General features: G+C 42.9%; 1 protein-coding gene and 1 long non-coding RNA gene across 6 annotated transcripts; one reads left to right on the top strand and one right to left on the bottom strand.

Annotated features, from left to right (window-relative positions):
- The first annotated feature begins 41,993 nt into the window (after positions 1–41,993).
- On the top strand, positions 41,994–44,208 carry LOC147879762 (uncharacterized). The gene is made up of 3 exons (XR_015540636.1): positions 41,994–42,058; positions 44,042–44,101; positions 44,186–44,208. It is a non-coding gene; the product is annotated as an uncharacterized LOC147879762 (long non-coding RNA).
- Positions 42,513–142,253, bottom strand: LOC147879761 (transcription factor EMB1444-like). Of its 5 annotated transcripts, XM_087371547.1 has the most exons (12): positions 141,580–142,253; positions 140,303–141,377; positions 139,567–139,767; positions 126,339–126,459; positions 126,152–126,193; positions 125,991–126,047; positions 115,566–117,653; positions 115,335–115,439; positions 83,369–83,509; positions 82,442–82,567; positions 43,654–44,294; positions 42,513–43,081 (listed from the first exon to the last, which is right to left on the bottom strand). In XM_087371547.1, the coding sequence occupies exons 2-11, from the start codon at positions 140,395–140,397 to the stop codon at positions 44,175–44,177; spliced, it is 3,096 nt and encodes a 1,031-aa protein (XP_087227673.1). In that variant the 5' UTR covers positions 140,398–141,377; positions 141,580–142,253; the 3' UTR covers positions 42,513–43,081; positions 43,654–44,174. The 5 variants fall into 5 exon arrangements, with proteins under 5 accessions (XP_087227673.1, XP_087227674.1, XP_087227675.1 ...); XM_087371548.1 differs by having other exon boundaries at positions 115,335–115,436; positions 140,303–142,253; XM_087371549.1 differs by having other exon boundaries at positions 140,307–142,253.
- Between the last annotated feature and the right edge of the window lie 1,926 nt (positions 142,254–144,179).

Below are 144,179 nucleotides of genomic sequence, written 5' to 3'. Positions count from 1 at the left end.
AGATGTACTACCAAGTAGTGAGGAGATTGGAGTTGACACCTCACAGCTTCATCCATGCTATGATGTACTACCAAGAAGTGATGATCCTATACTTGAAAGCTCCCAAAATGGTCTAGAGCAACTAGAGCCTATACTTGAAGGCACCCAAACTAGTCTGAAGTAGCCTGTTAGTCAAGATCTTAGTAGTGAACCTCTCGAGATGGCTACCCAGGTCACTACACAATCTCAAGAAGTGAAATTTGACAAAATATATGATGCCTTGTTGGATGTAGGGTATAGTGCTGCATAATCAAAAGAGGAAGTTGAACGTCTAAGGAAAGAGGAGCTTGAGAAGTGTGAAGAAGGAAAGAATGTGAATTAGAGTGTCTTTCCTATTATATGTAAATCCTATTTTGAAATAAACAAGTTTTTCTGCTTTCTCAACTATGTGTATGAATATTTATTTAACAATTTGTTTTAATGATGTTTATGAATATTTTTTATAACTTGTTTAACACAGATGAACCACACCATTCAAGACAGGTTGCAGTGTATGCTTTCCAAATGCAAGTCTTTATGAACATTGTATTTAGAATTTTTGGACTTTTCTAAAGTCCAATGGTAGAACAGGACTAAATGCAATTCCAAAATTTTTGAATATCATACTCCCATGGTTTTTTCCCCATATATTTCAAAACAAATATTGCAATGTCTTCTTGTATATAGTAATTTTGATCTTAGACACATGACAAGATCTCTCTTTGAGAGATGGTGTACATATACGCCTTCTTGCTAATTGATATTGACCATTAAAATATTAACACAAAACAATTAAGCCAAAACTTTACACAACCATTTGCATAGATTAATTTTGATCCTTAGACACATGAGAATTAAGATATTAAACTAAAATAATTAACCTAAAATATTTCCCATTGAAATATTACAATAAAATAATCAAATTTTCTTTTTTCCTTTTTCAAAAAATATCAAACTAAAATATCTAAGCTAAAATATTCACCATTGAAATATTAAAATAAAATTACATTGCCACCATTTGGTCACTACGAGAATAAATTATTCAAAAATATATTGAAAAACACCCAAAAGAAAATTTGAACATGGTATTTGCTCTGGAGTACGAGGGGACGTTCCCTATTGATCCCATGTGTATCACAGAACAGTCCGTAGGCATTTAAGCATTCTATATTTACTCTAGAATTTGGTTATGACTCACTCATTTTGGTACTTGTTGTTGTATTTATACAGTAACTATAATCATTCATCTCAACAATCCTTTTTGGGATGTCTTTACATCAAATTGTGCTTTCTTTTCTTTAAAGTACCTATTACCATGTAGTATTAATCAATGGTTTTAATTACAAAGAAAAAACATTAAATTAAATAAAGACGCTTGATTTACCTTGTTGTGTTGGAATGAATAAAAATCCTTTTGGGACATTGCCCTTTGTCTCCATATGACTGTCATAATGCAATATAACATGCAATATGTTTCTATTCTCATTAACCGTAATGTCAATTGATTCATTATGAGGAGCAAACTCTGAGAAAAAGAGTGAAGATCTTGATCCTTTGAAACTAGTTGCTTCCCAATCATCCTACTACGTTTACAATAAGAAGAAAACACAAAATTATGAGTCACAACAATCATGTACTTAAGTTTAATTGAGTTGTGCAAAACCTTACAATATACTTTGTTGGATGTTGTCCTATCCCAACCATGGATGATTTTTTCAACTTAGTGTATTGCTTTCTATCAATATTGTGAAACTAAAAAAATTATCTCAATAAACCTTTGCCAAATTTTTATATTAATATTTAAGCATAGCTTCGATAAAAACATCCATGATCCCAACCATCATCTATGAAGTCTAGGATTCCTTTAGCTCCATTTTCTTTTATAAATAATCATTGTTTTGCAACCCTTGACTAAACATATGGTTGAATAGCTGAATGAAGATTGTGATTGGCATGCAAATGTTAATTTTAACCTTTCTAGTAGCAATGCCTAGCCCTTGTCTAGCCATAAAGACCATTTTACCTTTGTAAATAGCTTTGCTCTATGTGTCTCTGTTATGCTGCCACGAGGACTTGGCCAGTCCATGGTGTTCCATTGTTGGGTGGTCTTGTTTTTTTAACACATCATGCGTCTTACCCTTGTATAGTAGTTGGTAGAATTGATCATAGAAAAATATACCTAATTGAGCTAACTGTGTTGAGACTATGTTGTAGGTCTCCCTTAATATTGCAATTCTTATATTGTCCCATGTAACACATCCAATAATCCTAAAATGCATGTCACGGGCTGCTTGCTCATAAGATGAAGGGTATATGTTTGAAGCAAAATATCAACCTGATTTTCAGTTCAAGCTACCTCTTTCCATTGTTTGCCCATAGATAAGCCTCATTTCGTCTCTCTCTTTTCCATTTTCCAAGCATGGCTGACATTCCCATGTTCTGTGGACGGGTTGAAGAAAAACCAAATGAATATCTTGTGTTCAAGCGCCGTTGTGTTTCTCTCAACTTTCTTACTGAAGATAGATGGATGTTGGTTCTTCCCACATTTCTAGAGGGTTTGGCTCAAGTGTGGTATGAGAAGTAGGCCGACGACATTCGCCAAAGCTGGCCAAGGTTAACACCAGCGATGATTGAGTATTTTGGCAAAGAAGAGGAGTCAGATAATGTATACCTGCAGGTGGTAAACTTGAAGTAGTCAGAAGGTGAGATGGTGCATCGATATGTGGATCGAGCGGCCGTGCTCCTGGACCGTTTAATTGCCACGCAGGAGGATAATGCCGGATTTTGAGTTGGAATGACTCAGCACGTGCTGGGCTACCTTGTAGCAGGAGCAAGTGACGAATTCCACCTCAAGCTTAAATGGTTGAGAAAGAGTGATGCAGTCAGCTATTGGAAGAGAGGACACATGTCTTTTGGTGCTTCTAAGGAGAAGATCCCGGTGCAACCAGATGCCACGGAACCAAAAGAAGAAGAGGAGCAAGACAATGATACTCTCTCATCCTTAGTGTTTGAATCAATGGAAGGATCAAACGGGGGGGAGGAGTTCTCCAAGGAGGAAGTTTACATGATGGGGGTGTCTCCGACCCTGCCACTTGCAAAAAAGGTAACTGCTAGTCCTCAACAGCTTGAATCTATGCTTTCCCCAAACCTCTTTCCAAGTGAGAAAGACGAGTTCCTAGAAATGTTCAAAGATTTCCTTGACCTCTTCGTAACTAGCTACCGCCACCTTTGCCATGTGACTGCCATAGAGCACAAGATAGAGCTGAAGCCTAATGTGAAGCCTGTGGCTCAGAAGTATCGGAGATTAGGGCCCCTACAGACCCATGCTTTGCACTCACAGTTGCAGAAACTTGTAGAAGCTGGGTTTATTGTTCCGGTTCACAATACTGAATGGGTTTCACCAGTGGTAGTCACCCCAAAGAAAAACAACAAGTGGTGGGTCTGCATCGACTATAAGAAACTCAATGCGGCCACCAAGAGGGACCATCATCCTCTTCCCTTTCAAGACCTCATTCTTGAGAAGGTAAGTGGTCATGAGATGTATACTTTCTCTGATGGTTACTCCGGGTTTTATCAAATCAGAATTGCCGAAGAAGATGTGCTTAAAACCACATTTGCCACACCCTGGGGAACATTTGCATTCAAAGTAATGCCATTTGGCCTCACCAATGCTCCTGCTACCTTTCAAAGATTTATGCAGATGGTGTTTGCTCCTTATTTGGGGGATTTCTTAGAGGTGTTTTTAGATGATTTCTGTATATTCTCATCATGTAAGGAGCACGTCATGAAGGTTAGGTTGGCCTTCCAAAGGGTTAATGATGTGAATGGCAGTCTCAACCCTGAGAAATGCACCATTGGAGCCACTCAAGGGAGGTTACTGGGACATATTGTCTCATCCAAGGGTGTCAAGCTCTCCCCACCAACAACCACACGTCAAGTACGCTCATTTGTCAATCTAGCAGGATACTATCGCCGCTTCATTGATCAATATGCTGCTTTGACACGACCCATGACTATGCTATTGAAAGATGGGGTTGATTTCTCTTGGAATGAGGACTGTGATCATGGGTTTGCACAAATCAAGAATGCTCTGGCTTCAGAACCCATTCTACGCAATCCAGATTGGTCAAAGACTTTCTATATCAATCCTGGGTTTGGTGAGCACACTCTGGCAGGTATTCTTCTCCAGCAAGGGGAGGATCGGTTCATGTATCCCATTCGATTTGCTTCTCGACAATTGCTTGACACCGAACGACGCTACTCAGAGGCTGACAAGCATGCCTTGTCTTTGGTGTTCTGCATTGAGAAATTTAAGCATTATGTGGCTGGAAAGTCCTTCATTATACTCACTAACACCGGTCTTGCAAAGCAGGTTCTTCAATAACCAAATCCCATGGGCCGGTTGGCCAAATGGTTGGCAGTTTTACAAGAATATGATTTTTCTCTCAAAATTGTAAAAGGGAGTTGTTCCAACTTGAAGAATGCTTTGATTGATTTAGAGGAATGCCTTGATGTAACCCTTGTAGCAGCCATAGAAGTTGGGGATCCATGGTATGGCGGTATCTACAGGTTTCTGACTGCTTTCTCCTTTCCTCCAGAAAGTACTAGCTATGAGAGAAAGAAGATCCGCAGAGATAGTAGGCGCTACACCCTCTTTGATGGGGTATTGTACCGTCAAGGCGTGGATGGGGTACTAAGACGGGCCATTGATGCAGATGAAGTACCTAAGGTATTGAAGCATTATCATGATGGATTTTGTGGAGGCCACTATGCCAGTGACTATACAGCTAAGAAGATTTTACATGCTGAGTACTATTGGCCGACCTTGTTCAAGGATGTCACTATGCATTGCAAAACTTGTGAACCATATCAATTCTTTGGTAGGAAGGATTTGCGTCCTGGGCAACATCACCTAGTGACGTCCATCCATCCGTTTCAGAAGTGGGGAATAGATTTTGTCGGGCCCCTGCCCATGACTGCAAAAAGAAGTATCTTTTGGTAGCCACTCAGTATGTCACTAAGTGGGCTGAAGCTATCGCCCTGATCCCCGCAGCAAATGGTAAGGTAGTTTCAAATTTCATATTTGAACGTATCTGGACAAGGTTTGGGATACCCATGGAAATAGTATCTGACAATGGGAGTCTATTCTTAAATGAAGCAGTGGAGTTGCTCATGGATCGCATGGGTATTGATCATTGCACTTCTAGCATCTATTATCCAGCATCCATGGGTCAAATGGAGCGGACCAATGGCCTCCTTTGTAAAACCATGGGAAAAATGGCTACAGGGAACAGGAGCCAATGGGATTAGAAGGTCACAGAAGCCGTATGGGCTTACAACATCACTCATAAAACGTCTACAGGTCACACTCCTTTTAAGTTGGTGTACGGTACTGAGGCCGTTTTACCACTAGAGATAGAGATTCTGGCTTTGAGATTGGCACAAGAACAGAGGATGACAGAAGATGAACATGTAGAGGCCCGGTTGGTGCAACTTGAGAAGCTAGATGAAACCCTACGCCTTGCCCTACATCAAATAGAGATTCAAAAGAATCGACAAAAGGCCCGCTTGGATGCTAAGATTCGCAAGGGATGGGAAAGACACTTTGCTGAGGGGATGTTGTGCTATGCTTTGATAACAGATTGGACCACCAAATGGATAAGAAGTTCCTTCCATTGTGGACCGGTCCATACAAAGTCATCAAGGAACGTAGCAATGGGTCTGTACAAGTTCGGGAGCTGCATGAGCCATATGGCAAAAAGGTGATCAACAAGCGTTACCTCAAGCCCTTCTTTGTGCGTGATGGACCCAGGCGTGGAAATGCTGTGCATTCCCTGCCTGCGGAGGCGAAACTATTATGGATAAATTTGTCTAAGGAAAAAGGCATAAATATGTGTGTGTGTTTGTATGTGTGGCAATAGTATAATAAAATATGGTGTGCATAGGGCCCAGGGTTGAGATGGCAAGGCATGACCATGTGCCATCCTTCCATGTAAGAGGACCCATAAGGCGTGATGTACATAATCCATGGTAGCAATATTATAAAATGTAAGGTGGCATGGTTCCTCCATGTGCCACCCCTCCACCCAGGCGGCCTGCATTTAGTGAGATATGGCCTAAAGTCCATGAGAGAAGTAATATAAAATAGGTGGAGATGGATATTATATTGGATTATTCCCTCCATGTAGGATAGGCCCATGTGGGGCGGGTCTAGAAAGTCCAAGAATGCAAGTTAAATAATGGGAAAGTAGGATGAGGTGGCAAGATTCCTTGTGCCAACCCTCCACTTGTCCTCCTACATGTTTGAGCGTATTATATAATTGGGAAGAGGCCAAGGGAGTACCTTAGACTTGGGATATGGGGGTTGATGTATGTGGAAAAATGAGGCAAAGGGTTGTCGCACACAATTGAGAGTGTGCAACCGCCTAGCCCACATGGGACACTCTTCCACACACACCATGCATGTAGGAGGATGCATTTATTGGGAGAGACCCCCTCTCTTGGCTATAGAAGGAGGGGGCTATTCCTTGACGGAACACGCTCATTCTTTGTAAAGCCACCTAGCTAGTACTTTGATTTCCCCCTTCCCTTCTTTTCAAATAAAGCATGGCCCTCTTCCCTTGATGTCTCCATCTTCACATTCCTCCTCCCATCATGTACATGCTTCTCTTTCCCCTCTCCCTTTCCCCTTGTGCCATAGTCTCCCTCTTCATTCCCTCCCCTTCAAATCCCTTTTCCCCACCCATGGTAACGTTTGGCCCTCACGTTCTCCCCCCTCTAAGGCCCTTGAGCGTCGCCATGCTTAGTGTCTAGCCTCTTGTCCTAATTTCTTTTCTAGGTAACAGTAGACATGCTGAATCAATATTTCCTTTATGGAATCTTTCACCCTACCCTTCCAAGATGCTAAAAATTATTGTTTGATTGTGGTCTCTTTGTTCTCTTGGGTTGCATTAGCACCCAGCTTTCTTTTGATACAATTGATCTTTGCCCAACAACCTTCTACAATGAACTTGTTGGCAAGAGGGTTTTATATTATAGTAAATACAATCGTTCCTTTCAAAAAATTCGACCATCATTGCTTAGAGAATCTAGTATTCTTCCTTGGACAGACATGCCAGGACGAAAGATGATAGATACAACAGTAGTGTCAGAAGATCAATGTGTCTGTTGTGTGATTCTTAACCTCACATTGCACTAGGGTTCACCCTATCTCTGAGGAATTTTTTGAGCCAAAGCATTGAGCAACTGCTGGCTCTGCAAGTTACTCTCATTCCAAACTCTGTCGGTAGCACTTCTTGGATCGGTTCAAGCCACAGGTTGCTTGTACTGCACGTACTCGGGGGGGTAACTCATAAATATGTAAGCATAGCACGTGGGTTCGACAAAAGGAATTTTTTTAAGCCCCTTTTTAAACATTTTTCACATACAGAAGGGTATCATATAATGGGGGTATTCATAGATTGAATAGAAAAAGGGTATGTTTATTCATGATAAATATACATATAAGGGGTTTTACAAATAGCCCATGAACGAATGTGATATATAGAGTTTATACATAGTGTGCCCCCCAAGTGCACAAACGGGATTGAGGAGCCACCGTTCGTTCTATGGGGAGGGGGGACGTCTGTCGTCTTTGAGAGATTTCATGCGCTTTCTATCTCTCCTGAAGCTCGTGTGCATAGGTCGCCATGAGATCTCATGCCTTCTGCATGAGTTTTGTCCTGAGCCTACTCCTTTTCAAGGCCCACCTTTACCTCCATCGTCATCCTATCAAGTGTCTCCCAATTTTTTCTTCATTCCTACATTTAGCCACTGCATTAGTAACATGAGAGAAAGATCAATGAAATCATTTCAAAAAAGCCAAAGTGCTTGCGATCGTACTACTTGTTGCCAGTGCCCCGGTGCTCTGGATGGGGTGTCTCCCAAGAGCAGGTATGCATAATGGCATAGGGACACCCATTATTTGGCTTCTCGTAAGGTTCCAGAGACTTTGGTCAAGTGCCTACAGTTCATGAACAGATGAGGAATATCCTCTGTCCGTTTTGCATCGTGCACACTTCTCATCCTCACGCCCAATTCTTGCGGCTTTACTCGTTGTCCAGAGTCCCTTGTGCACGATGAGCCATAGCAAGCACGATTTTTTTCTCGGGATTTCCTTATCCGACATCTTTTCAAACCTTTCCCACTTTGCCACATTGAGTCCCGTCTTATTCGGTTGAGATGTGAGACTAGTGGATGATGGGCACTGGACAAAGTTAGCAATTTTTATAGAAGAGATAGAAGAAACAAGTCGAGAAGGCAAAGATCTGAAGTCAATATCTTGGTCCTTGATATTTTGATCAACACATTGTTTTGTACAAGTACGGTCATGATTTCCCATCGCCATTGAAAACTTGTATAAGATAATCGAAGCTAAAACTTGAATATATGAAAATCAAAGAAATGGGTCGACAAAGAAAAGAGCCCATGTTCCTCAGCATTTGGATTAACACAATGTGTCATGCAAGTATACTCATGAGAGAGAGAGAGAGAGAGAGAATTGAACATTTGAATACTCAAAGAAAGGTAATGGTTGAAACACAAGTGAGAAAAACTTGAACATCTAAAAACTCAAAGAAAGATAATGGTTGAAATGCAAGTAGGAAAACTTAGCAAGTGGGAAAACTTATTTAGAAGGGAATACATTTATGGGATCATTTAGCTTTTTTGAACTTATTATCACCTGTACACTGAAAGGAACTTGCTAGAATCCAAAAAATATCACCTCATTAAAATTGCACAGTTATGTCAACATTAAACCTTGTTTTAAGTTCTCATTTGTTGAATTGTTTTACAAATTCTCCAATGTTATATCGGCCCTTCTCTAATTGCTTAAGAGACATTTTTCATTTAGGCTAAAATAATGGTTGAAAATTTTGCAATGAGATCAATTGACAATGGATTATGCTCCCAAGCGGTTTTGGCTAGAAATGTTAAGACAATGACAAATCAAAAATAGATTCTAAGCCCTAGCTTACGACAAAATCTATCATTTGGGTAGCACCGATGGTAGTAAAGGCAAAACCCATAGTTTGGTTAAATACTTATGATATGATTGCAGTATTTTTCAATGCAAGGCTAATCCTCCATCAATTTTTTATTTCTTCAAGCTCTATATTTGTCGCATGAATTTCTATAGTTGCCACTTGGATCACATGAATGTGGAAAATGACTTGCCAAAAGAATGGTAGCGAGAGAAATAAACAAGACCATCACAAACTTTGTATTACAAAACATTAGAATTAATCGTTTTTTCTCGGTGTGCTAATTGTGGTGCCAATATGGCTTGGTAGTATTGTAACATGTTGCTAATTGAATTTTAAAGTAGATGGTATGACTATGTTAAACACTTTGAAACTTTGGGTTGATTAGTGTTCCCAAAGTTAAACATGTTGCTTTGCTTCACTACAACTCCTGGAGACTCAGAGTTTCTAGCTTATTTACTTTGAAGTTAAAGGATCCTAAAACACGGTTTTGAATGTGTGTGAAAAGACTTCTCTTAAGCATGTTATCCGATGCAACAATGATTGATGATGTCACTTTCATTTTGGTATGACAATTAGCCTGTATTGTTTAGTGGCAAGTTACAAACCTATTGCTAAGGGAAGGAGTGGAGCTTTGATTTGAATTTTGAAGGTTTTTTAATGGAATCTTTTGCAATTACTGGTTTTTAAATTTCAAATTATGCGGGAATTTATTAAGTTGCGGATCAATTGCAAATCTAGGTTTTTTGTATTTCTTGTGTAAAACAATTTTGGTGACAGCTCGAGATTTGCACGTTGTGGAATGAAGGGACTAACAACGAGAAATTGACAACTTATTGGAAAGCACTACGATATAGTTATAAGTTGAGCATACATGAATTCACTAAATCGTTGCATAGTGAGAGCTGTCGTGCATAAACTATCTTAACTCGAACGATTCCTTGCATAGTTATAGGTGTCACATAAACTATCTAACGCGTGACAGTCCAACGACAATCTTTGAGTTCAACCGTAGAAGAAAGGAGGAATATATAAGTAAGAATTTAAGCAATATAAATTTCTTTCGATTTTAAATAGATCGAAATACCTGATATAGTTAGAGCAGCCCTTTAAGCTCAAGAAGACAAGGTGAATAGATCAGCAGCCAGCTGAGCCTGGCTTGTGTTCCAAAAGCGCATTGTTGTAATCCTCTTGCAAGCTCGGAGACTCCAAATTAGATGATATATCCATGTCGAAAAGTTTGCCGGAATCAACAAGTTCAACATCCTCAAGCTTTGCCAAATCTGTGATCCATGGAGCTGCCATTATGTAAAAGGCATTTCCGTAAGACCAGCTGTTCCCTAGGGACAAATGAGAAGCGATGCCTAACCGAAATTCGTTGAAGGATACACAGTCGCCAGTTGTACTACTATTGAACGAGCAATCACCTTGTAATTCAAGCCCATCGTTAAGCTCAGCGCTATGGAACGACCAATCGTCGAAGTTCTCCTCCGCTTCAACCTTTACAGTATCAAGATTTAACTCTGATGTTTCCAGCTCAAATAATAAGCTGGTACTGGATGATCCTCGCAACAGGGCGTCGGATTCTAGGCGTGAACCTGCATCATTCGTGGAGCCCCGCTGGGACGCTGGACACGCATCCGACACAGAAGTACTTGGCAAACCTGGAGGACGATGATTGTTATGGGGGGGAAAGCATAGCAACGGTTGTTCCCCCAGTGCAACTGTGGCACCAGTGGTGTTGCCATCACTGCAAGTTGACGGGGAGGGCACTACTGAAGGGATGATTCTCTGTACGTCCGTCAAAGGTGAAGGAGAGGATTGAGTAGAAGCGATGGCAGCTTTCACATCTACAAGTTCAGTCTTCGAAGAGGAAGGTGCAGAAAAATTGCCCTCCGGTAGATTCAAAGGAGCCTTTAGACCATACAATGCAGTCGCAGCCTCATCGTAGGCCAACGCGGCCTCCTTGGCTGTTGCGTACGTGCCCAACCACAAACGTGCTCCCTTCCTGGGCTCTCTGATTTCGGCGACCCACTTTCCCCAGGTGCGCTGCCGCACGCCTCTATAGCTGCATGACGCATTTTCTGGACCTCCCTTGCCCTTCATGCAGCCTTTCTTGTAGCCTTTAGTCGGTAGCTTCCTGATCTTCTTTTGCGTAGCAGGGGGTATGGTTGGGGCACGCCCATGGAGTACTGCTTTGTTTCTGTCGGCCCAGACAGCCAATACCTGGCTTACTGAATTGCTCCGGCGTTCCGATTCTTCCGAATGCCTCATTTCTGCACCAGGCGTTGCAATTTGCAAAAGCTATGCGTAAACTACGAAGACGAAAAAGAAGAATATATGAGGGAAGTTCAAAATTTGGAGCAGACGTGAGCAGTGATGAAACAAGGCACTGAAAGTTGGACGTGGTCAAGAGGCTGCCATGTGTACGAGTAGACGTCGAGCGAGTGGGGTTCAATGGATTAAGCAAGGAGGATGCGTACTGCGTTGGAAAATGCAGCTAGGTTCGGATTTGGATAAGCTCTTGCTGAGGATGGAGATGCCGCATCGTCTCCATCAATCTTCGAAAAGCAACGAGGATCAAAGAGAAAGTGATTATTATAGCAAGTTGAAGTGTCTGTGAAGAGCGTACATCTCGCGAGGCATTGACGGCTCCCTATTTCGAGATAGCCCCGTTCAAACTTATGCTTGGTGTCTGAGGTCTCTCTCTCTCTCAGAGTAGACCTTCTCTTTCAACCCCACACGTGTGGATTGCCACTTTCATTCACTAGGGCGGTTACACACCGGTGACCGCCCAACATTGGAAAGGGGGTGGGCCAGCATGTTTGCCATGTGGTGCATGTGGATTCGGCGTGCGAAAAGGGGATACGTGTGGATTGCCACTTTCATTCACTAGGGCGGTTACACACCGGTGACCGCCCAACATTGGAAAGGGGGGTGGGCCAGCGTGTCTTCCATGTGGTGCATGTGGATTCGGCGCACAAAAAGGGGGGCAAGGGGGCACCCAAGGTCTTGCTCAGGGTGCTCAAGTTTTTGAGTAGTGGAGCTTAAACCCAAGACATCCAATCAAAAATCAAGTAGCCTACACCACTTAAGCCATTCGCATGTACATACAATTAATGAGCGTGTTTTATTTATATCCTTTTCACTTGGTGTGTAACCCACCCCTGCCCATCCCCTTTTCTCACTTGGGTGGACGATGGGCGGTGTGTAACCTGCCCGTCGTCCACCCATAATTTGTAAGCATGGCTTATAATTATTATCGTCCTCAAAGGGCATTCCCACACCTTTCTGATCTTCAATCCAAAGCTCAAGGGCGTCTAATGCAAGGAGTTGTTCCCATGCCTTCTCGAATCTCCAACTTGAGCCAGCCTCAAATTTAGGACTTCAAAGGTAGATAAACGTGGAATCCACAGGCATTCCAACCCTTCTACTCGTTGGAACTAGCGAAAAGCAAGGCGTATCCTTAGCCGCCCTATTCTTTCAACTAACAATAACGAAAATGCCGATGTTAACGGAGCTCATTTGATCTCCTCAATAGCCAACGTAGCTCCTGCGGAATGCCTTTTTAAAGTTCATTCCACTGAGGTGGTGAATTTTTAGCTAGCGACATCTTGAATGTAAGGGAGCAGAATCAACAAAAGCTTCGTCAATGTTTGAGCTTGTAAGTCGGATTGCACGTAGTGATTTTGGTTTTCGTTGGCTAAAACTGAGCGAAAAGGATGGATACCCTATGATGACGCTTAACTTGGTTTTTAACAATGTTTACGGGAGCTAGGCAAAAACCATGGAGAAGCTAAATCATGAAATGTAGAACGATGAATTTGCTTGCATGGGAATGTGCTCTTATCAATTTTCCTATGGCAGAGGCACTGTAAAAGTTCATCATCACTTCGAGGACCTCAGAGGGCTTCTCCACGTTGGCCAACAGCATTGTTGCACATACAATAGTAATCATCAACATATATGATTAAGATATGCTGAAAAAATACGGTATGACAGCATGCAAACCAGATGAAACTCCTCTTGAGAAAAATCCAAAGATCGTTGATGATGGTGACTACTTGTAATTTATCTCACCATCACTAGGCCATACTTGATTTATCTATTAGGTGTGGTGAGTCAACATATGCAAAAGCATTGCAAGAGCCATCTTGATGCAGTGATGAGGATACTTACATATGCAAAATCCACAATCAATGTTGTCTTGTTCTATGAAAAGGAAGGGAGAAGGAAGGAGGAATATGCTTGCATGAGTATAAAGATGTAGATTGGGCCGGTAGCAGTGATGACAGAAGATCTACTAGTGGGCATGCACCGTTCTCTTGGAAGTGGTGTCATTAGTTGGAGTAGCAAAAAACAACCCACTGTTTCATTGTCAAGCCCTAAAGCTGAGTATAGAGGAGCCGCCATAGCAGCATGTGAAGAAACTTGGCTGAGATTACTTCTTGATGAGTTGGTTGTCTGTATTGATGATCTAGTTGTGATATATTGTGACAAGATAAGCACTATAATGCTAGCCAAGAATTCCATTTACCATGCAAGGACTAAATGCATAGAGGTCCAATATCACTATATCAGCAGCAGGGAGAAGGTGATAAGTGGAGAGATTGACATGAGATATGTCAAGACAGATGCACAGGTTCCAAATATCTTTACCAAGGCATTGGGTAAAGATAATTTTTTCTTTTTTAGAGAGGCTCTAGACCTATACAATGTGCAATCTCATATTGACCTTGAGGGGGAGCTTGTTGGTGTATAGATGTACATAGACTAAGTATATGTGTGTACATGAGGTATGTTGGATAAGGTAGATGACGTGGTATATTTAAAGACATGGTGTGAAGATACCTTCAAGGCTTTTGTGTCGGAGATGAGTATGCATTGTGAGTGCAATGAGAATGTAAGTGTGTGAGCTTGCTATGATGCGTGAGGAATCCCCATAATGAAGGAGGTCATTTCATGAACATTTGTCCCTATATTGTATTTTTTGTTGTCTCCCCAATAAGCAAGACCCCTTCTTCCTTACTAACAATCTATTGCCATGGTTTCTTAAATGAAAAGGCTTGATCAGTTACCCCAGTGTTTTGGGAGATTAAGGAAGGTGATGTGTACACAAATAGGAATTTGGATTGTAAAGCTATGCCTAATTTGCATGAGTTGGCATTGTGTGTCAGGCTATTATTTAACAAATGGAATAGCTTCAAGGTGCAAGAATTTTCGCTTTTGTAGTGCCTATATGCAAGGCATCATAAAACACATGTATGCTTTTGGGAGTATGTTACCCTAGAACCCTCAAAGGATGTCATTGAAGATAAGGATGAGACTGATGATCTAGCACATGAAGGACACCATGATGGCTTGAGTGATGCACTTTGTGTTGGGATAATTTTTCCATTATAGCTTCTCATGAAAATGATGAGCTTGTGGATTCCTATATTCTAAAATGCACACAAGGAAAGGAAAATAGTAATGTTCTACTTGAAGACACATGGGGGAATGTTTGTGCTTAAGGATCATTTGTGTTCAAGGGAGTTTGGTACAAGTAAATGCAAGGAAATCCATATGAGCACAAGCTTTTTAACTTGGAGCATGAACTTTTCCTAGAGTCCCACCTTGTCCGAGCTATCAAGTTTCCAAATTGGGAAAAGAAGGATGTGGGAAAAAATATCTATTGTCCTATGAAGTGTATGAACCTATTTATAATAGCATTCCATTTTGATATGTAGAACATGCATCATCTAATAAAATGCAATTTTCCCATTGTTCTATACTATATTGAAGTTCTTTGTGTACAAAAATGTGTATGAGTCTTCTCAACACATATTATTTTTATTTTATCCATATTGCTTTGTTGCTTTGTCTTACATGCAATGCTAAAAAAACAAGACCTAGTACCTTGGACATAGAACATCCATTTTCATACATGAGAGCTACCAACTACAAGTATGTGTTTGCAAATTATTGATTTCACTATCTTGATTAAGAGGTACTTACCAAAGTGTCAAAGAAGATAACAATATTGTGACAAGAGAAGGTCACAGTTGGGGGTGGCTATCAATTTCTACCACATAATCAAAGCAGTTACGAGAGAACTTAAATTAGAACGAATGGTAGCTACCACTTAATTGCCCTTGCTAGCTCCCAATAGTTATAAAATTTTCTTCTCTGTTTTGGCAGTGGCTACATAATAGAAGGGGTTATTCTCATCTTTGCATAGGAGTTTCTACTTCTTTCTGAACCAATTTAACTTGTTTTCTTCTTCTTCGTTTTGATTTTTTAATGGATAATTTTTTAAACATGTAATTACAAAATAATTACAACCATGGAATAGAACAGAGGTATCCATTCTTATACTTGTCAATATTCGCCTGCAAGGTGTTAACTTAAATGGCCCTCATGAGATTATGATCATATGATGACCTCATGATGACTATAAATTCTACTTGTCTAGATATAATGCAAAAATGACACTACTTCTTTTGCACATTGGAGCTTTGCACCACTTTTATTTAGCTATGAGTGAGTGAGATGCCTTTTAACATCCCCTGCACCATCATGTACACCCTTTCCATGTCCCAAACCAAAATATATATACATCATTTTTATGGCTATCACTGTGCCATATCAAGCAACAAAGGAAAAAGACCTCTCAGCTTTGAACTATGAGGTTGTTCCATCTAAGTACATCTAGTGTTCATTAAGGTGAATGCCCTAATCTTTCAATAATTTAGAGCAAAAAGGGTGTCATACATTTTACCATTGTATATATAAAAGTGATAGTATTTGCTGACAATGCTTGCAATTCACGCATAGGTAATATGGACAAAAATTGTAACCTGGTTGGAGTCCTAATGCATGGATTGAATCTCCTTCTATTCTTTGAAAGTGTAGTTTTTTCCAAAATACTAACATATCATTAGGGAAGACAAACTAAATCCTTAATAAAGTTACCAAAAAATGTAAACCATAGACTACCTTTAGTGGGGGCTGTTTCTTGATCACAAGCCTGAGCAATAATTCAGGCCATTAGTGATGAAGAGTAAGGATGAAATGGTAGCAAGTCCTCACTATATGCTCATAGAACCTCCAAATGTCAAGAGAAGAATATATTTTAAGAAGGCCAAAGAAGTATTTTTTGGGTTATTTTGTAGTCAAAGGTGTGGGAACTAGGCCTAATGTGACATTAGGGGAGAATTGGGGTCTCCAAAGGGCCCCAATTAGTGTTTCCTAATTTCAAGGGATTAGTGAGGTATTTGAGGTGTACCAATGGGAGTACTTTTTGTGGGGCAATGCCATGTTGAGGTGGAGGGTGGGCAGACCTACAAACAGCCCTTATTGGTACTCCTCTTACACGAGGGACCACTCAAACCATCCCCCCCCCCCCCTCAACCCATGCTTGACCCTTCTCCCATATGCACCTCCCCCAAACAAACCTACAAGTCATTTAAGAGGTGGTCGGCCCTTCTGGTCGAATTTTTCCCCCCTTTTAGCTTGTTACAGGCCTACCCCCTCCTCTTCTCTGGTCCAGCTCCATTCTCCCTCCATTTTTCAAATGTGGGAACTCATTTGGCATCTTCTCTGCCCCCTCCTGCTCCGATCCATTGTGTTTCTCCCTCTCCAGCACCTCCTGTAGCAACTACTCATTCTCTCTCTATTCCTAGCTACAGCACCTCCTACAGTAGCAGCTGCTCATCCCCCTCTGCACTTTCTTCCTCCATTCCTAGCTACAGTACCTCCTGTAGTGGCTGCTCATCCCCCTCTGCTCTTTCTCCCTCTATTCCTAGCTACAACACCTCCTGGAGCAGCTGCTCATCCCAACCTACTCTTTCTCCCTCCATTCCTAGCTACATCACCTCTTGGAGCTTCTCTCAACCTTCAGTTGCACCCTCTATACCTTCTCCCTCTCTCTCCCTCTATCGGAGCTGCTCTCTCCCTCCAAGTTGCACTTTCTAGTCCACTATTGCTATTGTGCCCTGTGTACAAGCATGGTGAGGAGAACATACATGTACTATGTGTCCCACAGGAGCAAAAATGCACTAGGTGAATGGGTGCCTTGCACCTACAGCTTGAATGATTGGCTAGTCATGAGAGGATCTACCAAGGGTCCACAGAGGTGATCTTTTGCATGAATGGAAGGGCCGCATCATGAAGTTCAAGCTTGGGAAGAAAGGATTGCTTGCAAAGGTGCAACACATCTACATGGGGAAGGACATGCGCCTTCCTCTGTCAAGCAATCAATCAACAATACCATCACATTGTAAGTCTGCATTTTGTGTAAGATTTTGAAGTGTAATGAGTCAGTTTGAAATTGTATTTTGAAATAGCACTTGTGCATAGCAGATGTATTTCCTTTAGAATTTGAGGAGTGGAAACCAGTCGAGTGCTTCTTATGTAAGTTTACTGCCATTCATGAGGATTTAGGAAGGCAAATGCATGTTGGAGAGAAGGCCTCTGCTTTGAAACAGAGAAATATCTATTGGTATAATGCCAAGTACATTACTCCAAGGACGGCATCAGGTTATGTCCATCTTCAATGCATTGCAACACCACAACTTGAAGACATGGATTGCAGCATGGTGGACACAAGAACAATGCAATCATACAAGTAAAGATTGCAAAGGATGTGGGCATGGCCATGAAGTTTACATTTGGCTCTAAATGGGTAAGGTTGTCTTGGTTTATGCCTCTGCACATTTTTTCTTCTTGTTTTTCAGAATATCTAGATGCACAGAACAAAAACCATGTGGTCATGCAAGTGCCTACATGAGAATGCCCTTGAGGAATTGCTTGGGGTGAATTGGGGAAGTTAGTCAGGTGAACAAAAGGGTGATCTATTTCAATACCATGTATGTAAGGACAATGTGGTTGTTAAGTACCACATCTCCCACCAAATGTTATATTTTTCTTTCCAATATAGGCGCTAGAAGAAAATAGGTGGCAATTGGCTCCCCCTTGACTCTAACAATGATGATAATATAGGGGTAAGTTTATGTATTAGTTCTCATTTAGGAGATGTCAAGAATGTGACTGTCACGTCACAGTGGACTCTCAGGGACGTGCAGGAACACCTATTGGTCATGGAGGATGGCATGTTTGAGTCTTTTCACTTTACCTTAAATGGTGAAAAGGTAGGAAAGCGTGCAGAGAAGCTCGTGCATAGTGCCACTTTTATCCCTCCTGCAATATTGAAGATTGTAAACAATGTGGGGTGGAACAATTGTGGATTTTGACATTTTCCAATTAATAGTGGTGCAATTAATTTTGATGTTTTGAATGGTTTTGTTTCATGTCAATGTCAAGTTTTTCCCAAAATTTTTATAATTATTTTTATTTTTTATATTTATAACATTTGGGTATATATAGGTTAAAAAGTTACTTTAGTTTCAAAGTTTCACTATCATAGCCATAGTTCTCCTAGCTACCAAACTACCATGGATTCTGCTAGGTTTGCCTTCCACGATTTCATCTCCCGTACTCCATTAATTGATAGAGAGGAGGAGTTGTTTCCAGTCTTTGATAAGAGCATAGATGTCCTAGGCACCTACTTGGGAGCCCGAGACGATTTTTGAAGACCTCATCAAGTACATGCAAGACAACATCGCGAGTTTGCATATCAACTTGATGAGTCTACAAAAAGATGGGTCCTAATTGATTATTTGAAGTACTTGTTCAATCAAGAACCCAGGTTCGTGAAGCATTTAGATCGCTTTCGAGCCCAGCTCACACCCCTAGGGTTTAGGGAGGTGGACATTGATGACCTCCTAGCATGTGGAGTCGTCGGAAACACAGGAAATAGGTTCCTATCGTAGGAAATGACCTTTATTTTCCTTCTCCAGGAGGGACAAATGGAAGAGGAGGCCTCGACCTCAAGCCCTGACCTTGCCCCTGCCCTTTCCGATCCTCTTATTTCTTTAGATGAGCCCAACATCTACAATGCCATAGATGAAGAAGCTGAGGAGTGGGAAGCTGCATTGGCCCTGGAAGTGCTCCAGCGACCTCCTGAACCCCATTCTACTTCTCCAATTCTACCCACCTCGGGCACCACCTCTATTGACCCTGCAACAATGGTATGGTTTCTTGCTCCCCTTCTTGTCGATGGAAAACAATACCTCTTTCTCCATGACATAGAGGTTATGTTTGGTCTGTGGGAGGATGAAGCTCTTGGTGTCCTGTGTGGATACGAGGTGGACACGACTATGCAAGAACCTGGGTTTTTGGGAGCAGATGATTCAATAGAAGAGGTTCTTGATTTAACACTGGCCCAAATCAAAGATGCAGAGACATCAATCTACTCCGACCTACCTGATGTTCCAGAAGAAGCCTCCACATCTCACTCTAGACAGCAGGAGGCCTCTAGATCCATCCTCATTGACAAAGAGAAGGGATTGAGCATGATGACTCCATAGTGGTAAGAAACTATGAGCTTTGAATTTCTTCTCTCTTGGTATACTTTTTCTTTAATGGAATTCTAATGTAATGTTGGACTGTTGCAGGAGGCATTTGAGGTCGACCTATTCTCATCTCGGCAATGCCTTGTTCGCAGTAGCTTCGGCCAAGATCACTCACTGGCACATTACCTTGGCCAAACAAAAGGGCACTTTGTGGTTATCCACAAAAAGTTTTCTCCACATGGTACTGATGACCTCCTGAAGTGCAAGGCCTTGTCAAGAGTGATTGGTCATGCTGACATCAATCATAATGCTGACAAGGTCATTTTCGTGAACCGCATGGCTGCCCTCAATGCCTTTGGAACCAATTTTCAAGGTATGGCATTGGCGGCAGCAACCATGTCCCTAGCTAGCAGTGACAATAGCGTTGACTCTATATCGAGTAGATTTAGATCTAGGAGTGTATTTGGAAATTCAAAGCCCGATGTTCTCAATGTTTTAGAGAAGAGAGAAAGGCTCTAAAGCCTTATTGTATAGAAATTTTATTTTATATGAATACATATAAACTTTTTATACAGTGCCCCATTTTGTGTTCTTTTACAAAATTTATTTTATACTATTATTTTATTTTGTAACTTTAATTGTTGTTGGCATTAATATTTTCATTCACTATTCTGTTCAAAAGCATGCTATCAAATAAATATTTGCGCTATAATGGTCATTTCTGAGCAATCCAGTAAGAATTTCACCACGTGGCAGAAGACAAATGTGTTCGACATCGTGCAGGGAGCCCCAAAATGCTAAAACACGCTATGGCGTGTAGTCAAATAGGCCCCATATGCACCATTGGTCAAACAGGCCCCATACATGCCATAGCATGTTTTAGCATTTTGAGGCTCCCTGCACGATGCCGAACACATTTGCCTTCTGCATCACGGTGAAAAAACATCATTTGATCACTCAAATTCACACTAAACTTGCATAAAGTGATGGAAAGCATCACGTAACATATATAATAACATGGGAATAGTAATAGAACATAAAAATATCTTTTATTCATTGGCCTCAAAGGGCAGAGATTTACAAAATGATTTAGGTTACACCAAATGAACCTAAACAACATCTAGGGCCTAAGGGAGGGATCAAAGTGGATGCGCTTGGCGAGTGCAAGATCCTTGCCCATCACTGTTACTCTTTTGGCATGGATAGCACATAAGTTTGCATCTTCAAAAAGACCTACTGTCATCTACTCCGTTGCCTCCTGAATTGCTCCCATAGTGCCTGAAGTGAAACACACATCACTCTTGTAATGCTGTGCTATTTCACGTACAACACGCTAGAAGGGTGCACGGGGAATGAGATTGTCCACAGTGGTTTGGAACTTGCGGATCTCCTGAAGTGCCTTCACGCCTGATTTTTTGCACCTCTTAATCTTTGGGGGACCCTGCACTGGCCTCTTGACATGGCTCCATGGCTGCTTGTCTGCTTTGAACTTCTTTCACCTCTCCTCCCTTGCAACCACCTCTTCAGACTCCTCTTCCTATGTCTGGTGGGTCCTTCAAGGTGGCTTGTCGTGCCTAGAGGTCTGTTTTGTCCTTGGTCTCTTTTCCTTTTCATGAGGTTGTGAGACAGCAGGCTGAGGCTCTTGCTCAACTCGTACTAGAGGCTCCTCATATCTGATAATATCGAGGCACAGAGGGTTGATGGTGCTCTTCCGTGTGGTCTACTTGGTTGGAAGATTGGGGCCAAGGTTTATTATATCTGCGAGCCCGCCAAATACTTCCTCTTATTGTGGCCCCTATAATCTCTCCATCTCCTCTCTTTGCCTTTCTTCCTCCCCATGTTGGTCTAGATGCTCCGCGCCAGGACCCCATGGAGGAGGGAGGGGCAGTTGATCAGGATTGACTGGACTATTTTGCCCCTCTTGGGAGACCTCTCTACTTTCATGGTTGGTTGTGTAGAAGGATTGAGAGGACCCTTGATCGTGCTTGGATCCTTCACCGTGCTGGGATTCCTCATGGTGTTGAGATCCCTGGGATCCCCCATGAGAGTCACATGGTGGGGACTCGCGTTGCTTGGACTCCTAATGATGAGAACCGCCTTCAGATCCCTGCTGATCATTGCCCTCTTGGCCACTAGGGCTTGCAATGTGTTGGAGGGCCATGCCATTGTGAGGAGGACAACAGGTAGCGTCTAAACGACGTCCAGTGGGTCTAGCAGTTTGTTTAACTCGTGCCATAGAAATGAGGGATTTTAGGGTTTTAAAGTGCTTTATATAGTCTTTTTTAAAGCACTTTAGGGTTTTTCTTTTAAATTAGGGTTTTTTGAGAGCACCTCCTCCCCCCCCAGTCTTTTGTGGCCAGTTCGGTAATACTTAATCTTCACCACCCTCCCTCCCAACCCACTCACCCCTCCGCCCTGCCATGTCGCACATGCAATTCTGCAATTTCCAAACAAATTTGTGAATTTTGGAATCTATAATTGACTCAAAATAGTGTTAACTTTATTCATTAAACATTTTACATTTAGGGCTCTCTTAGGACCCAACACCTCCCCTGTCTGACTCTACATTGTAACCAAAGTGCAACCCCTTGGCTCCCTATCGAGGACTTCCAAGCAGCACATCTCCTTGTCTTCTTGACATGTAGAACCACTTTTGCGAGACTTGAGACGTCTACCTTATCGCGCTTGAGAGTCCTAGCCTCTAGACATCTATAAAACCAATCGAACATTTCGTGTAGTGCATTGCTTCATGCGATACCACCCCCATGCCTTGTATTCTTGAAGTATGCTGCCTTTGCTCTATAGTGTGATTTCTCCATTCCTTGAGTATTCCAAATGGACAGAGGGCCCCATTGCTCCACAAACCATGGTGCATGTGTGTAAAGAATATGCTGTAAAGAAAAACATTGTATTAGAAACATAAACTGACTCAAGTTTAAAGCACAAAATTTCAACCTAAGGAGGATTACCATGTAATGTGTAATATGTGACTCCCCCCATGCTTCTACCATCAATGATATGAATTCTCCAAATGCTGTCCTGAATCTCTTATAATAAAGCTTATCTGTTTGACCTTGTCTAAGCAACTTTATAAATGCATCAAGCTTTGTCCACAGTTTTGCTCTCAAAGTAGTAATTCGCGAATGTGAAGCTTGATTTGTGATGCACTCACACAAATCTTTCCAGTACTCCCAACCTAGGGTGCTTTGAGCCAATGTATGTTTTTCTTTATCAGCATTGTGGTTGGACAAGAACCTCCTTGCCTTTCCTCCACCCATGGACACTTTAGCAGGAAGATTTTGTGTCTTTCCTGATTGTTTCTTGTCCTGCTTAAGCTTCACATTGCCTCCGTGAAGTCCCATTCGTGAGAGTAGTTCTTGAGCTTTTGCAATGCATTTTGCTGTGGCCTCAAATTCCAAGCATAAACTAGATGGAGATAGAGTAACTTATCAAGTATACATAGTTCATCATGCAAAGTACACACGTGTACCCTCTCCAATGGAATTGGTAGAATGGGGTCCCACTTAGGATCCTTTTTGTGACGATCAGGGGCTGCACTTTGGTTGCAAGAAAGGATGCCATTTTCCTAGTGTAGGCTTCCCTTTTGCATCTTCTGAGAGTGGGTGCAATACAAGCATGCCCATTTTGCATCTACACCTGTATCACAACCATACAAGCACTTGACGGTCTTCAAATCACCAACGGATGAACTATTGTTCTTATTGAATTAGTGCAAAACCAAATGGAAGTAAGCAGAAACTTGATCCTTGAAGCAAAGATGTCATTAGAGGAGTGCTCTTTGGAACACCAAGGGTCTCTCCTTGAAAGTATCTAATATCCAAAAGATTCAAATATCCCTCCTCACACTAAAGAAGATAGGTATAGTAGACTATGATAACCTAATACCCAAAGTTGATGAATAATACTCTCAAGAGTCAAAACACATATAGAATCTGTAAGAAAATTTGTTTAGAACAACAACCATGTGCTTTCAAACAATTCTTTGTATTGCTTTAATGTGCTTTATATTTGCTTTAAAGCACTCCTCATGTTCTTTTATGTGCTTTGAATCATTCCTAATGTGCTTTCTTGTATAGCATGTGCTTCCTTGTGCTCTCTATTGTGCTTATATATGCTTGTTGTGCTTTTGATCATTCCCCATGTGTTTACTTGTACAATCATGTGCTTTCTTCTATAGCATGTGCTTTCTATTATGCTTTGAAGCAATTGTCATGTGCTTACATGTGCTTTCATGTGCTTTAAAGTAGCCCTCATGTGCTTTTATGTGCTTTTTATCAAGCTTTGAAGTAGTCCCGATGTGCTTACATGTGCTTCTATGTGCTTTCTATTGTTCCTTGAACTAGCCCTCATGTGCTTTTATGTACTTTACATGCTTTTATGTTGTGCTTTAAAGTAGTCTGTATGTTCTTCTATCTACTTTTATTTTCCTTTATATTGTACTTTAAATATGTCCTTATTTTCTCTTATGTTGTGCTTTAAAGTAGTCCTCATGTGCTTCTATGTGCTTTTGTGTTGTGCTTTAAAACAGTCCCCATGTGCTTATATGTTCTTTTACGTGCTTTTATGTGTTTTAATATATTGTTTTATGTACATTAAGTGTGATTTATGTGCTTTTATTTGATTTTATATGTGATATTATATGTTTTTAATGTGATTTTATGTGCTTTTATATATGCTTTTATGTTCTTTTATGTTGTGCTTTAAAACAATCCTCATTTTCTTTTATGTCTTTTGAAGTGCTCAATGCTTTTATGTGTTTTTTTGTACAATCACTTGCGCTTTCTATTCTACTTTTAAGCTATCATCATGTGCTTTTATGTGCTATTTTTTGTGCTTTGAAGCAGTCCTCATGTGCTTCTATGCGATTTCCATTGTGCTTTAAAGTAGCCCTCATGTGCTTTTATGTTGATTAAAGAAGTCCTTATGTGCTTTTATATTGTGCTTTAAAGCAGCCCTCATGTGCTTTTATGTCATGCTTTAAAGTAATCCTCATGTGCTCTTCTAGTCAGACATTGTTCCACCTAGTTGCAGCTTGTTGCTTGAGATAGTTGCTCAGCCCATCTCGTAACACCTTCTCTGGCTTGTCTCGCTGAAGGGTCTACATGAATTGCTCTCTCAACATGATTTTGTTGCGCACTTTAGCCAATACATTTGGGTCTGCATGAAAAACTGGTATTTTGTATGAAGGTAGGCTTGGCAATGCTTTTTGTAATTCAGTAGAGGTAGCGCTTTTTTGTGCTGGCATGCATGACACTTTGTGTCACAACTCTCTCTTCAAGCGTACAGGCTAGTATAGATGTAGGTTCGGGATAGATAGGAGGAGGAGGAGTGTCCTACAAAGGACCCGGGCTTTCATTCTTTTGGTGTAGTGGCTGTTCTCTTTTGTTTGCTTCTTTCTCCGTAGTCATCATATCTGCTCTAGCAGGTGGTTCTCTTCATGGCCAAGATCATCTTCTTTCTGAGTGAAATCTTGTATCTAAGTCTGAGCTGCGAGGATCCTCTGAAGAATGTCACTATGCTTTTGGTTGCACACATAAATTTAAAAAAACATTAGTAGCATTAATAACATTGTTGTTAAAAACATTCGCACACCATGAAAACCAAATTGACAACAATGCCGAAGCTCGAACGGTATTCCAGTTTGGGGGAGCTCTGCTAAGCATGTCTCCCAGGAGAAGATAAGCGTAGTTTAGTGGTAGTTTGGCTTGACAGATCTGAGCTGAGGACCATAAGGTTCTAGACAGTCTACAATTGAGGAATAGGTACGGTATATCCTCCTGGTCACTTCTACATCTCTTGAAAATGCCGTCCTTGTGATCGATCCTATGAGCTCTTTTAGCTTTCCAGACTCCTTGTGTAGGATTCGCCAAAGCAAGTAGGATTGCTTCTCAAAGATATTTTTGTCCCACACCTTTTTGAATCTCTTCACCCAAGTTCCATAAGAGTCTCTCCTGCTCCATTTTAGGTTGAGTGTCTTTGTTATTTCTTCCTGGCCTTCCACCCAAATTGGGATCAGAGGTAACTGGTTTCTCCCAACCCATCTGAATTCCCTCAGAGACGGTCTAAGGTGGCCTCCCATCCACGACAAGATTTCTCTTGACCAAAGCCCTTGTCTCTCATGTATTAGTCTCAGGTCGACTCTGTTGAGTCAAAATTTAGCTATCAAGTTTTCATCTTCCAACCATTTTCCCTACTCTTGGTTCCATAAGTCTCCCTAGGTTCATATCCCCTTCTTGTTGAGCCTAAGGGCTCCTTTGAAGTCCCCATCACTTATCTGCGCATTAGGCCAAACTATCGGGAACCAAACTGACTATTGACTGCAAAAGGTGCCCATTTTTCTTAATAAGCCCTTCCACTTGATATATTGACGTGTTGACTCCCAAGCTTGCCACATTCCCTTCCACAGTTTAAAACCCTTGGCTATACATGTGTCATTACCTAGTAGTGCCACCTCAAAGGGAATCTTCTTCCAATGTCTGCATCTCTTGAGCCTGACTTTTTCTAGATTGCATATGATTAGAGTTGCCCAGATTGGATCAGGGTCTAGAATTGCCTTGGTATCCACTGGTTCCTAAACCTTCCCGTTGATCTCTCAATGTTCACTATCCCCAACCCTCTTGCATCCTTGGGCATCATTCACACTTACCATTTAACCTTGGTCATCTTATGGTGGTCAGTGTTCCCCCCTCATGGGAAGGAGCAAAAAAGACTATTATTTTTTCCCATACTCTTCTTAGTTGGACTCCAGCAGGAGATAAAGTATAGGATCGAGGGATAGATGTAGTGGTTAAGCACAAACTTCCTTCTTGCCAGATTTGGCAAGTCCTTGCTTGGGGGGGTCACTGATTATATGTAACCCTATCATGTTAGTTCAACAGAAGGATGGTTTTAATATCTAAATTTAACAAAAGTTAATTTACATAAGGGAGTATTTAAAACAATTTTCAAAAAAATTTATAGATTTGTATAGAAAAAGGGTACATTTTATTAATGAAAATTTTACAAATAAGGGATTTTAGAAATATGCCTTGAACGCACGTGATATAGAGGGTTTATACATAGTGACCCCCCTGAGAGTCCTTGCCACTTGTTGAGTTTATCCTTAACTTTATCTGATACCCATCCCATCAATCATTTATTGAGCATCTAAATCCCATCGGGATTCCAAGCAATATGAAGATGTCTCCATCCTTTATGACTTTGCATCCTTTTCTAGGAGAAGTTGGGGAGGGTTCTTGGTGCCATGTGTGCTTGTTTTTTCATGGTTAATTCTGGAACCTGAAGCTAGGCAGAAAACATCCAGGCCATGGTTGATTTTTCCCTATTAGTTTCGTTAAGAAGTGAAACTTTTATATTGGTGTCAAAAGATTCTATGCCCTAATAAAAATAAAGGTCTTAAAAATTTGCCAAGATTTGAAACTTTTGTGAGAAAAAAATTAAAGTTTTGCCAAGATTTACAACTTTTTCTTTAAATTTCAAAATAAAATATATAAAATTGTAATATGTTCTACAAATATTGTGAAACTAAAAAAACCAACTCGATAAAATTTCGCCAAGATTTATATTAATATATAAGTATAGCTTCCATAAAAACATCCTTAGTCTAGGCATTCCAAGGCTTCATTAACTGAAAGGTCATTGTTGTGTAAAGTCAGATTGGTATCATCCATGAATTGTTGACAGATGATCTACCTCCCTTCTTTGACCTAAATTCTTTTCAGAGATCCACTCTCAACCTTGTCTTGGAATGTCCTAGTAAGTCCGCTACAATAGCGAAGAGAATGGGGGCTAGTGGGCAACCTTGTATGATAGACCTCTTTAGCACAAAGGAAGGAGAGCTCTTGCCATTAATCTTGATCTTACCTTTGGCTTGGGAGAGAAGGAGCTTGATGTAGGAAATGTACCCTGGTCCTACTCCCATGTCCTAGAGTGACGAGAGGATAAAGCCCCATTCCATATTTTCATAGGCTTTGTCAAAGTCTACTTTGAGGAAGAAGATATCTTGTTGGGTTTCCTCGGCAAGTTCTAATCCTTCCCATAGTGTGAGGATAGCCTCTAGGATAGGGCGTCCCTAGATAAATCCCTTCTGTTCTTCCCTTATCCACCTCTACATCTTGATGTTTAGCATATTAGCTAAAGCTTTGGCAAAAATATTGTAGCTAATGTTCAACATGGTTAGTGGCCTCTAGTTTTTAATCTCTTCTTTGGAGCCCCATTTTGGTATTAGTTTGATCATACCTGTGTTGATTCTCAGATCCAATGAGCCTTTTTCTTTTGAATCTTGCCAAAGCTCTAGAAGGCGTGGGCCCCCACTATGTCCTCGAAGGCTTGGTAGAACTCCATCAAGAGTCCATCCTCTCCAGGAGCCTTTCCTTTATCCATGAAATCAATTCTTCTTTTAGCTCCTCAAGGGTAAGGTCTCTATCTAAGTACTGGTGATCAAAAGGGGAAACCTGCTTGATTCTCGTCTGTCTACAAAACATCTCTAGCTCTGAGTTTTTTGGTTGAAAGGATCTTAGTCTCTCCTAGAATAGCTTGGAATTGGGAGCTAAAAAGTTCCATAATCTCCCTAGGATCATGCACTAGCCTCCCATCTTTCTTCAGTGCGTCCAAGGATTCCTTGGCGTGTTTCTTTCAGAGACTTTTGTACATTTCTTCATTGGCCCTATCGCTTTTTCCTGCACACCAATCTCTTGTGTAGATCCTCACTTGTCTCGCTTCAATTTTTGTCTCAATCTTTAGTTTATTTCTTGCTCTTCTCTTGTCCTTGGGGTGAACAGTCATCCTCTAGTCTCTTGATCATGTCTTCTAGGAGTTGTCGCCTCACTAGATTGGCTTTGTCTGATCTTTGTTTGATCACTTTCAAGAAGTGTCCTATATGTTCAGTGGCTCTAACGCATTTGTCTGTAGTGCTAGTTTCTCCCTCGAATGCCATTTGCTAGATTCTGGCAATCTTGGTCTACACATATGGTAGCTGAAAGGAGAAAGGGTTGGCCTTGAACCAAGAGCGGAACCTCCTCCCTTCTCCCTTTTCCAATGAGAAGAGTACCATTTTATGGTCATAGAAAGGGAGGGATAGGAGACCACTTGCCTTGTGCTAAAGAGTTTCATCCAAAAGCCTTCTTTTCTAGTCGGCCTTTTCTATGATTCTGTCCTATCTGATTATTGGCCCAGGTGAAGGTTGTGTCCTCTAAAGCATCGGTCAAGAATGTTTGATCTTTAAGAGTATTCCAAGTTGCCAACTCACTCCCTCTTAGAGCGTAGCCTAGCCCATTCCATCTATCTCTTCTGCTCTACCATATTGAAGTCCCCCAATAGGATAGTGTTATCTTTTAGGTATTTACCTTCCCACATAAGTACCCTATCTATAGTAGAGTTGGGGGCATAGATCGAGAACAGTTGACACGCTAGATTGGGATGCGTGAAGTTAACCCCTCTTTCATTTTGGCTGAAGGTAGTTAGGACCCCTCCTACCTCCTTGGAAAGGTGCTTGCAACTCCCAGCACTACCCCCCCTCTGACTTCTTCATAATCAATGCAATACCACCCTCTTTTGTCATCAATCTGTCTAAGTTGCCATCTTAGCTTTGATCCCCTAACCTTTACTTCCTAAAGTGCTATAAAGTCAAGGATGAGGCCTTTGCTTCTAATCCATCTTCTTCTGGGAATTGCTGGTCTAACATCATTTGATAATCCTTGGACATTGATACTAGGGAAAGTGAAAAGATCTTGTTTTTTCATCATTGGGTATTGCTTTTGTTTCTTTTCTTCTTAATGTTCACCTATGGCACAAGGTTGAAGCCTCTTGATAGCCTTCTCTTCTCTCTCTGTGTGGCACTTAGCTCCTTGGGCTTCTCATTTAGAGGGATTAAATGAAGACTTTGCCTTTCAACGTGAAGAGTTTTTCGACCTTTTACTAGGGTAAAATGGGGGTCATCTTTGTCCAGGACTTCATGTTTTTCCCATTCAAGTTGGGCTTCGAAGTCCTATGTTTTTTCTAGGAATTCTTCATCCTCTGAGCTATCTTCCTATTTTTCATCATTTGTCTCTCTCGAGTCTACTTGCTCTACTTGTTGTTCTATCCTCACTTCCCTCCACTGACCTTTATCTTTTCCGTTGTTCTTACTTTTGGGGCCTGCTGGGGGGTCTAGAGGCAGGATTTGGTCAAGTTTTTTCAAGTATCTCCTTCTGCGGAATTGGTGATGGGAGGATTGCAAAAAATCCTCCTTGCTCAGTGAGAGCTTCTCCCACTCCCTTGGTGGATGACTAAATTGTTAGATCTCCCATCCATTGAAGGTTTGAAAACTCCAATCATGGGGGAGAAGTGGCACCTCTTTGGTGGTGATAGCTAGGATCAAGAATGGAATAAGCTTGAGTTGAGACATGGGTTGGAGCAAAGTGCAATAGGAGAGTGGAGCAAGAGTCGAGGGTGGTGAGGATGAGGGTCGAGCAAGGATGAGGGTGGAGTAGGAGGGTGGATCAAAGAAGAGGATGGTGGAGCAGAAGATGAGGATGGTTGGAGATGATGATGGAACAATGTGAAGTTAACAAGCAATTGAATAGCAATTGGCACTTTAAATAGCCAATGCCCACCGATTCACCATGCTAGAAGTTGATGTGGCATGCCAAGGTTCCTTTTGAAGGATATTAAATACAATGATTGAGATGAAATTATTGAATTTATTATAGAAAATAAATCACTTTAAAAAAATTCTAAGTAAAGGATGTATTATACATTACAAATTCATGCATGAATTACTAGTAGCTCTTAAAATATTGGATTTTCTCATTGACCTTGTTAATTTTTTTTTTTGACATGAAAAGGAAAAAAAATCCCATCTTTAAACTAGCAATATGTACATTTTAAAAAAAAGTTCAAAAGTATACTTAGTTTACAAAAGTTATGAAATTAGCTCTCTTAAATGTCACCAAAATATTATAAAATTGATTAAAATTTAGGAGTTACTGTAACAAAAAAATATAGAAACTGTGTTGTAATCAACAACTCATGACTTGTTGTTTGTGGGGATAGCTTCCACCTTCTCCTCCCTATTAATTTCTTGAGGTAGGCACATCTAATCTACCCACATGCTACACAATGGATATTCACACAATCTACATGTCCATGTTGCCTTCACAAATATCACAAAGCAATAGAAGTGCACATGGTGAAAACACAGGGGCCATCGTATGTGGCAGTAATAAATGATGTGGCCACCCCATATTGTGTACTTTTCACCCTATGCCATCTCTAGAGGATAACTTTTAGTTTTTATATATGCTACTATGAGTATCACTATCCATGACTCTTGATTAGCAAGCTATTTTTTGAAATTTTTCTTCCTCAACTTGGGGATGCATATATTGTCCCTTAGATGTTCCACTTTCTGTTCACTTTTCACAATGATAGAATGAGAGGTCTCTAGCTATTTTTGAACCTTTTAAGTTTCTCTAGAACCTTTGCTACTACAAGTGGGTCATTCTACCTTGTAGTTTGGCACAATGGGCAGCTTGCCTCTCACCATTATCAATATCCTCACCAAGCTACTTCTAAGTTGTTGCATTGTTCTCAAGTTCCAATTTGTAGAACATCTCCCTCCAATATGTAGACGTTTCATCTTGCCTAGAGCTTCTTTCTACATGATTTGAATTCTGGGCATTTTGTCTGCTTTTAAGAATTCATGCAGCACCCTTAATGATGCTCAAGTTTCCTCACTAAGGCTTTTCATAGCGTATCTTGATTGCCGCCTTTTTCAATGATCAATGTTTTCTACATATCACAAAACTATTGAAAAAGTCCATTATTTTCTATCTTCTAATTGTCAAGAGTTGTTGCCCTAGACTCAGGTCCCTCTTTATAGTTTCTACCTCCATTTCAATGTCCTTTAGTTGTTGCTTTATGCACATGATGTGATCCTTTGATTCTTGTCTTCTTTTCCTCTCCTCTATAGCTAACTTTTCAACCTCCTTTTCCTTTTCCTTAGCTGCCTTTGTTTGCTGCCATGCTTGCAATTCCCTTGTGTGTGCTACATCTGTCTTGGATTGTGCCTACTCTACCTTGGCTTCATCATTTTTGCAAAAGTTATTTATAAGGCCAACATGTGCACCCTTATCTCATTGGTATGAGGTGATAGTGGAGAAATGTGCTTGAAATTATTTTTAAAGTTAGTTAATATTATTTTGGTGATCACCTTGGAATAGGAGACTCCACCTCCATACAATTATTGTACTTCTTTCTAAACTTGTCTATACTTCACAGTTCCTCAAGTATCCAAAAAGAAATGCCTCGTTTTCTTTCTAACTTTTTAAACTTCTTTTAGAAAGCTTAAAACTTCAACTCTACAATAATTGCTAGCTTGCGTAACGGGAAATTCCTTCATGAGGTCCTATTTATTCCATGGACGCTTTAAGAAACTAGCATGCAAAGTGACTCCAAGGAGATTAAGCATTGCCTCAACAATAATTTTGTTGATTGGATTTTAATGCTCCCATAAACCCTTCTTCACATTATTTTCTTAGATTTTTTGTTAGGGTGTTAATAGAGAGAGAAATGTATGCATTGGATGTCAGGATTTCAAGATTGGCTACAAAAGAGCTAGCTAGAGGGCATTGGACCTTGGAGTATGCCACTGCTGAGATTCCATGATCAATAGGAGGAAAGGGAGAAGGATTTCAAGGTGCAATTCTGATCAATGCAAGGAACACAAGTTGTAGGGAGAAGCCTTGAAAGGTGCAACGATTGCAAGGGGTGAGTAGGAGCAAGAATGAGTATGCATCTGATGAGATTCCATGATCAATAGGAGGCATAAATGTTTAAGAGAGAAGGATTTAAAGGTGCAATTTTGATCAATATAAGGAACATAAGATGTAGGGAGAATCCTTGTGAGGTGCAAGGATTGCAAGGAATAAGTAGGAGAGGATGTAAGTAGGCAAGATGGCTCGAGTGGAAGATGGTGTGTCTCTAATTCTAACCATCATGGTGGAGGAAATCAATTATAAACATTGGGCTAACATGTGTTGCTTAATTGGGATGTGGAAACTTATAATAATGATGGTGCATCTCTAATTCAGTGATTCTACCCACCGTGGAGTCAAAATCAGCTTAATTGGCTCAATTGGGACATGTATTGGCATTCAACTACCTGCATGACTTCTAACTATTTCCACTCCTAGTTACAACCACCTAGTGTTCTCAATTAGTCAATGAGCACTAGTCACTGACTTAACATAAGTGTATTATCTTTAAATTAGCATAATTGGTTATGTAATGTATCATGATGGTAGGTGGGTGGCTAGTTCATTATATTAAAATGGGAGAGGAGAGCATCATTTAAGTGAAATAATGGTGCCAAGAGGCCCTCAAAATTTGATTAAGATTAAGAGGATGACTTTGATTAGAATTTGATTAAGTGGATGACTTAGGTGCTAAGAGGCCCTCAGAATTGGATTAAGTGGATGAATTTATTTCAGTGCTTTCAATCGCCACCTAGCTTTCTTGTAATTTGGCTTGCATGATGGGATGACCATCTGATCCATGGGATATGGAATTATTTTTACTACACGCTTGATATTATTGCCACAACACCCTTGTAACCTAGCCCCTAAATTTGACCCTCCAAAGGTAGTTTGTCCCTTGCTCCGCCTTTGATGGAAGTGAAATGTTGGAAAACATTCCTTATAGTGTCCTTAAAAATAAAAAAATTCCTTGTAGAGACCCTTCAAAATCCAAATTCCAATATTTGAACTAGAGCATTTTTTAATGTTAAGATAAATAAGTATATGGAGTCCATGCTCATAGAAGAGGTTTATTAAAACTAAAAATGTTTGTGAATTTGATATTAACTAAACTATCTAAATGGTCAAAGTTTAGAGAAGAAACTAATACAATCTATTGTCATTTGGACCAAATAGTTCAATTTCGACCTAATGGTCAATATTTGGACAATAGTAAGTTTTGAGATTCATCGATTTACTTTATTTGTTCTAAGCCAACTAAAAAAATATAACTTCTAGTTTATAATAAATAAATTCTAAGTCATAAAAACAACAACAATTTTTGTTCAAAAATAATGATGTAAACTTGGATTCTGGAATCCAAAATTTTGAGAGATGTAATGATATTTCCATCAACGGAGTGAAATTTCCATCCAAAAAAGGGGGAAAAGAAGCACTCCAAAATGAGTGAAATCTCACTTTCATCCAATGAAATTTTCAATACAAAAATTTCCCGCCGATGGAAAAAAAATACGTTAAGAATTTCCCATCCAATGGAAAATCTTCATTGACGGAGTTTTTTCTGTCATCAAAATTGAGATTCTAGAATCCAAGTGGATTCTGGAATCCCAAATTCCATCGACACATTGATATTTTTTTTCGTCGACAAAATAACTTTTTTTCCATCAATGGAATTTGGGATTCTAGAATCCACTTGGAATCTAGAATCCCAATTTCAATGACGAAAAAAGTTCTATAGATGGAGATTTTTAGTCAAACAGAATTTTTCCATCAACACGGTTGGATTGAAATAAAGCAAATTGATAAACTTAAAATTCTCACTATTTAGATCCCTATGAAACTATTTGATCAAAATAATATAAGATGATAAACATCTTTAGCTAATACTTAAACCTAAAACTATATTTACATTCAACAAACCTCTTCTATGGCCATGAACTCCATTTAAATACCTATGTTAATATGGAAATATGCTTAAATTCAAGCATTGCATTAACACTGTATAAAAAGAAAGATTTTTTTTTAAGACAATGCATTCCTATAGGTTTATGGATAGCACATTACATAATACATGGAGTTTGAAAACATATATTGGTATTAAACTTATACTTGAGGGCAACGTTGTTACTTCTGTGGAAGAAGTAATTGGTATAAAACACTTCTAAACAAAAGTGGTCAAGGGAAAGTTGATTCAAAGATTCTTAAAAAAGCAAAAGATAAAAGAAAAGTTGAATTCATCAATGTGTAGAAATGTGTAAATTGCAAGCTGTAGAAGTTTTTGTGTATGGATTTGAGTTTAAAGATTTTGGACAATTAAGCATAGAAAAACAATTGATATTTTAAGGCAAAAGGTCCAAGAACTTTCCTCATTGAATAGAATGGTTTCTTCTCCTGAGCGTCAAGAGTGGAAGAAAGTTCTTAGAAGTACGTAGGTGCTAGCCTTCGTCCTAATCTCAAGTACCCTTGAGATGAATATTTAAAAACAAAAAGAATTTCTACGATAAAAAAAATTTCCTTTAGTGCCCTTCAAAATGATCGAAAACATATTAACTAGAAGGATGACCTTCAAAATGAGATTCTAGGCTAAACTTCAAGTTTGAGTTCTGACAAAGGTTGCTTGAGGGTAATTCTTTGATAATGGACTTGGTCTTCTTTCTTATAGCCTAGGACATTGAATTGTGATGGCGCTTATACACAAGTGCATGGGGTAGCTTCCATGATTATTTTGTAGCCTTTTATAGCCTTAGTTAGACGACAAATAGATTGGTGGTTTTTGGATGCTTAACAATTGGATAGATCGATCATTAATGCCTACAAGTCACCCCATGATGTGATCATGAGTGTAAGAGGCTTTTACCCTTCTTTCCTCTAGGCAAAACTTGTATTTGAAATCTTATAGTTCTAACTAGATGAGAGTAGATAAACCCATATGGCTTCTTATCTAAGAGTCTATACCTACGGCCTACTATAGACTTAATTAGACAACAACCAGACTGGTGGTTTTTGGATGCTTAACAATTGGATAGCTTGTTTATTAACGCCTACAAGGCACCCCATGATGTGATCATGAGTGTCTACACCCCATGATTATTTTGTAGCCTGCTATAGCCTTAATTAAACGGCAATCAGACTGGTGGTTTTTAAATGCTCAACAATTGGATATCTCATTCATTAATGCCTACAAGACACCCCATGATGTGATCATGAGTGTCTACATCTATTTTAAAGAAGCTTTTATCCTTCTTTGCTCTAGGCAAAACTTGTATTTGAAATCTTATAGCTCTGACTAGCTGAGAGTAGATAAATCCATATGGCTTTTATCTAAGAGTCTATACCTTCTCATGCAAAATATCTCCATAGGTTGGTCTCCAATGATCCTTAAATTCTTGCTTCACCTTATGTTTGGGTTAGGTACATTGCAACACAAAGTATGGGTCATCTTTCTCATTCTCTTGAGAGTCAGTGACAACTGTAAAGTTATCCCCCTCTTCCATTGGATTAGGTCATCAAATTCCTCCCCAAGTTGCGGTCCACTATTTATCTCTTTGGCACAATCTTCATGTCGAGGGTAAATCTAGCATAGCTTCCATTGATTCATAGTTGTAATGTCCTCACAACTCTCAAAATCTCCAATTATGCTTGCACTACAAAAGCAAGAAAGCTATCGTTCTTTCAACAAATGTGATTGTCTAAAAAGGCCCATAGGCTGTGTACGTCATATTTGTTCCTCCTTTCTACTTCATGCAACTTTACCTCATGGAATATTTGACAAAGTGCGGATTGTACTTAGCCTAATCTATCACTCAATGAGCACAAAGATCACAGAGGATCAAACCATAGAAGTAACTCCATGAGAGAGAGACATGGTAGGCAATACTCAATCTATTGTAATGTGTGTGTTCTCAGCAATACATGATAGGCCTCTTATAGAGAGTGCCCATTGAATAGTCAACATCTATGGGATTGTCTTATCCACATCTCTCCTTATGGATATCCTCAATCCACATTTCCACATCATGTAGTCCACATCTTAGGGTGGCTACTTTAATACATTCCTTATCACATACCTTTTCCTCTAATTCATGTGCTCATGGCACCATATCTCAACAATATTCTGTGTATTAAGCTATTTTTTAGGCTCTACTATTGTGCCCCTGTGGAGAGGTTAGATACAAGCCATGTTTCTATATCATGGGCATTCTACAACTCATCTTTAGCGCATGTTAACTGTTGTCAATAAAGAGCTCGCTTAATAAGAGTTTCAAATCCTTCATGTTCCCCCTTGCCATGCCTGGATCCAAAGAAATTCCACGCATCCTTAAACTCATGAGGGATTTAAACTTTGCAACAAAATAGAATCCATGGGATGATTTAAATTGATAGGAAGCACACACATACACACACACACACACGCATATGTACATACATGTGTGTGTGTGTGTGTGTGTGTGTGTGTGTGTGTGTGTGTGTGCATGTGCATACATACATACATACATACATACATACATAAATACATACATATATATATATATATATAAAATATCCACCCCATGTTGTTTTATCATTTCCTTTACTTGGGGATTGTGTCTTTGGACCAATCCCAGTGCAATGGAAAAGCATGTTGGACAAACGTGTTCTCTATCATCTGAAATTAGAAATGTTATGTGTGCTGCACTTTCTTGACCTCCTTTGAGTCTACTAGAAGACTGTTATCAGTCATAAAATCCGACAAGTGGCTATAGGTGATATGCACCAAAATTTTTATCTACTTATTGAACCAAAACTAGCATGGGAGAAGTTAAATTTTGAATGCAAAAGAAAAGATGTCAAATTTTGGGGAAAATAGATGCATATGTTTTGTCACCTCCAGTTGTACACATCACCAACTCATTCCCCTTAAACAAAGTGCGCAGAGGCCGAAAATGTCTTAAAAAAGAAAAAGGCAAAATGGCTTACTAGCAGATTTAATGCTATGGATTAAGAAATGAAACTACCTTTGGCATGCTTATGGGCCTTATCGCAAGGAGTGACACGACAAGGAGCCAATGTATAATGTTGGATTTATTTAAAATGCATTGCACATTTATCAATTGATTTTTGCTAGTGTCTCCATTTATGGGTGAATTAAGCTTCAAATATCAAAGTTTTAAGACTACCATGTGGTAGCTACCTAAGTGTGGACTCCATTTTTTCAAATCCAACCAAATTAGAAACTTATATTGAGCATGCCCTCATATGTATGAATACAATTGCACCACAATATTGGACATGCCCTAAACCATAGCAAAAGTTCTCAATTGGTGGCCTCCTTTGGTTTTTGGGAAGGTCAAATAGTGCACTTTCAAATGAACAATTGATTCCATATATATGTAGAACAATTATTTGAAGTTTTTAGAATATTTTAGATATCTTATACAGTCCAACGATACATGTTCATAGGAATTATAGCATTTGTTTTATGATCTCATTCAAGATGTTATTGTGTAATGTCTTAATCTCATATTCAAGTTTAGAATTTGTGGATAAGAGAGTTCTAGTGATCTACATGCCACTATTGCTTCTCGATCTATTATTTCAACTTTTGATGGGGCAGTGAAGCTAGATGGGATTTCCTAAGTGTGTATTCAAAAAGATTTGGTGTCTAGGGAATTCAAAAGGAAATGGATGGAAAAAAGATGAAACCCATTAATGGGGTGATAGTAGATACAGGACATGGGAAACTAAGAGATATAGTCACACTCTTAATGATTATGGGGGTGATGTAGAATGCATAACACCCCATATCAAATTCGTAGAGACAATGCACAAGACATGGTATATCTTTAAGGATCTCTATGAGACAAATAATATAAAGAGAACCATCACGCTCCAAAATAAGTTGTTCAACATGATGGCGGGGGAAGGAGAGTCTACCCATAAGAAACTTATGAAGGTGAAGGTTCTCAAACATCAATTGGCAGTGGAGGAATAGTTGGTCACAAGGTGATGAATAACAATCAGCTTGCAATATTGTTGGTTTGTAATATTTCAAAGAGCTTCCCAAGATGGTGACTCTCACTATTAGACTCACTATTAGAGTAGTGTCAAAGCTTATCACATCTAAGAAACTAGGTTTGTTTTTGCTCCAAGAAGAGACACCACTAAAATTGCATGATATAAACAATAGAAGGCCCTTATGGCCAAAGATAAGCCTGGAAAAAATATGCCTAAAAAAAGGAGGATGCTGAGGAATCTTCTAATTGAAAATACAGAAGAAGAAAAAGAACAAGACAAAGCGCTTCCATTAGCCTGGAAATTTTGTGAAGAATTACAGTAACAAGAAGGTTGACCAATCAAAAGAGGACTAATTAAATGATAGAGTCCAACACAACAACTACCAATGTGGAAGCGGAGAAAACTTTCTTAGTAGTGACTCCAAGCCTCATAGAGATAGAGTTCCAAATCAAAGGGTAATGTTTTCATGGCAAACATCAAGGAATGGTGCATAGATCTTGAATTTATGGTGGACTATGGTAGGTGTTGCTTAGTAGTCTTGGGACTTGAGGACATGTCTAGTACCACCAACACTGATGGAAGTGCATTCAAAGGTGAAGCATGATGAGCTAGAGCTCAGAGCTAGAGCTCACCAAGGGGGACATACTTATGAAAGTACATAGAGATGTTGAAGAACATGGTAGCCAAGCAGTTCCTAGCTTGCCCTGCAAATGGCAAGCAACATCAAACGATGTCTATAAGGTATGTTTTCTCTATTTGCTTTATTAGGGACTTTAGTAGATTCTTTGGGGTGGTGCTTGTATAGGAGTCCTTAATTGGATAGAGAATGGAGGGTGAGAACCTTCCATATGGATAAAGGGGGCTTCTTATTACAAAGGATTTTGATGCCTACTACAAGATTGCTTTAAAAGTTGGCAATATGGACTTTAATAAGTTGGAGTTGGCAATAAGTCTGAAAAATCCACGGATAAGGGGCTCACATATAGGCCTTGAACACACATGAAATATAGGGTTTATACATAGTGAACCCCAGGTTTTCCCAATTATATGATGTTGGAAGGACCAAATGATGATCCTATCAAAGCTTTCCCATGGAGATTTGGGATTTGACAAGTTGGGAGGATGATTATTATGGTGGAGGACTAGTTAGTGACTATATTTTTCCAAAGATAGCTAGAGAGATTTTTGCCAATGGGTATGTATGTGTAGTAGCCAAAGAGATTCCAATATGAAAGGTGAAATAGACTTGAGTGAAAATTATGCTGATATGTGGTCAAGTTGGAGAAAACCATGCTTTAGAGTATCCAATGTGTTTATAGTTTTAAAGGGGGGACACTTGGATGGTCATCTATTAGAGAGATGATGGCTTAAAATTTATAGAGCCGACAAGATGGTGAACTTTTGGATGATTCGTTTCATGGTACTTGGATTACACCAAGTTTCTCGAATTCCTTTGAGAAATGCATTAGTTACAAATTGAGCAAGTTACTCATTGCATTATATTCCCTAAATCTTACAAAAAATGGCTATACCCAATCATGCATTGGCCCAAGAGGAAATCTATACACGTTGCTAAAGGTGTCAAAGACAATGATGGATTGCATTCCATGTGTCTTTAGCAAAAGACAAGTTTCACTATTTTAGATCTATGCTAGGGCTGATTTCATTCTAATTCCACATTCATGGGAGTGTTATTGCCAAGTGTGTGTATATTCTTTGCTAAGTGTGCATATGGATTTATATAGGTTAGTAGTGATTAATGCTAGATTATTCATGGCAACCTTATTAAGCGTGTGCATATGTATACACATTAAAAGAAATCAAAACTAGTTACATACACACATTTTCATCTACACAATGAAAATGCCTACCTATAAATGAACTACTTGTGGTCTTTGATTGATATGCTACTTGTTGATGAGACACAAGATCCATTTTCTTCTAGATTATTATCTAGATCTAATACAATTTCAATTGTATTTGCTCCTCTTGTTCATATTCTTTGGTGTTTTGTGCATCTAGCATCCCAAAGCAAGGTTTAATGCAATCACAATTGCATCGAATTCTCTTGTTCATCTTCTTTGGTGTTTTATTCATCTAGCTCATAGAGCAAGGTCTTTAGTATCTTTTGGTGGATAGTATCCTATGTTTAATTGGACAAATAGCTGCATTCCCTCAATTGACGCTAGTGCGCCAAAACATCAACATTGGCTAGAACCAAAATATCCATTACTGATGTATTTTCTATCTAGTTCATGTGTTCCATGTTGCTAGCATTTTGGGATTATTACAATCTATGAATGCATCTAAGAATGTTGTTAAATGCTCATGATCATGAATCTTCTTTAATTTAATGATTCCATAATGATCTTCTTCAATTTGAAGCTTTTTTATCAATGTATGGGGGGACACATTGATCTCCATTATTTAGAAATCGAGAAAGCAAAACCTTTGGCCATAGTATGCCAAGCCTACCACCATATTGCAACCTTCAGACCTTGAACAAACTACTCCACATCTCCTCCATGTGCTCATGTTATCTCTTTGATATCCAAGCTCCAAGGCATGTTTCTCTTTCTTCCATTGGAAAATTTATTATTGCCATGGGGCGGCTACTAGGAGCAGCATGCAAGGCATCATTCAAAACATTATGACTTGATGGCGTATCAAAGCACATACATCCTCTTGCGGACACGACCATGATCACTTGGTGACATAAGACACAAACACAATCGTTGCGTGATGTCCATGGAATTCATATATACGGCACTTTGCAATGGCTATCAAAAGTGCATTTTGTTACAATATTTTGGTAGAAGATCTATGTCTACCATAGCTAAGACTTCAGTCAGTTCCTAAACAAGGAGTTGTGTTAACTTCTTCAAGACCTTGCTCAACAATCACATTACGACACATAATTTTAATTAGAATAAAGTTCAAGAGGCAAATAATTTGTTACTTGTAAAATGCAATGTGTGCATATGGTTACATGCTAATAGTTAGATTATTTGAATGGGTTTGTATGCATACATTTTGGATAAGGTGAATAGACTCCCCTCATCCTCTTCCTCTTGTTCTTGACGAATTGTGCTTCCACCAATCGACAATGGTCTCTCCTTGCTTACTCCACTACTCATCCTCCTAAAGTCTTCCACCCTTGCCATTTGTCATAAAAATGGCCTCACAAAGTCTCCTTGCTCACTCCACCACTCATCCTCCCAAAGTCTTCCACTCTTGCCATTTGTCATAACAAACCGAACTTAATGGCCTCTTGAAGTGTAAATGAACACCTCAATCATCTCAATCACACGTACCTTCATAAGATCTAGAATACATCCAATCTCTCAACTTAAAATTTACTATAGAACAAAGGAAAGGAGTTGGTAAGTGCCTTTAGACAAAATTATGATTAAATGCAAAAAATAAATAATGAATAACTATCTTCACTTCTCATGAGTTGTCCTTGAACCAACGGAACATAAGTACGTAGTTTAACTTACAAAATTACAAAGAATTCTGACTCGACTCTGTCCTTCACTTAAGCCCTTAACCTTGCTATTGTTGTACAAATGTATTATAATAGATCACGGGAACATGCTCCTGCAGTTCGCCCCCAAACGAAAGAATGAAGAGGGTTTGATTCATCTTCACTCAAACGCTCTGCAGAGTTTCAGTAATTCGTTGAAAAGAAAGGTCATCTTCACACATCACAAATCCGAACACAACGATTAAGCATGCCTGCTCAATATGTGACTTTCCTCAATCCACCAATCCCAAATCTCTTCATGATATCAAGACCTCAATTCAAACGCCACTTTTCATGTGAGGGATGTGTAAAAGCAATATTGAATCTTCATAATGAGAGAACTAAATGGTATGCTCTAGTATCCCCTTATGTGTAACCCCTTAGCTTACACTCTCCTTCATACCCATGCTTTAAACACATGTCAACGGCATTGCAGAGATAGTATGACAGAGAGCTTGAAGCAAGCCTTAATGAGACAAGAAAACTTGCACGCAGTATAGATTCCAGTCTTGATTTGTTACGGAAACAAATATTTCGATGCTCTCAAAGAGAACTTGATCCAGTAGAATGGCTGTACTAGAAGTTGTTGACTTTGATTTCTATAAATAGCTAATTGCACTGCTTCTTATCTTGAACCATCAGTGCCACCTTAATGCTAACACCACCTATTCGTAGTTTCGTTGCTTGAAGCAGACACCCCCTATCCCGTCCACGCACCTCCACCACTCTTGCCTCTTGCAAGAGAGACATATTTACAGCACATATCTATCTGCTTCTGGGAATACCTCAGAATTTGCCATCGTTGCTCAACTAAGTGTTGAAGGTTACAGTGAGACTTAAACCATCGGGCATTTAAATTAGATAGATCAGGTAGACAATAAATACAATATGTTATACAATCGATTCTTTGACTTTGTGGTATTATCTAGTGTCCTTTCATGGCTATCCAAGTTCCTTCAGCTCTATCTGGTGATTTGATATTGATTGGGAACACCCACTTTTCAAGATATAGATGGCAGATATAGATGGCCTCTCTTATCTCCACCATGGGCTTCAAAAGAACAATGCAATGCCTTTGGAGCAAGCATGTTACAGACTGCAGAACTCCTTCACCCTGCATCCTCATATATGAGAGAGGCCATAGAGCCTCGCCTTGCACTGTCTTGGACTGAGGTGAATCTCAAGGTGGCCATCCTAAGCTCCATTTCTGTTAAAGCTGTTACTCCACTACAGTTTTCCATTTTGCTTCCCTAATAGTCCTCAGTAGTGGAAGCAACTGGTTGGGAACCTTCAGCGAGCAGTATTAGATCCCCACTTCAAAATATCTGTCAAATAGAATCCTTTTGATATCTTGTGGTTTGTTCAAGGATCCTGCATGTTCCACCAGTCGTCATTTATTTGCTGAATGGAAAAAATAGATTATTCTAGAGAGAAGTTGACAGTTTATGTCAGAACTACAGAACTGTATAAAACATGAGTTCAGAAGCTTGCCAACTAATACAGATTTTGATAGAGGATGAATTTTGTATGACTTAGACCAAAGTCATGTTAAATACCAAGGAAAGTGTATCCACCATCACTAGGATTATATTTCTTAAATAAGATACAACATTAAGATGGCAGCAACAGCTAATTCTCAAGATATTCTCAACAATAAGGCCCTCGGATTTTGTAAAAAAGAGAGACATAATCGTGTCTCATGTATCTGCTATGAATGCTCCATCCGGAAAAAGGGAGACATGAAACGCATCAACTATTTGGTAAAACACTTTTTCTTATTCCTCCTAAGGTTGGACAAGATTACAAGAGAACAAAGCTGATGTATTCAAAGCACTATGACCTATGCACATGCGAAACAGGTTGAACTCCCACGTAGTCATCAACCTTCTCAAATCTCAATCCTATTCTTGCACATCTTACAGGTGCCAGGGGTTAGGCTTTACCAAGTCAGGATCTTCAGCTGCAACTGCACACACACGATCAATTATTGAAACTCTCTCTTGCTGCCTCTTCAGACATACATCAGTAAATGCTTTCTCAAGAACCCAAGGATGACTTCAATTCTGAATGGTGTGCAGAGGATCTTCTCCCTCGTATAATGAACAAAGACAGGGCGGTGGTTAACTCCCACCATAACAGCTACAAATGCTCCATGGAAACAACAAACCTCCGCTTGGCCGAACTCCAGGATGAGCCCATGCATTGAAAGGCTTCCCGTTTGATCCCAATAAGCAAAAGAATGAACAGAGAATGAATGGATTTATGTCACAATCCTCAAGAAGAGTCCATTATACAAAATCTTGACACAAGCAATGATGCTTATCACTGCAGGTACAAAGACCCACTCATAGCACCTCCAATTCTGGCCAGGATGCAACACCTAGAATCAAGGTGCTGTGATACTTCCTTCCTCCAAAACATATTGCGAGTGTGTAGCTTTACAAGGCTTAGAGGCGGGGTGTGGTCATTGTGTAGATCTCCATGCACAAGGCACGTTCTTGTTTTTTGATGAAGGTTCAGAATTTGGCTGAAGCAGCTGCATCAGTGACCATAGAACCTCAAGTCGATGGACATCTCGAACAGCCTTGCACCCAAGAAGCACAGGACAATTTGGTGAGCTTTGTTTCCCATATGTTAACAAAAGTTTGTATATATACCTTTTGTAAGACTAGAATAAGTCCAATCATACAAATTTAGGCCATCCCCATGGAATCCAAAGCAATTCATAAAATAACATATTATGGAGAAATAAGCCCATATCATGGAAAAGATTTGAAGTTTCCACAGAAAGCAAAAGGTAGATCCTAACAAAAGGTAGAGCAAAAGGTATATCCTAACAAAAGACAGAGCACCATATAAAGCACAGCAAGGTAGACATCCATGCATGGGTAAGCAGCCACAGACAGAGGCATGTACATGAATTGGAATAGAGAGAGAGAGAGAGAGAGAGAGAGAGAGAGAGAATGATTAAGTAACACCTGCAACTTGACTTAACAAGGGTTATTTAAGGAGGGTTATTTACTATCATGAGCACGCAGTTTCACATCAAAACATGCCCATCAGTGAAGAAAAAAGTGTTACAAGCGCAACTCAGGTTGATTTAAATTGTCAAAGAAAACGCAACCCCACTAGTCACTTGATGATACTAAATAAGCACTAAACCCACATCCTCAATAGCAGGATGCCAGCTTAATGTTCAGTACTTCCAAAGATGGTACATTCCCGAACTTGAAATTGAGAAGTCAATCATTATAGAGTCAATTCACAAAGTATTAAGTGTGCATCAAGGTCAAAGTTGGGGTACATTAGTAGACATTTTGCCTAATGAATGTGGGATCACAATAGTCAAAAAGGAAGAGGATGAGATATGGTACCCCATACTTTCTTGCTCTCCCTTCCTGTTGGAATTCCCTTGCCCCCTCTCATTGTATCAGGTTTTTTCAAACTCATAGACACTTCAGTCTTCCGAAGATTTTAATAAGGTTTATTTCTCTCTTTCTCTCTCCCCTATCCTCCATGCTAAGTTCCATTTCACCCACTCTGATTCCCTACTTTCTTTTACCCTCCTCTCTCATCTTGCAAGATATTATTGCTGTGACCGCTCATCAGTAATAGCAACAAAACTAACAACCACCCACATTTGTTTGCCGCTCTAATGACTTGCAAGCCAGCTAATCATCCACATTCCCAACTGATGGCACAATCAATTTGAGTTATCCAGTTTTCCCACCTCAGGTTCTTGGACGCAGATAGTGTAAGCGTATTGGATGCCAAGCATGATCGCTGTTTGTATTGCTTGAAAGAAGGAGTATACACCTAATGAATTCAGGAACATTCCCAAACTCATCCTCTGAAAACACAACATAGTGCAGTTTCAATCTCACGATAGTCACTCATAAGATTGAAAACCATAAACTCCACCACGCATAGTAGGGAGTAGCTACTAGACATCCCCACTGACATCATCAGCACCCAACAGTGGGTGTAGACCATAGTATAAAAATATGCTCTCACACATACAAATCCACACACCCACACATACTTGAGCATCCATTTATACACAGTCTTCGTACTGAGTTTCTGTCGGCACTCTGTAGGTGCATGGCAGACTCAGCCATGACGAAGGCTAGCACTAAAGGAGAAGGTCCGTAGGTGAATGGCAGACTCAGCCATGACGAAGGCTAGCACTAAAGGAGAAGGCTAATCAAAAAGTAGTCCAAAATCTCTTCATTCAAGCTACAACTGCTTGTGAAGTCTAAACGACTTCATTTTAGTCTCTCCCAAACGAGCATCTAAGTACAATGGTAAGTACTACGTGAGTACTTTTAGATAGGGTTTACCTAGGGGTCCATATTCATACACATGCGAGGGGGGAAAACCTCCTAAGAGGGAAAAGTGCCCCAAGCTATTAACTCTAGTAAGGTCTAGTTAGGTTCAATAACATCACTTATAAGTCTATAAATCCTCCCTTGACACCCAAAAACTCTGAAATGAGCCACTGTAGGCTTCTTATCAAACCAAGCTTCATAAGGAGAGATAATCTGCAAATCCTTTGTTGGGCATCTGTTAAGCATATAAGCTGCACACATAATGGCCTCCAACCCATTAATGGTCAAACCTTGAGACAAAATGTCAAGGTGCATAAAAACCTCATATTTTTCTTTGATTGGATATACCCATGTGAATCTAGAGTAATTTTCAACGAAAGTCACAAAATAGAGATATCCCCAAATAAATAGTGTTCGCATGGGACCGCATACATCACTATGCACTAGCTGTAATTTTTAATAGCCCTTACTGATCCATGATGCCCGTTGCATTTTGCCCAAAATGCACCCCTCACATATCTGTCTGATAAACTCCGACACCATATCTTGCCATTTCAGATGCAGCAAATTACCAAAGTTCAAATCACCAAAGCGGGCATACCATAGCCTGCATCTATGATAGCGTAACTGAGCATGCATTATGTGTCAATCTCTCATATTTGTGAAGCCTATAAAGGCCATGCCATAATGTACCTAAATCAATGATGATGTCACCATCACTCACATCATGAACCCTACATCTTTTATACAAACTATCAACGAATGCGCTCCAAGATGTGTTGTTAGATTGCATACAACTAGAAGCACACTCACGCACTGAGCTGAAGCACACAAGATTGTGAAATAGAGGCTAGTGGCAAATTGCTGAAAATGGTGACTGCTCCTTGATGACAAGCGAGCTTCAGGGCTACATAGTATAGTCCAGTCCAGCACAATCAAGCAACCCCTACCACACATCACCACATCACACGGCCATCAAAGATTTGCATCCAACCAAATTTGTTATTACGAGCAGTCACATCTCACAAAGGCTGCTGCCCATTATCTATGTGCTACTAGATTTTCTGTCAGAACGCCATTCCACAACAGATGTCAGTTCTGAACAGTGCCCTCACACCTGCCCACTGCCACATGCCACTACGATCAATCAGCCTATAGGCATTGACACCATTGTTAAGGCTAGTGCCACTTGGAACAAGCCCCTTCAAAGTACGCCGCATATGGGGGGCCCTAAAGCAGCACCACTTAGCTGCATCATCCCTCTAAGCCCCTCTAGACGCTCAGGCAAGGCTCGACAGTGCCTTATATCCAAGCCTCTCATCATTAGTGCAGTAAGGGATTATTTATCCCCCACTTGCCACAAGACACATGGCATATCTCCCCTTCACATATTAGACATTGTTAATTGACCCATAGGGCTTCAATGCATGTGCCCACAAAGGGTAGACACCTCTGCCTAGGGGACCTAAGCCTTGTCTAGATCATTTCTATTGATACGGAAATTTCCTATGACTTTAAAGCTGCCCTTTGTAATTTTCTCAATGAATGTGGTCCTCATGTTGTGGGAAACAATGTTGGCAAAGCCATGTGACACATATCTTTGTACGGATTTTTGTTTATCCAAACACAGTCACCAAAAACCTTTCACAAAACACATTTCAAGGGTTTCATTAAGAAATGTTTTGTGATTTTCCTGGGTGTTTCACCTAAAAATGTTATGTAAAACATAGAATATATATGAATTTTAAAATATACTAAAACACACTTACATTCTACAGATTTTATCGAAAATCATATATGTATATTGTATTTTAATGCATACTATTGTCTATAATCTACTAAAATATCTGATTTATGGATGTGTCATGCATGACACCCTCACCTTGCGCGCACACACACACACACACACACTTTTTTTTTGTGAAAACACACACACACACACACACTTTTTTTTGCGAAAACTATGACTGATTATATTACAGAGAAGCTAACCCGAAAAAGGGCAGCACAATTACATCATGAGAAAATCTCACTATATGATAAGTACACCTCATAGTCAATATAGTGCGATTGCAAGCAATCAAACAAGGATTGCTGCAAAGAGTGCCAGAAAAAAGAAAACTTGGAGAAAGCTGGATCACCAAAGACTTTATGATTACGATCCTTCCATAGAGTCCATAGTGCCCAGTAGAACCCAAATCAAACTCATGTCGAGGCGGGTGTATCCCAAAAAGCCAGAAGAACTTCCCAAAAGTAGCGCCAGGAAAATGAGCTCGCAAACACTGCCCTAGGAAGTTTAAGAAATCGCTGGAATGAGGACAATGCCAGAAGATGTGAGATACAGTCTCCGTTAAGGCCAAACAGCGACGGCAAGCAGCTGGAGCAATATGTCGATGAGCCAAAAGCTGCCCAAAGGGGAAAACTCCAAATAAATTCTCCAAAAGAAAACCTGCTGACGGAGAGGAACTTTAGAGTGCCAAATCAGTCTCTTCCTGCACCACTTGGGAGATCATTCAATATGCCAAATTTGAGTCACCCTGTGAGAAGCCCAAGGTGGAGGCAACAGTATTTTGTAAAGAGAAGGGACAGTAATGTGAGATAACCTCAAAGGGTGGCATGACAACCCTGAAGATAAAAGAGTCCAATCGTGAAGACAATCATGAAGTTCCAAAGGTAGGACGGGCTGAAAAGGCTGAAGCATACAAGTAATGAGGTGCCAAACGGAACGATAATGCATGCCCAGACCAGATTTTGCAGCAGCCAAGGGAAAAGAAAGGATTGTCCCATCATCATGAATAAGATCAGCAACTAAATGGATGCACTTAAAAGTTAGAAAATAAGAGCGTCGAGGCTCTTGCAAAGCCAAAGCGGCAGCAAAAACTTTGGACCAATGTATACTCTCAGCCCGAAGAGAATTGCCCTTTAAAGAATCCCTCCTCTAGCTTCAGATTATTGCTTTGTAAAAACTGATGCAGTGTAGAAACCACACCATCAATAAAAACAAGCTGTTTTTTTCCCTTGTGATTCTTCTTAATATAGCCCGACACCTGAAAATTTTGAATCACAGGGTCAAAAACTTGTTGTAACATGGGATGAAAAGAATCCAGTGAAAAGGGCACATCTGCATCCCGAACAAAAGAAAACTCTGGCACAGGCATCAGAGGCAAAGGAGCTAGATCAACATCTATATCCTTGGACGAAAGAGATGTTGTTACGCTCTAGCCGAGATAGCATGACCTCGGAAGAATCAATCGACATTTCCCTTAAAGGATCTATGTTTGTAATATATCTGTTTGCGCTTCATGTAAATGATCGAGAGGGAATTAATGTCAAGGTCCAAGGTGAGGGCTGATAGCACCAGACTAGGTGGATCCAAGGCTAAGGGCCTAATGCAAGCAATGTGCCTAGGGGCAAAGGAAATCAAATGTATCACAAGAGAGGGCTCAAAAGATGCATTAGGAAAGGCCCTATGATGATGACATGTGGCATCTAGATCCATCTAGGGAGATGGGGCTTGTTGGAGTTAGTGAGAGAAGGAGAATGAATTTTTACGTGATTTTGCTGATTTTGATTTCTCTGAGAGTTCTCACGCTCTAGCAAGGATTTGGCTGGGAGGATATTCTGTGGTGCTACTCCCGTGATCTGCTGTAGTAAGTAGAAAAAGATCGTATCAATTTGGTATCAGAGCTCGGGGAGGCGAGCTTGGGAAGTCATAGCGTAAGGCTTCACGGTGGCCAGCGTGATGTGATGCAGAGCGCTGGAGACGGTACCGGCGTAGTAGGCTGTGACGAAACTTGGAGCGACGTGACGAGCAGTTCGTCTCAGATACATCGAAATAGCTTGGCATGCAGCTGAGAGAACAGATTGCCATCAGAGTAGCGCAGAGGTTGACTACAAGTTCGTGGGTTGAGAAGTGAATAGAATTGAAGGGTCGAGCGATCTGCCTTCATAGCAATTCGTCAGCACATTGCGCTAGTCGACGGTGGTGCAGGAGTGACGTAGCAAAGCTGCAGCGAAGGCTCGCAGGCTTGACCTGCTCCCTAGTTCTAGGATATAGCGACTCGTAATACAACAGACAAATTTCGACGAATAGCATCCAATAGATTGACGAGGAGCTACGTAGTGGAAGAGCAGGAGCGCTATATATTTGTTCAGCCAGTTGTAATAGCGTGGTGGTCACCGCAGCATGAATAAAGAGATTCGAAGGTTACGAATTCAAAGGGCTTGCAGATAGTTCGTGGAGGCGTAAGACCTTCGGATGATCAGGGCATAGCGGAAGCCCGTATGGTCTTTTGCATTCCTAGGTACCAGTAGGTTGACGGCGCAAGATCATGATTCGAGAGACGATGCAGTAGCGGATTATGGTTTACTGTTGGTCATCAATCGCTGCTTTGAACAGAGACTCAACGGATGGTTAATGGTTTGGCATTCAACCACCAGTTTGCTAAGGAGGCAGAGAAATCACGATCTGATTGGGGTTCCTTAACATCGAATTCATAGACCAGGGAGCACTATACCCATTTTCCCCTTTGTTTTTGTCATTTCTGTTTTGTTAGAAACAGATTAGGTTTTCGTGGGTTGCCAGGTTACATGAAGGAGACGATGCCATAGATGTGTTAGTAGTTGTAGCAGACTTGGGAATTTTTTTTGGCTTCTCAAAAAAATAATAATAATAATAATAATTTGTGGACAGTCTTTGAGACTATGCTTGTGCATATGCCTTTGTGATAAAGTCAGTTTGATTTGTAGGAATTTCCCTAGTATAGGGAAAGGCGGTATTTGGATATACCTGTGTCAATTACCTAGTCAGTATAGTTGTTAGATTGCAGGTATTCCCTAGTATAGGGAATTGTGTCAGTTTGTAAATACAATGTTCTAGCGGTGTTTATTTATTTATTTTTAAAAAAAAAGAAGCAAAACACCCATTGACCGGAATGGAAGCAGAAGAAGGAGCTACTAGGATGGACCCTGTAGAGTCAGGAGTCCGGCCGACTTAGCAGGTGTCGCGCCCAGTAGTTTACACCTTATCTGGCAGGATTGCATTACTTGAGGATGCCTTGCAGTAGTTATTAGCGCAACAGTTACAGGCAAATGCAGGGCAGTCTGAACTTAGAAGAGTGATACACAGTATGTCTGCCAAACCTTCTCGAGATGAGAAAGAAAAGGCTCCAATGGAACCGGAGTCTAGTGTCCATACGGTCGAGCCTAGGAAGGCTAAAGTACCTAATATTGCCAATTATAGGCCGGAAAAGTATTCTGGTCGGATGAATGACCGTAGTTCTGTTGTCATTGAGACCTGGTTACACAAATGGGACAAGGCATTGGCCATTTGTGAAATCAGAAATGATATCAAGAAAATCCGCGAGGCCACCCACATGTTTAGTGAGGCAGCGGATCGGTGGTGGATTAAACAACAGAAAGATGGTATTGCATCCACTACCTGGGAGGGGTTTAAAAGGGAATTTAGGAAACACTTCTTACCTCCTAACGAAGCATCCCGAGCTTGGGATCAGTATAGAAACCTTCGTCAGAGAAATTTGTCAGTGGCAGAATACACTGATAAGTTTCGAGAGAGCATAATGAAGGTTGATGAACCCCTACCTCAATCAATCCAAGTGAAAGATTTCATATTTGGATTGAATGATCGGATTAAAATGGAAGTTCGGGCTAAGTATGCGAACACGTTGGATGATGCAATAGCCATAGCCCTGAACTATGAAGATGCCAAGGGCAACAGGCCAAGTGGGTTTGCGCAAGTCGGAACCCAGTATGGGTACCAGAAGAAATCTGGGTTTAAGAAGAAGTGGATTAGTAAAGGGAGTGATTCTCAGCCGAGTGGTCAAGCCAAGCAGGCAAAACCAGCTGAAACTCCTAAATCAAGTACCACCATTTGAGTGAAGAGGAAAGTAACACCAATGGCAGCCCGGGCTTGGTCAAAGTCTCCCTTAAACCCAGAGCAAAGAGAAAAAGCGAGGAGAGAAGGCTTGTGTTTTGGTTGCCTTCAGCCTCATCAGTGGAAAGATTGTCCACGAAATAAGGATCGTCGGATGGCTGAGATGGTAGTCTCAGAATGCGACGTGGAAATGAAGGGAAGTCCCAGAGCAGAACAGATGCAGATTCAGCTAGCGAGATCTTCTCAGAGGTCAGTACCTTATTTGTTATGTGTGTCTGTTGCTAAGCTAGTAACGAGTGCACCTGATAACATCCTATCTAGGCCCGCAGCAACGGGATATACAGCCTTTAATGATACGGAGTTAATTAAGATGAAAGGACAAGTGGCCAATCATGATGTCATTGTGTTGTTTGACTCGACGTCAACTCACAATGTAATTAACTCCAAGCTCGTGAAGAGGCTGAAGTTAAAGACTAGCCCATCTGACTATGCATATACAGTCATGATGGCAGATGGAAGTTCAACTGAAGTATGGGACCAAAGGGTTACCTAGTTGGAGCTTCGTATTCAGGACTATGCTGAGAAGCTTGATTTTGAAATGACTAAGCTTGCTCATGCAGATATAGCCCTGGGTAAGGCGTGGCATTCTAGGAAGAATCCAGCCATTGATTGGAAAAAGCACGTATGTCAATTCAAGATGAATGATGTACTTTATCTCTTACGAGGTGAAAAAGATATACCTCAGGGACCGTTGGTTTCCGTGATGGAAATCCGAAAAGCTCAAGAAGAGTTTTTATTCCTTTGTACGGATTCTTCGGCTAGCACTGATGTTGTTCAAAGTGGTGAGATGACCAAGCTGGCTAATCTAATAGCAGAAGAGTTCTCTGACTCTTTCAGGGATGAGCTACCTTATGGGTTACCTCTAGAGCGGAATATTCAACATAAGATCGAACTAATCCCTATCGAATGAGTTTTACCGAAGAAGCGAAGGTGCAAAGGCAACTCGAAGAATACCTCAAGTTGGGGCAAATTCAACCAAGTTTCTCACCTTTTGCTTCGCCAGTGATATTAAAGAAGAAAAAGGATGATACGTTTCGCCTCTGTATAGATCACAGAGCATTGAATAATATCACTGTTAAGCACAGGTATCCGATGGCTCGGATTGATGATTTGCTAGATGCATTACATGGAGCCGTGATTTTCAGCAAGATAGATCTTAAGTGTGGCTACCATCAGATCCGGATTAGAGCCGAGGATGTGCATAAAACCGCTTTCAGAAGCAGGTTTGGTCATTATGAGTTTTTGGTAATGCCCTTTGGATTTACCAATGCTCCTGCTACATTCGTCATGCTTATGAACGATTTACTACGACCGTATATCGGAAAGTTTGTAGTACATTTTATTGACGATATTCTAGTGTTCAGTAAAAGTATTACTGAGCATCGTGAACACTTAAGAATAGTGTTCAGTACTTTGAGAAAAGCCAGCCTTTATGTAAATAAAAAGAAAACTATACTGTGTATGGTTAGGCTTGAATATTTAGGATTCATAATTACTCCAGAGGGGGTAGAAATGGATCCAAAGAAAGTGACTGCGATACTGACTTGGCCAATCCCTCAGAGTCTGACCGCTTTGCGATCATTCTTGGGATTTTTCCAATTTTATAGAAGGCATATCAAAGGATATTCCGAAATAGTATCACCATTGACTGATCTGACCTCAGATAAAGTACCTTTTATATGGAGACAGAATCAACAAGAAAGTTTTAACACCATAAAACAAGCTGTGGTCACAGGACCGGTGTTAAAAATAGTTCATCCCCAGAAACCGTTGTTCCTGAAAACCAATGCAAGTGGCTTTGCAGTAGGAGCAGTTCTCCTTCAAGAGGGAAGGCCAGTAGCCTTTGAAAGCAAGAAGCTTTTTCTCTCTCAAAGAAATTGGCCAACTCATGAATTGGAGTTGTATGCTGTTATCCATGCTTTGAAAACATGGAGGCATTATTTGTATGGTTCAGAGTTTAATGTGGATGTGGATCATGATACTCTAAACATTTTTGTAAACAGCCTGACTTGAGGGGCCGCCAAGCTAGGTGGGCAGAACTCATGCAGGAGTTTAATTTAACGATTCGGTACCGAAGAGGAAAAGATAATAAATTTGATGATGCGTTGTCACACATTATGCAAAACATGAGTTTCACGGTATTAGAGAGTACTCTAATGACCGAGATTAGAGAAACTCAAAAGGTGGACGAGTTTGTCCAGAGTCTATGGCCTAAGGCTCATCATGTGTTAAAATCCGGGGAAAACGAAAAGGATGACCTGGCATCCAGAAAAGGCCAAACATATGCAAGATATACCATAAGGGATGGTATGTTGAAAAGAAATAGCAAGGTAGTAGTACCTAGTCAGAATGATCTCAGGCAGAGAGTCATTCAACAATGCCATGATAGCCCATGTGCGGGACATCCAGGAGTCGAGAAGACATATGATCTCGTGAAGCGAGATTTCTTTTGGCCAAAGATGAAAAAGCATATTCATGAATGTGGTGGTTGATCGTCTAACCAAGATGGCTCACTTCATTCCGACTAGAGAGTATGTTAGTGCCCCGCAAGTCGCGGATTTGTTTATTAGACATATATTTCGTCTGCATGGATTGCCTAGATCCATAGTGTCAGATAGAGATGTCAAATTTACCGGTCATTTTTGGACAGCGGTATTTGAGACACTAAGGACTGAGTTGGGAATGAATAGTAGGGATCATCCTGAAACGGATGGTCAGACAGAGAGAGTCAACCAGATTTTAGAGGATATGCTGAGGGCATATGTGTCATTGAGGCAACATACGTGGGACAAGTGGTTGCCATTGTTAGAGTTTGCCTACAATGATAGAAAACATTCCTCTACGGAGTTTAGTTCGTTTGAATTGAATTATGGTTATAGACCATCAAATCCAACTACAGTTGGAATACCTCAGAGAGTGCCTAGTGTCGCGAACTTTGTGGTTCAAATGTGGGAGATGCTAGCACTTGCGAGAGCTAATATTCGCCAGGCTTTGGATAGAGCCAAGGCGTATGCGGATGAAAACCGGTCTATAAGAGAATTTAAGGAGAAAAAGTTTTTCTCAAAGTTCCTTCGCACTCGAAGTCGTTAACTTCAGGAGAGCGTGCTAAGTTATCACCTCGATCTTGTGGGCCGTGGTTAATTCTAAAGAGAATAGGCAAGGTAGCCTATAAATTAGAATTGCCACAGGGTTACAAGGTGCACCCAGTGTTTTAGGTTTCTCATTTAAAGAAATTTTTGCATACTGGTGACTCACTAATCGAAGGTGTGGTTTTGTTTCAGGAGATAGAGGATAATGCAAGGCGCAAACCAACAAGAATCCTGGACCGAGGAACAATGCAAGTACGCAATCGGAAGATACCCACGGTGTTGGTTGCAGGGGAATCCGTATACCAGTTGCGGAGAGTGTTCCCAGACTTTATCATCGAGGACGCTGATGTCTGAAGAGGGAAGGAATGTTACGCTCTAGCCGAGGTAGCATGACCTCGGAAGAATCAGTCGACATTTCCCTTAAAGGATCTATGTTTGTAATATATCTGTTTGCGCTTCATGTAATTGATCGAGAGGGAATTATGTCAAGGTCCTAGGTGAGGGCTGATAGCACCAGACTAGGTGGATCTAAGGCTAAGGGCCTAATGCAAGCAATGTGCCTAGGGGCAAAGGAAATCAAATGTATCCCAAGAGAGGGGTGAAAAGATGCATTAGGAAAGGCCCTATGATGATGACATGTGGCATCTAGATCCATCTAGGGAGATGGGGCTTGTTGGAGTTAGTGAGAGAAGGAGAATGAATTTTAACATGATTTTGCTGATTTCGATTTCTCTGAGAGTTCTCACGCTCTAGCAAGGATTTGGCTGGGAGGATATTCTGTGGTGCTACTCCCGTGATCTGCTGTAGTAAGTAGAAAAAGATCGTATCAGCTGCATCTGATAAAGCAGGGCTCAGCATTTCAGCTTCACTCCGAGGATCAACCTAAGAAAAAGCATGTACAACATCCTGTATGATCCCCTCTCCAAGGGGCACATCCATATCTTGAGGAGAAGGAGGCTGATGATGTTCAACAGGAGTCGCATCCTAAGCATCTTCAGCAAGAGAAAGATTGGCCTATGATTTTTCTACCTTCCTCCAGTAATGCTTCGGAGCAGTAAAAGAAGGCTTATCCAGTAAAGCCGTAGCAAAAACCGGAGGAAAAGGAAGAGTAACCTTCACAGTTAAAGGAGCAGGAGGATCAGTCATGGATGTAGGATTGATAGGCAAAAGAGAGAGAGCAAGGTGCAAAGAGTCGATCGAGTCTTAGCCGTCATGTCAACTAGAGTTGTAATGAAAAGAAAAGGTACAAGATACTTGTACCTAGATCCTAGGACTAAGTGTCCTAGGTGTCACATAGGACTAAGTGTCCTAAGTGACCTAAAAGGCACAAAATGATCTAAGTGCCTAAACTTATGCCTACAAGGCACATACCATGGCCTATAGGGCATCACTAGAACCACCAGAAGATGGCCTACAAACCCCCCTCCATGGGATGGGCTGAAGTATTCTGGAAACGTCTCATAATACCTGGTATTTCTGGTCATGGTGGCACATGTTCATCCAAAAGGATATAGCCACCTATGAATGTACAAGGTATGTCAGATCACGTAACAAAGGGAACCAAGTGTAAAGCCTGTCAAAAGACTTCGAACTTGGGACGAGGAAGTGCCTTTGTAAACAGATCTACTATGTTGTCCTCTATAGAAAGATAGGACAACTCTATGTCTCCTGCTGACAACCGCTCTCGAACATAATGATAGTGAACTTCAATATGCTCGGTACGCGCATGAAACACTGGGTTACGTGCAATGGCCAAGGCACTCTGGCTGTCAGTGTAGACCATAGTGGAGGATGTCTGGCGAATACCAAGATCTGTAAGTAACTGTCAAAGCCAAACACACTCTACTGTAGTGGTGAAAGCTGCCCTGTACTCAGCTTCACAACTAGATGTGGCAACTGTTGGTTGCTTCTTGCTGAGCCAAGAGATACATGAATTGCCAAGCAAAAAACAATTGCCAGTATGTGACACTCTGGTGTCGGAATATCCTGCCTAGTCACTATCCGTGTAAGCATGCATGGTAAGTGAGCCCTGATCACCATAGAAGAGGGCTAAATTCTGAGTGCCTTTGAGATATCTGAAAACTCTCTTCACTGCCTTCCAATGCTGTGAACTGGGCATGTGCATGAATCTACTGAGCTGAGATACTGCATACTGTAAGTCAGGTCTGGTGTGACATAAATAAATAGGGCATCCAACAGCCTGCTGATAGAGAGTGATATCACATGGTGGGCTCCCATCATGAGCTGAGAATTTAAAACCAGGGTCCACTGGAGTAGAGATTGGCTTGCAATCCTCGAACTGAAAACAATCAAGGAGTTGTCCAATATACTTGGACTGTGACATCATGATACCCCCCTCAACATGAGCAAACTGAATGCCCAAATAATAGTGGAGCTGTCCCATGTCTGACATTTCAAAAATCTGCTGCAAATCAGTCTTGAAAGCTACAATATGCTGAGTATCTAGGCCCGTGATGAGCATATTATCCACATATAAAATCAGCACTAAAAAATCAGATCCACTCCCACGGACACAAAGAGTCTTTAAAGAATCGACTGAAGGTTTCCTCGAAATGTGTAGGCCCTGTAAATGTTATTTGATCCAGAAAACTATTTTTGGTTGGACAAAACATTATTGGGCGCAAGACCACATTGCTTGCCACAGGTTTCTTACCATCTCTCAAAGCCTCGTATATTCGCATTGCATAGGATATATCAAGGCTTCGGCTATTAGTAAAGAGAGCTGCAGTTTCCACATCTTTGGCATTCACAAACCATGTCCTTTGACCCTAGATATATCCCACATCATCATCTGTAACTGCTTCATTAAGACACAGATTAAGATTTTTGATTGATGTGAGTTCATCCTGATCATCTTCAGCCTCGGGTTCTGAGTCTTCTTCATCTTTCTCTTCTTTTAACCGTTTTTCATCCACATTATCTCTCTCTACAGTGGGACGATGTCTTTTTTTACTGCTTGGAACCGTGGCTCTTGCAGTACTAGCCTTTTGCATTTCACATCGTGGTTTGCTAGCAAGAGCTTCTAGCATAACTGCAGTGGATCGACCTTGATCTTCTTCAATTTTTTTTAATTCCCGTGTACTCAAGGCTTGTGTTTCATCATCCTTAGTTACATCCACCATTTCTTGCTCTAGAAGTTTGCGCTCATGTTCTACACGTTTGTGACAGTGTGCCTGTTCTTCTTGTCCTTGCATCGAAGTCTGAGCTTTTTGATCTCCTTCATGTGAAGATCCTTGAATATGAGGAGCATATTCTGCATCCTGAAAGTACTCAAACATTATCTTTGCATGCATCCTTTTTGCCACCACACTAGGAAATTGCTCCCAAGTATATGAAAGAGTTTCCAATGCACTTTGCAGCTCTGGAAACTTTGATGGTTGAGGAGGAGGCATCACAAAGGTCTTTGAGTCTCTCCTTGACACAACAATATGAATACCGCCAACTTCAGGATCTGAACTCTTTGTAAAAATATCCACAAAGGTCTCTTTTGGCTCTATCATTATGCCTACCACAAGGCTTGAAGTCATATCTTTTTTGAAGAAAGTAGCATCCCATGGATCTTCAACACCATTGAACTCCCTTTTTGACATAAGTAGAAAGAGTCTCTTTTCCTTTTGATGAAGAAACCAAGCTCTTCTGCCCATGTGATATCGAGTCCACCTACAAAAGCCATTGGGGCTATATTCCTTTCCTTTGAAATTCAAAGTGACATCAGAAACCCATTCTCTGATCTCAGAGTCATTTAGGATAGCCACCACATTAGTTGATTGCTCCATAATCCTACAAGAAAAGATAATGAAGAATTTAGATACATACAAGTAAAGTACAATATACAACCCTTGATACAATAAATGTGGGAAATAGCCCAAAAGGCTTTACAAGGCTTCATATGGCAATAAATGTGGGAAATAACCTAGAAGGCTTTACAAGGCTTAAATATTTGTACAAATGTAAAAAAATTAGCCAATAAAGCTTTACAGTAATATAAAATGTCGTCTAGTGATAAAGCTTCAATCTTCGTGAAGACATGTAATCTGTCCATCCATTGATTTGCCCTCTAGTCATAAAGCTTCAATCTTCGTGATGACATGTAATCTGTCCATCCATTGATATTTGTGCACTGATACCCAACTGATGCAATCTACCCACTAAAAACTGTTCCACTGATATCCACTTATGCAGCCCACATGATATCCACTTATGCATCCCACTGATACTCATTAAATAGTGAATGGTCAGGATGGTCGGGTTTATTACAAGGCGCTTCATATGACAATAAATGTAAAAAATAGTATAGAAGGCTTTACAAGGGTTTTTATGACAATAAAGGAGCTTAAATATTTATACAAATGCAAACCATAAAGGGCTTTTCTAAGCTGGCATACCTTATTTTCAGAATTAACAACCTCAAAGCCGGGAGGTTGGGTGACATGGACTTCTTCCTGCAGATCCCCATGAAGAAAAGCAGTCTTGATGTCAACTTGGTGCACTTGCCAATGGTGATGGGCTGCAATGGCAATGACACATCTAATGGTAGTAATCCTAGATGTGGAAGCAAAGGTTTCCTCTAAGTCAATGCCGTGTTGTTGGGCATACCCTTTTGCAACAAGACGGGCTCGATCTATACTGCCATCAGATTTCCTTTTTAATTTTTAGACCCACCGGGTACCAATGGCATGCTTGCCGGGAGGGAGATCTACTAATTCCCATGTGTCATTTTTGGCAATGGATTGTAACTCAGCTCTCTTGCATCCATCCACTCTTTGCTATCAAAAGCATCTTTATGGCACAAAGGCTCTTCATTGCAAGCTGTAGCGAGGAGTGCAAACTCAAGAAAGTGACCATGCATTTGTCTATTCCGTGACCTTGTCCGGGCAGCAAAGGGCTGATCTTGTTTGCTGTCCCTCAATGTATCAAGGAGCCATCTGGAAACTTGCCTTTGCTATCTATTGACAACTCTTTCTTCAATCACTGCATCATGAATAGTGGGATCATTTTGTGCTGGAAGAGAAACCTGCAAATCAGCATGGGGTAGTGGCTGATCATTGCTTGTTGGAGGGCCTGCACGAGGCTCATCAAAGTCTTCCTCTGATGAAGGCATGGGTAACCAAGAGTCAAAGGCATCAAACATGTCAACATCTGGCTTAGCTTTGCAGTCCACAAGATGAGAAGCTGAATGTTCAGCAAAGATTACATCTCTACTGACAACAATCTTCCTAGTATTTGGTTGGTATCACCGATACCCTCTGCTCTCCTGGCTGTAACCAATAAATATGCATTTGATTGCCTTGTCATCAAGCTTATGTCTCAGCTGAGATGGTACATGAACATATGCAAGAGACCCAAAAACTCTCATGTGTGAAAGTGAATGCTACCTGCCTTTCCATGCTTCATAAGGTGTAACAGTCCTCAATGCCCTTGTAGGTGATCTATTCAACACATAGTTGGCACATCACTGCATCAAACCAGAATTTATTGGGCAAAGACTTGGCCTTAAGCATGCATCTGGCCATCTCCATTGTGGACCTGTTTTTCCCTTCAGAAACAGGATTCTGCCGAGGAGTGTAAGGAGTAGTGCATGAGTGAACAATGCCCCATGAAGACAAAAATGCATCAAAGTCCTTTGACATATACTCTCCCCCCCTACCTGTGTTGAGGGTGATAAGCTTGCATCCTAATTCATTCTCAACCATATTCAGCCACCTCTGAAATCATGAGAACACTTCAGATTTGGCTTTTAAAGGATATACCCAGCAATATCTTGTGAAATCATCAATGAGAGTCATGAAATATTTGTACCCCCCAATGGCATTTGTTCTCATTGGGCCACAGACATCACTGTGCACTAGCTGCAATTTCCTTTGTGAGAGTTTTGAAGAATTCTTTTGAAAAGGAAACCGATGCATCTTTCCCAAAAGACAACCCTCACACACATGTTTGGAAACTGTGTGAGTTTGAGGTACATCATTTGCCATCTACTGTGAATGTAGCTTTGCAAGAGCTCTATAATTGAGATGATCCATTCTCTCATGCCAAAGATGAGTTTCAGCAAGCTCTGAATCTGAAATAGCAAATGCTTCAATAGAAAGTGCAGCTGAGTAATGATCAAGGTGATAAAGCCCCTTTTGCAAAGTGCCAGTGAGAACTATGGCATTGTCATCACGAAGATCATAAACTAGGCATCTGTAGCCATCAAAATCCACTCTGAAACTTGAAGTGGCAATTGCTGAAATTGAAATCAAGTTGACTTCAATTCCAGGCACAAAAAGAACATTTGTCAAAGTGACACGATGGCTTGAAATGGATGTGAGCTGCACATCTCCAATTCCTTTTACAGCATAGGAAGCATTATTAGCACATGTGACAGTCCCCCCTCGAGGTGCATCTGCTAAAGAATGAAAAGATGTGACGTGCTTGGAGTCACCACTATCAAAATACCAAGACTGAGCGTCATGTAGTAAAGAGTGCATCAGCTTTGGAGGGATCAAATGAGCAACGGACAGCCCATGCCCAATCATCCTGAAGCGCATGTGCATGTGAAGCATCTGCTGGCTCATGGGATTCAATAGCATGTGAGGCATTAACTATCAATCCTGCTTTCTTTTTCTCCGAAGCAATGCGCTTCCTGCATTCTGAAATGTCATGTCCAAGCTTGCAACAATAGTTGCATCTTTTCTTCTTTTGACTTATCTGCTGTATTTTTAGATGCATGGGAGGAATCGCAGTTGCTATGCGCAGATTTTGGCTTGCCCATAGGCTTGGAAGTCTGGCCTCTTCCTGTCTGCAGTGAAGCAAAAGCATGATCAGGAATAATGGCTTGTCTATTAGCACGACTTTGCTCTTCCTGCAAGAGCAAAGTAACTAGCTGATCAAAAGAATAGTGGTCTGGATTACCCATGGCCACTAACCGAAAGGTTGTAGCCCTTGATATGTATCTAGCAATCCATTCAATGTGGTACTGACAAGCTGAGAATTTGGCACCACCTCATCAAAGTTGGCAAGTTGTTCCATGAGGTCCTTGACCTTTGTCAGCTATGCATCCATAGAATCACCTTCATTCATACTGACTTCCTGTAATTGCCTTCTCAAATATGCAACACATGCCTCATTGCGAATCTGATAGAGAGAAGCCAACTTGTCCCAAGCATCCTTTGCTGTCCTACAAGACCGGATGTGTGGAATAATGATTCTCTTGCATGATAAGGCAATACATGAATGTGCATTTGCATCTCTTACATCCCATCTTGATTGTTCCTGAGTTGAAAGAGCAGCAGCAGGAGTGCTAAAAGATGAGGCATCAGGAGGAGTACCCCCTGCAGAGGGACTAGCAGTAGAGGCAACCACTGTAGCATTGGCTGGCCTCAGATCAACCCCAGAAACAATATTTCACAAACAAATGCTTTGCAACAAGAATATGTTTCATGAGATAAGACCACATCAGATAGTTGGTGCCATCCAACTTATCATCTTCACGAAGAATGCCAAATAAATCTTGATTGTTCCCAGCCATTGCAAATGTGAAACCCTGAAAAAGACCTGAAAACCCAAAAGCCTCAAGGCTATCACTGCAAAGAGCTGGCTGTCCAAAAAAAGACAGCAAATATCTGCAAAGTTCGAACCCAAATCAAAGGACAAATGCAGATCTGACCCAAATGTGACTGTGGTAGGCAATGTTCACTACAAAAACAGCAAATCTGGCAAAGCCCCAAATTTAATGAGGGCAAATAGGCCAAAAAGAGGGCAAATACGAAAAAGCCCCAAATTTTGCTGAGGTTTTTTTTTTTTTGTTGGGCAAATGTGACCCAATGTATGAAAATTCGACTCAATGTCCTGCTAAAGTGACTCAATGTCTTGCAATCTGTTCAAATGTACTGCAAACAAACAAGAGATTGCAGCCCAAATCCCAAAGCCCCAATGTCCTGGAACAGGTACAAGCTGTATCTTATGCTGAACATCCCGCTCTGGAGGTAACCCACAAGGTAACTCATCCCTAAAACAATCATAGAACTCCTCTGCTATTTGATCAGCCAGCTTGGCCATCTCTCCATTTTGGACAACATTAGTGCTAGCCGAAGGACCATCAATCGGCTCTACCGATGCTGTACAAAGAAACAAAAACTGTTCTTGAGCTTTTCGAATTTCCATTACGGAAACCAACGGTCCTTGAGGTATATCTTTTTCACCTCGTAAGACATACAGCACATCATTCATCTTGAATTGATAAATGTGCTTTTTCCAATCTATGGCTGGATTCTTCCTAGAATGCCAAGCCTTACCCAGGGCTATGTTTGCATGAGAGCATATGTGTCATTGAGGCAACATACATGGCACAAGTGGTTGCCAATGTTAGAATTTGCCTACAATGATAGAAAACATTCTTCTACAGGGTTCAGTCTGTTTGAGCTGAACTATGGTTATAGACCAGCGAATCCAACAACAGTTGGAGTACCTCAGAAAGTGCCTAGTGCCGCGAACTTTCTAGTTCAGATGCGGGAGATGCTAGCACTTGCGAGACCTAACATCCGCCAAGCTATGGATAGAGCTAAGGCGTATGCGGATGAAAACAGATCCATTAGAGAATTTAAGGAAGGAGAAAAAGTTTTTCTCAGAGTTCCTTCGCACTTAAGTCTTTAAATGCAGGAGAGTGTGCTAAGTTATCACCTCGATATTGTGGTCCGTGGTTAATTCTAAAAAGAATAGGCAAGGTAGCCTATAAATTAGAATTACCACAGGGTTGTAAGGTGCACCCAGTGTTTCATGTTTCTCGTTTAAAGAAATTTTTGCATATAGGTGACTCACTAATCGAGGGTGTTGTTTTGTTTTAGGAGATAGAGAATAATGCAAGACGCAAACCAACAAGAATCCTGGACCGAGGAACAATGCAAGTACGCAATCGGAAGATATCCACGGTGTTGGTTGCATGGCATGGTTTACCTCTATCAGAAGCTACCTGGGAATCCGTATACAAGTTACGAAGAGTATTCCCAGACTTTATTCATCGAGGACGCTGATGCCTGAAGAGCGAAGGAATGTTACGCTCAAGCTGAGGCAACATGACCTCAGAAGGGTCGGTCAACATTATCAGGTGCACTAGTTACTAGCTTAGCAAAAGACACACATAACAAAATAGATACTGACCTTTGAGAAGATCCCGCTAGCTAAATCTGCATCTGTTCTGCTCTGGGACTTCCCTCCATTTCCACGTCGCATTCTAAGATCACCATCTCAGCCATCCGATGATCCTTGTTTCATGGACAAGCTTTCCACTAATGAGGCTGAAGGCATCCAAAACACAATCCTTCTCTCCTCGCTTTTTCTCTTTGCTCTAGGTTCAAAGAAGACTTTGACCAAGCCCGAGCTGCCATTAGTGTTACTTTTCTTTTCATTCCAATGGTGGTACTTGATTTAGGAGTCTCAACTGGCTTCGCCTGCTTGGCTTGACCACTAGGCTGTGAGGCACTCCCTTTGCTAATCCACTTCTTCTTAAACCCAGTTTTCTTCAGGTCCTCATACCAAGTCCCAACCTGCACAAACCCACTTGGTCTGTTCCCTTTGGCATCTTCATAGTTCAAGGCTATGGCAATTGCTTCATCTAGCGTGTTCGCATACTTATCCCAAACTTCCATCTTGATCTGATCATTCAATCTAAAGATAAAATCCTTTACCTCGATTGACTGAGGTAGAGGTTCATAAACTTTCATTACACTTTCTCTGAACTTATCAGTGTATTCCGCCATTGATAAATTTCTCTGACGAAGGTTTCAATATTGATCCCAAGCTCGGGATGCTTCGTCAGGAGGTAAGAAGTGTTTTCTAAATTATTTTTTAAACCCCTCCCAAGTAGTGGATGCCATACCATCTTTCTGCTATTTTATCCACCACCTATCCGCTGCCTCATTAAATAGGTGGCCTCGCGGATTTTTTTCATATCATTCCTGATTTCACAAATGGCGAAGGCTTCGTCCCATTTGTGTAACTAGGTCTCTATGATATCGGAACTACGGTCAGACTTACGACCAGAATACTTTTCTCGCCTATAATTGGCAATATTAGGCACCTTAGCCCTTCTAGGCTCGACCATATGAACACTGGTTTCAGGCTCCATTGGAGATGTACCTTTGTCCTCACGAGATGATCTAGCAGACATACTATGAACCATTTTCCTGAGCTCGGATTGCCCTACATTTGCTTGTAACTGTTGCGCTAAAGTCTGTTGCAAGGCATTCTCCAATAATGCAATTCTACCAGCTAGTGTATGGCCTGCTGGGCGCGACACCTACGGGGTCGGCTGGACTCCCGACTCTATAGGATCCACCCTAGAAGCTTCTTCTTCTACTTTTATTTAAGTCGATAGGGATTTTTTTTTTTTAATAAAACACCGCCTAAAATTGTATTTACAAACGGCTTTTCAATCTCCTAACCCCAAAAGGTGTCTAACCAGGCGTAACCATCAACTGAAAGTAATTGAGAACCAAACCGAATATCTTTTCCCTATACTAGGGAAATATCTGCAATCAGAATTAACTCAAACACTAAGGCAAATAAATGAGCGTATATTCCAACAAACTTAGAAGGCATAGAGAGCTCCCTAGTCATATTTATGCTGCATGAACAGATCAACTAGTCCCTGTAATGAAGAGATCAACTAGTCCCTGTAAGCCACTCCAACACGCATTTATGATCTGTCCTAAATGGATGATGTGGCTCTCTTTTTTTTTTCTTCACCAAATCTCTATGAGCATCTAATCTGGACGCTACATCATTGCAAAATAACCACGTCGTAAATAGTAAACATCACCTTAAAATCCACCAGATACTATTGTGACCTTAGCCCCAAGCCATAACTATTTTACGCTCATAAACGTATTTAAAAGCAACACCAAAGTGGTCAATCCGATGATGAAGAAGACTGATCTACGTGACTATTTTAACTCACGGACTTCGCACAGCAATTGACCCACGATTCGAACGCTCCCAACCATATAATATTCCGCCCTGGTCTTCAATACTAACCAAACTTCCACCAGCCCGTCACAATGCCAAGCCAATCAGTCTGCGTGCAATAACTAGTTCCTCACGCGACGCCAAAAAGCCCTGAAGGTACCAAATTATGAACCTGCGGCTGTACGGGATCCTACTATCCTTTCACACACAGCTCCAACGTTGACGAACTACTGGATATAACGTAAACCAGACAACACAAACAGCCCGATGCTCCGTCACGCAAATATCCTGACATCTTTGAATTGCGATGACGCTCGTGAACATATAATGCCAATATACAATCTGCGCTCCGTGTTATTTGTCGTCAAATTTGGGTGTCACACAACCTTTTGATTAACGAGCTGCCCGCGATATACTGCATACTCACAAATACCGTGAATAGATAACACGACGTCGTCCATCTCCTCTTCAGCTTGTTAGCTTAGTCATATGCCCAACCAGTCCAGGACCTCTCTCGATCCCCCTTTCCCAATCGCCTACTGCTCTGATACCAAATCTCACGGTTAAATCATTCAAAGACCTAACTTTCTTCACAATCACGGGCGTAGGCACGTATTTTCCTCCCAACCAACCTCGATGGTAGCAAGCACATAGAATCTCTCTATCTTTTATGTGAAGCTCCTGCTTGCCAAATTCCAACGAGCCCCAATTCCCTAGATGGATCTAGTATGCCACATGTCTACATTTTAGGGTCCCTCCTAAAATGCATCATTTACCCCTCTCTTGGGATATCATTAAAATCATTTGCCCCTTGGCACATTTAATACATTTAGACCCCTTAGCCTTAGATCCACCTAGTCTAGTGCCATATCACCCTCATCAAGGACCTTAACTTTAATTCCTTTCTGATCATTTACGTAAAGCCCAAACAAATATAATACAAACATTGATCCTTTAAAGGAAAATGTCGACCGACCCTTCCGATGTCATGTTGCCTCAGCTTGAGCGTAACACTGTATGGATCTGGTACGTTGTACGATGTACGATGTACAGTTGTACGAAAGCACAATACAGAACAAGTACGGTGACTGTATGAAATACGAGTACGGAGAGCAATACGGAGCCCTGTAGTACGGATCTGTACGTTAGTTGAAGTACAAAACTGTACGGCAATTGTACGGAGTAGGCCCGCTCCCACGTGCAGGTACAGCATGACAAGTACGAAATAGGTACAAGACCTTCCATACGCTTGTACGAAAGATGTACGACGCAGTACGGACCTGTATGCAAGCTTTGAGTACAGTCGTATGGACTGTATGGAAGGGGGTGAAGTGAGCAATGAGAGTCCGGGGGCAAGAAGACGAGTCAAGCCTAGCTCTGATACCACTGTAGGATCGATAGGCAAAAGAGAAAGAGCAAGGTGCAAAGAGTCGATCGAGCCTTAGCCGTCACGTCAACTAGAGTTGTAATGAAAAGAAAAGGTACAAGATACTTGTACCTAGACCCTAGGACTAAGTGTCCTAGGTGTCACGTAGGACTAAGTGTCTTAAGTGACCTAAAAGGCACAAAAAAATCTAAGTGCCTAAACTTATGCCTACAAGGCACATACCATGGCCTATAGGGCATCACTAGAACCACCAGAAGATGGCCTACAATGGAAGCTGAAGGGCAAGCACAAGCAAAATGACCAACCTGCCGGCACCGATAACATACTATAGGAAAAGAGGCAAAATGCAGCCTGATGCGCATCAGATGGGCAAATCCCAAATCAAGATCCAGAGAAGAGGGGCACAGGCTGCATCATATCCCATAGAATACAAAGGCGAACATCCCGAGTAGCCTGCAAAAACTCGTCTCGAAACATGCAGAGGCCTCCCCAAAAGCGCTACAAGAGTAGGAAGATGCTGAAGAAGAGACAGAGGCAACACTTTGAGGGTAATCCAAACTGGACAATGAGTCAAAAGAGAGGCAGACAGATCAAAAAGTGAATCCCAAGGCATCACATAAGCAAAGAAACCAGCCCCATGAATACCAACATGACTGACAAGTCGCTCCACTACATCAGTCGAAGAGCAGTGGGCATATAATAAAAACCTTTGCCTAGAATGACAAAGGAGGAAAGGCAATCCTAACCCATTGCAACTTCAGCCCAACGACGAAGTTGAGCTGCAAATAAAACCCTGCCTATAAAGTAGAGATAGATCCCAAACTACTGAGCTTGTCGAAGACCAAAACCAGTAGGGCAGAGTCCAAAGAACAAACAAGCGGTGAACCCGATGAAGGAACATCTATGACAGAAACAAAACACATCTAGTGAAGAAGGTCCAGCTGGAGGGAAGACGAAGGACCATCCGTGATATCCAGCTTTGCCGATTTAACCAAAGTGGAGGGAGGCAAACCACCACGCTTCTGCCGAAAGAAGACACGTGCAGGAGGGGCAGAGACAGAAGGGGGGACTGAAGCAAAGAAAACGAAAGAGCCATCTGTCGAAGGAGCAGGAAGAGGGGAGGATGAGACAGCAAGATGAGACTGTATAGAACCGGGCATGAGAGGAGCAAAAAGCTGTATGGAGGGGGGGGCCTGTACGGACGTCCATACAGCAGGTGCGGCCTGCGCAGGGGCAAAGGAAAGAATAGATGTCGGTTGGTTAGGGCACGCCGAGGGGATAGGAAAGAATATATTGGTAATAACCCAGCCAAGGGGATAGGAAACAAACGAGAACGCCGAGGGGATAGGAAAGAATGATACGGATGGAGGCGGCCTGTGTAGAGACTGCTGCGCAGAAGGTATGGGCAGCAGCGGGCCTGGTACGAATGCAGACAGAGGGTGTATAGGGACTGACAGAGGAGTACGGATGCAGGCGGAGCAGCAACAGCAGGCTGAGGGCAAGGTACAGAGATGGGCGAGGGAGAGGCTGAGGCTGAAAGTATACACACACTTTTTTTTTGTGAAATCTTATATTTCTGTGTGGGAAACCCCAAAAAGGGGTAAAAACCCACCAATAAGTACAAAGTAAAAATTTACAAGTAAAGCCTCAGAGCAAAAGTCGTGAGGCAGCCAAGTAAAAAGTTACAAGATTCAAACTGGAGGAGGATCAAAGACAACATCCTCCAATTTCAGATTGTTGCTTTCTAAAAATTGATGCAGTGAAGAGACTGCACCATCAATAAAAACCACCTGTTTTTTGCCCTTGTGATTCTTCTTTATATAAGCTGGGAGCTTGAATTTTTGAATCACAGGGTCAAAAACCTGTTGCAACATAGGATGAAAAGACTCAGAGAAAAAGAGACATCTGCATCCTGAGAAAGAGACTCTGGCATAGTCATCACAGGCAAAGGTACTCGAGCAATGTTTGCACTCTCTGACGAAGGAGCTGCATTGGATAAACCAGGGCTGACCATATCAGCTTCACTTCAAGTATCAACCGGAGAAATAGCAAGTACATCATCTTGTATAATGCCTTCATCAAGGGGCACATCCATATCCTGAGGAGAAGGAGGTTGGTGATGCTCAATAGAAGTCCAATCCTAAACTTCCGGAGCAGCAGAAAGATTGGCCTGTGACTTATCTACCTTTCTCCAATAGTGCTTCGGAACAGTAAGAGAAGTCTTCTCCAGTGAAGCCATAGCAAAAATTGGAGGAGAAGGGAGAGTAATCTTGACAGCTGAGGAAGGAGCAAGAGGAGTGGTCTTGGAAGCAGAAGAGCAATCACGTGCAAAGTGACCAACCTGGCGACACCGATAACATGCTGTAGGAAAAGAGGTGAAATGTAGCTTGATTCGCATCGAATGAGCAAATCCCAAATCAAGATCCAGAGTAGAAGGCACGGGCTGCATCATATCCCACAGAACACAAAGTCGAACATCCCGAGTAGCCTACAGGAACTCCTAACTCGGAATATGCAAAGGCCTCCCCAAAAAAGCTGCAAGGGTAGGAAGATGCTGAAGAAGAGGCACAGGCAGCGCTTTGAGGGTAATCCAAACCAGACAATACGTCAAAAGGGAAGCAGCCGGATCAAAAAGCGGATCCCAGGGCATCACATAGGCAAAGAAACCTACCCCAGGAACCCCAGCACGGCTAACAAGACTCTCCACCACCTCAGTCGTAGGACACCGGGCATAATAAAACCCTTTGCCCATAAAGACAAAGGAAGAAATAATATTCGGGCCCACTCTAGCTTCAGCCCATCGACGGAGTTGTGCTGCAGAAAGAATCCTACCCATAAAAAAGAGACAAACCCCAAACTGTTGAGCCTGTCGAAAACCAGAGACCAAAAGGGTAGAATTCAAAGACCGAACAAGAGCTGAACCCGAGGAGGGAACTTCTGCAACAAAAGCAGCACATAGCTAACGAAGAAGTTCCAACTGAAAAAGAGAAGAGGGACCATCCGCAATATCCAGTTTCCCTGACTTGAGCAAGCATGAAGAAGCCAAACCACCATGTTTCCGCCGAGTGAAGACACGCACAGGAGAGGATAGGGCAGAAGGAGGGGCTGAAACTTTGAAGACAAAGGAACCATCAAACGAAGCAGTAGGAGGCTGCTGTTGCAAATCAGATATAGGCTGCTGCAGATCTGAAGTAGAAGACTGAGGCTGTACATAATGCTGCAGAGCAGGAGCAGTCGGCTGCTGGACAGAAGGGATAGGCAAGGAAAAAATGTACAGACAGAGAGGGCAAGGGTACGGACAGAGGTACAGTGGAGGCTGAGACGAGGAAAGGCAGCTGTACAGAAGCACACATAGGCTGTACGGAAAGGACCGTGGGCTGGACAGCAGGGTATGGTTTCTATACGGAATTGTGCGGGAGCTGTATGGAGATGCACGGGGAACAGAACGAAGCTTGCAAGATCTGTACGGACGCAGAGGCTGAGAAGGAGGGTACGGAAGGGGACGAGGGCCATACAAGCATGCACAGGCAGGGCACGGAGGTCGACAAGGATACAGTCGAGGGAGGAGGAGAAGTAGAGCTCTCCATTGCACACCAACCCCCCCAACACACTTTTTTTTTTTGTGAAACCAAGATACTTATATTATGAAACTTTCATTTACATCTGGGCAGTGCTCAAAAGAGAGCCAAAGCCCTATGCATCAGAAGCAGTAAAAGAAAAGTTGAATACAAGAAACATCCAAATCTTCCTCATGTAAGGCATCATATAATGACTGCCGCAATGAGGCTCGGAAGAACTCATATGGATGCTGAAGGGGAGATTTCAGATATGCTTGATTGCGCTGCAACTAGAGGGTCCATAAGGCCCAGTATCTGATCCAGTGGACGAAAAGAGAATACTATGACAAAGATGCTGATAGTTTGCCATACATCCAGAAAAACCTGTAGAACCTGTGTGCTGGAAATCTGAGAGATAAGAAATAGGAGATTCTGTCTAGAAGGTTTCTGGAATATGAACAAAACCACAGTAGATGTGGAATACTCTCAGATGTAAGGTGACATCTTGGACAAAGAGGTGAAGCTATCCGTCTTTGAGCCAATTTCACCCCTACTGGAAGAATACCAACAATACATCTCCATAAAAATAGTCGTTGCTTCAATGGCATTTTCAACTTCCATATCAATTGCAATTTTCCTTTCCACCAGGCTAATGACTTGTTCAAATGCCATAGAGAATTAGCATGATGGGCAATCCAAGGAGGAGGTAATATCAATCGATAGGCCTGTATAGAAAATGCAAAGGCCTAGAGGAGATGCTTGTATTTGAAGACTGAAGGTGCCAATCTTGAAGCCTGTCTCTGACATTCAATGTCGGAATCGGAACCAGAGGGAGTAAGAGATCAGCAATAGCTTTCCAAATAGGTCTATGATGCATCCCCAGATTGTATTGTCGACATGCTACTGGAAAAGTGAGAATATTTCCTTGCATATCTACTACGTCATCAATGAACCGGATACCCATTTTCATAAGATTGTAAGCTCTGATGGGTTGTTGAACAGCAAGGGGAGAGGAGAACACAGCACTCCAATGAATACTTTCCATTCTGAGTGAGGAAGCTATAGAAGTAGGAAGGGGAGACCATTTGATGTGCGAGAGTACTTGCTTCCAGTCCTGAATCAAGGAATTAGAAAATGGACAGCCAGGTATTTTACCATGAAATCTGCCCAGTACTACTTCCGATGGATCAACTAGCCAATGTCCATAAGCATTTGTGGTCATCTATCCACACAAAATTGCCAACATAATAGAGCAAGGCTGCTCTTGTTGAAAAAATGTCTTGAGCATAGTGATCTTTCTTGCCAACACATGAAATTGGATGTTGATTATATTCAAACCACCATGCATTCTTGGTGAACAAAGCATATCCATTTTGAGCAGCCGTAAAGCTTTTTTATGAAGCTTAGTTTTCCAAAAAATCTCCATGGCTTGAGACATAAAGGAAGTGAGATCTCGAGATGACCAATGTAATAGAGGAAGGTAGAACTGGACATAAGCTAGAACAATAGACTGGACAATTTGAAGCCGTACATGCAGAGGCCAAGTGGAGATCTTCCAATATTCTAATTTGTCCTGAATTTTGTTTGACACCCATGACATTTGTTGCTTATTGCTGATTTTCCAGCCAATGGGATAGCCCAAATGTCTTACTATGTTTTCCGGATAAATAATATGGCCTGGCCATAGGGTAGCATGCCAGTCACAATGCTTGAGAGGCAAGAGTTTTGATTTCTGAAAATTAATTTTAAGACCACCTGCCAACCCCCCCCAACACACACACACACACTTTTTTTTTTTTTTTTTGTAAAACCACAGCTTAAATTATCAAAGACTATGTAATACAGAAGGTGAACTCCGTGATGGAGTCAACCTTTGAAAGTCAAAAGCAGTGGAAAAAAACATCCAAGACCAAAGTATCAAGATCTCCCTGTTGAATACAATCATAGAGTGACTGACGAAGGGATCCTCGAAAGAAATAAAATGGATCAAAGGAACCAGAGCCAAATGATAGATGAGTCCTCTGCAACCAAATGCTCCATAATGACCAGAAACGAACCCAGGCGAGGAACAAGGCAAACGAGCGAAGTCGGGGAGGGGTGCAACCAAAGATCCAATAGAAGCGGCCAAAAACCACCAAAGGAAATCGGAGCCGAAGACAGTGCGAAATCCGATGAATAAGATCCCTGGAGGTGGAGCACGACCATAATAAATGTGGGATGGTCTCCAATGAAGAAGCACAGCGCTGACATCGAGAAGAAGCAATGCCGCGACGAGCCAAAGTAGTGCCCACCGGTAGAGCTCCAACCAAACAACGCCAGAGGAAAAGGCGTTGTTTGAGCGGCAAAGAACTTTTCCAAAGAGGCTGACCTGTCCAAGAAGCAGTGGAAAGTACAGTTTTCCAATTGCGAATGAGCGCCCTAGCACATGGAGCACTTGGAATGCTACCAGAGAAGTGGCCTAAAACTGCTTCCCAATGATCTGTAATCCAATGTCCGTAAACATGCGATCGCATAGTAGTACACATGGTAGCGAGCATAATAGTCCAAGGCTGATCCTGCATAAAGAAAGTGGAGAGGAGGGTAGCCTTTCGCGCTAAGAGATGCAGATGAATATTCAAAATGTTAAGCCCCCCATGCGACTTGGGCGAACAAACCAAGTGCATTTTGAGTAAGCGCAGGGCTTTACAATGGTTCTTTGTTTTCCAAAGTATCTCATGGCATAGGACATGAATGTGGAAGTATCCTTCTTGGACCACGGAAGAAGTGGCAAATAAAACTGCACATATGACATCAAGATAGATTGGACAATGCGCAGACGGACATGTAGAGGCCAAGTAGGCAACTTCCAATAATGTAGCTTCCTTTGCATACGAGAGAATAACCATTGCATATGCTGCTTGGGAGATAGAAACCAGCCAATAGGATAACCAAGGTGGCGAATGAGAGCATGTGAATCTAAAATCTCTCCTGGCCAAAACAATGCATGCCAATCGGAAGCAGTGAGGGGAAGCAATTTAGACTTTCTGAAATTAATAAACAGCCCCGCTGCCAAGCCAAAATCAGCCAATGTGTCCATTAGTATTTGAACATCAGAAGGAGTATTTTGGAGCATAAAGAAGGAATCATCAGCATAGGCTTGGGCAAGAAAGGGCTTGCTGCCCGGAATGTGCAAACCATGTAAGGAATCAGCTTCCAAAAGGTGATCCAACGAAGAAGCAATGGATGCGTAGCCACCGCATAAAGAAGTGCACTGAGAGGACAACCCTAGCGGACCAATCTTCCCAAATGCCAAGTAGAAGAAAGGTGTTTGCCCAAAAGACATTGGGCTGTTGCATCCACATAGAGCCAATAAATAACATGAACAATTTTGGGGCCAATGGCTCAGAGTTTGTGAAATATAATCCCATTGGACAGTATCGAAGGCCTTGGCTACGTCCACCTGCATAATCAATACATCCTGCTTGGGGTATTTGGCATACTCAATACCAAGCATGGCATTGGCTATATTGTTCATAATCTGCCTGCGTGGAATGAAACCATACTATCTGGGATGTAATCCAGCATCCAAAACCGTTTTAAGTCTATGGACTAGCATCTTGGAAATAAGCTTGTAGATGACAGGCATAAGGGTAATTGGTCTCCAGTCTGTCAAATATTCACATAAAGGCTTCTTTGGTATCAGCTTAACAAGACCATGCTTCCAAGAAGTAGGGAGAGATTGATGTTCCCAAGCCACATTGATAATTTGTAGAAGGGTATCCTTAAGCTCATCCCAAAAGGTATGAAAAAACTCAGCAGTGAGTCCATCCCAACCAGGTGCACGAGATTTACCCAGCTTATGAAGAGCATCAGTAAGATCATCCTGCAGAAAAGGAGCATCCAAGGATAAGGCCTGCTGCGGCGAGACAATAGGGCAAATCATATCCAAAAAACACTTGCGAGCGTGCATAATATTCTGGGAAGGAGGAGGTGGGGATCCGAAGAGCTGCTGGAAATGGTGAACACAAATATCCTGCAACTGAGAGGAGGTCTGGGTCCACACACCATTGGGGGTTTTAAGACGATGGATAGACTGATTTTTCCTGGAAGCATGCAAATTCTTGTAAAATAGTTTAGAAGAACAGCCCTTGTCCAATAAGGGTTTGATCCTGGCTCTAGTTTGCCACTTATGTAATTCCCTGCGGTCATTGAGAGCAAGTATATGTTTGGCATGGCATAGATCCTGTTCCTGAGAATAAGATAACACATTATCCTGACTAAAATCAGCAAGAGAGTTGATACACTGCTTTGCCCAAGCCACCTGGCATCTAAGAACAGCCATATAACCTCGACCATAATCCTCTATCACCCCTTGAAGGCGAGTCACTAGTGCATGCCAGGCAAAATCAATGTCCACCTCTGCATGCCCACGAAATGAAGCCAGCGCAGCCCGTATCATATTCTGAAATTCAGCGTGCTTTAAATATGCATTATTGATAAGCAAAGGCCTCCGATTAGCGGAGGCATGTCATCAATCGGCTGGCCACAGGAAAGGGTGAGCCACAAGGGGGAATGATCAGACAAAAGCAGAGAGTGATCAATCCACATATGGCATGTAAAATCAGCATACTGCTGAGCATGAAACATATACCATCGATCCAAGCGAGCCCAATAATCAGTGAAGGCATTATGGTGAAAAGTATAACCCGAATGGAGGGGATGCAGTAAAAGCCATACGTCCTGAGCATTAACAGAATCCATAAAGGAGTGCCACTGTCTATGCTCAGAAGCAAGCATATGTGAATGATGAGTGGAGCTATCCGAAGGGGATGGAGAGTTATTAAAGTCTCCACAAAGAAAAGCATGCAGATTCCAGTCAAAGTGCTGTAATTGTTCCCAAATACGGGCCCGGGAGGCAGAAACCTGAGGAGCATAAACAGATGCAATATCATAGGCATCTTGTCCCACCGAACATTGAATGACTAACCAGTTCCCATGGGGATCATTAAATTTCAGAAACGGCTGCAATTCATGGCGGACAATGGCACACACGCCCGAAGACTGCATGTTACCCGCATAGAAAATATCATAGCCTGCAAAGTAATCCCTCTGTCCAACAAACCGGTGCTGATTATGCTCTTAGAGGAACACAATGTCTGGATGAGAAGTATGTACATAATGCCAAAACAACCTCCATTTATTAGCATTACAAAGACCCTGTACATTGTATGTAAAACACCGAAGGGAAGTACTCATAAAGAATATATACAGTGTATGACATGTACTCCATGAAACAAGGAGTGTCAGGCATCCACCATCGTATCTGGGTCAAGCTGACCCATGGCAGTAAACACCTGGGGGGAGACAGTATCATCATAGATGGGGATGCCCGTCTTAACAACGGAGACCCGATTGCCAAGAGAATGACCGAAAGTGGAAGAAGAAGAAGCTTGCCCAGGGGAAGGTGCGGAGGCATCCCAATTTCGAGACTGTAAGGGCCTTGGTTGTAGAGAGATAGTTTTCCTTGGCACTTTCGAGCCATCAGACTTTGCAATGTCAACCTGCTTAGCCTTACCTTTGTCTTTGCCTTTTGGCCCTGTGGTTTCCTGGCTTCCTGTATGCTGGGTAGGTTTGACTGTGTCAGCTGGAGGAGGGGTAGCACGAGGGGGAGCAACAGTACGAGCATCCTGAGGAATGGCAACAGGAGGAGATGGATGTAGAAGGGAAGGGCATTCTGATTGTAAATGGCCAAACTTGTGGCAATTGAAACATGCCCCAGCAAAAGTGCCCCATTTCAAAGCAAAAAACTTTTGGCCCAAATTGAGGCCCTCCACTTCTACTGCAATAGAAAGCGGAGTAGGCAAATCTGTATCCCAAAGGATGCAAAAGCGATTCTTATTGCCTGCAGGACGGGGTGGGCAAATGACTTGTCCCAAAGTGCTGGCCAGGCCAGGCAATTCAGCTCACATATAATCTGGGAAGTTCACCACTTCAACCCATACAGGGCAACGATGCTGGATAAGACTCTGGATAAGACTCTGATAGTCTTTATTTGGAGACCAAGGCATTGCATGCACCATTTGCCTGCCAAAATGCAATGGAGACATCTCCAAGATCTTCTGCTTATAATTAGCTTCAGACAAGTGAACTTCATAGAAGCCCCTGGATGCCAAGTAAACCCCTTCCACAAAACCGCCTCCCAACATGGAATTGATCCATTGACCCACATCCATGGCAGAAGGCACCTTACCTGGAAAGAAAATGATAACGGCAGATTGAGAAAGTTTCCGCAGAGGAGAAACCAAGGCAGGCAATTTCATTTTGTAGGTGAGAGCAGGAGGTTCCTTGGCCCAGTCCTTCCTGCTCTGCTGAAAATCGTCATGCAACATATCAAAAACATAGTGAGCATCCTCCATGGAACAATCAGCCAGGTGGGTTGAATCCATATTGATGCGCTTCTAGTCCGGAGCACAATCACGACGAGCGTAAGCCTTGAGGATAGGGCTATTAGACATGGAGAAAAGCTGGAAATGCGGAGAACTGAAAGGGGAGGAGAAACCAACAGATATACAGAGGAAAAGGTAAAAGGTAGGAAAGACTGAAAAAAAGCGGGATAAACACAGTCGGAAGCAACAAAGACGGGCTGAATAGAGGCGACGGGAGAGGTGGCTGAAGAGACTAAGGAAAAAGCGGGAGCAGAAAGCAAATGAGGTGCAGGCTGATAGCAGAGAAAGCAAGCGGGGCACGCTGGGAGGAGCATGCCGGGCAGGGCGAACAGGTCGTAGGTCTCTCTGCACCTCTCACACACTTTTTTTTTGTAAAATGCACCTCTCACACACACAAACACACACACACACACACACACACTTTTTTTTGTGGGAAGAAATCTTTTATTGCTATAGAATAATTACATTCATAGTTACTTCAAAAAAACGAAGTAACTACTACTCAACTGAAGATCTCAGTATAAGCTGTATATACATCCTGATCAATCAAACGAGTCTGAAGACAATCATAAAATGATTGTTGCAAAGATCGTTTGAAAAAAAGAAAAGATGAAAAAAGTGGATCACCAAAGACTCTATGATTTCTATCCATCCATAAAGTCCATAGTGTCCAATAGCGCACCCATACAAAAAATAAATCAAAACCCTGTCTCTCTGGATGAAAGCCAAACAACCAGAAAAATCTACCAAAAGTAACAGTAGGAAATCGTTGTCGAAGCCTCTGTCTGATGAGAGCAATGAGATCAGAAGTGTTTGGACAGGACTAAAAGATATGAAACACTGATTCAGTAGAGTGCTGACATCGGTGACAAACAGCTGAAGCTATATGTTTGTGTGCGAGTGACTGTCCGGATGGAAAAATGCCAAGAAGAACTCGCCATAGGAAAAGCTATTGTCGTAGAGGGACTTTGTAATGCCAAAGGAGACGCAACCTTTTTCTCCACCACTTCATTGGGCAATCTATATGCCAAACAGTATTTGCTTTGTGGGAAATCCAAGGCGGAGGTAATAACACTTTATACAGTGATGACACTGTGATATGTGAGAGCTTCAGAGGACGGGCATATAAGGAAGGAGAGCGTAAGATCCAATCCTCAAGCCGATTCTGAAGTTCCAAATGGGATACCGGCACGTACGGTTGGAGCATTGCTGATATTCGATGCCATAAAGGGCGATAATGAGCTCCCAAGCCATATTTGCGAGCAGCCATAGAAAAAGATAAGATTGTGCCATCATCCCGAAGTACATCCGCCACAGATGAAATGCCTTTGAAGGAGAGAAAATAAGAACGTCGGGGTTCTTGTATGGCCAAAGGGGGGTGGAAAACTTTAGACCAAAAAATATTCTCTACCCTCAAAGAGTTGCCCGAAAGAGAGTCCCTGCCATGCCATTCCAAATGGGATAGAATATGTTTCCAATCAAGAAGCAGACGAGAGACAAAAGAGCATCCTCTGATCTTGCCTTGGATAGAGCCAAATAAAAAATCCCACTGAGTAAGCTGCCAATGCCCAAAGGCAGGTGTATGAAGATGTAATAAGAGAGAGCGAATCATGAAAGCCCAAGGCTGATCTCCTTGCATAAACTGTATCATCATTTTCCCTCTGTGAGCAAGTAAATGCATTTGAATATCAAGAATGTTCAGACCTCCGTGCATCTTGGGAGAACAGAGACGATGCATGGAGAGTAATCTGAGACTTTTCTTGCCATGTTTTGAACGCCAGAAAATTTCCATGATAGCTGACATAAATGAAACCAGATCTGCCTTAGTGAACATGGTGAGAGGCAGATAAAATTGTATGTATGCTATCAAAATGGATTGTGTGATTCGCAGGCGAACATGTAATGGCCAAGTTGCAAGCTTCCAATATTCAAGTTTTGCCCTTAACTTTGCTAGCACCCAATCAGTTTGTTGTGAGCGGGTGAGTCCCCAGCCTAGAGGATAACCAAGATGTCGAATAAAATGAGAAGCGGGGACAATTTCTCCAGGCCACAGAAGGTTGTGCCATTCCTGTGCATGTAATGGCAGCAATTTTGATTTCTGAAAATTGACCCGAAGGCCAGCAGCCAAACCATATGTAGTAAGAGCATGCATAATCATGGACAAATCAGCCCGAGTATTTTTTGGAGTAAAGAATGAATCATCAGCATATGCCTGAGCAATCATGCTGCGACTACCAAGAATCTCCAAACCGTGTAACTGATCAGTGTCCAAAAGGTGATCCAAATATTGAAGCAGTGGATGGGTGGCTATAGCAAAAAGTAAAGTACTCAGGGGACATCCTTGCCTGACAGAGCAAGCAAGAGTCCAGGATGGGGAAATATCTCCTGAGAGTATACAGGCAGCTTCACTATCTTGATATAGCCAAGTGATGAGCTGCTGCATTTTTGTGCCAAAACCCAATGCTTGCATAGTCGATTAAATAAAATCCCACTGAACAGTATCAAAGGCTTTGGCAATATCAATTTGCAGTAACAAAACATCCTGCTGTGTATATTTAGCATATTCAATTCCAATGTAGGCATTAGCAATGTTATCGGTGATGTGCCTGCGCGGGACAAAGCCATATTGAGCAGGATGCAACCCATCATGTAAAATTCCCTTTAGCCGGTCGAAAACCATTTTGGTGGTGACTTTGTAAACTACAGGCATAAGAGTGATAGGTCTCCAATCTGCCAAAGACTCACAAATTTGTTTTTTGGGAAGGAGCTTAACAAGACCTCTCTTCCATGTGTCTGGCATTTTCTGATTTTGCCATGCAGCATTCACCATATATAGCAAAGAATGCTTCAAAATAGGCCAGTAGGCTAGAAAAAACTCTACTGTTAAACCATCCCATCCAGGGGATTTCCATCTGCCACATGATTTGATCGCATCTGACAGTTCCCTCTCAGTAAAAGGTTCCTCCAATTCCAAAGCTTTAGGAGGGGAAATGATAGGAGAAACATGTTGCAACAGTAAATTTCGTGCATGTAAAATCTGTTGCGAGAGAGGGGCTGCAGAGCCAAATTGCTGCGAGAAATGATGCACACAAAAGGAAGCAAGCTGTGACCGTGAGGTAGTCCATGATCCATCGGGCATAAGCACTCTGCAAATTTCTGTTTTGATTCTCTTTTGATGTAAACTTTTGAAAAATTCTTTGGAAGAGCAACCTTTATCTGTAAAGGCTCTTTGTCTTGCTCTAGTCTCCCATTTTGCCAGTTTCCTTTGATCATTTAGTTTAAGACAATGTCTGGCCTGGCATAGTGTTGTTTGCTCATGCAAGGACAAAGAACGGTGATGACTGAGTTCAGTGAGGTCTTGACAAGTAGATTTGGCCTGAGCAATGGTTTCCCTCAGAGTCTTCATGTAAGATTTGCCATAAACTCTAATCACCACTTGCATTTTAGAAATAAAAGTATCCCAGGCATCATCAACATTTAGATGGCTGCTGGAGGAAAGACAATGAGCTGCTTCAGTAACCATTGCCTTGAAATCAGCATGTTGCAAATAACTATTGTTGATGGTGAGATGTCTCCTGTGTGGCAATCTATCATCTGGCATGTTATGAAAAGATAACCGTAACCATAGTGGTGCATGGTCTGAATGCACAAAGGCACCAACACACACACACACACACATTGAAAGTACACACACACACACACACATACAGAACGCACAATCGCGCACACACACAGATCTTCATTATCAAGGCAAGTGGTCTGCCATTTTGCCCAAAAGTGGGCCACTTTGCACGTTTCTAAGTGAAACCTGGTCTTTTTTGTCACATTGATCCAAACTGGCCCTGATTTCTAAAATGAGCCTTGAAAGCCCGAGACATGGATACACCCAGTGATTGAAGCTTAATGGGGTATAAGAGGGGAGGGTCACCATGTCGAGGACAAGTTATCAACTTCGCTTGGGGCTTTTTCAGGGGTCTAGAGGCTATCACATGTCTCCGCGGTGCAAGTGAGGTCCCCACACGCAGTGCCCATCCAATGAACACAACACCTCTATATCAAGCTTGAGGTGGACCAACAAGACACTGGCTCCACCAAATTTGTCTCATAATCCACTTCAGCAAATTCCAGCCCAGTTCAATCACAGTACAGGCCATAGCTGCAAGTTAGTGTTGCATTCAGGAGGACTACCAATACAATGCCAGCAAACATGGCAGCCATGATTGTAGATTCAAAATCCCAACAATCAAAGGGCCTGATCACACAGGTCATCTAACCTAGAGAACCCATGAATCTTCCCCTACAGATGAGCATGGGGGCAGAGAGAGCAAAAAGAAGATGGCCACATGTGGTAAGCTAAAGCAGCCCAGAATCAAATTGCTGCTCGCCAGCAAAGCAGGACTCAATGCAAAATGCCCCAACCTCAACCAAAGGCTTCGTTTCTATAAAAGCTAACAGTTGAAAGGTATGACAGAAAGACCAAACCCTTAGTGCTCATTTCTTGGCTCAATCGATTCAAGAGCGGTCTTCTGTCATACCAACAGATGCCACTAAGAACTGTAGTACATTTCCCATGCACCTATGAAGCAGTCAAAAGTTTACACAGGCGGCACATCAGCTATTACAGATGCAATTGTTAGCAGCCCAGATATAGCTGGGAGATTTCATCCCACACATCAATGCCAGATTCTTGCCAACTCAACACATGGACCAATTCAAGGATCAATTCGTCAAAACGTCTCAAGGACCCAAGAAGTCAATCAATCACACGCAAATCGATTCAAGCAGGTGGCCATTCGGTTGCACAAGGACGATGGAGAAAACATTAACCAGTTCATCCACCCCCTGAGATCAGGAATCTATTGGTATGCAGGCCAAAAGACTACAACTCAATGTATGAGCTTGCTCGAAACCCTCAGCTCATGAGCGAGTGTCACAAACCCAAGGCTGCCCTCGATAATAAGTAGTCCGCTCAACAATAAAGAATGCAACACTTGAAGTTAGATGATCAAGAAGAATGTGATTCATACCTCAACCACAAATCGAGCCCATAGTTTGTTGTTTCTTGCCTCCATGACGCCTTTCAAAATTGTAAGACCTAAGACTCTAATAGATTCTGCAATTTCCAAAAAGATCCCTTTCTCTTCACACACCATCTGCATACAGAGTTGAAAAAACAAAACTTAAACATAGTCCTCGTTGGCTAATAATTGCAACTACATAAAATTCACCAACTCACAAGGACTCCAGCCCATCAACATTCTCAAGCGGAGAGCACAAAAAATACTATAACACAACAAAAATCTCAGCACCTGCAGCTAGGGGCAAACCAAATTTATTTCCATAAATGCCATGGGTCGTAATGCCCACATTATTTTGTTCAGAGAAAACAACAGACAAGCTCTCACCAACTCACATCGACTCAAAAACCCATCAATATTCTCAAGTGGAGAGCAGATAAAATACCATAACACACTATTTTCTTCTCTTTCCATTAAGAAGAAGTACATTCATAGCTGACCCAAGGTGGGACAGCTACTAATCAGAACTAGAAACCAGAAAAAATACCATAACAGACTCAGATCTCAGCACCAACATGTCAAAGAACCATTTTCACATAAATATTTTTTTCAGAGGAAATGAAATCCTCACTCTGACAAACACAGCTGAAAAAAGGTTTAAGCCAGCTCCTTGCCATACAGCCATTTTCACCATGACTTTGCAGCAAGTTATTGTCTTGTTAGAACCCCTCCAAAACCCAAGCCTGACACAATCCAACCTTTTACAGACTAGCGAGATGCTTGGGCACAAAGTCCAAGGTCCATCACAATACTAAGCCAGACACACCTGGCACAGTCCAGGGTCGACTACAGCACCAAGTCACCCCTCAAACAATTGAAAACATGTCCCCCAACGAGCATTACCTTCTACACAATGGAAAAGCATGCAAGCATTACCTCAACTAACATTTGTCGTGGCTGCCTTAAATCCTCTACTATAATAGGACAATCTACTCCTTGACCACCTAGTTCCATTGCCCAACTTGTACCACATTCTGTGCTATCAGGTCCAGGCTCAATACGCATGCTGCAATCAGCCTGTCACGATATGTCAGCCTTCCCGCAGAAACATCATAAACAAATTCCTGGACTCAACCCACACCGAAAAGCACATGTACACTTGAGCATTAAGAAGTTCATCACCAAGGATTGCAGGGTCAATGCCATCATGAGCACTACAAAACACATGCTAGTATTTATTTTCTGAAATGAGGTTCCACTGAAATGCTGGAGGCAGACTTAATTAGTTAACAGAGCAGCGTACAAACACAATGGAGTTGGAGCTACATAAGTTAGATAAAGAATCCTCCTTATCTCTTGAGCGAATTTCTGAGACAACACAAAGCACAAAATGAAGCTATTCTAAACATTGTAGCTTCTAAACCTTCCGTGAATTCCACTTGGCCCTAAAATATTATTATTTTTAATGGTAAGTCCAAAATAAATGGTAAATGTGACTTGGAAAAAATAAGAAGATGCTATCTCTAGCCTATCACCCAGTCATAATAAAAATACACAATTAAAGAAGGCTCCTCGACTTGGGGTATAGTAGCTAGCTAGACCCCAAGTCTGATCCTACATCAAGCGACATATCATTGATGCTCAAATGAACCAATGAAGGTTGAATATATATGTATATTAATATGTATACGTGCACGGGGCACACACAGTGGTGGTAGTAAAAAGCTAAAACCTATGTAGAGCCATCTGTCCTCAACCAAGAATTTAGCCATGGCATGAAGTAGCACAATCAACCCTACACAATGCCACATGTTCCATGCTAATAACTAGCATGGTGGATATAGCAGAATGGTGGATATAACAAAATAGTGTAACCTCCACATATCACAATTGTTCTAATGAAGCTAGTACTATAATGCAATTAGGGATTCTATAAAGAGATCGTGGCTATTGAATAATTTTTGTAGGTTAAAATTGTGACTCGCCAATATGCTGTCGATGGCTGTAAAATTTTTGTGTCAGTTGAAAATTGTGACTCGCCAATGTGTTGTCAATGGTGAAATATAATGCTACAAAAAAAAAACCATTCAGCACATGGCCCATTACACATCATCATGGCTCATTACACACCATCATGAAGCCACCATTTATTCCCACCCACCAAGGCTCATTGTATTGTGCCACCAAAATAGTTTCATGATTGGCTACACCTAATCACACTCTCAGACATAGCACCTATCCATTTATTCCACCTAATGATCGCCTAGGTTAGACCAATATTTCAATCAAGGTATTTCTTCACACATGGCAATCTATTCTGCCTTAGATCCACTTGCCACTTAGAGCTACCCAATACCTTGATCTAGGTATTGAAGTACGTAGCACAATCTCATAGTAGTTCCTACCTAAAGCCCATGATGTCTAGGATGAATGAAATACCTCATTCAAGATGGAGAGAGAGACAGACACACACACAAAAACACATATGTGTGTGCGCGCACAAGGGCGCGTGCATGCACGCGCGCATCTCTCTCTCTCTCTCTCTCTCTCTCTCTCTCTGACATTTACATTCGTAGTTGTGCCACAATGGTAAGCATGTGTACACACACACACACACTTTTTTTTTAAAGTGAACTTTGACTGCTTTATATTACAAAAGAGCTATCCAGAAAAAAACTGGTAAGCGAAAATATCCATATAGGACAAATATACATCCTGATCTATGCAGTGAGTTTGCAGACAATCGAAAAGCGATTGCTGCAAAGAACGATGAAAGAAAACAAAAGGAGATAAATTGCCATTGATATTTTTCACTAAAGGGGAAGTGTCTTCCTTCATGTCCCATTATGAAAATTTTCTGGCGGTCAAAGCATGGCAAGAAAAGCTTGTGGTTACTTCCAATAAAGAGATTATGCTCACCCAAATTGCATGGAGAGCTGAATATTCTTAATATTCATGTGCACGTTTTAGGTCACAAAGGCAAAATGATGCTTCTGTTTCTTCAAGATGATCAGCCTTGGGCTGCTATGATGCGCTCTTTACTTGTTCACATCACCACTCCTGCTTTTGGTTTTTGGCAACCCACGCAGTGAGATTTTCTTTTGGGCTACATTGAAGGCAAAATCAAAGGTTGCCCTATGATTTCTCAGATGTCTCTAGATTGTGGAAGCATATTCTTTCACACTTGGAATGGCATGGAAGAGACTCTTTACAAGGTAACTCTTTGCATGCTGAGAGCATCCACTGGTCACGTGTTTTTATCTTGCCTTGGCCTTGTAGGAGCCCAACGCTCTTATTTTCTTAATACAAAAGGGATTTCCACTGTGGCTGATGTTATTCAGGATGATGGCACTCTTTTATCCTTCCCTTTGGCTGCTGCAAAATATGGTTTGGGCATGCACTATCGTTTGGTATGGTAAGCCATTACTAAAATGCTTCAGCCATTTCAGCGAGTACCACCTTTAGAACTTCAAGAAAGGCTTCAGGATTGGATGCTTCTTCCTTTATACTCATCCATCCGTCCTTTGAAGTTGTCTCATATCACAGTCTCTTCTTTATATAAAGTTCTGCTATCACCACCCTGGGTGTCGGAGAGGGCCAATCAAATTTTGGCTTTACACCATTCTGTCAAATGGTGGAGAAAGAGATTAAAATAGGCTTGGCACTCCAATAGGTCTTTCTATGGCGGGTTCTATTAGGGGTTGTTCCATCTGGAGAGCTTTTATCATGCAGACGTAATGCTCCAGCTATCTGTCATCGGTGTTTAGCTCCAAGGGAGTCAATATATCATATCTTTTGGCATTGTCCTGAGACATAGAGCCTCCGGCACAGATTGAGAATGCGATTTTCTTAGGCTTCTTTTGGCAAGCTTTTCTGGTTGTTAGGGATCTATCCTAGACGGCCGCCTTTTAAGTTGTTCTTTACTTGGGTTCGCTACTGGGCACTCTGGACTCTCTGGAAAGCTTGAAACCACAGAGTCTTTGGAGATCTAGTTTCAGCACACAGGCTGTCATGTGGGCAGCCAGCTAAGGGAACACACCTGTAGTCAAGGTGGCTGCAATAGATGGCGCCAACAACAGGAGCAGATGGTGAGGCATTCAGCATCAGGATCTGGCCTGGAAGAGGTGGATCTGGAACAGCAAACATGGCGTCCCAGGTAAAAGGTGCGATGACATCAGCAATAGTACGGACGTGTACGGGAAGGACATGGTGCCGGCAAAGGGCTGCAGCATGGCGGGGGTCTGTGAGCAGGTGTACAGCCTGCAATAGGGTCTCCAGCAGCAGCAAATGGGGCTGCTAGTGGGCAGTGGCATGCCTTATATAGGGCTGGACCCTTGCCTTAATTGGAGGGCCAAAGGCCCTAGAAGTTTGGGCCAAAGGGCCCTGGTTTTAGAACCCTTAAAGGGCTGGACCAGCAGCAGACTGGTCGGCCAGTATGAGGCAGGCTGGTCGGTTTTTTCCAGCCCCCTTGGGGGCCTATAAAAGGAGAGGCCTCAGGCCTCATTTAATATCCAGCATCCAGCAAGTTCAGGAGCAGACAGGAGCAGCCAGAAGCCACTCCCTTGGGCCTCACACTAGGGGTGAAGGAGAGTGGAAGGTGTGCTGCAGATTTAGCTCCAGGGAGAGGCTGAACCTAGACTGTCTTCTAGGGCAGAAGGTTGCTGAGATCATCATCTTCTGGAGCAGCCATTCACAAGCAGGTTGGGGACCTGTGTGCTGCAGACAAAGCTTGGCGGGGGCTGCCCGCCTAGGCTGATTCACAGGCAGTAAGGTGGAGAAGAACACACTGGACGGAAAGTCTATAGATGCTCGAGGTGGAGCACACGGGCTCGAGTCTAGAGATAGCCAGCAGATAGGAGAAGTACCTTGTGTGTCCATAGCTTTGGATGGAAATATATTATTAAGGTGGTTTCTCTATCTAGCTGATTCATCGTCTATTGATGAGTCTGCACATCTATTTTATGCACATAAGTTAAGAAGTTTATGATTCTACACCCCACACCACACTGTGTGAGCTCCTGGGCATTACTGTCAGTCTTCCGCTGTGCGTACCCTCTGTTGGGTCATTTCTAACATAGAGGACATTGTGAAGCCATGTGCCCAAACTTTTTGCACTCAAAGCAGGCTCCTCCAAATAATCCCCATTTCAACTTGTAAAATGCACTGCCCATTGCAACATTATTAACCGTAACAAAATATGAATCTGGAGTGGGATTCTCTGTATCTCACAAGATGCAAAATCTATTTGAGTTGCCATTTGGCTGAGGTGGACACACCACCTTCCCTAAAGAAGCTGCAATTTTTGGCAACAAGGAGGCAAGACATTGAGGTAAGTCCACAACCTCCACCCATAAAAGACAATGATGCCTAATCAAAGCCTAATAATACCTAAATACCTGGTAGGCGACCCAGGGAGAACATGTACCATCTAATGTCCATAAAAGATAAGGGAGTGCTCAAGGAGCATCTGCTTGTGCTCATCCACCATAATCACCTCAAAGAAGCCCTTGGCAGCATAATGCACTTTGCGAACAAAACAGCCCCACAAAGTGCGTGTCAACCAATTTCCAACATCCGCTGCAACTGGCATCCTTCCTGGAAAGAAGATAATAACTACATGTTTGGCATATTCACGCACCGGGTCCACAATGTCCTCTACTTCCACCATTATTCCTACAGTGGGAGCAGGATCTTTCCAATCCTTGTGTGTATCATCAAAGCCCTCATGCATCACATAATAAACTAACTGAGCCTCCAAAGAAACATGGCCAGGGTCATCCTAACCCAAATCCTGCTTGTGTCTTTTATTCATGTATGTTTTCGTAGTAGTCATCGAGTACCTGAAAATTGTATTTGAAGATAGAAGAAAGAAACGGAGCTTGAACAAGAAGAAAGCGAAGGCAGGCTGAAAGAGGGTATAGAATAGGAGTGAACGGAAAAGAAAAAGGGGGGCTTGTCATGTGCACGGATTGGTATCTGACGTGTACTAGGTACACAGGACTAGCTCAAGTTTGCCTGGGGAGGCTTAGAGCTAGGCAGGCTTGATTCTCGCGTTGAGTGGCAAGGGTACGAACTATTTATAGGTCTTCGCTATTTTTGGCGCTCGGGGCCCGAGTTTATAAAAGGGGCCCAGGGGGTTCAGTTCTCAGTGTACAGTTGGAAGCAAGTTTCGTTCCCAGGTGCCAGGTCTGATCCTGGATTGAGTCGCAGACGCGCACCTACATTTTAGCGTAGCCCAAGGCCCACAAGCAGATCCAGGGCTTCACAGCGCCACCTGGTGGTATGGGACACCAGGCTGGTTTGGATTTGATTGGGAGTTCGTGCCAGTAGCTCAGCTCGTGGCTCGAAGGGGACATTGTTGGGGAAACTGAAAGGAAAGCAAAGAGTGGACACAAACTCAGAATACTTGCATTACTTGGTTGTAGAATGAAGAAGAGTGAGGTCCTTAAGTAGGCACCTCATACATGCTCACTGACATCACTGATGACTTCAGAGCTCCACAATCATCTCCTCAATCTGCTCCTAGATTCTCTCAATCATCGTATGTGGCTTTCCACCACCTAACTGTGCTTGTGGGCACCTAACTGTGCCTCTAGCACTCACACATAGAAACATAAGGTGTGCCTGAGGCATACACCTTGAGATATCCCAACAAACCCCCCCTCAAGGAAATGCCTCACGCTATGTCAAGGATACATCTAGTCTCATAGTTTCTCATGCCATCTCATGGTGGTCAAGGATTAATCTATGGCTAGGTTCTCATGCTAGCAAGGGTTCCCTTGGGTGTAAGGTAAACAAAAGGGATACAAAAAGACCTTCCAATGGTTATCTCCCCTGCATGTACATGCACATAATGTCTGCAGGAGGTACCATGGAGCAAAACATACACATGGCCTACATCATAAGGTGACCAGAGGTGTTTACAAAACACACAAAAGACAATAATTTATTTCATTCATTTTGGAGGACTATCTAGGCTGAGTACCTTGACATAAAAAGAGAGATCTGGAGCATACATAGAGATGATTAAAATGCATAATCTTCATGGGATGCCTCATCTTGTGGAGGCTCAACTGAAAGTAGATTTGCATTTTCTGTCTTTGAAGTTGCTTCCTTTTTTGCAACCATTGTTTTGGCAATCTTCAACAAGGAAGTCAGATTGGCATTTTCATCCTTTGTAGCATAACAAGACATTGCTTTATGTTTTGGCTTTTCACATATTTTGCATAAGCAAGCCATGAGAGGGTCTAACCCAGGTATTGGGCAGTGTCTTCTCTCTTACAGGGCTTAGAATAACAACTAAAATGCTTCAAAATATAAGCATTTAATGTAGCAAAGTCTTGTGACCAAATTTCAATCAATGATGCTTCTTCTTACATGCTTCATAGAAGAGGCTAAAATGAATACTTTCCAATCAAAACCAGGTCTAGCAATTCAAAACAAAACTGAAGCCACACTTGTACTGAAGTTATTGAAAGTTTCAAAAAACCAGAAATGCTAGAGTAGCATTTTATGTAGCATCATCTTCAAAAACTTGTCCAAAACTGTCAAAACCAAAAGGCTGAACTTGGAGGGCTTGTAGCTCACTCTTCAAAGCAAGGAAAAGAGGGCTTTCTGAAGCAAAAGAAAGCTCATATACCAGAGAGGGTCCAGCACAGAGGGTCCAGCACAAAGGTTGGACGAAATGGTGCGCACTTTTGCCCGGGAGAGTTGCTACAGGCTGAACCTGAGTTTTGACGATTTCTCCCTCGTTACTGAACCAAATGAGCTGAAAAATGGCTCAAAATCTTCGTCTTGAGGTCGCCCATCTATTCCTAAAAGGGCTTAGGCAATGGCAGAGCAGGCAGGGAGTATTGAGCAGTAGAAGAAATGGCGAAAAATGCGCTGTTTGGGGAATGGCAGCCACCACAGACGTTTTTTTTTCAATTGCTTGCAGGTGGAAGTTCGCCCATACTAGAGGAGTTTCCAGCTCAGAGGGTTTGGGCAATGGTCGTTTGTAGGTGGAGAACCAAGCTCTCAAAGATTTTGGGAAGAAAGAGGAAAATGGAGAAGAAGAAGAAGAAGATGATGTGGCAGAAATGGGCTCAAGGGGGATCAAAGGGCTCTGATACCATGTTGGGGAAACTGAAAGGAAAGCAAAGAGTGGACACAAACTCAGAATACTTGCATTACTTGGTTGTAGAATGAAGAAGAGTGAGGTCCTTAAGTAGGCACCTCATACATGCTCACTGACATCACTGATGACTTCAGAGCTCCACAATCATCTCCTCAATCTGCTCCTAGATTCTCTCAATCATCCTATGTGGCTTTCCACCACCTAACTGTGCTTGTGGGCACCTAACTGTGCCTCTAGCACTCACACATAGAAACATAAGGTGTGCCTGAGGCATACACCTTGAGATATCCCAACAGACATCTCCTGATTTGGGATCACATCCCGTAGATGTCATGGTTGGGTGGTTAGCAGCCTGCTCAGATCTCACGTGGTGTGTGGTTGTTTTGCAGATCAGGGGTTTCAAGAGTGCTGGGATGTGTCAGCATGGTGGTGAGCAGCCTGCTCAGATCTCACGTGGTGTGTGGTTGTTTTGCAGATCAGGGGTTTCAGGAGTGCTGGGATGTGTCAGTTGGTATCAAAGCCAACTCCTGAGGTAGGAACTTCTGATGCGAGAACTTTTGACGAATTTTTCCTCCAGGTATGCCCTAAAATTCGAAATTTGTTGCTGCGATTTCTGCTGGGTTCCTGGGTTAACAGGGGTGGACAGATGTAGGGAAAAGGTAGAAGAAAGGAGAGAGAGTTTTCGAAATTCCTGAAGGGGCCTGAGAGAGAAGGCTGTGGGAAGCAGGAGAGAGAGCAGAGAAGAAGAAAAGAGAGGGAAAAGTAGAACGGAGAAAGCAAAGAGGCGAAGGACTGGACAAGGGCTGTGAGAGAGGCGGAGATGGGACACCAAGGCAGTACGGAATTCGGCCAGGGCAGGGAGAGGCGAGACGCGCAGGAGCAGGGTGCGGCCAGCCTGTGTGGAGGGTGCTTTTTTCGAAAAAAGCACCCCCTCCAAAGCTGGGAGGGTCGGCCTTTTTTGGAAGCAGGGCTTCCTAATTAGGCTGCCCTGCTCCCTATATAGATGGGGCAGGGTACCAGCCCACCCATAGCCTCGCAAAGAGCTTAGTTGCGCCATTAAGTCACGTGCCAGCCCTGCATCAGCCAGTTTCGCACCTGCGCCAGCCACCATACTCTGCCTGCGTCAGCCGTACCTGCATCGCCATCTGTCCGTACATCCATACAACTGCGCCAGCCTTCCGTACGGTGCCTGCGTCAGTTGTGCCTGCATCGCTAGCCATCCGTACAGATGCCGTACAGCCACGTCAGCTGATGTACGGCCTCCGCCAGCTACTGTACGGTCTGCGTCAGCAAACCGTACGGCCTGCGTCAGTAGCCATACAGCCACGTCAGCAGTCTGTACGCTGCAGGATTCCGTACGTTGCATTCGGTAGCGGGATTTCGGGATTCGTGGGCTTCCGGTTCGCCAGTTTCCAGCATCTCCGTCCGACAGTATCTCTTGGGACGGTTTTGCTCTGCTCCATTCTCCTTTTCGCTTCGGTTCAGTCAGTTATTTCTCTCAGTTTCTGTTCAAATCAGATTTCAGTTATGTCTGATTCTGCAAATCCCGAGTTCACCATGGGAGAGCAGGATTTGGATTACACTCCTGTGGGAGAGGAGGATCAGGGTCTCTATGATGACCTGATAACAAAAAAGGCCTTCAGTGAATTTACGACTGCTCTGGATGGAAAATTCGAGCAGGTTAATGCAAATCAAACGGGGTTGACACAGCAACTCCAGGGGATTCAAGCGACTCTCACTCTTCTGGCTAGCACTGTGTAGGCACTCACGCATGTGGATGCCATGGCTTCAGTGCTAGGCCCAAATATAACTCCAGACCCTTTTCCAGGAGATCAAAAGTCTAGAACGAAGGAGGTAGTTGACACTTGGTTACACAAGTGGCAGGTACACTTTTAGTTCCACCCATACCAGATGAGAAGAAGATCCAGCTTGCAGCGGGTTTCATGTCAGGTAAAGCATTGCTATGGTGGAAGGAACTCCAGCCTAAGCCCGATACATGGACAGATTTTGAAGGGGTCTTCAGGAAGGAGTTCCTGAAGAAGGAGGATGATTATGATATCGTTGGCAAGCTTAAAGCCCTCGATATGTCAAAGTTAAACTTGTCCTTTGAAGTTTATCTTCAAAGATTTCGGGATCTGCAAACCAGGGCCACTAAGATGGATCCAGTGACCTTGTTAGGTTTCTTCGTGGATGGTTTGCCAGATTCATACAAGTTGTAGATAAAGAACAACAAATGCACAACGTTGCAGGAGGCCATGAATTATGTGCGCATATACGATGATACCATGGCCGGTGCCAAAGCAACTACAGTTTCCGACACGAGTGGAAAGAACAAACGCAAGTTCTTTCAGCATACGACTGGTACTGGGGAGACGAAGTCTACGAACAACGCCTCCAAGAAAAACTTGACTCCAGCAAAGAAGTTATGGACCAACAGGTTCACATTCTCTTTGATCCGGGCAGCTCTCACAATTTTGTTAATTACAAATTTGTGCAGAAGATGGGGCTGTCCACAGTACCTAGCGACCACACCTATGAGGTGCAGCTTCCAGCTGGGAAGCAGTTCTGGGATCGCAAGGTTGAAGCGCTTCCTATCCGGATTCAAGCCTACACGGGAGCTCTTACATGTTATGTTATGCATCTGGAGCATGTAGACTTGTTGATCGGAATAGAGTGGTTTAAAACCCACAATATTCAGATCGGATGGACGGAGCATACGCTTTCTTTTGTAGATAAGGACACCCAATTTTGTATTCAGTGTGATAAAATTCCCTCTTCTCAGGGACCTATTGTATCTACGATGCAGCTTCGGAATATATTAAACACTTCTCATTATGATGTTTATCAGTGTGTTTTGATTCCGCTTTCTTCATTTGTTGTTTCTGTCATTAACAAGAATGAATTAAGTGTGTTTGAACACCATGAATTGAGAATGTTGTTAGATAGTTTCAAGGACGTATTCCCTGCTCTCAACTGCCGGAAGGTTTATCTCCAGAACGGGTAGTAGATCATCACATAGACTTAGTCCCAGGGGCTCAACCTATTAGTGTACCACCTTATAGGATGAGCCAGGTAGAGGAGGATGAGTTAGCTTTACAGCTTCAGGATTACCTGAATATGGGCTGTATACGCCCAAGTAAATCACCCTGGAGTGCACCTGTCCTCCTAAGAAAGAAGAAAGATTCTTCCCGGAGAATGTGTATAGATTATAAACGATTAAATAAAGTGACAATTAAGAATCGATACCCTCTCCCTCGTTCCGATGATTTGATAGACCGTTTGGCCGCAGCGAAGTATTTCACTAAGATTGATTTGCGTACGGGTTATCACCAAATCCGTATCTATGCTAAACACATCGATAGGACCGCATTTTGAACTAGGTATGGTCATTACGAGTTCTTCGTATTACCTTTCAGTTTGACAAATGCTCCTGCTACTTTTCAGCAGATGATGAACGATTTGTTCAGGGATTTTCTGGGCAAATTTGTTGTAGTGTTCTTAGATGACATCTTGGTATATAGTCGAACGCTTGAGGATCACATAGGACACCTCCAGGTTGTCTTAGTTGTTCTAAGATAGCATAAGCTCTATGCCAAGATGAGTAAATGTGACTTCTTTATGAAGGAGATCATTTACTTAGGACACAAGATTTCTTCTGAAGGTATTAGCATTGATCTGGATCGTATCCAGAAGGTTTTAGCATGGCCTATCCCTCAGACTGTGAAACAACTTCGTTCTTTCCTAGGATTTACGGTATTTCTTCGGAAGTCTGTGCGTGATTATTCACATATCACGGCTCCCCTGACAAACATATTGAAAGGTCGTGGACGCAGGTCTACCCAGCCGATCTCTTGGAATGATGCAATGAACAAGGCTTTTGAAACCTTGAAGTTTTCGATCAAGGAAGCACCCGTTCTTGCATTACCCGGCCTTATGTTTTAGAGGCCGATGCGAGTGATTATGCGATTGGGGCAGCTCTATTCCAAGAGGGCAGACCTGTAGCTTTCGAGAGTAAGAAGCTAGACGACACTCAATATCGTTGGCCCACACTCGAAAAGGAACTTTATGCTGTAGTGTATGCTCTTAAGGTTTGGAGACACTACTTGTATGGTTCAAAGTTTCTTGTATTGACTGATCATCAGTCAATTAAGTATGTGTGTGATGGATCAGAATTGAGGGGAAGGAAAGCTCGATGGGCAGAATTAATGCAGGATTTTGATTTCGAAATACGTTATCGTAAGGGTTCGTTGAATAGTGTGGTGGATGCCTTAAGTCGAGTTAAGTTTGTAAATGCTTTGTCATTTACGGAAATATCCTCAGACCTATTTCAATCCTTGAGAGGGCTATACGCAACTGATAGTCATTTTAGTTCTTATTGGCAGAGAGTCCAGGATGGGAGCTCCATGGTTGACCAGGACTCAGGGATTGTGCCACCTACGGTACAGGCGGCGGGAGGTCAGTGGATGATTAGGAACGGCTTGCTGTTCCAGAATGAAAAGATTTGTGTGCCTGATGTTCTGGACCTTAAATCCAAGATACTCTGGGAGTGTCATGATGCTCCTAGTGCGGGACATCCGGGTATACATAGGACTCTGTCTCTTGTGAAGCATACCTTTTATTGGCCTAAGATGCGTGCATTTATTGAGAACTATGTAGTAGGTTGCCGGGTTTGTCAGGTTACTAAGGCAGAACGCCTTAGAAGCGCGGGCTTATTACAGCCATTACAGATTCCAGGTAATAAATGGGAAAGTATTTCCATGGATTTTATTATTGGTTTGCCTCGAACGCGCAAGGGTCATGACTCCATTTGGGTCATAGTCGATCGTTTGACAAAAATGGCTAGATTCCTACCTACTAGAACAACTATTTCAGCTGTTCAGTTGGCTCACGAGTTTGTGGACCACTTGTTTAAGCTGTATGGTTTGCCATCTGACATAGTCAGTGACAGGGACTCAAAGTTTACAAGTAACTTTTGGACACTTGTATTTGAGAAGTTAGAAACTACTCTAAGTATGAGTTCCTCGGATCATGCACAATCCGATGGCAGTACAGAGAAGGTCAACCAGTTGGTTGAAGACATGCTTCGGGCATATGTATCTAAGAGACAGTCTTCATGGGAAGATTATCTACCTATGATAGAATTTGCTTACAATAGTGCAAAGCATTCTACTGGTTACAGTCCTTTTATGCTTATGTACGGGTTTCAACCTAAGTCACCAGTTATGGTTGGGTTAAAAGGAATTCAAAATGATGCTGCTAAGAACTTCTTGCTAGATATGCAAGAAATGTTGCAGTTTGCCAAGGAGTCTATTAGAACTGCCCAAGATCGGGACAGATTTTATGCTAATAGACATCGTTCACCTAGAGAGTTCTCTGAAGGAACGATGGTATATTTGCGAATTCCTAAGGAATCCAAGAGCCTAAGTACTGGTTTGGTTCCAAAATTATCCCCCAGATACTGTGGCGCATTCAAGGTCATTGAAAGAATTGGACCAGTTGCATATCGACTAGAATTGCCTCCTGATGTTAAAGTACATCCAGTCTTTCATGTCAGTAGACTGAAAGAAGTTTTGGGTGCAGATGATCAACTTGTTTCTCCTCACGAGATAATAGAAGTTATAGATTTGACTTTTATTCCACACGAACCTGAGTCTATTCTTGAATTTTGTGACAGACAGATTCACAATCGATCTATCACGGAATACAAGATCAGGTGGAAGGATCATGTTGAGGAGGATGCAACATGGGAGACATTACAAAACCTCCAAAGAACATTTCCGGGTTTTTTAGCGAACTCAGGAGTGAGTTCTTAAAGGAGGGGGAGTATGTCATGTGCACGGATTGGTATCTGACGTGTACTAGGTACACAGGACTAGCTCAGGTTAGCCTAGGGAGGCTTAGAGCTAGGCAGACTTGATTCTCCGGTTGAGTGGCAAGGGTACGAACTATTTATAGGTCTTCGCTATTTTTGGCGCTCGGGGCCCGAGTCTATAAAAGGGGCCCAGGGGGTTCAATTCTCGGTGTGCAGTTGGGAGCAAGTTTCGTTCCCAGGTGCCAGGTCTGATCCTGGATTGAGTTGCGGACGCGCGCCTACATTTTAGCGTAGCCCAAGGCCCAGTGGCAGATCCAGGGCTTCACAGCGCCACCTGGTGGTATGGGACACCAGGCTGGTTTGGATCTGATTGGGAGTTCGTGCCAGTAGCTCAGCTCGTGGCTCGGAGGGGACATCTCCTGATTCGGGATCACATCCCGTAGATGTCATGGTTGGGTGGTGAGCAGCCTGCTCAGATCTCACGTGGTGTGTGGTTGTTTTGCAGATCAGGGGTTTCAGGAGTGCTGGGATGTGTCAGGGCTGATATATACGAGCAGCAAACAGGAAAAGGCGTTACAAAGGGCTGATATGTACGACCAACGGCAGAAGAAAGAAAGAAAAATGACTAGCAGGAAAGCCCGGGAGAGAGTGAAATGAAAGCAGCAATTCTTGCGCCAACAGTGCCGTACAGGCCATACAGCATGTACAAAACTGTACAGCCTGTTCCTTACAAGTACGGACGGCAAAGAAACTACAAAAGATCCGCGAAGGGAGAAAAAGGGGACACAGAGGTCAGCATAGACGAAGCAAGAACGCCGCGAGCATGAACGAGGCCTGGCAAGGGCTTCCAAATAGGCGGGAAACCCTAGGCGAGCAGCCTACAGCAGATGGACGCCATAGTTGAGCTCCAGACGCTCCCCCTTCTCTTACAGCAGATGGACGCCATAGTTGAGCTCCTCACATCATACAGGAGCAGTCTCAAGCTATCCGAGTCCAAGCTGATCTTATTCAAGGGCTCAGACAGGAGATCTCACAGCTCCGACAGGAGGTCACTGCTGTACGTACAGTCCAAGGAAGCACCCCAGTTGTCGAGGCACAGATTGCGAGCATGCAATCTGCCATCGAGGAGACATCCAAATGGCTCGACATAGCCAAACGGGAACTTGCAAGGGTAACCGTTTTGGCTACCCTCCTGCAGCAGCAGCAGAGAGCCAACAAGGCTCTCAACATCAGAGTACGTGGAATTCCCCGCACTGAGGCTACCCTGATGGCAGATGCATAGGCCTTCGTGACCACTACCCTGGGGGCGACTAAGCATAGGATTGAGAGAGCATGGCGGGTTGGGAGGGACCCCAACCGAGAGCAGCCCCTTATCATCAGGTTCCATGACGCCCAGGCACGGCTTTCGGCTTTACATCGTAGGTTAGCCTTACGAGACCAGCCAGCGATCTCCATGGACGAGGACCTCACTCCACTATAGGTTGAGGAGAGGCGTTTCCTGCTGTAGCAGAGGGATCAGGTGTCATGTGCACGGATTGTGTCTGATGTGTGCCCTAGGCACACAGGACTAGCTCAAGTAGCCTGGGGAGGCTAGGGACTAGACAGGTGATTCTTAGGTTGGGTTGCAAGGGCAAATGGCACGAGTTAGGATTTCGGCTATAAATAGCCGCCCGGGGCCCAAGTCTATATAAGGGGCCCAGGGGGCTCAGTTTTCAAGAGAGCAGGGCAGAGCAAGTCAGTTGTTCCTTGTTGGTCTAGATCCTCGATTGTGTGTGGACGAACACCTGCTCTTTAGATTAGCCCAAGGCCCAGCGGATCGATCCAAGGCTCCTTGAAGGGCACCACCTGGTGGTATGGGACACCCAGCTGGTTGGGATCATGGTTGGGAGATGTGCCAGTTGCCAGCAACTCAACCTGTGGCTTGGAGGGGGCATCCCAGTCTTGGATGCCATGGTTGGGTGGTGAGCAAGCCTGCAGATTCCTTTATGGTTCTATGATTGGTTTTTCGTGTTTGTTTGCAAGTCAAGTCACACACGAGCACTGGGGTCGTGTCATCAAACCCACAAAGAGGGAAAGTGGGCAGTAGTACGAGATGGACGACTCCTTACAGGCCCCCGTCGAGCATCCACCTCTCATCCCACATAGGGGGGGATGGGATTTATGAGACCCAGACATCTGAGACCCTATCCTGTACCATCTGGAACTGTAATGGTACCTTATGGTCAGAACCAGGGAACTTCTCGGAATCCTATACAGGTCACGACATAGTCCTTTACACAGAGACACATCAGAGTCCAAAGCGCCCACTACTAGCAACAATCAGCAGGTATATATGGGAATCTGCCTACAGAGATGAGACGAGGGATACAGGAGGGGTTCGAGGATCAAGAGGAGTCACAATCCTTTATAGATCCACACTTTTGAAGACCATCTCAGTGGAGCAAAGAGATCCGCACTCCACGTTTCTCTAGATTCGGATCCGACACATGGATGGCCGAGATTTGTTTATCGCAGTTTGCTACTTTCCCCCTGAGACCTCCCGCTTTGCCAGAGATATTCGAGGGGAGGATAAGACATCCCCATTTGCTACTCTGTATCAATCCATCGTTGACTTCTCTAGCCACGGGGAAGTCCTCTTAGTTGGGGACTTCAACGCGAGAACAGGTGCTCGTCAGGCACCACTCCTCAACTTTAGGGATGATTCCACTCTACTGCTAGACATTGACCTTGAGGAGGTAGGTATGCTATGAGTTCCAGCTGACAGACGAGGACCGCTCACATCCTATGGGCAAGCCCTACTAGACCTCGGCAGGATGCATGATCTCATTATTTATAATGGTCTTGACAGATGGCCCGCATCAGGTGGCTTCACTTGCTTTCCACATGGGGGAGGCTTCGGTGTTGTGGACTACATCATGGGATCCCCTACCTTCACATCTCGCATCACTGACTTTACTCCACTTACCATGATATACGCTTTGATCACGATCACTCACCTACTTACTCTGGCCATCTGTACATACTTCTCACATACATTGATTTTATACCCTTACTAGAAGACCGTGCTGCCCTAATCACTCGCTCACTACACGAGGCCGCTCTTCATGCCTTTCCCCATACCACATGCTCCACCCGTCCACCACCTCCTGGGACGGTACCCTATAATAGCTGGTACGATGATGAGTGTAAGGCTTTACGCCGTCAGCTCAAATTCAAAACAAAAAACAACCTTCCGAGCAAACCAGAGACGCTAGGCGAGTACCGCCGTCTGGTACGCAGGAAGAAACTTGACTTCGTGCGTCGGAACGAGGAGGAGCTACTGAACATTTTGTTCAGTAACAACTCTAAGGGCGAAGATTTCTAGAGGGACGGTCCCCCCCACCACTCACTGACACTTAAGTGTGGTCTGATTATGCACGCATGCTCTATGATATCCCAAATTAACCAACCCCTAACCTATCACATATGCCACGCCCCACATCCTGCACCCTCTTCACTAGGGGGGGGGGGGGGGGGGTTAAGGATGCCATAATGAAACTTCATAATGGCTGAGCAAAGGATCATGAGGGACTATAAACTGAGTTCATTGCATAAGGGATTAACCTCCTAGCCCCGATCTTAGCCAAGCTATTTAATGAAGCCGTTTGCTTGGGGTTTCCATGCACCTGGACCATCAACACTATCTCACCCATCCACAAGGCAGGGGATCCCTTGAACCCGGAGAACTACAAGACCATCATGATTGGACATGTCATGTCCAAGATTTATGCATCAGTACTTGATTCTGAGGTCAGCAGATTTGCAGAGTGTTAAGGACTCAGAGCAGCGGGACAGGCCGGTTTCAAGCGGGATCATGGGACCATGGACCACATTCTCGCGCTCAGATGTATCATCGAGGAGGCGAGGGCAAGAAAGCATAGGGTTTATTGTTGCTTTGTGGACTTTCGCGAGGCATTTGACACCGTTCCAAGAGCCCGCCTCATACGACACCTACAGGATCTGGGTTACGACCAAGAGATCATTTGGGCTGTCATGGCACTTTATGAGCGAGTTTCAAGCAAAGTCCGGACAGGATCTAGATGGACAGATGAGATCATGAGCACTATCAGGGTCAAACAAGGATGCCCATTATCACCTACCTTGTTTGGTCTCTACATCGACGAGCTCGAGACAGTGATGCAAGCATAGGGTGGGGTAGGCTGCTCTCTCGCGGGCACGCTGATCCGGATATTACTTTATGCAGATGGCGTGGCTCTCTTATCTTCCTCAGCAGAATGGCTCCAGAGACACCTTGATGCACTACAGTCCTTTTGTGAGTCTCATGATTTGAAGGTCAACTTGGGTAAAACCAAGGTTATGATCTTCAATACATCTCGAGTCGTCATGCGCGATGAGCATTTCACATTTGATGAGTCCCCTTTTGAGGTAGTTTCATTATACACTTATCTGGGGGTCGTCTTTTTCGGACCCACCTTTACAATGAGACCCGCGATGCAGGCGCGCCTGAGCAGAGGATATGCTTCATTGGCTAGACTAGAGAGACAATGCTTCCGCTCTCATTTTCAGTATCCACGGACCAGAGGGTTGCTTTTTGACTCCTTGGTCCGCCCTGCAGGGATGTATGGCAGCCCATGCTGGGGGTCAGATTTGTCGGATACAGAGTGGGCCAAGGTGGAGCGGCTACAGGTTCTCATGTTATCACGGATGATCCTTGGTGAGCCATTTGTCCCTCACCAGATCATTCGGGCGGAGTTTGGGTCACCCCCATTACAGCTAGATGTTGCATTTCAGGTCATTACATATCTGTACCGAGTCAGGGAGTATGGGGATTACACATCCGGACATAGCAGGATACCATGGCTAGCACTGTCCTCTTCTATGGCACTTGCAATAGGGGGAGATCAGAGGTGTTGGTATGCATGCACAAAGAGATGGTTTGCAGGACTAGGGCTCCACATGGACAGACTACCTCCTTTCCAGTACAACATGGATGCTCCTTTCTCTCCCCTCCTATCATACGAGGTCAACCAGGTTATCCATGAGGATCTACTACAGCTACACACATTCCGGACTTGGTTGGGCCCAAGTGATCTTCCAGTGAAGCTGAGCTTCTACAAAGATCACTTCCTACATATCACAGCGGAGGGTTTCATTGATCCACCAGGATACACGTAGATTCACCTACCCCACTCGCTGAGGATCTCCCTTGGGTAGTTCACACAGACTTCGTATCGAGAGCGGTCGATCAGAGCGGTTACCCAGGGAGAGGCACATATGCACACTGTGTGAGATGCAGGAGGTTGAGATAGAGGAGCACTTCATCTTTAGGTGACCTGTTTACTATGAGATCCAAGGGCATTTCTACTACCTCTTTAGAGATAGTTATGGGATGTTGGCCCGTGTCCTCTCCTACCCAGACCAGCGATGCTTGGCTGGTTTCATTCATGAGATGCTCAGACACCGCGATAGGATACTCTAAGCACGGAGACAGGAGCAGCCTTCTCCCTCGATTGATACCTCTCAGAGCTCTATCACGGAGTTCTTTCAACCAGATCACATACACCCCCTCGAGGCGAGACCTCGACATGACCGTGACCCGGAGCCTGTGACCCAACAGCTCAGACAGAGGGTTGACTCACAGATCACACTTGGGGACATCCCCTCCTTGTTTAGGGTTGGAGCCCGACCAACAGGGGTCACAGTGGCCTTGATTAGATGCAGAGCTACAACCAGGAGACGTACCAGGACTGCACCCTTGAGGGGGCGACAGCGTTCTATTGCTGACCTCATGCCTCCACTTCCACAGCCTCATCCATCCTGATGCCATGTTGTTGACGATGATGCTGATTATGATGATGCCGACGATAATGCTGAGATTGATATATATATATAGTCGGGATATGACTATGTTGTACTTAGGACTTAGTACTGCCATTTTGCATTTTTTTGCATTTTGCATTGGTGTGGATGCTCGTTCAGTAGCTCCACTACCACAGCTCATTGTATCAGGTTTTTCATAGTCGCCAACACTCTATCATTGGCTATGCATCAGCAGGACCTCGCCCCCTCTCGAGCCCCTTGACATTTACACCTTGTGAGGCTGCATTGTGCTGGCCAGAGCCGACAGTATGGCCTGGTGACGTGGATTGATCGACATGATGATGAGGATTGTGATGATGATGATGAAGATGATAATAATGTCACTTTACTAATGATAAGACTATTACTACTTAAGACTTAGCATTCAACATGGGTGATGATGCTCATTTAGTAGCTCCACCCTTTTGCTTGTTGTATCAAGTTTTCTACCAGTCTCATAGACCCATCAGTCTTCCGTAGACTATAATAAACTCTCTCTCAATTTCAATTGTTGGACTTGTATGAAAGCTACTGTCCATCGCTGCTCTAATCAAAGCTATTGTCTGTTGCTCATCATTGTCCGTCGCCCACCAAATTCATCCATCACTGCTTTACTCGCCCATCACGTCCGGCGATCATCACTACTTGACTGTTTAGGTCCAGCGCTGCTCTGATCAAGACTGACCTCCAGGACAAAGTGCATGCATTGGAGATTGAACTGCAGCAAATCAGAGAAATGAAGGGGGGCTGGGATGAGACATGCAAGGCAATGGAAGAGCACAAAGCAAAAAATGCCAAACTCAGGAAAGACATTGCAGATATGCAGGCCATGATGCAAGGGAAGCATGCTGAACTCAAACAAGTCAGTAAGGGAGAGCCAAGATGTTGGAATGGAAGGATATGGTAAAAAAAGTTACATCAGCCCCTAAAAAAGAAATTATATCTAATGCTCTTGAAGAGGACAAACGGCGGGACAGCAGGTAGGTCATTAAATGTACTTGTCAGAGGCTTACCGATAGGAGATACTCCCATGGCAGACGCCAAAATTCTGTTCAACAAAATGGGAGTAAACCTCACTTGTGAAGCAATGTGGAGGGTGGGTAAAGTGGATGCAACAGCACAACTATTAGTGGTGAGATTCCGGACTAAAGAGGACAGATCTACTTTAATGAGTATGAGAGCAGCGCTGAAGGGCACCAGAACCTTCCTGGATAATGATCTCAATCTCTTGCAATAGAAATATTGAAGGGAGGAAATGGTGAAAGTAATGGCAGCACGACAGGAAGGGAAATTGGCTACATACAGAAATGATAAAGTTATCCTTCGTGATAGAGCAGATACAGTAGAAAGAGAAGAGGAGGAAGGTGAAATAGACAGCACATGACGGTGTCGAGGCCTTGAGACAAGTGCACAAAGTAGAATACAAATGACTGTGGAATTGCAATGGAACCCTTTGATCTGATCCCAAGGGTTTCTCTGAAACATAGACTAACTTTTACACACAGACCCATGAAAGCCGGGAAAGGGGACTGCCTATTGTGACAGGATGCATGTGGGAATCAGCTCATAGGAAAGAGATGAGGAGAGATAACGGCATAAGAGGATCAGGAGGGTGGCAGTCCTTTTCAGGTCACACTTGAGGCCCTACATATGTGTCATGAGGAAAGAGAAACACTACCTCCCTCCAGATACATCATTGTACGCACATGAGGTTGCCACAAAGGGTCATAGCCCATACAAGACAATATCTAATGATATCCTCAGTTCTCCAGGCAGGGGGTAATCCTACTTTTGGGTGGCTTCAATGAGTATACGGGGGATTGACAAGTGTGTTTACTTGACTGACTTCGAGGCTCATCACCTCAGAGTACCAGAGATAGATCCGACAAAGTTTGGGACTACGAGACAATCAGATGATGCACCAAGTGTCACTACATATGGTAGACATCTACCGGACATGGGAGCAGTTCACAATCTGATTATATACAATGGTCTTCTTAGATGGCCGTTGTCTGGGGGCTCACCTGCTTCCCACATGGAGGAGGATCGAGTACAGTGGACTACCTTTTGGGATCCCCAACTTTTGTCACATATACATTATCTCACTATGCCCACCCCCCACTAGGTGCTGACCATTCCTATCTAACTTTCAGCATCTCAACCCCATGCTGGCCATTGGGCAGAGCCCACCAGCCTCCACTCGGGTCCATGTATACTTTGACCATGCCCTTGCCACTAGATACATGAGTCACCTAGCCCGGCAGCTGCCAGACTCTCTTGGGGACTATGCAAACCTTGCCCATGCCTCAAACACTCAGTGGTTCAAGATGCTACAGTCAGATCTTTCCCCTCATTCCGATCCATCTCACGCTCCCTAGCAGGGAAGATGCCCCAGAACCCATGGTTCGATGATGAGTGCCGAGAGATGAGATACTACGTCATATGGGAGCAGGCCCTAGGGCATCTTAGGAGGACTGAGGCACAACAGAAGCTACACCGAGTAACTCGCAGGAGGAGACGAGCTTCCTCTCACATCAGATGGATGAGGTAATCAGGTCTTTTCAAGGGGGAGATCCCCCCGTTGCCCATCCCTATCACTCATCCAGGAGTTTGGCACGCATGCAACCTCACTCTATGATGTCCCAATGCAGACACTGCCAGACTTGTCTTCATTACCAGGCCTACCACGTCCTCTTTATTCACCGCAGAAAATGTATAGGCTCCGTTACATCGGCTCCACAAATGGAAAGACATGGACCATGAGGGGCTAAGGACGGAATACTTTGCACATGGCCATGAGATCTTGGCTCCAATCCTAGCACAAATGTTTAACCATTTGGTATGTCATGGCTTCCACCCTGCTTGGAGCACCACTACCATTGTGCCGATACACAAAGCATGAGACCCAATGGATACCACATGCTCATGATAGGACATACACCAGCCAAGATATATAGATCAGTGTTAGAGCGAGAGATCAGATCCTTACTAAGGCACATGGGCAGCGAGCACTAGGACAGGGTAGGCTTTCGGCAACAGCACCCACCTTGGATCACATTTTTACCTTACGGGTGGTAATTGAGGAGGTGAGGTCCATATCCTAGAAAGTTTATGCCTGCTTCGTAGACTTTCGGAAGGCTTTCGGCACAGTCTCACAAGCCCGATTGATACAGAGGCTTCAGGAGATGCAGATACCAAAGGACGTGATCTAGGGTGTGATGAGATATATGAGTCTGTCAGAGGGAGGGTATGTGCCCCTAGAGGTTTATCACATTGGGTCGAGAGCACGATCAGGATGAAGCAAGGATGCCCACTCTCTCCAACCCGCTTTGGGCTCTACATTGACAAGATCACGACATTCATTGACCGCCGAGGAGGAGAGGAACCCCTACTTGCAGATTTGATGATACAGGTCCTACTGTATGCAGATGACATAGTTCTCATCTCCTCCTCTGCAACAGGTTTACAGCGACATCTTGAAGCTCTAGAGGTATTTTGCACACACAGGGACCTAACAGTTAACAGGGCATCCAGATGGACCGTCTCCCCCCTGTCAGTATGCTATGAACTCCCCGTCCTGCTTGATCCCACGAGATGAGATCAACCGCATCATACGGTTGGATCCACTTCAGCTATATACATTGCAGACTTGGGGAGGGGACTAGGAGTTTCCTACCAAGATCTAGTTTTACCGAGACCACTTCCTATGGATATCAGGTGATGGACTCATCATCAGGCCCCAATATCTAGAGGATAGGTGATTACCCACGAACTGAGGATTGCCGTAGGACAGATGCGAGTCTCGTCTCACCAGTTGAGGATCGAGGAAGGGAGGGCTGCAGGCACACCTAAGAGCAGCGGACTTGCAGGTTATGCAATTGGCAATAGTGGAGACAAAGGAGCACTTCTTATGCATTTGCCCTGCTTATTATGAGATCCGAGGATGCTACCACTGCTTCTACCAAGAGGGACGCGGGTTTGGACCACTCTCTTGACTGATCTACTTTCATGATCAGGTGTGTGTTGGCCACTTTTTGATGTAGATGCAGCGGCTCAGGGAAAATCTGCTACACCAGGTCAAACAATAAGAGAAGACAGTACCACGGGACACTGATTGAGCACACAGACACGTCACTGATTTTTATGCCTTTGAGTCAAGCTCGGTACACATCGGAGTAGAGGATGAGGAGATAGCCAACATGAGAGCAGATTGGATCAGTGGGCAGAGACGACACAAGGCAGAGGAGAGGACACCACAGAGAAGGACCAGAGCACGCACGATAGAGGTTTTGCCCTTTACCACCTTACTCAGAGGAGATCGACCAACCCGACGTGTCACCCTTGATACTGCCCATCAGATACAGAGATCTCGGAGACCACGACCCCCGCCGCGACAAGAGACATCTCAAAAGCTACAAATACATGACATCTTTGCTTCCTAGCAAAGAGATACCACGACTCTTGGATATGTCATCGGAGCTTTCGCACTACCCACAGGAGTCTCCTGAGAGCTCTGAGAATGTGTTTTTGAGTTTTTGAGATCATTAGCTTAGTTTAGCACTCAGCAAGGGCCTTAGTGAGCCCTTTGCTTTAGCCCATGGCGGCTTGTATGAGCTATTTCGTTGATTGTACTTTGTCTCATAGGCCCGTGAGGCCTCCCGAGAAGACGTTAATACAACTCGCTCTCTCTCTCTCTCTCTCTCTCTCTTTCTCTCTCTCTCCATCCATATATATATATATGTGTGTGTGTGTGTGTGTGTGTGTGTGTGTGTAACCCTGGTTGGAGAGAGCCGGTGAGAGAGGTGGAGACGAGCCTCACCTGCATCCCGTACAGACTCCCCGTCTGTCCGTACATCCGTACGGTAGCCGTACGTTCACCGTACAGCCGTACGGTCTGATCCGCCTCTTCCCTGCGTAGCCTTTCGTAACTCTGCCTCTGTTTTCATCGTCTTGCCGTACCTTTTCTGAAACCTCTTCCAGACGTCCGTACATTTTCGTCCTTTTCCGTACAGCCTGGTTTCCCCGCCCAATTTTATTTCTCCGAACAGCTCTTGCGTGCCTTTTCAGTACCCCCATACCGCTCAGCTTCTTCCATACAGCCCCCTCCGTACAACCGTACTTTCCGTACAGTCCCTGCTTCTTCCTTCTTTCCGTTCAGCTCGCATCTCTAGCTTATTCTTTGTCCGTACAGCCCTTCTTTGCTCTGCCCTTCTTTCAATCCTGCCCTGCTTCTCTTCATGGAAGCTCAGTTCAAAAGCTACTCTCGTAAGGAGTCGACCCGGGACTCCAAAAGACAACAGGTTGATTTTTCTACTACAGATTCGGTCGACGCTCACTATGTCTTTGATATGCTTAAAGATGAATTTCAGTACAGCCGGAAGGAGTGGGCCAAACCTCCCCCGGCCATCAAATACAAGTTGAAGCTTCCATCATTGGTTGCTCCTCTTCGAAAATTCTCTCAGCAAGCAGTTATTATCTTCTTCCCAGGAAAGCTACCTTCAGCAAATGATGTGGCTCAATGGGTTCAGGCATTGTTGGGAGGCTGCTTTGTTGAAGGGGTATATTTTGCTTCTAGGGGTTTTTACGAGGTGCACTTTTCAGATGCCTCATATCGCCAGCAGATTTTGGAGATGTCGCCCCTTTTCTATGGCAGACAAATGGTGCATGTCATGCCATGGTCGCCAAACAAAGATTACCACAGCCTCATTCGACATCATTGCCCCGTATGGGTTGAGGTAGTGGATTTTCCAGACTATATGAGGGCTGAGTTACCAAGTTTGGCAGCCTCTTTGGGGCAAGTTGTTTGCCCACCCCGCCCTTCGGGTAATCGCAATCGCTTTTGTATTCTTTGGGATACAGATCACCCAACCCCTCCTTCCATTGCGGTAGAAGTGGAGGATGTTCCCCTTGGTGAAAAATATTTTGACTTGAAATGGGGAGTTTTTGCAGGTGCTTGTTTCACATGCCATAAGTTCGGCCACTTAGCCTCACAGTGTCCTGCAGTTCTGCATCAGCTTCCTCCCACAGCTATTGCTCCAGAAAATACTCCCCCTCCGACTTATGCCTCGGGGTCTAAGGCAATGCCTACTAAACTGGGTGATGTGGCTCTCAAATCTGTCCCTTCCAAAGAAAATGTACTTCAGGTTTCAGCTAAGCAAAAGGATAAGGGTAAAGGCAAAATTTCAGAATCTCATGTCTCTCCCAGGGTGCCTGGCAGCAACCCAAAAAGGTTTTTGCTCTCAAACCACGTCCACTACAATCTCGCCATTGGGATGCTTCAATTTCTACCCCTGGTCAGACCTCTTCCCCTGCTGACAGCCTTGCTTCTCAACTGTGGGTTGATGTGCTAAAAAGAGGCATCCCTGTATGTGATAATGATGAGGATCATAGAGCTAATGATCCAGGAGCCCAGGTGGATGTTGATGTCATGGCTGAGGCCTGACAGTTTACACTCTATTCTGCCTTTTGGTTTGACTGTACATATCTTTTATGTCTACTTCAATTACTTGCATTACATACAATGTTCAGGGTCTTTGCAATGCCATAAGTGGAGACTCTTCTGGCATTATGTACATAGAATGCATCCCGATGTGATCTCCTTACAAGAACACAATCAACATTTCTTGGCTGGTCAGCAAGGCCACTATGCTGGTTATGATATTTTTTATGCTGGTACAATGCACTTTTCGGGGGTTTGCATGCTTGTAAAACATGATATACAGCCCACGGTGGCCCACAATGATCCTCAGGGTCGATGGATGGTGATCAGGTGCACCTGGCAGGATACTCTCTATGAAATAGCATCTGTTTATGCCTCACAAACTTCTGCGACTAGAGCTCAAATGTGGGACTCCCTCAAACAATACCCATGGCTTTCCAATGCTTTTTTGTGTGGAGACTTTAACAATTCGCCTGCCTCCCAAGATAATACTACTCATCACTCTCACATGATCCCCACTGAGTTCCGACATTGGGAAGATATGCTCTCATCTCTGCATGCTGAAGATTTATGGCTCTCAACCAGGGACACAGATATGGGTTATACATATCATCACAATGCTTTTAATCATTACTGGGCTCGACTTGACAGATGGTATTTGCTGCATGCTCAGCAGTATGCTGATTTCACATGTACATTGCGGATTGATCACTCCCTCCTGCTATCTGATCATTTCCCAGTATGCTTGACATTATCAATAGCACGTCTGCCAGATGATATGCCTTTTTTTGGTCATCGCTTGCTCCATGTTAATAGTGCCTACTTGCTTCATCAACAATTTCAGAACATGGTGAGAGTGGCTGTCCGTCCCCTCCTCTTACATGCTCAGGAGGATATGGATTTTGCTTGGATCAGCCTTGCTCATCGTTTACAGGCTGTTATTCAAGACTATGGACGGAGTTACATGGAAAACCTTCGGCTCAAGATAAAATGGGCTCAATCCCACAAGCAGCAAATGGATGCAATCAGTTCTCATAGGCAGCTTACTTCTTCTGAACAGGATTCTTGTGCTTATGCGGTTCATATCATCCATCAAAATGATCTTCGCAAATTAAAGAAGTGGCAAATTCGAGCTCGTATGAAACCCCTTTTGGATAAGGGCTGCTCCTCCAAAGCCTTTTTTAAAAGTCTCCATGCGGATAGGCGAAAGGAGGATATTTGCAGGATCAAGAAAGCTGATGGCACCTGGACCACTTCCAAATCAGACTTGGAATTGCAATGTTCTAGTCACTTTCAGCAGCTCCTTTCCTCTCAACCTGATCATTTGATGCAAGTCAATGCAGCCAGGTCTCAATTTCTTATGCATGTTCAGCCCATAGTATCTCGGGAACAGGCCCATGCATTGGAGCAGCCTTTTATGCTTAGTGAACTGGAAGATGCTTTGAGTCATCTACGCAAAAGCAGCTCCCCTGGTTGGGATGGACTGACTGTTGAATTCTTCCGTGCATTTTGGGGTGATCTCAAGAATACTCTCCTTCTAATGATCAATCATGCTTGGGCAGAACAATCTCTACCTCCATCCTGGAAACATGGCCTAGTAAAATTGATTCCCAAAAAAAGGTTGTGTGAGACGATGGCTGATTGGCGGCCTATATCCCTCATGCCTGTCATTTACAAACTCATTGCTAAAATGATTGTCCTCAGGGTTCGCTTCCTCTTGCAAGCAGGACTTCATCCTAGGCAGTATGGGTTTGTCCCCAGAAGGCAGATCACTGACAATATCTCCAATGCCTTGCTTGCGATTGAGTATGCCAAATATTCTAAACAAGATGTTCTCATTCTGCAAGTAGACATTGCGAAAGCTTTTGATACTGTCCATTGGGATTTCATCTCTCAAACTATGCAAAAATTGGGATTTGGCTTTCGGCTTGTCCACATCATTTACTGGCTTTATTCTCATGCCACTGCACAGTGCTTGCTTGGTGGTGGGTTGTCAAGAACCTGGACTATGACTCGCTCAGTGAGACAGGGTTGCCCTCTTAGTTCCTTACTGTATGCCATTGCTACCCATCCGTTACTCTTGCATATGGACTATCTGGCAGATACAGGACAGCTTCATGGTTTGCAAATTCCAGGGGCACAGTCTTTTCTTGCACAGGCTTATGCTGATGATTCATTCTTCATGCCAAGGAATTCTCAAAGTGATCTTTCTCGTTTGATGCATACACTGAATGATTTTGGCATAGCTGCTGGACTGCATATCAATTTTCAGAAATCAAAACTTCTAGCTTTGAAAGAAGCTGATTGGCATGCACTGTTTTGGCCAGGCCACATTATCTCTTCCCTTACTATTGTCAGACATCTCGGATACCCCATTGGCTGGAATATTACTCCGCAACAACAGCTCAAATGGGTGCTTCAAAAGATCAACAAGAAGCTGGAATACTGGCATTTGTCCACTTGGCCTCTACATGTTCGACTCCGGATAGTACAGTCCATCATTATGGCATATGTGCAATTTTATTTGCCTCTTCTTCCTTGGTCTTTCAAGCATTTGGCCTCTTATATGTCCCAAGCTATGGAGATATTTTGGAAAAGCAAATCTCTTAAAAAAGCTTTGCGACTACTACCTATGCAGTCTATTTGTTCACCCAAGACTCATGGGGGGCTGAATATTCTCAATCTCCAGGTTCATATGTTGGCAAGAAAGAGCACTATGATTGCTGATTTTTTTCAGCAAAAACAACCATGGGCTATTATGTTAGCAGCTATGTGTGGAAACATGGCTTCCCATGCATATGGGCATTGGATTACAGATCACTGGGAAGCAGTTTTATCTACCTTTCAGGGAAAAATTCCTGGTTGCCCTGTTTCTACTGCTTTTCTTCATGATTGGAAGAGAATTCTTTCATATGCAAAATGGACAGGTGCTTCCTCTCATCATGGCAATTCTTTTCGATTGGAAAGCATCCATTGGAGCAAGGTGTTTGCATCGCCTCTCGCTTTACAGGCACCTATCAAAGCATATAATCTCATGAAATTGGGCATAAGATTTGTTGGTGATGTTGTGGATCAACAAGGCTATACACTTTCATTTCCACAAGCTTGCAGGACATTCTCCTTGGGTCTGCATCATAGATCCATTTGGAGAACACTTTCAACTATGTTGCAGCCATTTGTTCCGGTTCCTCCACTGTTTGCACAGGACAGATTAATGGACTGGAATTTGACTTCCATACCTCCTGCTACACATACACTCTCGATACACAATCTGACTTCCTCGAAGGTTTACAGATTTCTTCTTCCACAGCCATGGATTGACAAGCATGCCAACACTCTTTGGAATTTGGATAGGCCTTTATCTTGGTGGCAATCCCGTCTCATGAAAATCTGGAAAACCAAATTGCCATTGAAACAGAGGCTTTTCTTTTGGAGATGTATAGTGGGAGCCTTTTCCATTGGGGTGAAATTGGCAGCTCGCCGCATTGCTTCTCCTTTCTGCCCCCGTTGCTCTCATCCCCGCGAGACAGTTCCTCACTTATTATGGTTTTGCCCGCACTCTCGCACATTGATCACTCATGTTTCTCATTTACTGCGGCTTCGGTTCCCTTCTATCAGATTTGGGAAACTTTTCTGGATGTTTGGATGCTGCTCATCTCAGATGTCTCCATTACTCCTTTTCTTTCATTGGACTCGCTTTTGGGTATTATGGACCATCTGGACACAGAGACTGCATTCTAGGATGGGTCAACAGTTTCCTCAGGCATATATTTTCTTCAGAATGTCCCTTAAGCAGTCTTTACATGACAGTCTTGCTGCAAGGGATTTGGATGCTACTTGCCTTGAAGTGTTCTCTACTTGTTTTTGAGTTCTTCTATCGGGCTCTCTTTCGGAGTTCTTTGCTAGTGTGTGGGAGACTTCCCATATTGTAAATTCATGAGCATATAAATACAATGGATTTTACCAAAAAAAAAAGTGTGTAACCCTGGTCCATTACTCTTTATTTTTGAACTGGGTCAGATATTGGGCTTTTTGGACCATATGGCAGGATCACAACATGCGATATTTTGGGAATCCGTTCTTGCAATCTTATGAATATTTCAGACTCTCCCTACGGCAATCTATCTATGATGCTTGCCATCAAGGAGATCTTCCTCAGTCATGCCTGGAAATAGTTTTTCTTTGCTTTTGATTTCCTGTTGAGGCTCTCTGCTTTTTTGAGACCCTCATGTAAATTTTGCTGATAATATAATCATGGATTTACCAAAAAAAAGAAAATGTGTGTGTGTGTGTGTGTGTATATGCACGCACGCGTGTGTACATATACATACATACATACATGTGTGTGTGTACACATGCATTTTTTGGCACATGCATATGCTGATGACTCTTTTTTCATGCCCCAAAATACTCCTGCTGAACTTAGGCTTCTCATGATTACTCTTTCTGATTTTGGATTGGCTGCTAGTCTGCATATTAATTTTGACAAATCTAATCTTTTGCCCTTGAAAGCTTGCTATTGGCACTCGCTTCTTTGGCATGGTCAAATTTTGCCTCCTGATCAGATTCTCAAGAATTTGGGCTATAATGTGGCTTGGAATATTACTATTAAACAACAAATGGTATGGGTGTCTGAGAAGCTTTATAAGAAATTGGATTACTAGAAATTATCTACATGGCCTTTGCAAGTTCGCCTCAGAATTGTACAATCCATTGTTATGGCTCATGTTCAATTCTATCTGCCGCTTTCACATTGGAATTCAAAAGACATCAATGCTTTCATGTCACATGCGATGGAGCTTTTCTGGAAGACAAAATCTTGCAAGAAGGGTTTGAGGCTATTAAGAATGCCTTATGTGTGTTCTCCCAAGATGCATGGGGGTCTTAACATACTTAACATTCAGTTTCACATCTTAGCCAGGAAGACTACTATGCTTCCTACCTTTTTTCAGCAAAAACAGCCATGGTCTATCATGTTGGCAGCCATGTGTATGAGCATGAGGACACATGCTTATGGGGATTGGATTACGGATCATTGGGAGGTGGTCATTGGTAAATTTCAAGGTGTTATTCCAGGCTGTCCTTTCTCATCTTCTTGCTTTCTAAAGTTAAATGGTCTCTTACCAATTCAGCTCAGCCCAACTCTCTTCATCAAGAAAGCATACACTAGAGCTCAGTCTTTGATATGCCTCTTGCTTTACAGGAACCAGCTCGAGCATACAATCTGATGAAGCTTGGGATTCATTACATTGATGATGCAGTGGATGTTCAGGGGAATATATAATCCTTTCCGGATGCATGTTGTCGTTTTCCTCTTGGTATGCATCATCGACCCATATGGAGGAAGTGATTTATTGCAGCCCCTTCTCCCAATTCCTCCATGTGATGGATCTTATAGACTTCTAGATTGGCAACTCATTTCTACTACTCCAAGCTTACGCCCAGTTTCTTTGCAAGCTATTACTTCTATGAAAGTTTATAGGTTGATTTTGCCTCCTCCATGGATTGCTCAGCATGGGAATACTCTCTGGCATCTGCATAAATCTCTGTCCTGGTGGAAGTCAAATCTTCAACTATTATGGCAAAACAAACTACCTTTAAAGCAAAGAGTGTTTCGTTGGAGATGTTTGGTGGGCGTTTTTTCAGTGGGTGTCACTTTGGCTAAGCGTAGGATTGCAAATCCTCATCGTTTGAGGTGTTTTAGTTCTTATGAGACTGTTCCACGTCTTTTGTCCTCAGTCCAGAGCTCTCTTGGACCGTATTTTCCACTGTCTTTGACTGTGTTTCCCTGGTCATCGTTTTGGAAATATTTCTGGATCTTTGGTAGGCTTACTACAGTACAGGCCCAATACTCTCTCTTTTTTCATTGGACCAGATTCTGGGCACTATGGACCATTTGGAAGCAGAGGAATCAGGTGGTCTTGGGGCAGCCATTGCTCCAACCTTATGAGTTTTTTAGAGCATCGTTAAGGCAATCTTTGTATGATGCTTGTCATCATGATTACTTGGATGTATCATCTTTGGAGGTGTTTTCCCATGCTTTCGATTTTTCAGAATAGTCTTTTCTTTAGACTATTCTCATTGTAAAAACTTTTTCTTGACATAAATACAGCGGTTTCACCAAAAAAAAGTGTGTGCACATGCACATGCACGTATGTACATATACATACATATGTGTGTGTACACATGCACACGCGCTTGTGTACATATACATACATACATGTGTGTGTGCACATGTGTACATACTCATACATACATGCACACGTGTGTGTGTGTGTGTGTGTGTGTGTGGAATTTCGGTTGCCTCGTTTTGAGGTCGCTACTCTTGTAATATAATCAATCAAAAGTTTTCACTAAAAAAAAAGTGTGTGTGTGTGGAATCTACGTTTTCCAAGATTCACTATTTGCGGATGTCGCTCAGGGAATCTCTTTATGATTGTATGTATATTCGGAAAATGGATTCCATAGTTTACTTGCCATATATTGAGATCTTCTGAAGCAGTAATTGCAAGTTCCCTCTTTGGGAATTGCCTTTTGTAATATAAATTTCCATGAATTTCACCCCCCCAAAAAAAAGAGTATGTAATCCAATCGCTACGCCTCACTTCTATCGTTGAGCTTAAACATTCAGTTCTAGTTTCAAGCTCACAAAAGAGATTAAAATTGAAAATTATACCTCCAACTTGCTGCTATGCTGCCACTTGTCAGCATCCTGTGTCACAGTCTGTAAGAAATTCACGTACTTGATGGTCCTTTCAAGCAAAGCATCAATGCTGCACTGCTTTTATGGATGAAAAATGAATGATAAGTTTACATTAGCGTATGCAGAAAACTCAAAAAAATTTCAGAAAACCCTAAGTTATTGTCTTGGCAAGACACCTTGGTAGACCTCAGAAATATTTTTTACCTTTGTTGCATCCGGTATAATGTCCCGAAGCTCCCGAACACGATCTTGAATCAGCTGCCTGTCTTTTGGCCTAGGTCTACCAGTCTCACCTGGCCTGGCCCTCTTTTTACCTGCTTTAATGATATTATCTTTCTCAACTCCTGGCAGAGGTCCTAATTTTGGACAGAAGATTTTGGCATCCGCCTCCAAGGTTTTAATGCCTGCACAAGAGACAGATTCAACAACTTCCATTTTCCCACAATCGTCCTTCTGCAGCTCACTTGAATTCTCAACCTTGGATAGTAATTTTGCCTCCTCATGTCCTTCAGATGAAAGCAGAGCAGACGACCTCATAATGAAGTGCCCATTTGGTGATATTTGATCTATAGATGCCCTTCCACAGGGTCCCTTCATCAAATCGGGCAGAGAAGAAGGAAGAAAATGCAACCCCATCTTGCAGGGAGGAAAACCATCACAGTTTTGAGGGATTATCTTGATACTGGACGCACCTGTGAGAAATCCATCCAAGACAGGTTCGGACTTTGCCTCCACTTTCTTAGTTTGAGATACATTTCCCAAAGGTGTATTCAGATTCTTGTATGTTTTATCCCCATCCTTTCTCATAGATATTCCAACAACTTCAGTACCAGGTATTTCAAGGCTCATCTTTGGAACTATGTCCTTGAAAGAGCCTTTCTGAAGCATCTCATTCAAGGCAGGAAATAAGGCCTCGGAGACTTCACTTCCAGCAGAAAAATCTGTGCCTAAATTTGAGAAGCAAATACTCTGCTTAGCCTGCTCTCTTGTAAGTGATGCAATAAAATCATCAAAATCCTCTAGCTCACTACTAAAAGTGTTTTGACCATCCATATTGCCACATAGAACCTCAGACTTTCTGAGAATTCCTTGCAACTGCTGCGTATCCTCAATAGAATCATCACCCAAAAGGCTAGATGTGTCCTTTAGATCCAAATTGAACTTCTCCAATGACATATGATCTTCATAATCAAACTTGTCAGCACTTTTAAAAGGTTCAGTGAACCGTAATAAATCTGACATTTGCAGATCAAATGTACCATCTAGACTACTTGAAGTGTTACTACAACGTGAAGGATTCTCTGAGAGATGACTAGCCAAAATGCCCAAATCTCCGTCTACACTTTGTGATGCACAAACTTGGCTTTGACCTTGGCTCTCATCACCAGAGTAACATTTTATTAGTACACTATTTCCTAATCCATTCACACCCGATGTTTGCAAACTTTCCCGTGAAAGAGTTGAAACACCAGAGTCTAAGACCAAGGAATCTCTCTTGGATGCTTGATGCTCTGCTCTGTCATCTTCTACAAAACAGAAGGAGCCACCACTCTGAATTTGGACATTAGCTTGACTGGGCACATCCTTGGCACTATCCACAAATCTTGCAGAACTGCCGGCAATTGAAGAATTATGTCGGACAAGCTGAGGGTTTTCTATGTTAGTGACTGGCATGTTCTGAATATAGTCTTTAGTAATGGTTTCTGCTGCAAAGGGAGGAATCATGGTGCGCCCTTTGGTGGTGAGTTCAAATTGACCAATGATCCCACTTCGAGGTGGAGCATTTGACTTTAGAGGAACTGCCTCTGTCGGCCCAGCTCTACTACTCGTTGGTTTTAAAACTGCAAAAGATGGATGGACAAGAGAATTAGAACCATGCACATGCAGCAAAGAACGCTGTGGCGCTATTGTACTCCCTTGTATGCCAGGAACTCCTGTTGCAGGGGCTAATTGTGACTGTGAATGGAGTTGTTGTGACGTGAGCAACATTGGCAGCCGTCCCACACCATCTGGGCCAAAATTGTTACCTCCTGCAGGGAATAATCCTGCTACAGGATTGCTGTTTAAAACTGGAGGGACTGCTGATGTCATCATGAAACCTGGACCTGTAGTACTATTTGAAAGGGGACCCCTTGATGTTGCAGGAGGTACTGGCATGGCCAGTGGATACAGTCCATAGACCAATCCCCTTTGGGCTTCAGATACAAGGTCAGAAAGATATGCTCCTGGCACATTTTGAAGGGTTGCAAACACAGCCTTCACATGCCCAACCAGGTTCAAGTCTTCTGTAATCTGTAAAATCCACAAAGAAATCACTGATTCAGTACTGAAAATTTAACTTGCATCAACAGTTTAGATTGTATATTTCAATCTCAACAGGTAATTTTAGGAAACCAAGTTCCTCTCTTACACAGAAGGTTTATTTCAGGGAATGGTACACCAGACTATTCTAATTAAATCACATTGATGGCAGCATCCTCATCACACAAGTCACACAGTTTAATGTTAAAGCAAATTTCAACACCAATCCACATAATCAATAAGGAATCCAAATTACACAGTTGCAACCCAGTCATTTTCTGCAAAGAGCATATATCTGTTATTGTCGAGTCATGACTGCACAAAATCCTATTCTTTAAACTCCAAATACCTCCTTCATTCATTTGCAAACTTATTTTTCTTGGCCTTAGCATCCTACATGTTTTGGGTCGATTGCAAAAGTGGATCTAGCCTTTCCAAATCCTCTCTTGCTTGCTGATTTTCCACAGCCATGTCTACAACAGAAGAAGGTATCCCAATTTCGCATCCATATATTGCCTCAATAGGATTTTCCCAATCAATAAATGCTTGTTGCTGTTATAACAAATTTAGCAGGCCCAAGCCACCTATCCCAAGACCTTTGACTGTCATGGCAAAAGTACCTACAGACTTCCACCCATTTCACCCTCACAGACTGACCATCAGTCTCGAGGTGATATGTCGCACTGGGAGTGAAGTATGGCACCCACCATTGTATCTAATTCCTGCCAAAAATGACCCATAAACTTCAGAATCTCTCTCATTAACAATTAGTCTGAGGAAACTCATGCTGCTTTAACACATAATCATGAGCATTCAGGCAACCTGAGATGCTGAATACCATGTCAAGTTGGGGATGAAGTGGGCTTCTTTGGCAAGCATCATAACTGCTAACCAAGAAGAACCACACTTTGCTGAAGCACTTTCCTTGTTTGCCTTTGATGCATCGGAATCTTAAAATGTCATTTCAGGTTCCTTCTTTCCCTTTTCTTTCTCCAATCTCTTTTTGCACTCATTGATATGGTGTCCACACTTCTTACAATAATGGCACTTACCTTTTTTTTAGGTTGACCTACATTATCTCAATCTTTCTTTGATGTATCAGTCCTGGGATGATGGCCACCAAAATGAGGCTTCTTCTTGCCTTTTGCCAACAAGGCTTTATCCCAATCATGCACATCAACAGACATGTTCTTTCTTGCCTGTTCTTCCTGCAATAACAGTCCCACTAGTTCCTTTCCATTAATGGACCTGTACGACCCCTCGTGGAAAGTCTCAAACAAATATGAAAAGACAAGTAGGTCTCTGGCAACTTTTTTTCCTTGTGACAGTATCAAATTGTCTTTTCAAATAACAAACCCTGGCCTCATTCCCTGCCCCATAGATATTCTCCAAAGTATCCCAAGCTTGCTTGGAAGTTTTGAAGGAATAGATATGAGGTATAGTGAACCTCTTAACAGACAAGCACCTATGACATAGCCCCATAGACCCTTAGCAACTAACAAATTCTTCACCATAAAACTTACAAGAATAATTGGTCCCATCCAATTTATCCTCCTGGGCCAAAACCCCAAATGATAGAAAAGACCTTGAGCAGTGCTAGGCTATGGAGAATGGAAGTGAATTATGGCTTAAGATGAATGAAAGAACACCAACATGTCAAGATAGAATCAAGCGTAACCTTATTATAGTGAAAGCCTCTTATATAGGCTGATGGTTACAAAGTCTGTTGAATCATCTATGACACTACCTAAGGCATCTTGAGATGCACCTCCTCGTTGAATTTCTCCATCAATCCTTGATTCGTGCCTCCACCTCTCAATCACACCTTCCATCAATCAGTCCTACCACATACACACTAAACAATAGGTATTCGCACACACTTGCAAGGCTCGAAGGCTCTTATTCTCTCATGCCAATATACGTCAATTTGGCCAACACCAAATACATCTCAAGAATTCTGACTCTAAGCCATCCTAGATGTATACACAAGCTGCCCACTAATTCATGTGTTGTGAATGGTATTGACCAACCAAATTACACGCCTCACTTGTCAATGCTTGGCTAGACAATGGACCTTTTGAAAATACTGACTGTACCTGAAAGAAAAATCCCCTTGGCACTGTGGCCAATAGATGCAAGCAAGGGAGACGAAAAGCCCCAAAATGTAACGGTTCGAAATAGTTTGAATGCGATATGAAAGAACTGATTCTTATCAGAGATTTACTGATGTTTATACAGCAAAACGCTTCAAATTCTTCCCCCAAATGTGACTGAACTGAGCCAAACACGTGGACAAATCACCCCCCTCTGTAAAAGCTTTGCTGCCCGACAGAAACAGAGTAAACTCGACCTTTGTTAGACCAGAAACAATGACTTTCACGACTGTTTGAGCTGGAACTCAACCAGTGAATGCAAAGACTGAACTGGCTCAGCAAAACAACAGGGCAAGAACTCCAAAATGCTGCAGCAGGTCCAAACTAAATGAACTCCTATTATTGGTCGACAGAAAGCCACAGTAGCAGATTCAAAATCACCTGCAAGTGTGACAACCAGCAGGCCTGTGGCAGCTGCAGCAACCTTTAAAGTTTAAACCCTGCAAAAGAGATCAAGCAGCAGAGGCAACCTGAAGCGGCCTGCCTGGAGGATCTTCCTGCAGCTAACGACCAGCTGGAAATGGCCAGCAGAGGAGGCAACCGGCAAAAACCAGGTCAAAAATTACTGTAAACACCTCCAAAAATGGGTGGACCAAGTTCTGGAACAGCTTGCAAATGCTGCAAAAGGTGGCGGCTGAGTAAAACAGAGTCGTACAGCAGCTCTGTTCACTGTAGGAGGTGGCAGAGCCACCCAGCAGGAATTCTCATGATGAAATGATGAATCTCCCCAAAGAAATGCTTCCAAAGGGTAAGCAAGGTGCGGGCAGGTGCGAGGGAGGCTAAAGCCACCTGAAATGATGGAAATGAGGACAGAGAGTAGAGATCAAAATGTGGAACAAAAATTAGGGTTATGTACCCTCAACCCAAAATGAAATCCCTAACTAGCCCTAGGGGGGGAAACCCCTAACTGGGGATAGAGGGTAAGGTGTTCACAATGACCCGCTATTAACATCTTACATTTGTGTCGATGAAGCGGGGTACTGCCAACAATGAACAATCTTTCCATCAATGTCACCCCTCCATCTGAGAGTCTTCACTTTTTTGGCACCCCATCAATGCATTGAGGGATATTTAATATTGCTCTGACAAGGATCCAAATACTATGCATTGCTCCTCATTGACTAGAGTACAATCCTCAACATCATTCTGTGCATGGAATGGCATAGCATTGAAATGTCAACTGATGCACCTATGAAATTGGATGGCAACAATTGGCTGAAAAGTAGCTCCCAGTGGTATCATGCGCAAGAGCACCCTGTAGAGTAATTAGTGCCACCTAGATCAAACGGGCAAGAGGAGCTACTTTCAGCTCCAAGTTCAAAAGCTTGCCCTGCATTCTTGGCATTACATTGAGTATATCAAGGGCATCCATAAGCCCCTTTCATCATCTAACAGTCCAACAACCATGCTGAGCGTGATTGTTCCAGTATTCCTCATTTTGCATACTTCTCAAGGTTCATGAATCCATTTGAGTTGACCTTCCTGTTGTTGTCCATGATGGCCCCAGAACGCCATTTGAGGTTTGCTTTCTCTCATACAACATTAGGCTTCATTCAAATTTTATATATGTCAGACTTGTATGGCTTAGCACAAGGCATTTCGTTGCCCAATACTGTTGATAGTGGGAAACAGGGCTGCTGCAGCCTACAACCCTCCCATCATGCCAACAAAGCATTCTAGCCTTCTTTTTTGCCTCCAATGCATTGCCATGTGCGCTGTCCCTAGCTTGTACATACTTGCATATTCAGCCTTGTACCTAATCGCTCCTGCGCCGAAATTCAATTAATTAATTTGTCTCTTCATTACGTGATCGCAATCAACCTAAGGTGATTGATAAGCAATTAACATATTAATGCATCAATCCTGCGACTCCCCTCCGTCACTCCCTCGCTTCCTCTATCATCGTCGCCTCCACTCACTTCCCCCTCCATCGCCGCCTCTCCCTCCCTCTCTTCCGGAGAGGCCATCTCCCACAATCCTTACTGTCACATACTCCTCCTCGCTGGGCTCCGGTATCTTTGGTGCACCACATCTCGTCTACCTTACATATCACGTCATATCAAATCCTAACTAAAGGAATCATGTTTGAGCAAGTTGACAAGATGCCGATGGCGATGGAGGAGCTCGAGCTTGAGCTTGAGCAGGAGCAGGAGACAAGCTATGGCGTTGAGCGTGATAGAGCTTGGCTCAATGCTTGAAGCTCCTTCCTCCCTCTTCTCTCCCGCTCCCTCTCCTTTCCCCTCTCCCTCTCCCTCCCCTTCCTCCCTCTAACTCCCTCTCTCAACGCTTCCCTGTATTTATAGAGCTCACCCATCTGGATCCCTCGGCTTCTGGAGACTTCTGATTAATCGCAGATTCTTCGGCGTCTGGAGTCTTCTAATTAATCGTGCCACCCCACCTTATGTTAATCGACGTTAATTTTTGTCCCATTCCCTCCTGCACATCAACTAATTAATTAATAGGTCGTTTTTTCTCACTGGGGGCCCCTATTCAGCTCAACAACCTGAGCAAGCTTGGCAGCTTCCTTAAGGGCTTGAGTATCACAGGCCCTCATATCAGAAGCCCAATGAGTGTGCAATCAACGAATAAACTGCAGCAATTTCCCTCTCTCCAAAAGGCCATGTGGGGAAACAATTTGAACTGATCCCACATGGTAGGTATATTTGATGAATACCGCATGTAGAGTCACCAAATGTGAGCATAATTCTGCAAATGCATACCAACAAAAATGATCCAATCCTCATCCCCTTGGAATAGAAGAGAAAGTAGTCTTCCAGCTTTGTAAGCCGCTCCTCCATCTCATTAGGCATTCAAGCGTCCCCTTTGAATTTATGTACCATGAGCTTGTTCTTGACATCTTTGGCAGCATTGTACTAGGGCTGACCCCTCCAAAACCACGGCCTCATTGCTCTTAAGGCTCACATAGTGATGAAATCTCCAGTACAGCATAATATGCACACAAGTATCAGACATACATCATAAACCTACTGGCAGGGTGGCAGGCTGCTTGCCCTTGTCTCGAAGCGTGATAAAAGCTGTTTGGAGATGTGCTTGACCGAACTAAGCCCACTTATTGGCTAATCTGTTGGCCAAGCCATTCGATCAGTTGCAAAAGAGTGCCCCATAGCATTGGGGATAGTGCCTCCAAAACCTCCGCCTATGCATTTGCTGATGCAGGGGACAAAGGACAAGAAGGTATTCCCATGCTGAGGAGCATTTGTCTGTCGACAAAGGTGAAAGCAGCCAGCAAGTGACCAAGAAGGCAGAGGAGCCATCACTGGCATCCAGTAGCCCATGGCCATTTACTTGATCACAAGGCACCCTCCAGGGCTGCCAAACCCTCAACCAAGGTTAGATCCAATCATAGGAGACATGGCAGCATCCAGCAACATCAGAATGTCCACATTGCAACCATGCAAGCTGCCAAGTTATCCATGGATGTGTCCAGAAGCACCTATAGAGCTATGTCATCCCTCTAAGAAGGGCACGCAAGCAAGTACGGCATTCCAGCACATCTACAGCAAGTCCCAAGGGAAGAAGGGGATATATATAAGCCCAGACCAGGTCAGGTAGACTACAAATCTGGTTAGGTCTGCTACAGACTAGGTCAGGACCCTAGAAGTAGGCTGGCAACATGGCGGGGTTCACAATCCGCTATGGCTCAGCCAAATCCAGTGCAGCCTATAAAAAGGGCCCAAATCCCTCATTCATCATCACAGCACCTCTTCCTTTAGCCTCAGCAACAAGAAACCTTTCCCCAGCACCCTTTGCAGCTACCCTAGCCTTTACATAGTGCTTATGTTGGCATCTGTTTTCACACTTCAGCCACAGCCAGATTCAAGCATGAGCAGCAACCTTGCCTCTACAGTCAGCAATTTCCAGCCCCACCCATGAGGATCTAGCAGATGCATTCAGCCCCTTCTTTGAGGGAAGCCAACGGTTGTAAACTATGGACCATTGGTGACTGCCAAGGGAAACCATAATAAAGATAGTAGTTAGCATAATCTCAGACCGCAATTACGTGTACAGTGTATGCTCTGATCAGCCTTATGCACACCAACAATATCTCTCTCTCCTCTCAGTTAGCATTCAAGCTTCCGCACCCAGTAGTATGATTAATGAAAATAATGCAAACTTACGCTCGTTACATTGGTATCAGAGCGTCTAATAGTTTCTTCCCTAAGACTGAGAAGCAGAATGGGAGGTAGGGATTGGAAAAAACACGCCAGATGTCTCCATGACTCTCCTCTATCCTTCAGCCTCAGTGGGGGAACCATCAAATGACAACCATCCTCCAACAAGGTCACCTTGCTTGGAGGATTTCCTTGACACCCGTGTGGTTGCCAAACTCCATCGCAGAGCAGTCAACAAAGGTGCTCAAGCTCCAAAGTGCATTTGGGCATGCTCAACAACCAATCAACACCACAGTAGCAGCACAATATGTCAAGCTCCCCATAGTATCATGGCAGAGAATTGGAACTTCATCGTCACCCAATTAGGCCTAGCACACTATCTTATGTGCACCATGGCTGCCAACCATAGTGCAATAATCAGTTTGTGTGACTGCACGATTATAGTGCATGAGGAAGAAAGTTATGAGTGCTTCAAATGGTGCTAATGCTTGTGTGCAGGACTATAGTAGCCCACGACCCAGCTCCAACATATGTCTTACTCTACACATTTTGTTTTGGGTGCTTCTATGAACTAATTCTCTGGCAGTAAACTGATTTACTAAATATTAAGTCAATGCAACATAAAGTTTTATTGCGAGCTTTGTCATATTGTGTTTCGATACGTACATAATTGTGGAATTGAGCTGGTCCATACATCCTTAAAAATCACAATGTAGAAGCAGTATGGGCAACCTTGTGTGCTAGAGTGAATATATTGATATTTATGTAGAAGAAGCGTGTGTCACAAACAGGGGGGTAGCACTACACGTTCTTTCACTTGAATTAGCATAGTTGCGGCCATATCCTATTTGCGTGCATTTTTTGAAAGCAAGTGTTCATCAAGTCGTGAATTCAGCCTGTCAATTGCCTATGCATAAGCACTTCTTTACCCACCAAGCTAGCCAATTGGGCTCTGCGCAGTTAAGTTATTCTAGCTAGTCATGCAGTTTTCAAATCCATCGCAGAGTTCGTATGTTAATAGGATTTTCCTTTCCTGCTTGGAGAATAGGAGAGACGGGAGTCAGGACTAAGGAGAGAATGAGAAACAAAGGGAGGGAAAAATGACTCTCAACATGATGAAAAGGATTCACACATTGTTATCAAGAAATGACCCATGGTTGTAAGACATGACACCTTAGACACGCTTCAGACACAAGTGTCTAAAATGTCTTAAAAATAAGACACGTCATTGCAGTAATAAATATTTAATTAATATATGTATAAGAATACAAGTGTACAACTTGCTAGCATAGCTAGCAGCTAGATTCTAGAAGTACAATAAGCTACACCTAAACAATGCACTTGTACAATGTACTCAAGAGTTAAAAGGTAAAGCTAAGACCCACGGCTCAAGAGCTTGCAAGTCACGACATAACTTTAAAGGTTTACACTGACAATTGAATCTTGATATTCAAAAATCCAGATAAACAACTTAAAAAGAGCCTAGAGGGCTACATAGATTATATTACCAATCATCATAGATCAATAAACATAAATATCATTACAACAGTCTGTCAGTCACATGAAATCTACATCTCGATACATATAATAGGAAACTTTGGACTCTCAAGAGTCAAATCTCTCAAGATTCATCCTAATCCGAATCTGCGAGGTCACTGCCATGCTGGATCCAAAGTCGCCATCAATGATAGCATGGTTAAGTCAAACACAATGTTTGTTGTTACATCCCACCCACCAAAAAAAAAACAACAGTGTCTAAAGGTGTCTTAAGGTAAGACACGTGTTTTAAGTGTCTTAAGTGTCTTATCATAAGACACGAGTGTCTTAACAACCATGATCTGACGGCCACTCTAAGTAGCTTCCTGTGAGATTTGCCCTTTCAAGTTTAATACATTGCAACCATTTTTGTGCATTACAAAACAAGATTACTGAGTTATTTCTGAATCTCAAAAGATGATACGGTTGCCGTCTTAAGAGGGCATGGATATTCAATTGTCATCTTGAGAAATGGGGGGATTTGTGAGAGGGGTGGGGGTATTTACCATCTGCATGGAACCCAATTGTACAACGCCTTGTGGCACTGCTATAACTGCGATTGTCTGCACCACAAATGTCAAGAAAAACAATAACTCTTATTGAAAACCTATATCTACAATCCATCTGTCTGCAAACAGTGAGGAAACTCAAAAAAACAAAGATCCACCTTTATTCCAGCTGCAAATTGTACTTGCCATCCTGCTGGGTACTGCAAATTTCAAAGATGCAGGAAAATGAAGACATTACTAGACAATCAACAGACGTACAGGCCAAAAAAACTATAAGTAGATTTTCTAAAGCAAACTAAAATCCAATACTAGCAAGGGACATTAATTCCGCAAAGTCTATCAAACCTTCTCAGGTTGACATCGGCTGTTGCGGTTGGTTGCAGTGATTGCATCTGGAGTAACAACCTTATCTATTGGACTGAAGACCCATTGATGCTTGTTGGTGAATGCCACATGACCAATAATCCTACATTACAAAGGTAAAATCTCCACAAAAGTTACATTTCCTGCTACCAGAAACCGAGAGATACCAAATTACTTCACAGCAACTCTTTCCAACAATAAAGGCAATACCGGTGAGCCATTGAAGGCATGAAAAGCATAGCAACCAGTTCACATGTATCTTTTATTTTGAGAAACTTTGAAATCTGAGATCCTTTACATTCAACTCTATAACCTGAAATCTTCTTCCATTACATTCCCTCTTCCTCTTTACAGCACAATATCTTATGTAAAGATGAGAGAATTGTGAATATGCAGTTTTAATCTGATTTAAAAACTATTCTGCAAGTCAAAAGTTACTTAGAAAATCCATAAACGGAACATGCAGTTCTGAACCAATGGGCAAGGAACACTCTGACTTCAAAAGTAGCAAATCTGCAAGTGGGCATGTGGTCAATTTGGCCTGTTTTTCAATTTAAAGTATAGAAATTAAGGATCAAGTTCAGGCCAGAAAAAGTGAGGTCATGGATCCCCGAGAGCCATTTCACTTTTGACTTTAAGCACTTTCGTCATATTTCACAATGTAACAAGTCACCAAGTTTGGCACAGAGTTTAGGTGTTGGTGATGATGAAGATAATGATGATGACGATGAGGATGATGTATTTCTTGTCATGTGATAATTGATATTGGAGCATGTTTTATGTGACAAAGGGAAGGTCAACGTTCAAATCCTCCCTCTTCCCCACAGCAAATTCTAGCCTAACATCTCCTTTGCTTCCCTTTCCACGGTAACCCTTGCAACTGCAATGGCCTTCTGCATGCTTGCTCCCCTTTTGTTTTGTTCCTTCATTTACTTAGCCCTGCTTCCGAAGATCTAATCTCTATTCATTGCAGGATACTTTTGTCCTTCGAGCTTTGAGGGCTCTCGTTAAGTACATCTAACCCCCTTAGCCCTAGTCCAACATGCAAGCCTGACCTAGGCGATGTGTTCCATACGACAGAAAATTATGGAATCACTAAGTCCACAACTTGGCTCCTTCCAATAATATTGTGGATGTCTCCCAGCTAACAAGCACTTTCTTTCGATTCAATTATCTTTTAATGCTAAGTTTGAGCTCCCAGAGGATTAATCTTACACCCTAGGTAAATGGCTTTTTGCTATCGAAGGAACCTTATTCTAGATAACATTTGATTCTTTGGACTCAAAACTAAACTATTGTCTTTTGTTAGAACCCCTCTTTAAGATCCAAATGACAATAACTAGCATGCCAATCACCAAAAAGGGACCATGAGCCCAAATATTAGTTTGTAACATTTGAGCATGTGTCCACGTGTGTATACACACCTTTTCTCCACATGTGCGTATGTGCCCTTGCCTCCACATTTGTGTATGTGCCCGTGTTTCCGTATCCATGTATATGCACATGCGCGCATGTCAATCACTAACAAGGGACCATGAGTCCAATTTTAGTTTATAATATATGAGCATGTGTGCACAAGCATACACCTTTTTTGGGGGAGGGGTGCGAAGAGGGGAATGTGCATATATGGTTGTATCTATGTGTGCATGTGCCCATGCCTCCGCATCCATGTATGTGCACATTACGCATGTGTGTATGTGCCACTGTGTGTGTGTGAGCACGGCCCGCATAAATCTCTCTCTCTCTCTCTCTCTAACTATGACTATGACTATGGAGATATTGATGATGATGACATTGACTATGTCCTACACTTTTTTCTAGCATGTGTTAGGATGCTCATTTAGTAGCTCCACCCATTTTGCTCATTGTATCAGGTTTTCTAGCAGTCTCATACACCATTTGTCTCCAGTAGACTTTAATAAACTTCCTTTCTTTATATACATAGGGGTGTGTGTGTGTGTGTGTGTGTGTGTGTGTGAGTGAGAGAGAGAGAGAGAGAGAGAGAGGACTCCTGTTGAGCATCTTCAGCCTCCTTCCCCTCAGGATATGGATGTGCCCCTTGCACAGGGGATTATACAAGATGCTCCCCCTACTCTTTCTCAGGTTGATCCTTAGAGTGCAGCTGAAATGTTGAGTCCTGCATTATCAGATGCAGCTCTTTTGTTGGAGGATATAGATATTGATTTAGCCCCTTTGCCTTTGATGCCTGTGCCAGAGTCTTCTTCTGTTCGGGATGTAGAAGTACCTTTTTTATTGGAATCTTTTCATCCCATGTTACAATAGGTTTTTGACCCTGTGATTCAGAAATTTCGGGTACCAGCCTATATCAAGAAGAATCACAAGGGCAAAAAACAGCTTTTTTTTATTGATGGTGTGGTTTCATCACTGCATCAATTTTTACAAAGCAATAATTTGAAGCTAGAGGATGCTGTGTTTGATCTTGATATGTAACTTCTTACTTGGCTGCTTCATGACTTTTGCTCTAAGGCTTTACTTGTAAATTTTTTCTTTGTACTTATTGGTGGGTTTTTACCTCTTTTGAGGTTTCCCACACAGAAATATAAGATTTCACTATAAAAAAAAGTATGTATGTATGTGAGAGAGAGAGAGAGAGAGTGTATGTGTGTGTTAATCAATCAAAGATTTCACCCAATAAAAAAAGTGTGTATGTGTGTGTGTCGTGTAGGTGTGGGTGTGTGGGGAGAGCGATGGTGAGCACTGAGCTCCTCTGCCCCCCCGCTTTGCCCAGTTAATGGCCTCCCGCCGTCTGCCTCTGCTCTTTCTCCTTCCGTACCTCTCCCGTTCCCTTACATACAGCCACGGCTGCGTGTCCCCTCCCCACTGCATTCCGTACAGCCAATGCTGCATTCCATACCGCCTCGTCCGCAGTCCGTACAGCCTCTTCCGCAGTCCGACTGCCTCACCCCCTCCGGATTCGACTTCGTTTTGCCTCCTTTCCTAATGCTTGTTATAAATGTCGACAATTGGGCCATTTTGCTACAGTATGCCCTTCTCCATGCTCTTCAGCTTCAGCTCAAAAGCCTTCTGATCCTCCCGTTCCAGCTCCTCCTGTTCCTATCTCTTCTTCTACCATACGGGTAGTCGGGCACTTTGCTAAACCCTCTAAGGTTTGGAGAAGAGTTCAGGCAGACACGGCGGTTAAAGATTCCAATCCTTTTGCTGTTTTGGCAGTTCCGTATCCTATTACTACAGTGCTAGATTCTCTTGTTCCTTGTGATCCTGTTGTTGTTTCTATTTACAAGAGTGAAGTTGCAATGTTGGATGCTTCCTCTCTGATGGAAAGTTTTGTGGTTATGCAAGATGTCATGGAATCCTCTTCTCTTCAGCAACTTCCTGCAGTAGAGGAAACTTTGGAATGTTTTTCAGCTCAAGATGTCTCTTCAACTGTTGCAGATGTTTCCTTTTCTCTGGAGTCTTTTCATCCTTGGTTGAGACAGGTTTTTGATCCTGTGGTTCAAAAGTTCCGGTTGCCAGCTTATATTAAGAAGAACCACAAGGGCAAAAAGCAACTTTGTTTTATTGATGGTGATGTCAATCCGTTACAAGGTTTTCTGCAAGCTAATAATCTCACTTTAGAGGATATTTTACTTGATCCTCCTCCAAGTGACTTGTAATCAGTTTTTTATATTTCTGGTAGACTTCTGAGGTTTCTCTCAGAAGCATACTTGTAATCTTTTAACTTTTGTACTTCATGGTGGGTTTTTTTCCTCTTTTGGAGGTTTCCCACAGAAATATATGATTTCACTATAATAATAAAAAAGTGTGTGTGGGTGGGTGGTGAGCTATGGCATTTTCCTGCTGCAGCAAGCCCATTTAGGGTTCCCGGCCCTTCATGGGGCCTTGTCTAGGGTTCAGTGCCTTCTACACAGGTCTGTCCAGGCTCCTGCGCCCTCCTTATACCCTTGCAACCTCCTTTCCAGGCCCGTACTAGGCCGTACCTACACGGATTTGCTCCGTACTTGCTGTATGGCCAGTTCTTGCTGTGCGTGGAGACTTGCTGCTGGTTGCCATCAATCCCTGCTCCTCCGTTTTACTGCTGGTCGCCATCAATGCTTTTTTGTTTTGCTGCCGGTCGCCTTCAATCCCTCTGTGTGTTCTCTTCATCTCCTTGCTATCTGCTGCGTGGACCTACGTTTTTTCATGTCCATACCTCATCGCCTGTTGTTTTCTTCCTTTCCTTGGGGGGTTCTCTCTGTTGCTGCTCATAATCCTCTTGTTCTGCCCATTGTGTGACTGTCTGTGGAGCCCTTCCTGCTGGTCTCCACCCCTCTTTGTTCCTTTGTTCCTTTGTTCATAGACCTGTGTGTGTGTGTTCTCTCTTCTTTTAATAAAGGTGGCCACGTATGAATATGATAAAACATACCCGTCGACAGCCTTTGATCTTACCATCAATACAACCCAAAAGAAAATCCCAATGCCAATATCCAAAGGCAGGGTGGTGAGTATGTCCTTGCGAATGCGTCTATGTATGTATGTTTGTACATATGTATGTAAGCGTGTGTAGAAAGAGAAAGATAGATAGATACATGCACACATACATCTGTAAATTATTTGATATGTACACATTTACTCTCTTGCTTCTCTATCCCTCGCAGCTATATTGCCTCTTGCTTCTTTGTCGTCGCTCATAGCTCCATGGCTCAGCCAAGAGGTTCGCAAAGCAATGGAGTAAAGTGCATGTCTTGATAGTCGTCTGCCCTACAGACTCTAACGCCAATATTGGCGCCACCATAAGCTTGTACTGTCACCATAGCTCATCTGCCCTAAAACAAAGTCCCCATAGCTTATGATCGACACTCCATCCTAAGCCACTGGCACCAGAGCTGCTCAGCTCGATACTCCGGTCTCGTGTTACACTCAAGTCGAGGTAACATGACCTCGGAAGGGTCAGTCGACATTTTCCTTTAAAGGATCAATGTTTGTATTATATTTGTTTGGGCTACATGTAAATGATCAAAAAGGAATAAAGGTCAAGGTCCTTGGTGAGGGTGACATGGCACTAGACTAGGTGGATCTAAGGCTAAGGGACCTAAATGCATTAAATGTGCCTAGGGGCAAATGGTTTCAATGATATCCCAAGAGAGAGGTAAATGATGCATTAAGAAGGGACCCTAGAATGAAGACATGTGGCATACTAGATCCATCTAGGGAATTTTGGGGCTTGGTGGAATTTTTGTAAGCAGGAGCTTCACGTAACAGTCGATTTTTTTCTTTAGGAGAGCTTGCAACCACCGAGGTTGGCTGGGAGGACAATCAATGAGCCTATGCCAGTGATCCAAGAGAGAAAGAACAGAGACGCAACAGATATGCACGTGTCAATTGATATCAGAGCGGTCGTGATTGGGTTGGATTGAGGACTCACCAGAAATTGACGCACACGCTGTCACGGATTCCGAAAGTAACATCTATCACGGGATCGTTGGGACGCATCGAGGTGTGCTGTGGTGCGTTGTATCAGAAGTCGTTGGAGAGCAGTGCGTAGAGGCAATGATCTATTGTGTTGCTTGCAAGGTCATCTGTTGACAGATGTTATCGCAGATTTGCAACTTGGTGTCTTCAGGGCCCTTCGGCATCACGAGGGGAGGCAGTCTTTATGTAAATAAAAAGAAAACTATACTGTGAATGGTAAGACTTGAATATTTAGGATTCATAATTACTCCTGAGGAGGTAGAAATGGATCCAAAGAAAGTGGCTGCGATACTGACTTGGCCAATCCCTCAGAGTTTGACCGCTTTGCGATCATTCTTGGGATTTGTTCAATTTTATCGAAGGCATATCAAAGGATATTCCGAAATAGTATCGCCATTGACTGATCTGACCTCAGATAAAGTACCTTTTATATGGGGACAGAATCAACATGAAAGTTTTAACACCATAAAACAAGCTGTGGTCTCAGGACCAGTGTTAAAAATAGTTGATTCCCAGAAACCGTTTTTCCTTGAAACCGATGCAAGTGGCATTGCGGTAGAAGCAGTTCTCCTCTAAGAGGGAAGGCCAGTAGCCTTTGAAAGCAAGAAGCTTTCTCCCTCTCAACGAAATTGGCCAACTCATGAATTAGAGTTGTATGCTGTTGTCCATGCTTTGAAAACATGGAGACATTATTTGTATGGATCAGAGTTTTATGTTGATGTTGATCATGATACTCTGAAACATTTTTGTACACAACTTGACTTGAGAGGCCGCCAAGCTAGGTGGGCAGAACTCATGCAGGAGTTTAATTGACGATTCGGTATCGAAGAGGGAAGGATAATAAAGTTGCTGATGCGTTGTCACGCATTATGCATAACATGAGTTTCACGAGAGAGTGCTCTAATGATCGAGATTAGAGAAACTCAAAAGGTGAACGAGTTCGTCCAGAGCCTTTGGCCTAAGGCTCATGTATTCAAACTCGGGGAAAAGGATGACCTGGCATCCAGAAAAGGCCAAACTTATGCAAGAATGTCATAAGGGATGGTATGCTGAAAAGAAATGGCAAGGGAGTAGTACCTAATCAGAATGATCTCAGGCAGAGAGTCATTCAACAATGCCATGATAGCCCATGTGCGGGACATCCAGGAGTCAAGAAGACATATGATCTCGTGAGACGAGATTTCTTTTGGCCAAAGATGAAAAAGCATATTCATGAATTGAGACACGTTGTTTTTCGTGTCACGTAAGTAAGGCAGAGCGGGTGAAGCCACCTGGACTTTTATAGCCTTTGGAAATACCACTAGGTAGGTAGGAGAGCATTTCTATAGAGTTTATTGTAGGTCTGCCTATGACACAAGGTGGATATGATTCTATCCTTGTGGTGGTTGATCGAAGATGGCTCACTTCATTCCAACTAGAGAGTCTGTTAGTGCCCCGCAAGTGGTGGATTTTTTTATTAGACATATATTTCGTTTGCATGGATCACCCAAATCCATAGTGTCAGACAGAGATGTCAAATTTACCGGTCATTTTTGGACAGCGGCGTTTGAGACACTAAGGACTGAGTTGGGAATGAGTAGTAGGGATCATCCAAAAACGGATGGTCAAACAGAAAGAATCAACCAAATTTTAGAGGATATGCTTAGAGCATATGTGTCATTGAGGCAACATACATGGGACAAGTGGTTGCCATTGTTAGAATTTGCCTACAATGATAGAAAACATTCCTCTACAGGGTTCAGTCCGTTTGAGCTGAACTATGGTTATAGACCAGCGAATCCAACTATGGTTGGAATACCTCAAAAAGTGCCTAATGCCGCGAACTTTGTGGTTCAGATGCAGAAAATGCTAGCACTTGCGAGAGCTAACATCCGCCAAGCTATGGATAGAGCTAAGGCATATGCGGATGAAAACCGATCCGCTAGATAATTTAAGGAAGGAGAAAAAGTTTTTCTCAGAGTTCCTTTGCACTCTAAGTCTTTGACTGCAAGAGAGTGTGCTAAATTATCACCTCGATATTGTGGGCCATGGTTAATTCTAAAAAGAATAGGCAAGGTAGCCTATAAATTAGAATTGCCACAAGGTTGTAAGGTGCACCCAGTGTTTCATGTTTCTCGTTTAAAGAAATTTTTACATTCAGGTGACTCACTAATAGAGGGTGTTGTTTTGTTTCAGGAGATAGAGGATAATGCAAGACGCAAACCAACAGGAATCCTGGACCGAGGAGCAATGCAAGTGCGCAATCGGAAGATACCCACGGTATTGGTTGCATGGCATGGTCTACCTCTATCAGAAGCTACCTAGGAATCCGTATACCAGTTATGGAGGGTGTTCCCAAACTTTATCATCGAGGACGCTGATGCCTAAAGAGGGAAGGAATGTTACGCTCAAGTCGAGGTAACATGACCTCGGAAGGGTTAGTCGACATTTTCCTTGAAATGATCAATGTTTGTATTATATTTGTTTGGGCTAAATGTAAATGATCAAAAAGGAATAAAGGTCAAGGTCCTTGGTGAGGGTGACATGGCACCAAACTAGGTGGATCTAAGGCTAAGGGACCTAAATGCATTAAATGTGCCTAGGGGCAAATGGTTTCAATGATATCCCAAGAGAGGGGTAAATGATGCATTAAGGAGGGACCCTAGAATGAAGACATGTGGCATACTAGCTCCATCTAGGGAATTTTGGGGCTTGTTGGAATTTTTGTAAGCAGGAGCTTCACGTAACAGTCGATTTTTTTCTTTAGGAGAGCTTGCAACCACCGAGGTTGGCTAGGAGGACAATCAATGTGCCTATGCCCGTGATCCAAGAGAGAAAGAACAGAGGCGCAACAGATATGTGCGTGTCATCTCGTCACTGCCATATTCGACATTGAATACCCATTGCATGAGCTTGACATTGCAGCCTGTTCACATCTCCAGCTCTACCATTTGTAGCTCGTTTTGGACATCCAGCTCGACTACTCAACTATGATTTTTTTGCATTTTTCAGCAGCTCGACTACTCAGTTCTGTGTTTCCAGCAGCTCATCCTAGGCACTAAGGGTGGCAAGAAGGTAGAGTCTTATGCTCAGATGTTGCTCAGGTGGTGGCTTTCCCGCCTCATACTAGAATAAACAAGGTTCTACATCTGCAACAGTGGATTGACGAAAACCAGCAAGTCCAAAAACTCATGGTAGAGCTACAAAAGCATCTAGCCACTCTAGAGAATCAAGTCAACAAAAGGCTCGGCTCTTAATCAATCAACAAAGCAATACATCAATGTGTGAGCAACCCCTTCCAACTATTATGGCTAAGCTTGACTCTCTAATCTCTCATGAAGTCGCAACCAAGCTAGAGAAACAGGTTAATTTAGCTATCAAAGAGGACAAAGAAAGAGAAGCTAATGCATTGCAAATCAGAGTAGGGGGACTAATTGCAGATCGGCATCGATCAGCTTTCATTGAAAGCTTTGAACAGATAAAGACAGCTACACCAACCATTGAGTTGCCAGAGGACGATAAAATCCATTTAGGTGGTACACATGCAATATTTACTCTTGCAACAAGAGCTTGTAGAGTTCATATTCTCAAACAATCCAACAAATTGAAACAACAAATTGAAAGGCACAAAAGTATGGATAGCAGAGAAACTTACTAGATCTCACCTTAAGCAAAAGGCCACAGAGTTAGTGATGGTGAGATCAGGTAGAAAAGAGGGTAGTGGGCTGTTTATTGTGAAGGCCAGGCTCTCATCAAGGATGTCATATCAAAAGCTAAAGACTCTCGGTCTATAATTGATCTTAGTAAGTACGTTTCAGGGTGGATGCCTACTTTAGAGGCTCCTCTCTTCAGTCTTTCTACTGTATGTGGTTTTTTTAAGTCTCATCAACCTTTTGGTCTCCTTAAACTTTATAGACTCTCTCTCTCTCTCTCTCTCTCTCTCTCTCTCTCTCTCTCTTTCATTTCATTTTGTATCTAGGATTTTTGTAGCCATTTTTGGCATCTTAGCGGTATTACGATGAGGCCACCTAGTTGGCGCATCGTTGATGATGTATTTTCCTTTCGGATGATTTTGTGTCCCATAGGCCATGTATGGCCTTCCGTGGACCTTTAATAAAATTTCTTTCTTTCTTTCTTTCTCTCAACACACACGTACACAAGGCAGGAGATCTCATGAGCCCGGAAAACTACAAGACTATTATGATTGGACACGTTATGTCCAAGATCTATGCATTGCTACTTGACACCGAGGTTAGCATGGCGCAGAGATTCGGGGATTCAGAGCCATGGGACAGGCAGGCTTTCGAGTAGATCACGGGACCATGGATCATATACTTACACTCAAGGGGATCATCGAGGTGGCCAGGGCACAGAGACAAAGGGTGTATTGTTGCTTTGTGGACTTCCAAAGGATTTTGACACAATGCCGAGAGCCCGACTCATCAAACGCCTATAGGAGTTGGATACTATCAAGAGATCATCTGGGCAATCATGACACTTTATGAGATAGTCTCGAGTAAGGTTCAAACTGGTGCAAGGTCGACAAAGGAGATAATGAGCACCATTGGGGAGTCCATTATCTCCAACCTTGTTCGGCCTCACATAGATGAGCTTGAGACCTTCATTGGTGGGACCCTATGAGGGACTAGTTGCTCTCTAGCCGGGGATACTTGCTTCATATTCTTCTATACACAGATAATGCGGTCCTACTATCCTCCTCAGCAGAGGGACTCCAATGACACCTAGATGCACTCCATACCTTTTGTGAGACACATGACTTTAAAGTCGACCTTGGTAAAACCAAGGTCATGATCTTCAACACATCCCGGGCAGCCATGCACAAAGAGCACTACCTTGATGGGTTGCCAGCAGAGGTAGTTGCATCCTATAAATGCCTAGAGATCCTGTTCTCCGGCCCGATCTTTATGATGCGACCAACTTTACAAGCTCGACTGAGCAGGGGGTACGTCATGCTGGCCAGACTCAAGCGACCGTGCTGTCATTCTCGCTTCCAGGACCCTCAAACCTGGCAGCCCTTGTTGGGGGCCAAATCTATCAGAGGCCAAGTGGGCTGGAGTTGAGAGGCTTCAGGTTCTCATGCTTTCACGGATGATTCGCAGTAAGACTTCTATCCCACATCAGATAGTTCATCCCCACTACAACTCGATGCAGCATTCCAGGTCATCCCATATCTCTTCCACTCTGTCCTTTCTACATGACCAGAAATTCAAATATAATGACTTGCTGGAGTATGTCCATATGATGACTTGCTGGAGCATGTACATATGATGACTAGCTGGGATATGTCTGCAAACAGCATCTGATAGTAGACCTCTGGAATAAGCAGCAGATAATGTTAATGCATGCAGACAGTAGTCAATAGTTAATTGACTTGGGGAGAATCACGTTCCAAACAGACAGCAGCCTTTTGGAATCAGTAGCAGAGAACCCAGACCTTGGTTAGTAAATCAGAAATTATATCAATGTACTGCTGTAGTAAGGTTGAAGCTAATGTCTTTCTCTGAAGTACCAAGCATGTTAACCTGTAGCATATAGATATCACAGCCTTCTAATGTCTTTCTCTGAAGTACCTGTTTACCTGTAGCATATAGACGCCCACATTTTACAGATCAGCCTTTTAAGAGAAATGACCTCCATTCGAACACCCTATGCCCTCCCATTCAAGTGGTCTCCCATGGTGACTGAAATACATATTACAGCTGCACATGGTTCGTGGAGAACTCTTGGACCGTTTCAACCATGAACAAACCAACATTAAGAGACACGTCCAAAACAAAAAGGTCATCCTAAAATGAGTGAATCTGAGAAGAGGCTGAATTAACTGTGACTTCCCCATTATCAACCTTTAATTTATGACTCAAATATGTTATGGGCAGCCTAACATACTGGACTATTTTAGAGTCTATAAAGTTTTGAGTGCTCCCATTATCCACCTAAAATAAAGCGCCCCCCCCCCTCCCTCTCCATTGACAACCCCTTTTAACCTGAGAGTCGCAAAAGTCTTAGAACCCATGAATAACTCCATGGAAATCTAATAACATGCAGCTTGAGTGTTCGACTGAAGCTCCTCTTTCTTAATAGCACCATTGCCTTCACCATCATTTCTCACATCGCAAGGAAGAGTGCTCAATATTTCTCCAAGAGTTGATCTGATTTTGCAGCTGTTACCCCTCTCACATGCATCCGCTCTTCAAACGTCATCTATACTTATGTCCCAGCTTAATAGGACCCATGATGTTTAACCAACATGGATTCTACATCATCACTATCTGAATTGTCAAATTCTAAATTCTGAGTATCTCAATTCCCTTTTCTTGTGGATACCCAATAAACCACCACGAGTGTTAAACGTAAATGAATCATTGAGATTTTATCTTGATTGTTTGCAGAGTAACGATGGCTTCCACAGCCCCACAGTCCTCCAAGGTAATCTCTTATTCATGAACTGAATCTGCCTCGGAATCAGAAATCTCAATAATCACACTTAGCCTTGTACCATCCTTTGACAGTTCAGCAACCCTCTATTAAGCCATGGCACATAGTTATTCTCAGCCATGTCATCTGTATGTAACTCTAGATGAAGGTGTAATTCCACATGGTGTACACAAACATCTGAGAGGTTGTTGAGGGTGGGTTGAAAACTTCATTCCTAGTTGTAGGTTAGCCTTAAACATAGCTAACCTAGGATTCTGCTTTCCTTCTCACACACCAACAGCTGGAGCTCAGGACATGGAAGATGTGCCAATTAAATTGTAAGCTTGGGCATCTGCATTGGGCAACAGACCGCTTCCCAACAGATTTCTGTAGAAATTCATGGAGCTTCCAAACCCAATTCGAGTTTGATTGGCCCACAGGCCAAGTTTAAATTGCAATCTTGGAATTCTCTGGTAATCTTTACTGAAGCAGATGGTGGCACCACCACCAACTAGGCTTACATGCATTGCAACCTTAGCACTCCGCAGGCTTTGATCTAGCTGGTTCTCCCCGAAATGCATTGCTGCTAATGCATTTAAATATTGAGTATTGTTCGTGACTTAAAGCTACGTCTGATATATTATTACGATCATTTCCATTCTGATAAAGGTCACAAGTTTATAGTGAATGTTAAGCCTTAGAATATTAGGAGGCACAACAGCAGCTAAGTGGTGACACAAGGCACAGTTTTTGTTTTCCTGACAATAAGGACCCAGCACACAACTGACATTTCATAACAGCAAATAATGGAGCCTTAAGGTTTACTAACACCACAGCATGACCCATCACGTTGGAACGCTAATTTCAGCCTCAGCCCTTCACAGCTTTGGATAATGCAAAAAAGACCTTGAATTTGAAGACGTAGATCATGGATCATTTTTTCCCATGACCCATCCAAATTGTTTTCAAACGTTGTATATCAAACCCATGCAATAGCTAGAATAGGGATTATATACGTCATAGACTTTCAGTGCATTTTCACTTTTAGATACAAGGCTTGTGTTGGATGAACTTGCGTCGGTAATACGAATTGGCAAGATTTATATTCTTGTGTTTCCCAACCCAGTCTCTCACGGTCTGGAAACTATGCTTTCTACTGTCAAAGATCTTCAGGAAAAATGTATCCAATCTTTGGGACCAAAAACTCTGCTCCATTATAGAAGATCCAATTACTCACTTTTTCATGCATTAAAACTGCTTTGTCCTTATCCCTCGCTGTCAAATAGATGTGATAAGCACAACCCATTGAAACCTAGAACAATAACCACTACATTGTCTTCAAGCCAGCGATACAAGGTTATCCTACCCTTCTCCAACAGAGTAGACGTGATAGGACATCTTGGCAAAAGCCAGACCGATTGGGTCCTCGAAATTGCCTTCTTGAGTCATTTGCTGGCCAGGTAGCCTAGAAGGAAGAAATGAATTCGATGCTGTTGAGACAGGATTGGGTCTTGAATTTGCAAGGAACTTCGACTGTTCATAAAATCCATCCTCCCAAGTCAGCACGCTGCATTGCATCCAATCAACACATGGAGAGGTCAATGGGATTGTGATAGAAGGAAAAATATTTTAATTGTAGAACGAATGATACTGCGTTCAAAGTTGGACATTTCCATTCAGCAATCATGCAAGATGGACTGCACCACACCCTAACTAGAGCTAAGAAAAGCTCAATTGGAGGTACCTTCGCCTTGACGATAAGTAAGATATTCTTAAGCGACAAGACAATGCACCAGAGATTCCATGTTGTAGAAATCAAAGTTGACAAGTTTCGGCAGAAGTATTGTCTAAAAGAGGAGAGGACAATCTTGGAGCACTCCTAGCAAGAATCTAGAGCAAATTGAAACTCCCAATCCTACAGGCGCATACGTTACATGCGAATTGTCAGTCAACCAAGACTCTAGACGTTGAAAATTAGAACGCAAAAGGTGGTGGAACTGTCCCCGAGACCTTTCGGAAGCCACAGGTCACTTATTTGCCATGGATTCAAAAACCAAAGTAATTAGAGAGGAGGATTTATTGAATGACATCAAAACACTCACGTACGAATTTGCCGTTTCAGCTTCCAAAAGATCGCGTAGCACCATCCATTGTCGGAGCAGAGGCTCCTCAGCGTTTGTTGCAGTACTGAAGCCATCTCTGTTGAGCGCAAGTCAGACTCGGAATTCTTGTGAGCACGGCTCTTCGCAAATCAACTCCTTATACTAACGGTGTGCGAACAACTGGTTGCAGCGAGAAAGGCCCCTATGCTTTGCGACTGCATCTCCCATCCAAGGTGAATATATGCGCAAACATTTGGTTGCAGCGACAAGAGGCTTCTCTGCTTAGTGACTGCATCCTCCATCAAAAGTCCACGTCGAGCTTTAAAGCAGAATCCATCTTTACGTCATTCTCGTCCGGAGCTATCGTTCCTTTTCCACGATTCCAACCAAAAAATATATGGCTGACGAAGTGGACTTTGTATGCTTCCACGCCTTTTTGTGCTCACTTTGTACGTGTTCCACACATGTTTCCATCTCGGTGAGTGGAATTATAGTTGGCGATTGCAATGCCAAGACTACTTTGTGGATTTTCCACACATGTATGCATCTCGGTCATTCCATTTACAGTCGGTGAGTGTAACAGAAAGAGCAACGAAAGAGCAAGGGGCGTTTCTTCTCCCTTTTGGTCAATGGAGGCACAGCCCTTTCCCAGCTCTGTTCCAGGGAAGGTGGAAGCTGTGCAAAGGATCGTTATCTACACCAAGGGTTGAAATTTGGAAAGCAATTGGTGTCTGTGTCGGGCTTGGACTGAGGTGGACTATGACGAAGAAGCAGAAGTGCAATCCTGCATTCGATGCTGGCCAAGGATGGGGTTAGAAGACGAAGAACTCGTGAGTGTTGCTCCTCGCTGAATGCCTTGTCGTGATCAGATCCGCCACCTCCTGCTGTTCTTGGCGATGATGTTGCTGAAAGGTGCGCTAACTGCTTGTAGTGACGCTCATGCAGCGCTCACAACAAAGTGAGCGAGCTCTGGGAGGGGATAGGTGGAGGGAATGTGAACCTTGACGGAGAGGTCTGCGTACTCTGAGAAAAGGCCTGGCTATGGAGGGAGCAGAGCTCGAACGAGAAGGACAGGCTATGGAGGGAAGAGAGGTGGAAGATGATGAAAAAGAGCAGCAAAGGCAACGAAATAAGCACGATGAGAATTACGACGACGAAATCTGGCTATGGAGGGAGCAAAGCTTGCAAGGAATCAAACAACGACGACGAGCAACCACAATTTTCTGGCTATGGAGGAGGAGCAAAGCTTGCACAGAGGTGTAACAAAGAGCAAGAACCTGCTTCTTCTCAGATTTCCGTCGTCTTCCTCAGCTCATCGTGACGTTCTTCGACGGAATTTCTCGCCAGTTCGTCCCGTTGATTTCCGTCCTTGATCACCGGAACAAACAACTCGAACAAGATTTCCGTCTCCGTCAGATCATCTTGACGTTCTTCGACGGAATTTCTCGACGTTGATTTCCAGAAACACCGGAACAGAACACGATGTCCGTCTACGACAGATCATCGTGACGTTCTGCGACGGAATTTCTCGCCCTTGATTTCCATACTTAATCACCGGAAGGTCGGAACAAAAGAACTGCGTCGATCGATCTCTGTGTCGCTCTCGCGTTCTGTAACTAGATGTTTCGTTCGCCACCATCTCTGTCGCTCAAATCGTATAGATCGGTAAGGGCGGTAATAATTCCGTCATCCGCGATGTCCAAAAGCGGCGTCGATGAATGCACTCTCCTACATCACCTTTCTCTCTCGCCGCAAACCTTTCTCTCTCCCCCTACATACTTCGCAGCTCGTCGCGTGCGCTCTTTCTCTCTCGCCCTCGCTCTCTCCTTCTCGCTCTCAATATATTCTCCTCTTCTCCACTATATCAACTCTCGCTCTCTCTCTCTCTCGCTCGCTCTCAGCCTCCTCTACATCAACTCGCTCTCTCTCTCTCTCTCTCAATCTCCTCTACACTCTCCCTATATCAACTCTCTCTCTCTCTCTCTCTCTCTCTCTCTGTGTCTCGCTCTCACCCTCCCCATATCAACCATCTCTCTCGCTCTCAATCTCCTCTACTCTCCCCATATCAACTCTCTCTCTCTCTCTCTCTCTCTCTCTCTCTCAATCTCCTGTCCATCGCCCTATACCCTCCCTATTTCAACCATCTCCATCGCTCTCAATCTCCTCTTCTCTCCCCATATCAACTCTCTCTCTCCCTCCCTCTCTCTCTCGCTCTCAATCTCCTGTCACTCGCCCTATATCACCGTCCAGGGAATCATCAGGGATGCAGGAGAGGACCCTGCAAGACGCATCGATCGCCGATCGATGGCTGCGCTCTCCGACAGGGCGACCAAAGACGAGCATTGAGCGATGTGGGCATGGTGAGCAGCAAGTGGACAGGCATCATGATGAGCGATGGGCGAGTGTAGAGAGGTCCCAAATCCCACAATCTCCAAGTGCAACAAAAGGCCAAACCAGTTTGCTGACTTTTGGAGAATTGGGCTTGGCTTCTAATAAATTCTTGTGGGGCAACTTGGCCTTCACATAAGCTTTCATAGATATCTTGAGAGGGTCCTACTCTTTCTCAAGAGTCCACGTTCAGATTCAACATCTCCAGAGGCCTCAATGCATCGCCACTGCCACCTCCTCTCACCCTGCGCACATGGACACCTTTTGGCAAGCTTGGTTTAGACAAGGTTCCGGCACAAAAGGTGGTCGGATGCCTGACTAATGCAAACGGACTGCACACTCAGGAGACACTCAGGTAGAGCCCAATAGACGAAGGTAATGAAGAACCAGGCAATCAGATTACATTTGCCCCTAACTCCGACAGGGTCAAGCAAGCACCCCCTCCCACCCCCCACCCCCTCCTTCCACCCTTCCGGCAGATTTAGCTTGCATGTGCCCCTGATTCTAATAACTCGAGCCTTGACGGATTGTGATCAGAAACCTCTCAAGTGCCCGATCTATCTGACGACCGGTTTTCCCAATTGCTATGCCTCGACGCATTTCGGGGAGAACCAGCTAGCTCTACATTCGAGTGGCATTTCACCCCTTATCACATCTCATCTGCTAATTTATCAACATTAATCTGTTCGAACCTCCACTTAGCTCCCGCCTGTTTTCACAACTGTTGTGCCTCGACGCATTTTGGGGAGAACCAGCTAGCTCTGGGTTCAAGTGGTAGCATTTTACCCCTGACCACATCTCCTCCGCTGGTTTTTCAACATCAATCGGTTCAAACCTCCACTTAGCTCTACCCAAGCTTCATCCTAGTCATGAGCAAATCACCTAGGTTCATGTCTATAAGCAATGACAATTGGCCTATCTAGACTCACTTTCACTACAGTCCCTTAACCATATCAGTCGTCGATTCATTCTTTAACCGGCACACCATCAAAGAGATCCAAGAGGAAATCCAACACAAAGCATTGCTAAAACACCCCTTGATTTCCAAAGTGTGGCAACCGATAGAAATTCAAGCTAATTCCACGTGTTCTAGGGACACCTGCTGGTAGCTATAGAAGTTGGCTCCATTGCTTCCATCCCAAAAAAAGCAAAGGAGTCATTGCATGCAACTAGTGGAGGAGCTTGGTTCACAACATGGATGAGCAATCGCCAATCAAGGGTTGGCTGAGTTGGAGTTGGTAGAAGAGTCAATGAGAGATTTATGCCCTCCATGGACTATACTATGTAACAAAGAATTGGTGGGAATACAATTCCCTCATAGCAAGTTGTCAGGGATTGTTGCCCCTCCAAGTTGGGATTTCCAAGGCATCTCTATCCCAGATATACTCTCCAAAACCCTATCAAGATTTTACTTATCCCTTGTTTCGAAATCCACATTATCTATTGTTCAATTTTATTGACCTACAACTTGCACATTTCAAAATGTAAA

Source organism: Dipteris shenzhenensis, chromosome 33 (genome assembly GCF_047967505.1).
Source record: "Dipteris shenzhenensis isolate YYH24624 ecotype China chromosome 33, Dip_SZ_1.0, whole genome shotgun sequence".
Taxonomy (NCBI): Eukaryota; Viridiplantae; Streptophyta; class Polypodiopsida; order Gleicheniales; family Dipteridaceae; genus Dipteris; species Dipteris shenzhenensis.
The sequence above is the reverse complement of the archived record's forward strand: the minus strand, read 5'-3'. Positions and strand labels throughout refer to the sequence as shown.

What these genes read in the sequence shown, in the direction of transcription:
- LOC147879761 (XM_087371547.1), bottom strand. Translation starts at nt 140,397, where the DNA reads ATGGCTTCAGTACTGCAACAAACGCTGAGGAGCCTCTGCTCCGACAAT. An exon ending in GCCGATGTCAACCTGAGAAG is followed by an intron (nt 126,194 to 126,338) that starts GTTTGATAGACT and finishes TGAAATTTGCAG; the next exon opens with TACCCAGCAGGATGGCAAGT. An exon ending in TTATACCGGATGCAACAAAG is followed by an intron (nt 115,440 to 115,565) that starts GTAAAAAATATT and finishes CATCCATAAAAG; the next exon opens with CAGTGCAGCATTGATGCTTT.